The 130,536-nt window shown below is 30.8% G+C and overlaps 18 protein-coding genes across 20 annotated transcripts in view; 8 read left to right on the top strand and 10 right to left on the bottom strand.

Annotated features, from left to right (window-relative positions):
- Positions 1-1,070, bottom strand: part of LOC101220931 (elongation factor G-2, chloroplastic) — a 3,550-nt gene extending 2,480 nt beyond the window's left edge. The window contains exons 1-2 of the mRNA XM_004147564.3: positions 733-1,070; positions 1-268 (exon numbers count right to left, since the gene is read on the bottom strand). The exon at positions 1-268 is cut by the window's left edge and continues 1,147 nt beyond it. Of these exons, the coding sequence (XP_004147612.1) occupies positions 1-268; positions 733-970 (506 nt within the window). The 5' untranslated portion in view covers positions 971-1,070. The remainder of the gene's footprint in view (positions 269-732) is intronic.
- A 3,197-nt stretch (positions 1,071-4,267) lies between these two features.
- On the bottom strand, positions 4,268-4,915 carry LOC101220701 (pectinesterase inhibitor 7). The gene has a single exon (XM_031885377.1). It carries the CDS (start codon positions 4,913-4,915, stop codon positions 4,268-4,270), a length of 648 nt encoding a protein of 215 aa, XP_031741237.1.
- A 6,612-nt stretch (positions 4,916-11,527) lies between these two features.
- LOC101214269 (21 kDa protein) lies at positions 11,528-12,330 on the bottom strand. Its single transcript, XM_004147536.3, has one exon. The coding sequence runs from the start codon at positions 12,281-12,283 to the stop codon at positions 11,699-11,701; it is 585 nt and encodes a 194-aa protein (XP_004147584.1). The 5' UTR covers positions 12,284-12,330; the 3' UTR covers positions 11,528-11,698.
- A 4,251-nt stretch (positions 12,331-16,581) lies between these two features.
- On the bottom strand, positions 16,582-19,216 carry LOC101214026. Its single transcript, XM_004147535.3, has 8 exons — positions 19,000-19,216; positions 18,773-18,919; positions 18,559-18,656; positions 17,492-17,564; positions 17,337-17,397; positions 17,169-17,254; positions 16,991-17,080; positions 16,582-16,761 (listed from the first exon to the last, which is right to left on the bottom strand). The coding sequence occupies exons 1-8, from the start codon at positions 19,099-19,101 to the stop codon at positions 16,699-16,701; spliced, it is 720 nt and encodes a 239-aa protein (XP_004147583.2). The 5' UTR covers positions 19,102-19,216; the 3' UTR covers positions 16,582-16,698.
- Positions 19,217-31,770: 12,554 nt separating this feature from the next.
- Positions 31,771-34,538, top strand: LOC105435442 (protein ODORANT1). The gene is made up of 2 exons (XM_011656485.2): positions 31,771-32,254; positions 33,517-34,538. Exons 1-2 carry the CDS (start codon positions 31,992-31,994, stop codon positions 34,028-34,030), a joined length of 777 nt encoding a protein of 258 aa, XP_011654787.1. The 5' UTR covers positions 31,771-31,991; the 3' UTR covers positions 34,031-34,538.
- A 4,319-nt stretch (positions 34,539-38,857) lies between these two features.
- Positions 38,858-40,745, bottom strand: LOC101213781 (geraniol 8-hydroxylase). The gene is made up of 2 exons (XM_004147534.3): positions 39,756-40,745; positions 38,858-39,660 (listed from the first exon to the last, which is right to left on the bottom strand). Exons 1-2 carry the CDS (start codon positions 40,686-40,688, stop codon positions 39,040-39,042), a joined length of 1,554 nt encoding a protein of 517 aa, XP_004147582.1. The 5' UTR covers positions 40,689-40,745; the 3' UTR covers positions 38,858-39,039.
- Positions 40,746-43,047: 2,302 nt separating this feature from the next.
- Positions 43,048-45,547, top strand: LOC101213545 (flavonoid 3'-monooxygenase CYP75B137). The gene is made up of 2 exons (XM_011656484.2): positions 43,048-44,093; positions 44,828-45,547. The coding sequence occupies exons 1-2, from the start codon at positions 43,170-43,172 to the stop codon at positions 45,446-45,448; spliced, it is 1,545 nt and encodes a 514-aa protein (XP_011654786.1). The 5' UTR covers positions 43,048-43,169; the 3' UTR covers positions 45,449-45,547.
- A 2,793-nt stretch (positions 45,548-48,340) lies between these two features.
- On the top strand, positions 48,341-50,514 carry LOC101213303 (flavonoid 3'-monooxygenase CYP75B137). Its single transcript, XM_004147532.3, has 2 exons — positions 48,341-49,466; positions 49,772-50,514. Exons 1-2 carry the CDS (start codon positions 48,549-48,551, stop codon positions 50,393-50,395), a joined length of 1,542 nt encoding a protein of 513 aa, XP_004147580.1. The 5' UTR covers positions 48,341-48,548; the 3' UTR covers positions 50,396-50,514.
- A 3,046-nt stretch (positions 50,515-53,560) lies between these two features.
- LOC101220462 (flavonoid 3'-monooxygenase CYP75B137) lies at positions 53,561-56,253 on the top strand. Its single transcript, XM_004147562.3, has 2 exons — positions 53,561-54,615; positions 55,468-56,253. The coding sequence occupies exons 1-2, from the start codon at positions 53,674-53,676 to the stop codon at positions 56,104-56,106; spliced, it is 1,581 nt and encodes a 526-aa protein (XP_004147610.2). The 5' UTR covers positions 53,561-53,673; the 3' UTR covers positions 56,107-56,253.
- A 649-nt stretch (positions 56,254-56,902) lies between these two features.
- LOC101220225 (flavonoid 3'-monooxygenase CYP75B137) lies at positions 56,903-59,804 on the top strand. The gene is made up of 2 exons (XM_004147561.3): positions 56,903-57,921; positions 58,983-59,804. The coding sequence occupies exons 1-2, from the start codon at positions 56,980-56,982 to the stop codon at positions 59,631-59,633; spliced, it is 1,593 nt and encodes a 530-aa protein (XP_004147609.1). The 5' UTR covers positions 56,903-56,979; the 3' UTR covers positions 59,634-59,804.
- A 1,938-nt stretch (positions 59,805-61,742) lies between these two features.
- LOC101212818 (primary amine oxidase) lies at positions 61,743-65,436 on the bottom strand. Its single transcript, XM_004147530.3, has 4 exons — positions 64,063-65,436; positions 63,278-63,391; positions 62,359-62,903; positions 61,743-62,097 (listed from the first exon to the last, which is right to left on the bottom strand). The coding sequence occupies exons 1-4, from the start codon at positions 65,368-65,370 to the stop codon at positions 61,887-61,889; spliced, it is 2,178 nt and encodes a 725-aa protein (XP_004147578.1). The 5' UTR covers positions 65,371-65,436; the 3' UTR covers positions 61,743-61,886.
- A 1,449-nt stretch (positions 65,437-66,885) lies between these two features.
- On the bottom strand, positions 66,886-70,964 carry LOC101213059 (primary amine oxidase). The gene is made up of 6 exons (XM_004147531.3): positions 70,803-70,964; positions 68,759-70,110; positions 68,235-68,351; positions 67,633-68,088; positions 67,425-67,522; positions 66,886-67,336 (listed from the first exon to the last, which is right to left on the bottom strand). Exons 2-6 carry the CDS (start codon positions 70,001-70,003, stop codon positions 67,120-67,122), a joined length of 2,133 nt encoding a protein of 710 aa, XP_004147579.1. The 5' UTR covers positions 70,004-70,110; positions 70,803-70,964; the 3' UTR covers positions 66,886-67,119.
- A 6,160-nt stretch (positions 70,965-77,124) lies between these two features.
- Positions 77,125-81,303, top strand: LOC101212583 (maspardin). The gene is made up of 8 exons (XM_004147529.3): positions 77,125-77,291; positions 77,421-77,546; positions 78,213-78,311; positions 78,954-79,096; positions 79,816-79,924; positions 80,225-80,332; positions 80,440-80,580; positions 80,655-81,303. The coding sequence occupies exons 1-8, from the start codon at positions 77,214-77,216 to the stop codon at positions 81,057-81,059; spliced, it is 1,209 nt and encodes a 402-aa protein (XP_004147577.1). The 5' UTR covers positions 77,125-77,213; the 3' UTR covers positions 81,060-81,303.
- A 189-nt stretch (positions 81,304-81,492) lies between these two features.
- Positions 81,493-83,512, bottom strand: LOC101212336 (40S ribosomal protein S13). Its single transcript, XM_004147528.3, has 5 exons — positions 83,372-83,512; positions 83,195-83,267; positions 82,947-83,085; positions 82,680-82,866; positions 81,493-81,827 (listed from the first exon to the last, which is right to left on the bottom strand). The coding sequence occupies exons 1-5, from the start codon at positions 83,392-83,394 to the stop codon at positions 81,794-81,796; spliced, it is 456 nt and encodes a 151-aa protein (XP_004147576.1). The 5' UTR covers positions 83,395-83,512; the 3' UTR covers positions 81,493-81,793.
- A 6,511-nt stretch (positions 83,513-90,023) lies between these two features.
- Positions 90,024-91,217, top strand: LOC101211926 (hypothetical protein). 2 transcript variants are annotated; one of them, XM_011656483.2, is made up of 2 exons: positions 90,024-90,322; positions 90,416-91,217. In XM_011656483.2, exons 1-2 carry the CDS (start codon positions 90,263-90,265, stop codon positions 91,016-91,018), a joined length of 663 nt encoding a protein of 220 aa, XP_011654785.1. In that variant the 5' UTR covers positions 90,024-90,262; the 3' UTR covers positions 91,019-91,217. The 2 variants fall into 2 exon arrangements, with proteins under 2 accessions (XP_011654785.1, XP_004147575.1); XM_004147527.3 differs by having other exon boundaries at positions 90,029-90,322; positions 90,428-91,217.
- Positions 91,218-92,480: 1,263 nt separating this feature from the next.
- Positions 92,481-96,168, bottom strand: LOC101211690 (probable protein S-acyltransferase 14). 2 transcript variants are annotated; one of them, XM_004147525.3, is made up of 7 exons: positions 95,651-96,162; positions 94,820-95,066; positions 94,617-94,708; positions 94,069-94,192; positions 93,903-93,988; positions 93,736-93,801; positions 92,481-93,055 (listed from the first exon to the last, which is right to left on the bottom strand). In XM_004147525.3, the coding sequence occupies exons 1-7, from the start codon at positions 95,837-95,839 to the stop codon at positions 92,927-92,929; spliced, it is 933 nt and encodes a 310-aa protein (XP_004147573.1). In that variant the 5' UTR covers positions 95,840-96,162; the 3' UTR covers positions 92,481-92,926. The 2 variants fall into 2 exon arrangements, with proteins under 2 accessions (XP_004147573.1, XP_031741876.1); XM_031886016.1 differs by lacking the exon at positions 92,481-93,055 and adding an exon at positions 93,239-93,609 and having other exon boundaries at positions 95,651-96,168.
- A 6,410-nt stretch (positions 96,169-102,578) lies between these two features.
- Positions 102,579-104,763, top strand: LOC101219986 (IRK-interacting protein). Its single transcript, XM_004147560.3, has 2 exons — positions 102,579-102,961; positions 103,044-104,763. Exons 1-2 carry the CDS (start codon positions 102,911-102,913, stop codon positions 104,436-104,438), a joined length of 1,446 nt encoding a protein of 481 aa, XP_004147608.3. The 5' UTR covers positions 102,579-102,910; the 3' UTR covers positions 104,439-104,763.
- Positions 104,764-108,599: 3,836 nt separating this feature from the next.
- CSPHR (deoxyribodipyrimidine photo-lyase-like) lies at positions 108,600-111,821 on the bottom strand (the record flags this gene model as incomplete). The annotated part of the gene is given in 9 exon segments (NM_001280653.1): positions 108,600-108,947; positions 109,116-109,187; positions 109,257-109,338; positions 109,503-109,561; positions 109,675-109,711; positions 109,803-109,960; positions 110,112-110,352; positions 110,426-110,766; positions 111,432-111,821. Coding segments are annotated over 9 exon segments (1,470 nt in total). The 5' UTR covers positions 111,735-111,821.
- Between the last annotated feature and the right edge of the window lie 18,715 nt (positions 111,822-130,536).

Raw genomic sequence — 130,536 nt, 5'->3', positions numbered from 1 at the left:
GTAAAATCGACATGACCTGGAGTATCAATAATATTTATACGGTGTTTGTTCCAAAATGTGGTAGTTGCAGCAGAAGTAATCGTAATTCCTCTTTCTTTTTCTTGCTCCATCCAATCCATTGTTGCTGCTCCCTCGTGCACTTCCCCTATCTTGTAGTTTCTTCCTGTGTAGTATAGAATACGTTCGGTTGTAGTCGTCTTACCGGCATCAATGTGAGCCATGATTCCGATATTCCTGTAGTCTTCAAGAGGGACCGAACGCTTCCCATCTGCAAACAAAAGATGAAAACAAGCACATCTTCTTCGTTAATATAACTTGCATTAGTGAAAAGGTAGGCTGTTGTCTAAGAAAAGCATTAAACTGAAAAAAAATCATTACTTGCACAAAAAACTTCAGTAAGCCTGTGGCAAAGACCACATATATTTTATAAGAAAATCTCATAAGTAAACAAAATTTCATAAATGTTATCGAAGAAACAAGGATCATTACGAAACTCCCTCCTGCAGGAAATGATCAAAAGCTAGAATTGAAACCAATAGATAAGAGGCATCACACAGTCCTAACTCCTAATACTTCAGAACACATCCAATTCTGTAGGGGTTTTACAATTTAAGGCATCAAATTCAAAAGGGTATTAAAAAATAACGCACATTGAACACCGGCACAGAAATACTCGAGACTTCATCTTAAAAAATGAAAATTGGCGATAGAAGAAGAAGAAAGAATAGATACCTTCGGCGGCCATGGCAAAGACAGATAGATTGGGTCTGCTCTGTTGACGTGAAATACATAGGTTGGAAGAAGGTGATGAAGTCAAACGAAGGTTGGTACCAAAGAAATGGGAGCGGGAAGGTCGAGAAGAACGAAGGAGAAATTGAGTTCGAGAGAGAGGGGTGGGAGCTGCAGGCCTTCTCTGAGAGCCATTGAAATTGCAAACAGAAGAAGCTGCTCTAACCGACTCTGCCGCCATTATCGTCTTCCCTTCCTTAGCTCTATTGAAGGGAAAGGGAAAAGGGAAAAGGGAGAGTTTGAGTTTCTGAAAGGGAACGGCTAAGTTTTCTTCGGATACGAAGGCAATAGATAACATCTCCATTCCATTTTCTTCATTTTGCAAAATTGTTTTCCTTTTCCGGAATTACCCTCTATAATCACAATAATAACCCAATTACCCTAACTTGTAATTTTCATAATTCATTGGTATAATATTGTTGATGGCAAAATTGTAAAAATGGATTGTAAAGATGGGGAGAAGTGTCAAAGTGAGATTTTGAGTTGGCAAAGAGTAGGCTTGGAATGTGCCACATAGGCTTCCAATTCCACACCACGAATTATAGATGTGGTTTTCCAAATCATAATTTTCACTTTCCCTCACAACTTGAAGCTCAAATCATTTGGGAGTTCTGATTGGGAATACAATTACACTCAACCTCTTGAATTATAATACCAAAATCAAACATTCCTAACCTCTCAAAATTATGAAAATCACACTATCCACGCATCATTTATATGTATGTGTGTGTGTAATTTTGGACCAATGGATAAATTTGTGTTAAAAAGCTTTAGCAAGAGGTTTGAAGGATCCAAAAATTGTGACTGAAGCCTAATGCAACACACTGAGACTAACAAGAGAATGATGAATGGATTGGAGCCCACCTGAACGTCCTTTGTCTCAAGATGAGTTAGAACAATTTAACACGAGACGTATCTCTCTTGAGCCACTCAACCCAATAAACTATTAAAATTTTGTTAGATAGACACGAAAATGTGATCCTAAAAGGATAAAGATGCAATAATCCTAAACTTGTTATTCTTTTCTTAGATACATACACACATACACATACATACATATTTAAATATTTAAAAGGTTCTTATCAACCAACCAAGTCCTTATTAAGAGCAAGGGAGACAACTTGAAAAGTTAAATTTGCGTAGGTGTCATGAGTTTCTGAATTATAAATAGGCGTTGTTCATGAAGAACTGCTCATACCAAAGAGTAAGCAACAAAATTACAATAGTGATTATACTTAACAAAATAAATAACATGCATTCAACTTGTGACATCTAACACAACCTCAATCACATTCTTCATATATGAAATGTCAGTTGAAAACTTGATTAGAAGGTGAACGACATTTATCAAATTAGATTCAACAATGAAGGGTTGAGACAACTTCAAATCTCTAAATTGAAGAAGAGAAGATAAACCAACTTTAATACTCTCACCTTCCAAAGCTTTAATGAGTCACCCTAAGTCAAATGACTTGTACCCGATACAAATAAAAGATCATTTAGAGCCATGAACAACCCACTCAAAGTCACCAATATTTTTTTCACAATTTCAAGAAGTATGGTGGATCATCTTTCCTAACTTGCACAACTCTCAAATATCATCAAATCAAACGGGAAACATATTCGCACCAGCAGAAGAGGAAGGAAGATATTTATTAACACACTTGAGCACCTTATGAGTATTAGTCTTCCTACAAGGAGCTCTAAAGTTAAGGATGTGATTTTTATAGTTTAAGCAACATAACTCTTCCTTTATGATAAAAAAATATGTAAAATCAGAGAAGGCTTAAAAGCTTTCACAAATTCTTATAGTTGGTTGTACACTCAATTTCATGGAATATGATTATTTTCAAAAATAAATAATAGATACAATGTGCATATACTTTATTATCTATAAAGTATTATACGATACTTGTCACAAATTTGCTTCATCACTTTTTGGTTGATATAATTAATCAATCAATCAACAAAATTATATAAAAAAAAAAAGTTTAAAAAGTACTTCGGATAGTGATTATCATTTATAGAATTTTATTTAGAAGGAATAAATTTTTGGTATGGTGATGGTTATTAATACTCCCATGTATGAAATGAGTTTTGATGGGTTTGGGTTAGGATAGGGATATTAGAACGATGTAATATAAGTTATAAATAATTGAATTGGTTAGAGTATATATAAAGAGAGATGTTATGTAGCACTGTTTTATTCCCCCGGTTGCATAATTGATTGGTTTTCTTTATGGAAGGGGAGGAGTGGGCTGGATCGCACCAAGTAGACCCAGCCCATTAAGAGGTAATTAGGAGAGGAGAGCCCGTACTTGGGCCCATCATGGCTAATAATGTCAAAATTCAGCTGTTGGTGTTGGCCACTAGCACTTCTCAATTCTCATTCTTTATTGTAATTGCATTCCCTCATTAATGTGAATGTGGAGTGCTACACCCTGTGGTCCCTTTACTTTACTTTTCTTTTCTTTTTCTTTCATCACAATTCTTACTTTTAAAACATTACTTAATTACTAACATTCTTCTATAACTAATTATTCCTAAGTAAACATTACTACTTCACATCTCAACACACATCATCATCTCATCTTGTTTTAGTTAGATTTCCAATCAATCTTTTGCCATATTTTTAAGATAAGATTACACACACCCACGACTTAAACTAACTTCACCAAAAAAAACTATATCTACGAAATTAAATATATATTTTAATGAAGAAAGCTAACACTTATTTGACCTACTTAATACAATTGATAAATTTATAGTTAGAAAGCTTGTATCTTTTTAGTGTAGAATTGTAAAATAAGATGTGAAAATCAAAGAAAGAACGAAAGATTAAATTACTCGATAAATCTGAAAAGTAGAGAAAATATAAAAGAAAAATTAAAATTACTCAGTAAATATGTAAACTATAGCGTTGAAGTTAAATTTTTTAACATCGATTTAGGATGCTAGTGGGCCAAACCGCTCTGATTGTTAAATTAACTTATGAATTGAATTAAAATTAGATATGAGTCAATATCCACTTTTAACTTAGATTTGTTTTCAAGGATGGAACACTACTAATGGGTCAACTGTTGAGTTGCATTAAAGCTTCGTTCAAATTGATTCAACTTGTTTTTTTGTTTAATTTTTTAAGAAAATAATTTCTTAATTTAGAATATAATGTCTTAATTAGTTAAATTATCTCTAATTTAACCACATTTGTTAGTTAAGTATAACAAGAATTGAGAATGTTGATGTTAGAAAGGTAGGAAATCTCAAAATCGCGTTTGGTTAAGATAAATGGGTTAGTAGTATGGTTACTAACTAGAAATTTGGAGAAGAGGGAGAGATTGAAGCATAATTAAGTAATAATAATTTCATAAACCGTAACACTAGAGTTACATAATAATAATTACATTTCCAATCTCATAACATTCCAAATTTCCTTTCACTTTTCCCAAGAACCAAACAGAAAAAGAAAGAAAAATGCCTAGGGCAAGACGCCTTCTTCCACCGCGGCCGACGAAGCATAGCTATTGATAAGAGCAAGTGAATTACTCGTCAAATGCGCAACTCTAACAATGTGTCTTCGAACTTTGGCCTTAACACTAACTCCATTAACACGCCGTCCCCCAAATCCTTCCATACACGTCTCTTCGTCCGTCAGAGCAGAGCTAACCCACGTCTCAATGTCACTGATCAACCCCATAAAATCATACCCTCGAGGCCGTCCCAGTTCCCGAATCGCTCTCTGTAGCTCAAAAACCGAATCTCCAACCTCCTCCACACAATCAGAGATCGCCGATGCGTCTCTCCGCCGCAGGCCGCGGGTTTTCGCCAGCCTTCTCATTGATGCAGCTGAGGATCGGGCGGCGGCGAGGTTAACGTGGAGGGCGGCGAGAGCCAGCGTCTTGGGGTTGGTCTTGATCTTCCCGGCGTAAACCGAGAGTGAATTGTAGCAGAGACGAGGGTATGAAGTAGTACTGCAGGAGGTTCTGACATACTCTGTATTAGTTCTGATTCCGGCAGAGGACTTGCGGGGGAGTGTTGAGGCGGCGACGGAGAGGATTTGAGTTTGATCGGAGATTATGAGGAGGAGGAGGAGGAGGGGGAGGAGTGTGGGGAGGGGATTCTCCATTGTTGTTGATTTGGATCTGGATGTGAAGATCTGGAGAAGAAGGGGGGAAACAAATTTATGGGGGGGAATTTGGTAATAAAAGGATAGTGGGATCCCACAAAACAGGGGAATCTGTGAAATGAATATTTAGGGAAGAAGAAGGAGAGTGTAATTATTGGTACGATGATGGTTAGTTTTGATTTCAAAAACAAAAACAAAAAATTAGGAGGAGAGTGTAATTAATAATTGAAGATGATCAAGTAAATGGACCCAGATCCTTGTCAGATCCCTTCAATGTAAAAATGGTTTAAATTAAGCTCTATACATTTCTACTACTATACATTTCATCATATGCTCTTCTCTTTCTTCCTTTAAACTTCTTTTTATAACCTCCACATAATTAACTGTATTGTATCTAAAAACTAAAACCCTTAACTAACTCCCTCCCTTCTTATCACATTTTGAGTTTACAAATAGTCGATATCACCTCTCAATAGTTACATAAAGGTTTAAAGTAATTGAAAATTACTACCCACATTACACATTTCTTTTGGTGACTCAAATCATAAGAGCTCTTATTTAGCTTGAAGCAATATGAATTTTTCTATAATGTATGTGGGACCTTGAGAAAAGACAAAGCATGCTTGTAAGGACAACTTTTTCTCTTTAAAAAAATTTACAGACAAGCAAAATTGATATATGTAGGTAGAAGTGTCGAAGCTACTAGATGTCGAACTTGGATTCCAAATTCTGGCCCTAATGCTTTGCAAGTAATATTCACTTCGTCTTTACATGAAGGAAGTGAGTATTTGTGGAAATTCAAAAATAAAAATAAAAATTATTTGAACTTAATTAAACTGAATGCAAAACTAAAACTAAACTGTAACCTTTTAACTTAACAACTAAATTGTAACGTTGTCAAACTTAACAACTAAATAAAACTGAAACATAAAAACCATGATAAAAGCGTACATTAAAACCTAAACAAAACTGTATTAAAAATATATAGACAAAATGGTTAATTTTTTAAGGAAAAAAAGTTACTATTATAATTCTCAACAATCAAACTAATATGAAATTTTAAAAAGAAAATGATTTTTTTAATAACATTTTTAGGCAATTCGATTAATATAATTGAGAGTAGTAGTAGTATTTAATGTTTTAGAATTTTCATCATTGATTAATTACTAGCAAAACATTATCAACATTTTTATATACTTCTTTTTATTTTAATAACACGTTTAAGTGAAGATTAATTAAAACTTTTAAAGCTTATATTCCTTTAATTAAAAACATATAATCTAAATACAAATTGAGTTAATAACAAAGGATATATAGTAAACTAAAATCACTAAGGAGAAAACTCAAGATCATCAGATATACCAAAAATCAAAATATATATCATATGATTGATTTTGCTAATTAGATAATTTAATCGAAATAATGGTTTGAACAATTATTTCTTCCCATAAATGAATTAAAAATAAAAAAAAGAAAAGAAAACCAAACTATATATTAAATATATTGGATGTAAACTTGCAAGTACATCCTAAGTTAGTTGCATAGTCAATTTTGTAGAATTTTGGCCTATATAAGCTTTAAATAAATTATGGCAACAATACATTGCATATATAATTCTTATAGACTTGCACTATCAAATAGTAGATTGGGTTTATTTATTATCATTTGAGTTCATTGGAATTTTCTCATTATGATAACAATTAAGGTAGTTAGCCAATTTATTTGAGTCCTACATTTATTTTTAACTTAACAATAAAACCCACTATTGAATGTCAAATTTAAGGATTTAATGTCAACATCTAAACCAAAATTATCTTTGAATAAGTCATTTTTTCTATGTTAAATTATTTATTTTCTTCCATCTTAGGGCATTGTAATTGAGATATGTTCAATGCTCGTTTGTCGTAAGTGATTTCAAAATACTTAAAAAATTATTATGGTTATTGTTATTTCAATATTTTTTAAAGGTATAAGATTGATGTGTGTGTGAGGTGAAATAATCGAATCTCCTATTCTAAGAAATGATAATATAAATAATATGTTGATTGAGCTATCATTTCATGTACACCTAAGAGTGAAATTTAAAATTGCAAGGATCAAAGTATAAATTTTAAAAAGGTCAAAAAAGGATTATTTTTAAATAATATAAATTAATGAACTGAAATATTTATGGAATGATTTTTTTTTTAAAAAAATGAATATAAATAATAAATACTGAGAAGATCTTATTGGCATAAAAATCTCCTTCAAGTTTTAAAGAGGAAAATAGTAAAATAAAGCTTTTTATATTTTTGTTTCCCCATTTTATGTTAATATTCCTTTCAATATCAACCATTTATTTCTCCACAGATATTTGATTTTTAAACTGTTTATTACACATTTCCAAAAGAAGCAAAGGAACATCTCTTAAATAAATAATATTCCACTTTTATCTCAATCTTTTCTTTTATTCCAAAATATAATATTTAAACAAATCTGGAATCCATCTGCTCTCCTCTGTGGTCTATGGAGAGTGACACTATACTATTCCTCAAACAATTATAAAATTGTATTATGATATTTATTCTCACATGACATCCAACACTCCTTCTTGAGATATATACGTAATATTGTATCAAAATGTGTGATTAGTTTATGTATCTCTCACAATCTCTTTGATTATTATTATTTGATATTACGTTATTTCTATTCATCAGCAGATAGGTTACGATGATGATGCTGTATATGTTTTCATTTAATTTGTATTATTCTAAGTTGGATCCATAATACATAATCAAATCTACTTGAGACACTACTAAGTTTTAAGGATACGATACAGAGCAATAGGTTTAAAACTGATTTGGGTACACACTCACAAGGAATAAGGACAAAATGGGGAGCAAGAAACATTAATATAGAAAATAATTGAGAGTGGGCTTGGGGGCTGTTACAGTAGTCGACTTGACAGTGTATGGAAATGGTGAGTGGCATTGCAAACATTAATACAATATTTATATATATAGAAATGAAAAGAAAGGGAGACACATGGGACAGTGTTAGAGTGGACAAGAAATAGGTCCATAAAAGTTGTGGGTTCCAACAAGAGCCATGTGGCCTTTTGTAAAGGCCACACTGTCAAATTATCAGATCCCAATATTAATAAATCTTTTCCAATATATATATATGTAAAAGATCTTTTAGTAGAGGTGGTTTTCTGAGAGTGAGTTGCATTGTAATGTAATTGTATTGGTGTTGGAGGCAGTTGAGCATTGAGATGGATACTCCACTATGAATTGCATCATCACCCTTCTCCTCTACCCCTATTTATTGCTCTTTGCCTCACACTTTGGAGTTTCAACATTTGTATCCCCACTCTTTGACATCTCCTCTCCTCCTATCTTTCTCAAATCATATTCATTTGATTCTATTTTCTTCTACACTTGTTTGCTCGTTTGTTTGGTGTATAATTTTCAAGATGTTAGACTTTTTTTTTTATTAATTATTAAGTTTTGTGTTTTGTTTCGATTTAATCTATTATGTAACTTTTTATTTCTAATTACCAGAAAATATTTAATTTTAGAAAACAAGGATTATTTAGTATACTGATTAAGATTAAGCTTAAAGTACTTTTCTAATTGTGACATTTTCTATAGGGAAACTCATCTCTTTTTTTGTCCTTAATAAAAAGAAATTAACATATAATCACTTTGCTTAGAATGACATTAAATCAGTTCTTTAGATGATGCTTTGGTTTCAGCTCTTCCAATATTTCGTTTAAAAACAATGAGAAGGACATCTTGTTTTCTTGCTAAATGAGATGAGTTGCATTAAAAACATTGGTTGAATAAGCTTTTCATAATTGTTCACAATTTTCTTTTTTCCTTTTTCAAATACTTTGTGGTAATTAGAAAAAACTTAGACCATCCACATAGAAATTATGGAAGCTCACTATTCATTTTTGGTAATTGATCGATAATTTTCATTTTAGAAGAACATCCATTACAGATTTTTTGAGATGTCTTCTATGAATATTTCAAAATTACTACAATTAAAACAAAAACTCTTAAAAAAATTTAATGAAAAAATTAAGACCTGAAAAAGAGTTGATAGTGACATGAAAATATGTGACCCAATATTCTCTATTCTAATTTCTTTACTAATATTCTAACTTATTTTTATTTTAAAAGCAATTTTTCTTTAATGCATAGAAAAGAAATTTAAGCATTAAAAAGTACAGTAAAAAAACGAGTGTAGACTATAGAAGATTTAATAGATTCTATAAATTGAAAATATCTCTTCAAAGAATAAAATATTAACACAATATTCATACATAAGGACAATAAATACTTTTTATATTTTTAAAAAATCCATAAAAATGGTTATTTAAACAAATGATAAAATTCATACACTTTATTGAAAGCATAATAGTCACTTTTATTATTATGCTTTGAGAAAGGAAGTGAGCCTCTATTTTTTTTTCTTGAAAAGTTCTTGGGGAGTGTACTTTAATTTTTCTTCCTCTTATTTTAAAATTTTCATTTTTATCTCACTGCTTTTCTAAAGAAAAAAAGAAAAACAAAGGAAGACGGAGAAAATTAGATGGTTGAATGAAACTTCAAACTATTATATTAAATTTTTATCTAACACGTGAATATTATCATAGATATTTTTACATTTTCATGAACTTCAATATTGATCTATATAAAGTGAATTAACATTTACATTCATGTCATCCTAAAAATATATACCAATTAGAGAATACAAACAAATAGTATATATTATTAGTATACTATAAATAATAAAACAGGTTAACTTATATGCTTACAGAATTACAAAATATTTATTTATTAGTTTTAATATTTTATGAAAACATCCATCCATCCACGTCTGATTTTTTTTTTTAATGTATATATTTTTCATCTACATTGAATAAAAGATGGTGAAATAATTTCCACAAAAGTAATAAAAAGGAGTTGTCTCTAAAGTACATGCATCATTCCTTTGTCAAAGAATTAGGTTATTAAAGTACGTAAATGTCACAACAAGTAGATGTATATAGTGATAGACATAATCAATAGTTTAAACAAACAAACAATTAATTAACTTAACCCACCTCCAAACAAATCTGTTTTAAAAAGAAAAAAATGAAGTCGGACCTTATAAAGTAGCTAAAATAATACCTACCTCGTGCCACCTATATCCAAGGGCAAAAAAATCCACAGTCGGCTTTATTAAGTAGACACCCACTTTAATCTAATTTCCTCTTTCCTTTATTTTCAAAATGGCATCCTCAACTCAATTATCATCGCACCCTCAAAAGAAAAATATGTTTGACATGACATTATATGTTTAAAAGTGATTATATAAAACGATAGGGATGGTTTTTCGTAATTTTAAAAGCATTTTGGCACGTTCTCTCAAACCAAATTTTACTTCTAAATATAGTATTTTTATTATAAAAAATATATGTGCTTTTCATTAATTATCGTGAATAAATTTTGTGTTTCATGTTACACTTTTAATCATCATGTGTTTGTCCCAACAAAAAGTTTTAGAAGTAAGAATATTAGAGAAGCAATTATTTTTTGTTTATGAAATTGATTAATTTTATATCTTATCAACTTTTTAAATTTTATAATTTTACCACGAGAGAATAGAGAATGCTTCTTTTATAATGGATTTGTTTGTGATTGTAAATATTATTTACACATTGTAAATATTATGGTTTCTTTAAATTAATTCTCTAATCTTTAAATTAATTCTCGTATAGCAATGAGAGAGGTTTAATTTTTCTTTTTCTTTAAAGAAAAAAGTAAATTGGTGGAATTGGTGGGTACCCTTGCCCTTCGGGTTTAGGTTTATCTCACAACCTTTACTTCAACTAGCCTTTTTAAAAGTAAGCTATTTTCGTACCATTCAAATTAATTTTGTAGATGTGATTTTGAATATAGAAAAATACTATTTTTGTTGAAAAAATGTCGCCCGTCTTTATTCTTTATAGCCAACAAATTTGTTTTTGTATGTTATTTTTCTCAACAAAATTATTAATGGTAGTTTAAGATTTTTTATCAAGTAAACATTAATTTAACTTTAAATTTGAATATCTTTTTTAAAATAATAAAAATTACTATATAAAAAATTGATATATATGATTTTCCATTTATTTTAATTATATAAATGCAAATGAAAATATACACATAAAATTTAAAAAAAAAAAAAAAAAGGATAAGAATTTAACAATACTCCATAAACCTAAGATGACCGAAACGACCACAATTTCTTTTTTAATTATTAAAAAATTCAACCGTAAAAGAAGTATAAATGAAGATAGGCCGTTTGTTTTAGAAAAAATTGTAAAGATGTATTAAATTTTAGATTTAAAAAGAAAAGGAAATAAGCATTCAATTAAGAAGAGAAAAAAGAAAATAGGTTGGTGTGGAAATAAGTATTAAAATTTCCATAAAGTTTGTTAGAAAGTTTTGAAATGAACAATACAAAGTGTTTTAGTGTCACTAATTTATAGTATAGATGGTAGAGTAAGATGATCAACTCTTCAATCATTCCTATGACCTTCCATCTTTGAAAACGATAAAAAAAAATTGTAAAATGAATTAGACTTCTAATGGGTTGGAATTAAGTTATGAAAATATAAAAATAACTTATATATATTTCAGAGTCTCTCACCCAAAACTATGAGCATACACAACCATAAAAATTTACACAAATGAAAACCCACAAAAAGTATACAAAAGAAAAGAAAAACAAAGTAAATTAAACCCCCGATAGAGTACTCCAAAATACAAATCAGTGGTTTTCGTCAGCAAAGCGATTAACAAGAGCCAGAGCATTACTAGTAATTTGAGCAACAAGTGTAATTCTCCGGCGAATCTCCGCCTTGATTTGACCATCTAAGCGGCGGCCAGCGAACCCATCAAGGCAAGTGGTTTCATCAGTGAGGGCAGCACTGACCCAAGTCTGAACATTATTCATATGCCATAAAAAGTCTCTACCAGCTGTTTGACGTAAGTCCCCAAGCTCCTTCACCGATTGGCTGAGTCTGTCCACAGTGTCCCCCATATTCTCTATGCAGTCCTTCACTGCTTGGTACTCCAGCCCCTTCATTCCCCCGCCTTTCCCCAGTTTGGCCACGAAAGCTGAGGCGAGACGGGCCTTGCTGAGGCTCACGGATAGGGCCGTTCGGGCCAGCTGACGACCGCTCTGGCGGATGACGTTGGCGTAGGTTGAGAGGGACTGAACGCACAGGGCTGGGTAACGGGTCACTTTGCAGGATGACTCGATGAAGCTTGTGGCGGCCGAGCCTGTGGTTGCGGCATTGTGGAGAGCTACGAGGGTAATGAGAAGTGGTAGTGAGATCTTGAGATTTGCCATTTCTAATATGGAGTAAGGTGAAAAGATTTTGTTGCAAAAGAGAAGGCTTGGGGATGTGTTATATAAATAAACGTAGATTACTTTTTAAAAAATTTCTAAAAAGACGTGGGACTATTGTTTTTTTGTCAACATAATTCAACCATAATTGATATGGAACATAGTTTGTAACAATTCAAATTTTGATATCTCTAATTACTTTTAAATTATAAAACTAAAATCTAAATTTTGTTGAAGTAGAATATCTTATTTTAAAATAAGATTCACCGTACAAAAGGATATTAAATAATTTTTAAGGACAAATATTAATAAATAAGTAAATAAAACTTTTATTCAAAATCCCTTAAAAAGTTTTATAAAAAAACAACAAAATATATTTATCTAAACTATTTTTTTCATTCAATCAAATTAATCATTCCTGTTCATTGGTTATCTTATTTTTTCAACCATTATAATTATATTATATCGTATAATAAACTCTAGTTTTTATATTAATTATTTATATAAAATTAAATAATTAATATCATATTCCAAAAAAAGATTTTAATTAAATATATGTAATATGCTTGATTAATTCCAATTCTATCCAAAATAAATAAATTATTTTAAAATTCCTAAATTATCTTAATCCAATAATTCAATACATCCAAATAATTTAAGATAATTAATAAAAAAACGTTACATAATATTTGTATGTGAGATTTCTAATTCCTTTTTGCATGTGCATTACACGTGATATCGTAGATTTGTGCACTACCTTTTAACTTGTTCGTACTAATTAATAAAATAATTAAGATATAAGTTTCACAATGTTTGTTTAATATAAGTATAGTTTAACAATTTAGGTACGTACAATAAAATGATATAGAAAGAAGGAATAAATCTTACACTACTTTAAAGAATAATTTTATTTTGCATCATATTTATCTCAAAATGTGCAATCTTTTATATCTACCCCTCCTTATTAATCATTTTATCTTTTATTTTCCTATTTTTAAAACTAAAATGAGTAGCTTTCATATATTTATTTTCTTAGAATCTATGCAGCAGTTTTATTTATAAAAAAAATATTTTAAATTAAAAAATAACTATAAATATAATAAAATATAACTGTTTATCTTTTATAAATTGAGATAGAATAGTATTTGTGTCCATTCTATTAAAATTTAATAAAATATTTTAGTTTATTTTGTTATATTTAATATATTGATAGGAAAATTATTGTTTGAAAAAGAAACTAGAATTAGAAAAAGAATAAGGATTGAAAAAAGAATGAAGAAGGACAAAAGTTGGTTAGGTTGTGGCACATATAATGAATAAAAAAGCTGACATCTCCCCACATGATTTATTTATTAAAGGGGTTGAGGTCCTTTTCATCTTCCTCCTTTTACTGCATCCTTTAAGGCTTCTTTTCTTTTTTAATATTATTGTTGTTCTTCTTATTCTTAGGCCTAAATTGAAAAATAAATTCATGACATTTAAGATGAAATTATTATCATTCCTAGGATTATGTAAGTTTAGTTGATGGGTTTAATATTTACAATAAACAATTTCATTCACTAATATTATTTTAACTTGCTTTTGATTGAAGCCAAAGTTTGCAAACACATTTTTCTAGGCTTCCTGTCTGCCATATAAATTAGCTAATTGAATTTCAAAACTAAAGTGGGATTAGGTTCTCTACCATCAATAATATTTTACACTTCTTTTCAATTTTACGAATCTAAGAAAGCCTCGATACTCTAAATTTAATCAAATCATTTCTCACCTATAATTTTAATATAACATGTATTTCTTTGTCAAATAGTCAAAGATATTGACGGGATATATCATACATATCATGAAACTGAGACATGTTAAACAGGTGGGTACCTTATCATTTTGAAGTAAAGATCAAAGTTATTTTGAAAGTTAGAATGTAATTAAGATTTGTGAGAATGTGAGGAGTGTGAAAATTTTGTAAAATATTAAAGGAAGTAGAAGAATGAAACCGCGAACCCTAATAACAAAGAAAAAGTTTTTAAACCAAATAAAGTTTATTGTTATAAATTAAGTATAAAATAGTCTACACAAACTCATTCTATTGCATGACCCAAGAGTTTGTGATTGAAATTGAGTGTAAATCTTGAAGACATTGTTTTTATTTGTTTGTTTTTAGTGTATTCATATTTTGAAGTTAATTTTAAAATAGTAGTATACTTAAAGCATTAAAAAATATTAATAAATATAGTGTTTTCATGTACAAGCTTATCATTTCTTTAAAAATAAAAAACTAAAATATAATATACCATTTTCATTTGATTCCCACAGTTTTAATAAATCTTAAAATTAGTTTGAGTCTTTTTGTTATATATATTTGAAAATAATCATGATTATTACTACGTAATTTTGGGACAAAAAAATATAACTTCTAAAAATATAAATTTTAGAATTACATTACATTCTCATCCAAACACAGACAAACAACTTAATTTGTCATATTTTTGTTAGTCAACTAATTGGAAAATTTACATGTCATTTACCAAAATTTGAAGAGTAAAAGATGCAATTTGCAACCAGAAAATCCAAAAATAAAAAAAGTATATATATTTATTTTGTACATTTATGTATTTTAGGGGATTAATAATTATGAATGGGATAAAGATAAGAATGAAGAGGCAAACTAAGATGAAAAAAAGGCACAAATTTCAATATCTTTGACTAACTTCATATCTTTCTCATAATATCCGGAACATTTCTTTTCTTCCCCCACAAAAAAAAATGTTCACCAAATTAAATATTTGCTTTTCTTTTAAAAAAGTAAATTTAAAAAACAATTTTATTTTGATATTTGAATTTCAAATTTCAACATTTCTCTTCTCTATTTTCAATTTGTGTAGAAGATAGGTATCTACATTAACATATCCCAATATATGCATTAACTTAACATACTAATATGCACAAGTAATCACATTATACAAGTTTTAGTATATAACTTTTTACTTGGAAAATAAATAGTAAAGGCCAAACTCATTATTAAAAAGAAAAATTAATGCACTAATTATCAACAATAACTTAAAATATTTAAATTAAAATTTTATTAAAAAAAATTATAATACTTGAGTGAAAAATCATTGCCTAAGATATGAGGAACAATTAATGTGAATCCAAATCTATAAAGTTCTACATTTCTCATTGTTCATTATTTAAATTTTAAATTTGCTATAAATGATGTCTAACCTGTATTTTCTCTAATCTAGTCTCTTAAAATACACTCTAAACTAACCTACGTAATAATTCGTTTACCAATGTAGTACAATAACTACAAGCTTCAGTCAATACAAAAACTAACTAATTCAATTAAACTTAAAAGAAGTAAGATCAAATCTCTTTTTCAAAGATTACTTGCTATTCCCTTTGAGATTCAACAATGAAACTATTTATATGTATTTTTTAACCCATGCATTTGGATAGATGTGACAAAATGGTGTTAGGAATGTTTTTGGTGCTCGATATCTATTATGATTTTGATTATTTATCTAATCTTGTATATTTACCAGCTCAATTGATTGACCCATATCCCAATGCCTTCAATATTTTTCTTTTGTGATGAGTACTTTTTCATATATGTGTTCAAATTTCACTCTATTTGAAATTCAACGTATAACTCATATCCTCTCCGGTTCTTTTTTCTAATGTTTTATTTATTTTTTGCAATAGGCTTGCTTTTTTTTTTTTCTTGTTATAAAAAGAATTCAATTTTCATAATAGAACTTGCTAGATTATATCAATTTATATATTAGACTTTCAATTTTATCGTAAATTAGATTAGGGATGGTAATACATATTTTTAACAAATCTTTATAACAAAAAACTTATCTGAAAGTAGGAGTTTCAACACACTTTTAAGTTTGAGATTAATATTGAGCACACATCTAAGTTGAAAGAATAAAAAAAAACGTGTAAAATTCCATAAAAATTTATACATGTCAAGTAAAAATTATTTTGAATTCCTTTCAAATATAGTAAAATAAACCAATATATTTATAAAATATAACAAAATCATTGATAGACCTAGTAGTGTAAGAGTGTCTTTTCCTATGTGTTTTAAATATTTTCATCAAATTTGACACTTATGATAACTTTTCAATTAATTTTTCCCTTTTTTAAACTTATTTAAACAAACTTAGTAAAAGTCTCCACAAATATACTCATCGTTAAAACATACCCACCACCACAACCAATACCAAATGTTTGCTTAAGAGAATAATTTTCTTTTGCATTTCAGACAAAACTTAGGATCATTATCGAATGAACATGGGTTAATTCAACCAAAATTATGTAATTTATTATTATATAAGATATTAGTAAACGTGTTCCCTACATGTGATTGTTGAGAAGAAACTGAAAAAAAATTCACAATCTGTACCTCAATAAGACTAAGCTGTCATGTACTTGAGAACTGCCCCTCGAACCTTTTCCATGAAAGCAGCAGCTTGTTTCTGTTTATCGTTAATGGAAGATTCATTGAGTAAAAGAGTTCATTCAAGAAAATTAATAGAAGAGAAATGATGATAAAAAGCTTAGATCTTTATCAACTTAGATCTTTACCAATTCTGTTTCAATTCTTTCATAGCCAACCCAAAATATTTTGACAGAAATTTTTTTCCCTACAAGATATTGTTGATGTTGACATTGTAACTCAGAAAACAGATCAAAAGGTAGACTTACCTGGTTACCCATTTGGGCATTGGCTATGTTTTCGTCCAGAAGGGCGAGTAACGATCTATTGAGCTCATTTCGCTCTAACATGTCTAGCAACTGCACAAAGAAAAAAATGGCATTAGCATTTTGGTTGCAGAATTTGCTATTCTCAGCAGAGTGAAATGAGAAACAAAAAAACACATACAGTAGCTTTTACATCCTTTGATGTTAAAATTTTGGTTAAACCTTCCCTTGCCTTTACTAGTTCCCTTTGCATTTTATCATAGGCTTCTGTAACATAACAGAAAATGAAATGAAATATATAGATGGGAAGCATTATAGGACAGTAAATAATATAAGGTTTTAGACAAACCTATTCCTTCTTCAAGGGCTTTCTGTAATGCTTCCAACTCAATCACTCTATCTTCCATGGCCTATAAACAAAATTATGGGAAGTGCTTATGTTTAGTTGTTGTTGTAGCATCAATTGTCATCTAAGGAAATTAAAAAAATATGTCAAGAATCGACCTCGGTTTTGTTAACGGCAAATCTAAGCTCACCCAGCTCAAGTTTTACACGTGAAAAAAACTCCTCATTCAGCCTGCCATTTGATGCATGTTGTAGCGAAGAAAAATTAAAGGAATACTTCTATTCCACAAAAATATCAGAAGGCTTTATTCAAATTCAAAATTTTTCGGTTCTACATCCTGACTGATGCAGTGGGCTTGCATACATGGCAGAAATCAATCCATTTGAAAAACAATATCAACTTTGTTAAATAACTTAAGCCGATATGATAATGATATTAGTTTAAATACAAGACGAAGATCTACTTTGATACCATGTTAAATTTATTAAATCCAAAAGCTTGAGTTGGTGCGTAGTAAATGACATTTCAAGGGCTAAAACACATTGTATTATGGATGGTAATGACATTTTAGAAGTTCAAACACAAAGACTTGTTTTGATACTACTTACCTCAACTCAGTGGTTATGATAATAACGTTATAGAAGTTTGAACTCAAGACTTACTCATCCATACCATCCTAAACCACTACTAAATCTAAAAACTTCAGCTAACTGACATCCACTCTTAACAAACTTTAGGGGCCCGATACTCATAATCTCTTATCATCGAAGGTTCCAAAAGCTCCCTGTCACACCCAATACTAGCCATTTATAGTGATAAGAACCAAAGAAGACCATATTTTGGTAAAGTACTTTGCAATTTGGGTAACTTGGAGCCTTCCTTATTCGAGATCAATCAAGCACTAAACCAAGAGAATCAATGCCTAATTACTCCCTTCATCTCCCACTCCATTTATACATATAAACAAATATCTTAACAACCTCCTAACTAATTACTTATGTTCCTTAAGAGTTAGATCCTAACATCACCCTAATACATTCCTATTATTTAGCCTTCCAAAAAACAAAAAAATAATAATTCCAATTAAATCCTAACGACTAATTTAAAATTTAATTAACTAAAATTAAGGTGCAACTAAATTCAAATAAGGAGGCAATTGTGGAGTTTATTCAAGACCAGAGAAAACTAGAAGAACAAAAATCAGAATCCTGTTTCGATCACTAACCTGGGTCTCAACCTTGCGATTTCAAATTCAATATCCTGAGCTTCAGTATCAAGAAAATATTCGATAAGACCAGTCACATTGCCCGGAATTACACGAGACTATCCAAAAAAAAAAGAGATGAAAAACACATTCAATAACTCAAAACGCAGGCCAACAGAAGAAATTTGAAATGAAAACAACCATCAAATTCAAAAACCCCAGTTGCAAGAATTACCTCTCGAAGCGTTTTACGGCGCTCTTTCTCTTCCCTAACGTGGCGCTCGAAAGCCTCGCGAGCTTCGGCGTCTTTCTCCAGCCGCCTCTTGAACTCATTTCGAGCGATGTGACCGGTCTGAGGCTTTCCGAAGAGGCCTTCTGGGTCCTGAGTCGAGCGAATTCCGGATAAGGAAAAATAAAATAAAATAGAAATGTAAGAAGAAAAGGGAAACATTAAAAAGATACCCATCCGACGCAGGTTATGGTCTGGGGAATGCGACGAGAGCGAATGGAAGTTGATGGTAGGTGGATGGTGGTGGGGGTAAAGCCGAAGCTAAGAGCGGCCATTGATGAAAGGTGGGAAGTGTGAGCCACTGGTTTTTGGTCCTCGTCGTCTCAATCTGTAATCTGCAGCATTATCCGTTCGCTCGCCGTGGCGGGAATCGTAACCGTCAAAACCTGGAAAAATATATTGCCATTTTATTACATTTTTTAATTTATAAACCAAATTTAAACAAAAAAAAAACACACTTCAAATTTGGTTTATAAATTTAAAAATGTAATAAAATGTGTAATATTTTTAAATTTAGGGACCAAATACCAATTAGACTTAAAAAAACTAAAAAAGAAAAGAAAAGATATACACTCCCAAAAGAAGAAGAAAAAAAATCATCCCATATTATTATTGTTATTTGTATTATTAAGTTGTAAGCCTTCGGCCCTTTGCATCAAAATGAAAGATGGGCTGGGCCTTACCAATTTTCTCATCGAATTTATTTGACAACTAACCCTTCAATGAATCCACCTCACGAAATTGATCCGTTCTTATATAAAAACTATTTCATAAATGTGTTCCTTTTATTATTAAAGAAAAAGGAACAAATAGAAATTACGATTTGAGAAAGCTATAAAGTAAATTATTGAAATTATGGGTTGAGTTACTCTCAATCAATTATAATTATAATTGACAACGAGACTCTTAATATCTCTACAATAATATGATATTGTTTAGACTTTCAAGACTTTGTTTTCTATTTCACTTAAAATGTGTCTCATACTATCATTCACTTTCTTCTCTTATTAATATTAAACTTTATTTACACCCTACATTTAATTAAAGTCATTTCAAATAACTTTGGAGATGAATTTGACCAAACCCAATATTTTAGGATGTATACCGTCTAATGGTAACAACATGGACATGAGATGCATGATTCAACCAAATTCAATCCATAAATATTTAGTTTGTGTTGGTTTAGGATATATAGAATGATAGTTTATTCATTAGCATAGAAGAAGGGAATAGATAAAATACCAAAAACCTAAGTAAACTTATAAATCAATATTTTATTCATTAGGGTTTAGGGTTGGTGAGAGGGATTATTACTAATGAAATTTATATTGAGATATTTATAGTTTTATTAGACAATTAATATAATCTTAATTTATGGTTTATTTTATTTGTTATCAGAAATCATTGGAGTGAATAGACCTATTGATGGGTGTTGGCTTCTCAATCACACCTCATGTCAAATCTAAGTCAAATTTTGATTGGGTGCAAGTCAAGGAAGTTGTTTAAGTTGGTTGGATACAAAGTCTAACTTTAAATATTATTCTCTGCTTGCTACATTTTTTTTTTATTTCTTCCAACTTCCAATTAAGTTTATATATAGATTTTTTCAATTTTTCAATTTGTTAAATAAATCTTAAATTTATTATTGTTTTTTTAAAAAAGTCATTTAAACTTAATTCTTTTTTGGTAGTAGTAATTAATAATAGTACACATGAAAATATTTCAAACAAAACTAAATTAAGAAATTTATAGTTTAAATCTACACCCATACTTAAAAAATAGCTTCAACTTATTCTTTGTATATTTAAGTTTTTAGAAATATTCTTCTATTTTATTTTATTTTGATTTAGTTCCTAAAAAACTCTTGAAAAAACCATATTCCCCAAAACCCACCTTTTTTTTATATCTTCATATACCTCTAAGTTGGAATACAAATCAATAAATAAAAGACATAAGGTTCTACAAGCATGTTTTGAACAAACAACTCCTCTTATCTATGAGAAACAAACTTGGGTTATTATTTAAGAATATAGAAGATTGGAATCTTGTTAGGTCTTACTTGAACAAGGTTGAAACTCAAAAATGTATTGAGCTTACTTGATTTATACCATACCTTTTTTATAGTATGAAGTTCAATCTCAAAATCAATTGATATATATATTGAGAGAGATGAGTAAATCATCTCCTATATAAATCATCTATTATATAAAGAGTTTGATCCTATCCCTAATATATCTTTAATTTGGTGGGTGGGAAGTTGGGGTTATTACTTGTTGTATTATCTAAACATGATCTTAATTCTTTAACCACACACATATATATAATAAAAACATGATTCAACTAATTAGCCTAAATGATGTATAGAAACAAATTTAGTAAGAAGGGGGAGAAAAGAGAGGGGAATTAATGAAGTGGTGATAGTGGCTGACCTAACAAGCTGACAGGGTGGTAGTGATTTATGCATTGGGTTGAGGTGAGGCCACGCGTGTGTGGGCTAAAGAAAATGACGAGTCACCCATCCAGGACTTGCCCTCCAATCAAATCTCTTCTTTGCGTAGAAAAAAAATGAACTCTAACAAGTTTGACCATTAATTCTCTTCTCTTCTCTTCTCTTCTCTTCTTCTTTTTCTCACCTCCAAATCAACTTTGTATTGCAATTTTTCTTGGTTACCTATATCTTTCTCCTTCACTGTCAACTCAACTCCCTCTCACTCAGTCAAACACCCCTATTCACTCACATTTTTTTTTAAGTAATTACAATCTTCAAAACAAAAATATGAGATATACTATTTTATATTGTTAATTAGTTCGAGATAGATTTTGTATTTTATCAAGTATGGTATAAGATCACATAAACGTGAATCAGAGTATACTAGATATGATATAATATTAGATTTGTTTTCATTCATGACTTTTTTTTTTTTTTTGTTTAGTTGCATGATTTACGATGTGTACGGTCATGAGCTAAAATGTGCACCACATAAAGCTAAGTTAGGTAAAGTCGTCCTTTAAATGAAAGGACAAGTATGTGAGATGTTTGAATAAATGTGTTGATACTCTATTTAGGATGTGAAAACAATTTTCCAGTAGCGAGGGCTAGATGATGATTCTACTCAATTGGAAACTGAGCAGGCTAAGCTCTTAAGAATCCCACATTTTCAAAATCATATGAAATTGCATTTAATTTTTTCGCTGGCAAAAAAAAAAATGGCCAATTTTTATTTTGATCCAATTTGAAAGTGATAAACTTAAAAGAGACACCTTACAAAGTTTACATTAATTTTAACTTAGAAAGCTCACCATCTTTAGAAATACTTAGTTCTACTAATCGCGCATACAAAGTTTTAGCATTTCATAATTTTCTTCTAATTTTAAAATATTTTACTAAATTAACTTTTACGAAATAACTTTAGTTTATGGACTTCTATGTTATATAGATTAATTTTGCACATTTAATAAAACAAATAAACTACATCTCATGTACAAGTAATACATGAACATGTTTTTTTTTTTTTAATGAATCTACCATGTGTAGGACTTTAACCACACTTGATGTAAAGTTGGTTTTAGATTATATATTTTTGTGATGTTTTGATTTTCAATAATAGATTATACAACATTCATTTCAAATAATCACGAACTCCACCAACACACCTGTCTCTAAACTCCGACTTACTAATTTCGTATTGAGTTATTTGTAGTGTCACATATTGAATTCAATGTATTTCAAAAATTTAATATTTTACGAATAAGATATGCAAATTAAATATTTATAAATAATTTTAAAAAATAAGTTTAACATTTAAAAAAAACAATCAAATAATTACTAAACGAGATAGAACAAAATTTATCTCGACCTTAAAACAATCATAGAATTAATAGGTTTAGTTGAATGTGGAGAGTAGAATCTGAACCTGTTAGAAGAAACAAATTAATTAATCTCAATTATTGAACAATGCTCTTTGAAATTTTTATTTGGACGCTTTTTGAAATTTACTTAAGTTTCACATTTTTTTCAAATTTTTTTTTAAAACGAAATGAAATGTAAAGTAAAACCTTTGTCAAATCTAATATAATATATAATTCGTCTCTTCTATTTTGTTTTCCAATTTCAACTTTAATCTTTGATTTCCACACATTTAATTTATATCTATTGTAAAACGATAAATTTTGAATATGATAGGATGTTTCATCACATTTTCAACAAGCTCATATAAAATATTTAATTATATTATTAAAAAATAAAAGAAAGAAACCTCACGTAAAGTTTGAAATTTTTTTAAAAAATAATAATAATAAAGTAGAGAGATTTTAAGAGTAGAATTAAAAAATAGCCCTCAACAATAATTGATACGTATTTCTTCTTTCATACCAACGATTTAAATATAAATATAAAATATTTCTTTTTGCGGGTGAAATTCGGTTGAATATATTGAACTGAATTTCTGAGTTATCAAGAATCAAGCTTCAAGGGTTTCAAAAAAAAAAAAAAAAAAAAAAAAAAACGTTTGTGTGGACAGAATTTCAAACTAGGGTTTTACCTGCTTGATTTGATAATTAAATTAGATTTAATTTGAATATTTGTTTTTGTAAGTCCACCAAAGAAAAGACCTATAAGATGAATATTCATCACACTGTGGTGATGTTTTCCCACCAAACATCATAGACATTTAAACTCCAAGTTGATATGTACTTTTCTTCAAAATCAATTCAATTAATTAAGAATCATAATAACTCACACCTGGGAATGTCTTTTCAATTTACTTCAAAAAAGAAAAAAAATATATATCAAATCAATTGAATTAAATTGATTGATCATTTGCCAGATGATTAATTTCCAAATAATAATAACATTATTTTTCATTCCAAAATCTCAAATAACAGTACACATCCTTAATTTCCAACTCATTTTCTTATATGTTCTTAGCTGTTTTCCTAATTTCATAATTCTTGTCGGCCTTTCCATCATCATTTACTAATTTGGGTCACATTAAATATTAAATGAAAATTAAAAAGGAAATAATTAAAGTAAGATTAGTGACGATTGCATTACCCACTAATGGCGTAATTAAATAACATTTTCGTGATAAGGTTTATTCTTTTATCTTTTTTTTTTTTTTTTTAAACTAACCAATGAAAGTGGATTTTACTCAATTTAAAAAGGAGTGCAATAATAGTTGCCCTAAGTTATTCATAATTTGTTAGTGAAAAAAAAATAAAAACAATTTGGTAGCTGAAAGGTCGCTTTTGGATTAGGGTTAATGGGTGTTAATTGAGCTAAAGATGAAGCCAATGTACTTTGAAATTGAATACTTCACCATTAACTTAAGTGGGGTGGTGGGTGGGGAAAGTATGTAATTTTTTAGGGTAATATAATCCATCCATTTTCTTAAAGAATTTTTTTTCATTAAAAAATATTATTATATTAGAAATAAAATAGTTTGTGATTAAGATAATGTAATTAATATTCATATATATTATAGTTCTTTAATCTCTTTGCACTTTTTGGATTGGAAAAGATTCCAATTATATTTTAATTTGGTGTATTATCCAATTCAATACAAGGTGCCTTTTAAATTCCATCTCACTCTTATGGTAAAAAGATCGACTTTTAAAGTGGGCCAAATGGTTTTAGTTTTAGGACAAATGAAGAGGAAAAACATTGGAGTACAATGTGACTCAATGGGAAAGTTTTTGTTGTTTGCTTCAAACTCAAAAAAGCTAGTAGATCAATCAAAGTCAATATAATTTGAGTATGTCAAATGAATGTATGTTTGAAATTATTGATATATGTTTCCATCCCTTTAATTCAATTAGCATACAAAAATATTATTGACTACCATTTTATTATTGAAGCATATATTTTTGTAACCCACACACTTTATTGAATAAGTAACATCCGTTTAGATAATTAAGGAGACGATTGAAATACTTAATTATCTAAGTAACATCCATTTTTTTCTCATTTAAAGAGACGTTTTCTATTTAAATTTTTGTTTTTTTTTTCAGATTTATTGTTTTCTATTCATTTCTCAATTTTTTTTACTTTTGCTTTTATACTATGGTAATTGTATGAGGTTTTTTTTTAAAAGAACAATGAGGTTCCAAAGTTTTAGGTTTATCATTTATTGAATTTCTTTAACATTATGATATGTGTGGTTGCTACATTGTTTGAACTTTAATATCCAAATTATTTTTTGAAATGGGTTGTGGTATTGTGAATAATGTTTGTTGTTTACTATTTGCAGGTTTGTTCGGAAAGAAGCAAATACAACTTTAAGTACACAGTATAAAGTTTGATATGGAGAAATTACTTGATTGAATGATAACTTTAGCTGTAATAAAAAATGTGTTTGAAACAAATTGGGCTATACAAGTGCTTGGAGGGAAGACCAAACAATAATAATTTAATTGCTGAAAGGTTAAGTAGTTATGGTGGTTCTAACTAAGGTTTAAAGAAAGAAGGTCTTCAATAAAAATATAGGATGTTGAGCATGCAGAAAGAAAAACATTACAAGTTTGATAAAGAGCTCCAGATGGAATGTTAATGTATTGCCTTTGTTGTCCAAGAAGATTGATAAGAAACTGTTAGAATTTGAAAATTAGAAACTTAATTGTTGAATCCTTAATATCAAATTCTAAATCCTATAGTCAATTTGACAACAATCCAATGAAAAAAACTATAATCGAATTATTCTTTTGATCGAATTAGACTATAAGATAATCAAGGATAATAACCCTCTACTCAAGGTTTCAACACTCCACAAAAATGATGATAATGAAACTTACCATAAGAATGCTCAAGCATTGTACCTCTAGATCAAGAAAATTACCAACGGAATGCTCAAGCATGCAACCCTTAGATCGAGAATTGAAAAGTTGGTGATGAATCTCCCGTCATCAACACAAAAAAAAATTTAATTCCAAATTTCAGTTCAAAAAACTTGTTTGGAACCAACATATTTAGTATAGGTTGAAAGCCTCCTCAAGTTGATCGTTTTTATATAATATATATAAAGAAAACTATTTAAATTTTAATATTTGTAGATAGTTGAGTGATTACACTACCTATTATTATTTTTTTATTTTTATAAAATTTAAACTTAATTTTTTAGTTTTTTAATTGTTTTACTTTTGTTTTAACATCTTCTCCTAACTTGTGCAGAAGATTTTATTTATTTATTTTTCAAGTTTTTTATTTTATTTATATGCATTTGTTTTAAATTTTCTAGACTCGTGAGAAATTCGAAATTGAAATAATAAAAATAGACTTAAAGTTAATAAAGAAAAATGTGAATATACTAACTTAGTGCTCTAGGCACTTCATATCAGAGAGGATAACTTTCTCTAAAAAGACAAAATTAATCTTTATAATAAGCTCACTTTACTATAATAGAAGACGAAGATGTGATGTTAGCAAAAAATTTATTTGGTTAATATATATTTTGAAGTACAATTTAGGTATTTGAACCCATAACACCCTTTTGTCTCTAGGTACATACACCATCTATTGAGTTAAGCGAAAATAGATATCGGTCATTTAAAAAATACTAATTTAATAGTATTCTAATTCTCAATAAATTTTTAATTTAATTGATTAGTAGTCTACAGTTCATGTCTTAAATCTATATTTACTTATTTTTGTGAAACTTAGTATTAATAATTAACCAATTTGGATTAAAACAAAAGTTGGAGCACTTATTTAAGATTTATTAAATAATAAATTATTATTTTTCTTTCATTTTCCATTTAGTTTCTATGTTTAAACTTTTTAACTTTATCAATATTACTCTATATATTTAGATATCTTGAGTTCAATTTAATTATTTTAAAACTATTTTAGTTTTGATATTTTAATTTTGTTTCAATTTGATTCAAACATTTCAAGGATGGTCCTTTTAATCTCAATTTTTAAATACGTACTTTAGCACTTAAAATTTTGTCTATCTTTTCATTAAAAATAAATATGAAATGAAAATTTAAAAACATTTTAAAATAATCTACAAAAATGTATATATTTTGTGTATCAGTAGTATAGATGATGGTAAATGAAGTAGATGATAAACACAAAACCATGGAATATAATAACTGAAATGCTAAAAATTCAACATCGGCCTCAAGTCACAGAAGCAATTAATAAATGCTTTCCTAAGCTACCTTCCCCCTCGACAAAACCCTAACTTACAATTGCAACATTCACCTTATCCATATCCTTTAAAACACATTATTATATGAAGAACATCAAATGTTTTGGAAAAAGAAAAAAAAAAAAACCAAATACTCAAAACTCTTACGTGGTTGATTTTGCATAGTTGTGACAGATGGGACACCGTAGGAACATAGCAAGTGTTGTGTTTATGTCTATGTTGTTGAACTACAAAGCAAAATCGTGTATTTTTATTTTAATAATAATAGTAATCTATAGCTAGTCAAATGGTCTTTGTTTTGTAGTGTCTTCAAAGTAATTTTATATATGTTTATTTTTGTTTTCCTCTTTGGACACTTGGCATGTGAATGGGTTATCAATATCTTGTCTCAAATTATGTCAAGAAAATGACTATTTGAATTCTCTATCTTGTTTATAAAAATACTAAAACAACACATACTCAAATGCTTAAAGTGTAATCGTAGATATATATTTTCCGTATTCTCTAAGTTTTTTATATTTTTCTTCTTAATCATAGTTTCTTTTCAAAGCTTCTACCTTTCTGTCGTCAAGATTATGAAGACTTGTAGGGTAAAAGGTCGATGTTCATATCCACCAACCTAAACCAAGAGACACAAGTCAAAACCCAACAAAAGTGGAGATCTATATATTCAACCACCCATATGGTTTTTGTGCCCTATTATGATATGAGGTGAAGATTAAATTAATGTTAAAATAAAGAAAGAGAAAAAAGACATGTACATTTTTATTTGAAAATTTGGTTCAGGAGTTGAAAAAATAGGAAAATAGAAAGAACCCTAAACTTAAAAAATCTCTTTTTATAGCCACCATATAGACTTTTATGTTATGTTTTAACTCCTCACTTAAAAGATATAATGTGGGCACGTCACAAGGTTTCTCAAATTGGGTCGTAAAGAGTTTGTATGAAATAAACATAAATAAATATGTGTGTTTTGTGTGTATTTTTTAGTAAAAGACAACGCTACCTACGCAAGTTTATATACATTAGTATTATGTATTGGTAGAAGTATAATACCTTGATGAGGAGATCTCTTTTAAGCTCTTAATATGTCAAGTTGGCTCATATTACAAGCCATAATGAACCATTCACCTAAAGTTTGATGAATCGTCTTGGACAAATATCATGCATGTTGGTCTAAAAAAATGGGATACAAACCTATGATATGATACAATCTTCTAGTATAAATAGATTTAGTGGACCGATCTATATATTTTAACTATATACACACTCAACTATAACTACAACTTGTTGATCAAAATTTGATTCAAATTGATTTATTTTATTTTTAATTGTACGAAAGAGGGATTGATGGAAGACATTATTAATAAAAATACTTTTTGTTATATTATATATACCTTTAGTGATCGGGAAGAATTTGAAACTTGACTTTTTTGAAGTGTATATTTTTGTTTCATTTTCCCTTTTTGAATGCTTGGTCTATATGCAACACTTGATTTCTTAGAGATAGTGAACATGGAAGAATATTTGAATGTGTGGTCGTAAGTTCTTAGATGCTTTGGTAGTAAATTAAATGAATTCAAAGATTATCTCTTAAATCAAGGGTTCAATATAATATATATGTGTGTCATATCTTAAATCTTGCACGAAATCAATATATTAGCAAACCACACGAAATCCACTTATTGGCCTACTTTAAATTAGAATGAAATAGTTTAAACTTAATTCTCTTATTATTATTTAAAAAAAATTATTGCAAAAGTTGAGACTTAACACTAATAGACTATCCATATATAAATATAAATAGTTTGACGTGGGATAGAACTTGAAATTTTGTTATATTTTATAAATATTTTCAAAAGTTTTATCATGTATACAAAATATTTAGTTAGAAAATATGAAAATGATGATACAATGTAAAAGAAAAAAGCTGGAATTTAAAAAATTAAGACAGTGTTGATAACTATTTGTACTTCTGTTTTCTAACCATTAAACTTATAAACGAATATATTACTCTTTAGATTTTAGCAAAAATAATTAAGATAAAAAACGTAGAAGAGAAAGTTGAAAAACGTATTTACCACTAAAGGAACTAACAACCTTGCTATAAAGTTATATATATATAAATAAATAGTATAAAATTGAGAAAAACTCGAGCTAAAATTTCACTCAATTTGGTTGGTACACTTAATCATTATTCATTAAAAAAACGAAATAAGTCAAAGGATTTAACAAAAAAAAATTTATAGCTCTCTATTTAATAACGTATACTATACATTTTTTTCTTCCCGTCATTATTGATTTAATTTATCACTTTTTAAAAGTGGCTTTTGAAAAGTTTGAAAAAAATAAAATGCTCTTTCAAATATTTAAAATGTGATCAAACACATTTGTAGGACAAGCAGAAGCTAAATTGAATTAGGAGGGTTAAATTAAATTAGGTTAATTCCGATAATATGTCTAAAAATTTCCTTTTTAAATACTATATATGGTGTTCTATTCTATTTAATAACGTATTTTTTTTTTTATCTAATTAGATGTGTTTGTCATTAATAGATTTTTTTTATTTAAACTTATTTCACTTACTTGATGCTTCGTTCTCACTAACAAATGATATCAGAAGAGTGAAAACAAAACTTTCTCAATACATAGTATTGGAGTTTTAGATTTGTGTAGATTCTTGGCTTTTTTTTATTATGCTTTGTGGTTGTAATATTATATCGACTAAATTAAATTTCCACATCCAAATAATTTTTTTCTTAAAACATGCTACATTATTATGAATAATGTAGGTTGTACGTTCACCATTTATCCTAAGAGTGAAAGCAAATGTATGTAGCTCTCTACTAGCCCAATAAATATTGATATGAAGAAATTTGACGGTAAGATTAGCTTTCAAAAATGCTAAGAGTAAGTTAAGTACAATTATATGGATTGTAAAATCCACCAATTATGTTCATGAAGAATTAGATAATAATATAACCTGAGAAGCGATTCAAACAAAAATATTTTTAAAAAATAACTATAGATATTTTTCTTTCAAAAAACAATTATTAGGTGCAATTTAGGTTATACTATCTTCAGTACTTTCCATTTCTCTTAACACGCAAGAAAGTGATTGAAAAAAAAATTATTTGTTAAAAAGTAAAAATGTCACGTGGCAGTATTATATTAAACCACACTTGAGATGCAACATGATATAGATGATGATGATGGATGAAAGAGAGCAACTAAGTTTTTTCAATTTCAAATACAAACAATTTAAGATAAAAGAGAGACATAGAAAAGAATTGAGGATACGATAATGAGTTGTGGAATTTATCATAATGATATATGTTCACCTTTCTTATAATTCCTTCTGTAATTTTGTGATATTTTCTTAGTGGAAATCTCTCTTTCCGTCCAGACTCTCACATGATTTCCCATTACGAAATTATGAACAGAAACCTAGAATAGAAAAAAGGTAAATAATAGAAGGATTTTACATAATAATTTGATCAAAGACTTTGGGCATCAGCTTCACTAACGAAGAAGAAAAAGCACTTGAACAGAAGACATCAACAGTATTATAGACACTGATTTGAAGACATCAACAGTATTATAGACACTGATTTAACGTTGCACAATCTAAATGTAAGGAGTAACATTTAAATATGGATTTAAAAGAAACTAGAACACATGTGTGTATACGTATAAAACTGACTTTGTATAGTAAATTAGTCTTCAAAAAACCAATTAGTTAGGGAATCCATAATATTTCTTAGTCTATACCAAATCTATCGGTGTATATAGTCTGGTGAATATAATATATATCGACGTATACGTGGTAATTAGTAAAACATTAAGAGATGGATTGATAAATATTATAATGGAAAGAGAATTAGGGTAAGTAGGGGTCCTCCATGGCAAATGGCAACACCATATTAATCTCCCCTACTTTCCACAAAGGACACGTAAACGTAGAGATGACGAAATGAGTGATGTATATGGCTTATGTGGTGGAGTAAAAGTTCAATAACCCAAAACCCCTATTTTCTTTCCATTTTAAAATTAAAGAATTACTATTTTCGTATAATTAATCTAATTACAATAGTTATACCATTTTTAATTCAGAAAACAAACGTTTAATTCTTATAGTTTGTATTTAAATAACAAATTATTTTTACCTTGCTTAAAAATTGTAAATACTGTACAACCACGATATTTAGTTAACCGTAAGTTATAATAGTTGAAAATAATAACTATTTTAATACTTGGAGTATGTCAAATTATAGAGTGAACTTACAATAATCCAATTCACTGATGAGACGTTGAGCTAGGAGTTTTGAGTGAGTAAATGTTAACAATTTGTGAATTTAACCATGTTGAAACTATCGAAAACTTTCAGTCAAACTACAATAAAATTACATATACCAAGTTTTAAATACTATTTTGATTTGCATACGTATGGAAGTCTCCATACAGATCATTTTTGTCCTTATATTTTTAAAACTTAACCATTTTAGTCGGACCAAAATAAACTAGAGTTAAAAGCATAGAACAAAAATGAAGAGGGGATTAAACAAATTTTTTTTTTTAAAAAAGGGAGACATATATATTTATTGATTTTAGATGTGTAAGCATGGTATTGGGTCATGGGATGTCCATTTTGTAGAACAAACCGCATGAGAAGACTACCATATATATTGTAGGTCCTAAGTCCTTTTCAATGCCAAAAATGGTGGACCCCAAAATCTTCTTCCTTTCATGCGTGTGCATTTTTTGTAGTATATATTAAGCTGTTCCAACGTAAAAGCCTTAGAACAAACACAAACCACAAACAGGAAGAAGAAAAAAAGAATTTAAGAAAAAGAAAAAAGAAAAAAAGAAAACAACCTTTTTCCTATATAAAACTGTGTTAGCCTTTTCATGCTTTTGGGGTAATTCTCCCATCTTCTAAACCCCTTTGCGTTTTTGGCTTTCAACTTAAATCGCCCACCAACTGTGTTTGTGAATTAAGAAAAGCCTCAACCATCCAAATGGGCAGACAACCTTGCTGCGACAAACTTGGCGTTAAAAAAGGCCCTTGGACTGCTGATGAAGACAAGAAACTCATCAACTTCATACTCACTAATGGTCAGTGCTGTTGGCGGGCTGTTCCTAAGCTCGCTGGCCTCCGCCGCTGCGGCAAAAGCTGCCGTCTTCGTTGGACTAATTATCTCCGTCCTGACCTTAAAAGAGGCCTTCTCACTGATACTGAGGAGCAATTGGTGATTGATCTTCATGCTCGTCTTGGAAATAGGTTGGGAGGGTTTATAATTATATTTTAATTCAATTTTTTTGGATAAAGTTTTAGTTTTTTTTTTTTTTTTAATACCCCTTTTGATTAAAGATTCTTTTCTTGAATTTTAAGTTTGATAAAGAAGATGAGTTGCACATTTTCAAGTAATGTGTAGGAAAGAAATTAAAGACAAAACTTCGGTATTAAGGTAGCATTGATTCAAATTGAGAGAAGCATAACGTCAGGTTAATATTTCTAAATTTGTATATTAATGATGTATTCAATGTATAGTTTTTACTTTACTTTTCTTTTTCTGTCGTTTCCTATTCATTTTTGTTTCAAAATCCTGGCGTGATTTAAGGTGGGATTTCAAAGAGTTTGAAGAAATATAATTTTTGGAAACAATACCTTTTTTTTTTTTTTTTATGTACAAAAAACTTAATTATGTTAGGTAACAAATATTTTCTCTATGAAAGAAAGTGGAGCCAGAAAGTTTTTAAAGACAGCAGCAAAGCCATATATTTTAAATTTATTTATATATATAAAAGAATAACTTTTCAATTCTATATATAACAAAAAAAAAATAGTGAAAAGAAATTAATTTCTTAAAATTATTATTATTATGAAAAGAGCACCTTGTTTTTTTAATCTTTTTTTAGTTTAAGACAAGTGGAGTTTCCTTTCTTTCTACATATCCTACCTACAAGACTACCAATAATTTTAGGTATTTTCTTATTTTCATTTTTATTATCTAAAAATATTCAATTTCACCATCACAACCTGGCTGTATAATATAGCTTTTAAATAAATTTGCATAGACTAATATTTGGTTGCTAGCTGATTTGCAACCATTTTTGAAAACTCAAGTCTTATAACTCTATCACATCATGGCGATGTCATTTTAACTATTTCACACGCTGTCACTTATGACAATTTCATTTTTTTTTTAAAGAAAAGAATCGTTATCTCAACGATATTAATTAGCTTGCACTATATACCTATACATTTCTATGTTTGATATTGTTGAGTCTATGTTACAAAAAGCTTAGGACAACTAACTCTAGCAGCCAACTAAGAATTATTTTTTATGGTTGTTAATATGTAAGGGTTTGAGATAGTATTGTACAGTTTCTCTCTTGTACATTTAACTCTTCAAAATTATGAGTTGCACTGTAGTAGTTTTTTTTGAATAATTTCTTGTTTGTATTTAAAGTCGTTTTGTTATTTATAATTTCAATTATTTCGATTTTAATGTTAACGAGGATTACAATCGATGGTTTCAGATGGTCGAAGATTGCAGCTAGATTACCGGGAAGAACAGATAATGAGATAAAGAACCATTGGAACACGCACATAAAGAAGAAGCTTATCAAGATGGGAATCGATCCAGTTACCCACGAACCCATCCAAAAGCAACCAGAGAATGAGAAAAACCAATCCTCAAACACCAAGACCGAAAACAACACCGTTTTGGACAGCTCGAGCTCCCCGCCGACGATGGAGAATAGCAGCTCGGTGACCACTGATGAGTCGTCCTTTCTTCTGGATAACAACCTCAGCAGCAGCAACAACAACCATGAATCCTCTTTCATAACAAACACTTCTTTCTGGATTGATGAAGAAGCACTTTGGAACAATAACCCACCCATTTCAAATGGAGCCAATTTTTTGTGGGAAGAGAATTGCTCTTGGCTTCTTGATTGTGAAGACTTTGGCATCCACGATTTCGGGTTTGACTGTTTTAATGATTTTGAAATAAAAGCCATCAACACAACAGAAATGGAAGGGAAGCACTAGAAAAAGAGAGAAAGGGGCAGCAAAGACAAACAAAAAATCATAGTGAAGATTAAAAACTTCCTTCTTTTTTCAATGAAAAAACAAATGGTGTATTTAATATGGACATGTTACAAAGTACCATGTACATGAAAAAGGGTTAATGTGTTTATTCTTGGGTAATTTATTAAGAATAGATTATGAGGGGAGGGGTTTTGGAGGTTGAAGCTAAGTTATTGGGTTTTGAAAACATGAACCAAAACATGATTTCAAAAGAAAAGAACAAAAGTGACATCAAAACATGAGTCATTAACATGTGATATTGTTTTTATGTTTCAACAAACATTGTAAGTTTCTGTAAAGTGTGTAGAGAGAGCCACCCATGCATATGGTTTTATTTATGTATTTTTGTCTCTTAGTAGCACTTTCAAATTAAACTCCCTTGTAAAACCTTTGTATTTATTCTCCCAATAATTAATAAAATGATCAGAGCTATAGACACACACAAATTAATGGATAAGGTTCTTCATTACTTTTCTTGTGTTCTTGTCTAAATCAATCTTCACACTCTTTGTATACATAAATTATATATATTGTTCTCATTTTTTTTCTTTGTTTAATTATATAAATTGGCCACCAAATGTTTCTTACCAATCTTTTCTAAATTTGATCCTCTTGACTTGTGAGAAAGTTAATTAGAATTTAGTTCTCTCATATATAAATTGGATAAAACCATTCTCAATCATACAAACTAAATTTAAACTTAACTATTTGAAACGAGTTTTTCAAACTAAATTTGAATGATATTTTTCTTTATTCAAAGAGACAAAGCTGCAATTTAACTTAATTTTTTAAATCTATTTGAATATATATAATCAACAAAGTTATGTTAATGCCTATGTTGCTTTTTATTTATCTTTCTTACGTGCACTTCTGCTTTTTCTTTAAAAAAAATTGTTCTTTTTAATAAAATATTGTTCCTTAGGGTGAGAATCAAAGAGCAATAGATTATTTTTATTGATGGAATCATTATTGTGCTACGATAGTGGTGAACTTGATGAAAGAAAGTTCGATTTTCTTTTTCAAAGTGTGTGTTCCCTCATTTTTTTAGTGGAACGTATGTTGATAATACAAAGAGAGAGAAATTTGATTTTTCATTATATAAAGCAATAATGAGTTACTAACTAAAGTTGGACTTTTGGCAAAATGAGCTCTAAACCAATTTGGCTTTTAGAATGATTGCTTAGAAAGAAACTAACCCCATATATAAGTGTGTTCATGAGAGACGGTCCACAAGTAAGAATGAACACTTTTTTTGTGTTTATTATTAATTTTTTATTTCATTCTCCACTTAAAACTTATATAACATTTGAAAATCTATCTAATGAAAATTAACGTGACGATAACTAATATATAGAATATGACGATAACTAATATATAGAATATGATAATTTATAGCGTTAGTTATGTAAATTGAAACAAAGACAATATAACAATTATGACTTTGTAAATGATTCTAATGTTATATTTTAGAACAAAGTAATTAGTTAGAAATGATTATTATTATTTTTTTACATACTTAGGAGCCATATATGTTCCATAAATTGTCACGTCAATTGTAATTATTTATTATCAACAAGTTCGTTTTTTTAAATAATTATTTCGAGTGTATTTTCTTATAATATATTTTAAATTTAAAAATGAAAAAGAAATTAAATTCAAGCTTTTTAAAACTTTTTAGAAATAAGGAATATTCATGAAATACCCATATGTCTCTCATTTATAGTCATGAAATATAATTATACATCATTTCCCTAACTTCCATCTCTTATTTTCCAAAGCTTTTAATATTAAATATTCATATTGTTCTATTATTTGTACTTTCTTATCATTTTTTTCACATCACCAATAACTTTATGGGACATTCAACAATTTTATAATTCCAATTTCTCCCTCTCTTTTCTATAGTATAAAATCTTCATAAAACCCTACCTAAAAAGTACCCATAATTATTTAAATTATTTATTTCCTTAATTATTATTGTATGACACAAAGATGTAAAAGTATGACTAATTGTTTAAAGAAGTTGGATATTCTTACATCGATGCAACAAAAACAAACATAGCATTTCTTTAAAGTAAACCAAAAAGGTTTTTAAAGATAACATAATTAATTCACCAACGTATTAGAGTTAAATATTTGTAAAATTAAGTTGGGACCATATTATAAACATTTTTTTTTTTAACAAATGAAAAAGATCATATTTTTTTTATTAAAGAGGGAAACATGCCAAAAGTTCTTTTTATGAGTTCCATTGGTGGACACCTCAACTAAGATTCTCTCATCTCTTAAGTGCTAATTAAAATGGTGTGGCCTAAGGGAAAAAAAAAAAAAAGAAGAGGATAATTGTTAATTAGCAAGTGGAATGTTTATTAATAATTGAAATTGGGTTATGGTTTAAAATATATGAAATGGCTCCATGTTCTTTGATTAAGCAAATGGGCCTACAAAAAAGTAACAAAACTATGCAACTGTTTATACTTAAAAAAAAAAAGAAGCAAATATAGTAATTAAATTCAAACTAATTAAAATAATCAAATATATAAAAATCTATACATATGGTAAAATCTATCAAAGTCTATTCAATGATAGAAGTCTATCACTTATAGATCATGTTGCAAATAACTGATCTATCACTAATAGATGGTAACGTCTAAGTTTAGAAAGGAACATGAATGAACTAGTATCACATCTAAATGAAAGAAATTATTAGTACATATAAAAATAAGGTTAAAATTATACATAAAAGAAATAAAAGTTAATATTTATACTAACAAGATACTTCTTCATTTTCAGTGTCTCAATTATAGGAACTCCAGAGTTAAACATGCCATGCAGAAGAAGGTTGGCGATCCAAATTTCGATTTAATATAGATTTTGTTATATTTGCTTTTTTTTTTTTTTTTAACAAAAAATGCTATATACATCATCATTATTTCTAAAATTAACCATTAATTATAATCATTTTAAAAGAAAGTAAACAAAATAACAAATTTGGGTATGAGGTTAATTTACAAGGTAATGATTAGACACCTAATTTATATACCTTGTAACGGAAATGCTATTATGGGACTTTATATATTTTGAGTTAAAAAACTTGGTTTATAGAAAATTTAAACCTATAATATTTTAGTGGAAAGTAAATGTCTTAAATAGTTGAAGTAAAATACGTCATGTTTGAGCATTATGACCTAGTCACAATTAGAATAAGACTTAATTGTGTTATGAGTATTTTTCTTAAATAAATATGTTGGGTATTTTTTGTCCCTATATGTATTTAGTTTAGGTAATAAATATTACAATTTCTCAAGTTCAAGGAGGGATGGCTTAGACTATTAGCTTTCGAAGCTTGGGCTGGCTCCGTCCAAATGGATTCGCTTGGGCCTTGGCCTAACCTTGAATTTCTATCTAATATGGTCTTAACTATAAATTAGGTTTCATAATTGTCAGGGGCAAATTTACGATAATTGTCATCCTTTACAACTAATACTAATTTAGTTGCCCACTAATTAAATTTAAAATAATTAAGTATATAGTAATATTTTTAAAAATTATAAATATAGAAAAATAATGGACTTGGTTATATTTATAACTTTTTCAAAAATATTATTATATATTTAATTATTATTCATAAAATTGCTATCTATTATAATTACATAAACTAACATGCCCCATGTAATTGATAACACTTTTGATTGGAGGTAAATGAGTTAATTGAGTTTTGGATTTTCCTCAAAGTCTGGTCCATCTTTACTTTAGTATGTATGGACAATAGCAACTTGAATTGACTACTTTGGGTCAAGTTGGGTCAAACTTGATTTGCCCATTACTACACATATATATAATACAATGACAGATGAAAGAAGCTCTTGTCGTGTTCATGGAGTGGGTCACATCGTTGAGGTTGGAGCAATAGTTGAAGCGGTGTTTGTCAAAGTTTGTGGGTCGAAGGAGAGGCTCACTATTGTTGATTGTTGTTGAGAAAGAGAGAGGATGTGAGAGAAGACGAGAGAGATGTGCGAGAAAGAACAAGATGGAGAAAGGGGACGTGAGAGAAATAGAGAGATAGAGAGAAAGAGATTGGATGCATGACCTGAGTTGACAGGTAAACAAAAGGAAAAATCTATGGCAAAGAGATGTATGAAACCCTAATTTCTTACTTAGGTTATTTCAAGCAAAGTTTTTAATTATAATTTGTAGCATAGAAAAAATGTTATGGTTAGCTTTTTTCCGAAAAGATTTGACTTGGAACAATTGGAGGGAGTGTAGAGGTAAATTTAGATGGAGTGAGAAATTATTATGGAAGGAATTTATTATTATTATTTTCTTATGACCCAATTATTATGGGAAAATATATTGGCTAAAGAGGGTTGATTTGGAAAAAGTGGTTATTTTAAAAAGAAATTGAAAAAAAAGAGATGCTTTCTGTTAAGTGGGTCTCATCCCATTTAAATTATTATTTTTAAATTTATTATTATTATTATTATTATTATGGGTCTCACCACAAATTTTTCCAAATCAGCCCAATCCACTCACATCCTGAATATCTCATTTATTTCAAAACTCAGTCTTCAGGAACAAACCAACTTTCCTTTAATAAAAGACGAGACCAAGAAAATCCGCCAACTCTTCTTCCCTTTCTAACTCTCCTTTAATAAACCTCTTCTTTCTGGATTGCCTCTTCCGCTTTACTGGAAGTAGAACTCAGCGTTGTTTGCTTGTTCATACCTCTCAATCCTAACTTCAACCCATTGTATACATCTTTATCATCCATATAATAAGCACCTCTAATATCGTACAACCTAGCATTCTTTTATTTCTAATGCTACTACTATTAATTAGTCAATACAATTATTATAAAGTTTTAATTTTCAATTAATCTTATAATAGACCTCCCGGTTTTTATATGAGAGTACACATAATTTGCAAGCTTTAAGTTAAAAACAACAATGGCGGAAGCAGAGCCAATTTGTTTACTCATACAGAGTAGGGTCTAATAGTCTAGGCCTTGGGATGAGAACAAGAGGCTTCTTCATCTTTAAAACAATCCCAAATTTCTCCTCTACTTCAATCTTCTCACCTTCTTCCAATTTCCAATCGAATGAGTGCAAAAGCGTAGCAAGCAAATACATTACAGTTCTTTCCGCCATAGCTATCCCTGCACAGTTTCTTCTGCCGGACCCGAATGGGAAATAACGAAAATCACTCCCACTGAAATCGAATTTACCATTCAAGAACCTCTCTGGGTCGAACACCAATGGATTTTCCCATTCATTAGGGTCTCGTTGGATTGCCCAGACGTTGACAAACACTCTAGAGCCCTTTGGGATTGTGTAATTGGAGACGACGGTGGTCTCGCTGGGACAGTGTGGAATTAGCAGCGGCAGAATTGGATGGAGACGCAACGTTTCTTTCATTACGGCTTTAAGATATGACAAACTCTGTATATGGGATTCTTCTACCATCCTCTGTTCTCCAACCACAGCACAAAGTTCTTCCTTTGCTTTTTCTAGGATTTTTGGGTTCTTCATCATTTCCCCCATTGCGAATTCAACTGTGTTTGAGGATGTGTCTGTTCCACCAGTCACCATATCCTGCGCCCCACAGTCACAATATCATTCATTATACTTTAAAATATCAACCCCTGTTAATATCTATACTCAAATTTTGTATAGCAAAAAATTCTTACCATTAGTAAACCTTTAAGTTGAACCATGGTGAGAGGAGTTTTGGAATCGCCTTCGTCTTTGACAGTTAATAAGAACTGCAAGAAATCATTTTTCTTTACACTCTCATTAACGTCTTTCATTCTCACTCGTTCATCAATCATCTTTTCAAAAATGGTGTCCAATTTCAGGACATGCTTAACCATCTGCTTCTCAATTCCTTGAAGATCAAAACGAGCTAAACTCGGAAAGAAGTCGGAGACATTGGGCTGACCAAGAAGCTTAGTTATTTCTGAAATCGTCTCTCTAAACTCAGCCGCAATGTTATCCCTGCTTTGATCGCTTTCCACTGAACCACCCCACAACATGCTCGTAACCACGTTGAAAATCGTCAAAAACCCCTGCTCTCCCACGTTCACCGCCGACCCAGCTCGCCTGTACAAATGAGCCACCGTGTTTCTAACCTCTCTACGGCGGAGCTCATATACAGAGTCCAAGCTGGCGTTGCTAAGCATCTTGATCGTACAAACTTTTCTCAACATCCGCCATTCGGGTCCGTAGGGGGCCCAACTTATGTCAGAACCGCCGTAAGTGGCGGCTCGACCAGCCTCATGAACGTCGTGATTGGCGAAAGTGATATCGTGATCCTTTAACACCTCACGTGCAAGGGATGATGAGTTGACGATTATACCAATCTTTCCACCCAATTGCAGCCTAACAATTGGGCCGTACTTTCTGCCCAATTCCGTAAAGTAAGAGTGAAGTTCAGGGTCTAGAAACGGCAGATTTCCGAGGAGAGGAACGCCGGGGGGACCCGGTGGTAGGTGGATGCGCCGCCGCGAAAATTTGACATAGAGAAGAAGTAGAAAACCGGCAAAGAGAGTGAGAAGAAAGTGGGTTTTGTTATTGGGATCAAAGAAATCGAGAGAATGAAGGAAGTTGGAGGTGAGTGCCATGGAGAAATAACAAGGAATTGAGACAGAAAGAGATGCTTTACTCTAAAGGGCTTTTAATAACCAATAGAAAAGAAAAGTTGAAGTATTTGTGGATGACGAAAGCTGTGGTATGTGTACCACATGCATGATTATCCGTATTTCTGTTTTGGGATATCATAAATATGTGTTCGTCAGTTGAAATTTAAGATGGGGTCGAGGGTTACAATAATGGAGATGCCAAATTGGGTTAGGTTTAGTGACTTGATTGCATACCTTTTTTTTCTATTTCTTATATTTATTACTCTAAACTACAACATTAATACAATAATCTTTATCAAAAAGTTTTTAACAAAAAGTTTTAAAACATTTCCTATTTGGTATTGGTTTCAGAGGGAGACAAATATGTACCAAACTTCCAAAATAAAAAAATATTCAAACTATTATTTATAAAACTTAGTATAAACATATATAATATCAATAATTCCGCTTGGGTTGGGTTGAATCAAAATTTTCAAACCTTAGACCCAACCCAAAAAAATAAAAAAAAAATTCAACCCAACCTAAATTTAAAATAATCAAATCCACTCTTATAATATGTGTTGGGTAGTTTGAGTTCTTCAGGTTTCTCGAGTTATTCTTACACCCCTATATGAAGTACAAATTTTGACTAAAGTACCACACTTTAGTGAACATTTCAAAAGCCAAAAGTATCACATTTAAAAAAAAACGTAAATTTGTTTTCCTCAGTCAATTTCAGGATTCTTCTCAAAATTTTAAAAATCGTTTCAACGTCATTACTCGGTCCATCTTGGCCGAACTTGGTACCGAGATTTTGAGTTTTGTTTTTAAATTTCAAAATAAAGGATATTCTCAAATGATCAAAATACTCTTGAAAGCTCAAACGTTTGATATTTGTAAACCGTAAACCCTATGCTCATTTCGGTGGAGGCGAAACATGTTTGCTCCCAAAATTGAAGAGATTTGACTCCTTTTTCACGCCTAAATTTCAAGAAGTCATCCTTAAGCTTAAATATGTGAAGGTAATTTACTTTGAACGATTTCATAGCTTAGGACTGAATTTTAAGTTCAGTCATACTGTTTTTTTTTTGTAACATTTGAGGTCGATGGAAAAATAGTTGGTTTTTTTATTGTAGTTGGATATATAACCAAATTTTAAGTTAATGCACGTGGTTTCTTTTGATGAATCTCGACAATTTCATCAATATGAACTCGTGTAAATGAAGAATATTAATCTCAGTCAAGATTGATGAAATTACCTCGAGATTTGTTGAATGAGTACCAAGAATTGTTTCTTTTCATATGCATTTTGTGGGGTAATCTTGGGGATGATTTTGCCCAAGATTGGGTCGAGATACATCAAAAAATGTATATAAAAACCCTTATCTCGTGGCATCTTCGTGCCATGTTGCTTGAGTTCCATTGTTAATTCATGTTATTCTCAATTGAGATTTGACTCGAGATTGCTCGAGTTTTAGGACATATTACTTATTTTGTTTTGTTATATGGGTGTTTTTTGTCTGGCAGATGCCTTTTATTCACACCTAGCAAAGACTTTCTCGGCCATTAAAAACAAGTTAACACCTAGGTGTATGTATTTGCTTAGGAAAACCATGTTTGAACATTTCTTTGGATATTAAGTTGGTTTTCAATCGACTCATGTACCATTACATCTTGCTTATAGAGATTGAGGATGAACAAGAGGACGTTATTAGCTTTAAATTACTAGGTGTGAAGATCTATTTTGGGTGGAAAGATTTTGACATTATTATCACGAAATTGAGAAATAGGCCGGGACGTGCGATTGAATTTGAATTAGATAAGCCCTTAGACTGTGACGATTGTCTTTTAACGATAAGACGAATATGAATAGTTCTGAGTTGGATAAAAGGATATCTAACCCTGAATTATAGTATGATTAAAAGTTATTCGATTACAAAAAATCAAATATAAACAAATTGATCTAAATTTCACGGATCAAATTTGTAATTTGCCACATTTTTCCTCTTAATCGGTTAACTTTTATATTTAATAGACTATGGAAAGTTTGGGTGTATTTACAACTTTTTGTAATATATTGCTGTAGATGTGGATACTTTAAATTTATTGGTTAGGTGTCAAGATCAAACTTTTGAGGAGGCTATCTAAACAAATAAAAATTAAATTAAATAAACATGGCATCTCTTCACATCCTAAACGTTGGATTCCCACTCTAATAATGGTTGGGAAAGTAGTTATATAAAGTACATTAAATAATTATGAACTATTATGAATTAGTACATTTATTGAATGATTGTTCAGAAGAGTTTTCAAACATTTCTCGGCCTGTTTTATATATGAGGGTGTCATCAACATGGGCACACATTTGATTGTGAAACACCAACACACTCAATTCAATCATATCCTATCATACTCTAATTTTTATATTTATATATCAACAATCTACAAACTAAACTTAGGCAGAGTCTTCATTATCAATCCAGTATGGAATTTCTTCAAACTCTCAATTCCTATAATCCCAATAACCAAACCGGCTTTCTTCTTGCCCTCTTCGCCGGGTTTCTACTCATTTTTCTTTATGTCAAACTTTCGCAGCCCCGCTTGCAGTTGCCACCAGGTCCTCGCGGTGTTCCGCTGCTTGGAAACCTGCCTTTTCTAGACCCAAATCTTCACACTTACTTCATGGAGTTAGGCCAAAAATACGGCTCAATTGTAAAGCTCCAACTCGGTGGAAAGGTTGGTATAATCGTGAATTCACCATCAGTGGCACGTGAAATATTAAAGGACCATGATATCACGTTTGCTAATCGTGATGTTCCTCAAGCGGGCCGAGTTGCCACATATGGCGGTTTTGACATAACTTGGACCCCATACGGACCTGAGTGGCGTATGTTGAGAAAAGTTTGTACAATTAAGTTGCTTGGCAATGCTAGTTTGGACATGGTTTATGAGCTCCGTCGTAGTGAGGTTAGGAAAACAGTGGCTCAGTTGTATCAGAGAGCTGAGTCGACGGTAAAGATAGGAGAGCAGGTTTTTTTTACAGTTTTCAACGTGATTACGAGTATGTTGTGGGGTGGGACAATGGAAGGGGAGGAAAAGGCTGCCGTTGCAGTTGTGTTTCGAGAGATGGTTTCAGCCATGACTGAGTTAGCGGGTAAACCTAATATTTCTGATTTTTTTCCAAGCTTGGCTTGTTTGGATGTTCAAGGAATTGAGAAGAAAATGCTTAAGCTTCTCCCTAAATTGGACACTATTTTTGAAAAGTTGATTGATGAACGATTGAGAATGACGAATAATGAAGAAGGGAGTAGAAATAAAAATGATTTCTTGCAGTTTTTATTAAAAGTCAAAGATGAAAGCGATTCTCAAACACCTCTCACAGTGGTTCAACTCAAAGCCTTGCTAATGGTATGTATTTTCACCTTCCATCATCTAGAAATTTTTAACTTTTTTTTTTTTGTATATATATATTATAGTATTCCATCATCTACATTTACTTTAACCACGAAAAATATTCAACAGCCGATTGGATTGTTCTTATTTTGTTTAATATTATATTGTTAACGAAAATTGTAATATGAAAATAAGCTATGCCTAATCATTAATTAAACAACCTTCTTTACTTGATATAATATATGAATAATTAGTGTTTGTCTTCGAAAAAAAATCAGTAACTATTGATTGAATCAATTATTTTATGAAAAAAAGTCCAAATTATAGATGTGATGGAGAAGTTAGCAATTACTTTGGCCGGTTAGTATCTTTATTGTTATGGTCCATCTATATTTATTGTTACGGTCCATATATATTTTCTTATATCAACTTCTACTTTGTCCATCCTTTCATAATCATTTGCTTTTTAAGTTTTAATTTTAGAAAATTAAATTTCACCCATCTTGTTCCTTTTTAATCTTTTTAAGTGTATATATTTCGTAAATGTTCTCTTTATTACAATTTCTATTCTTAGAAAACAAAATAAATTTAATTTTGGAAAGCAAAAACAAGAAGATGAAAAAAACGAAAAGATTTCTGAAAAACATTCAACTTTTCAAAATGGTTGATTCATAGTAGAGGAGAACTGCCACATTCTTGTAAACATATTTGAATCGACTCTAAAGAAGGGGACAATGTTTTTGGAGCAGGATATGGTGTTTGGTGGAACAGACACATCCTCAAACACCATTGAATTCGCAATGGCGGAGATGATGAAGAACCCAAAAGTTGCAGAGAAAGCAAAGGAAGAACTCCGTGCCGTGGTTGGAGAACAGAGTATTGTTGAAGAATCCCATATACAGAGTTTGCCATATCTCAAAGCCATAATGAAAGAAACATTGCGTCTTCATCCAATTCTGCCGCTGCTAGTGCCGCATTGCCCCAGCGACACCACCGTCGTCTCCAATTACACAATTCCAAAGGGTTCTCGAGTGTTCGTCAACGTCTGGGCCATTCAACGAGACCCCAATGAATGGGAGAATCCATTGGAGTTCGACCCAGAGAGGTTTATGAACGGTAAATTGGATTTCAGTGGGAGTGATTTTCGTTATTTCCCATTTGGATCTGGTAGAAGAAAATGTCCTGGGATTGCCATGGGGGAAAGAATGGTAATGTATTTGCTTGCTACGCTTTTGCATTCGTTCGATTGGAAATTGGAAGAAGGTGAAGAGATTGAAATTGAGGAGAAATTTGGGATTGTTTTAACGATGAAGAAGCCTCTTGTTCTCATCCCCACGCCTAGATTATCAGACCCTACTCTGTATCAGTGAACAAATTGGCTTTTCTTCCGCCATTGTTGTTCCTAATTCAAAACTTCTCAAATTTCAAATAAAATCGTGAGCTTCAGCGTGTTGGGTTGAAATTCTAAAGGATTTAATTTTGTAAAAAAAATTATTTTGAAAAATGTAGTAGTATTTGATAAATTAAAATAATGCATTTTTTTAAAATCCATTTAATAAATAATTTATTTTGAAGAATTTTTTAACAACCAAATTCACGTATAAACAATTATAAAAAAGTCTAACAAGACATTAAATGTTTAAATTTTAAACTTGTTTTCAAAAAAGTATTTAAAAGGAAATGTATTATTGAAAAACATTTTGTTCTTAATTCAATCCATTGTTCTAATGACTGAGGAGACGGATGATCGAGAAGACCGAAGCGAGAGACGGACGAGGAGGAGAGGGAGGATACTAAGATCTGACAGAGGGTAGGAGAGGGAGGAGACGGTGAAGAGTTAGACAAACTACGAAGATGAGATTTCAGATCTGACGGATGACGCAAGGGACAAGACTGAGATCTAACAAATTTATGTCCTAAAACTCGTAATTTGTAATTATATTCTATTCAATGAAATCGTTATTAATACTATAGTCTTAAAGCCTATAAACTAAGGATCCGAGACTATTATTAAGTAAACTTGAAAAGTGGATCAAGTTCAAGTGTATAGCCTAAATAGTCTATAGTATACAAATACAGTTGGACACCTTATTCAGGGAACACTATGAATGCGACCCGCTTTGTAGTTAGTATAAACGATGTGATCCTAAATCGTTCATGTAAAGATATGAAAGTTGGGGCATCCTATGTAAAGAGTTTATATAAAACTAGAACTATGAAATAGTCACTTTTAAATTATAACACTGTTAACTTTGTAAAACTAACTATATTTCGTTTATAGATATAAAATGTAAGTTAATATTAATCTTGAGCTAACTATGAACTCTTGTTCACACAAGATTATCTTTAGATCTGCATAGGTGAGGGCAACTCATTAGTGTTGGCCCAATAAACCTCCCATTTTAGGGGTAAGATCGTGTGAATAGCTGCTAACATAAGGTGCAAAATGGAATTCACTCGTACCCGTTTTAAGGGTAGTAGATAGGTTGTTTCCTTATTGACTGAATCCAAGTCTTGAGCAAGGGGCTCCACCCTCTTGTTGGCCCAAGAGGGATTTGGTTTAGTGGTTGGACCTTAACCCAATTGTTCAATAGTGAATCAGTAGGACTTAAGGAGCAAGATATAATATCTAGGGTAAAACAGTACATTGACTCAACCGAGATTATGAACAACCCGTAAAATATTAACTTACTTATCATAGTTATATCACATGGACACAAATATATCTATAGTGAGAGGAGTGCAACTACGAAACTTGGAATGACCCGTTAGTTAACGAATGTTGATTAACTCGGTTTAGAGAGTTTAGCCAATTAATCTTAGATCGTTAGAGCTCATGATTTATAGGTTCAATAGCTTCTCCCGCTAGCTCACAAGGAGTCAACTTAGAACATTATGATGAAATAATTTACATAATTCGAATTAGATAAAGAGAGATAAACCAACAAATATATTTGATATAACTGTCAGTTATAAGTTTAATATAGAGCTTCATGTTTAAATATGATTTAAATATTAAGAATATGAATATGGATTTATATTTGAAAGCTCGGAATTGATGAAAAAAGTTAAAGTTGTAAAAAGTCAAAATGTTAACTTTTGATTTTAAAAATTTAAACTTTGACCGACTTTATATTCAAACGTAATTTGAATTTTGGAAAAATGAATAATGTGAACTCATACTCAAAAAGTAGAAATGAGTCAAGACGGATAAAATGGTAAAAAATCAAAATGTTGACTTTCAACTTTTTAAATGTCAAATTACCATATTACCCTTAGAAGCACATTGCGTGTAATTAACAAATGGCTTCATGCATGTGAGACACTTACTTGGTGATATGCCAAGTGTGAAGAATGGAAGCTCACTACATGCAATTTTTGCATATAGCTTAATTATAAAAGGAATGGATTAGCAAATGAATTTTAGTTGTTGTTTTGGGTGAAATTGATTTTGTAATTTGGAATTGCAAAATCAATTACAAAATCAAACCCAAACACATTTTCTCTCCACAAATTCTCAAAGCCAAGTTCATCCTCCTAAATTCATCTTTTTCTCTATTTCTCCATCGTTTGAGTCCTACAACTCAGTTATAAGTTCAGAGAATAGCGGGTCAACACTATTGGTAGTCTCGGTTTGAAATATGTGACGAGATTACGACAATAAAAAACATTAAATGTGAGATTTCTATTAACCTTATTTTTGTTTCATTTTAGGGTTCTAATGTTTGTTAATCACTAAAGTTTTAGTTGCAATTAGAGTAAAATTCGATATTTATTCCACTGCGCATGTTTGCTATTTCTATCACTACGAAGATGAGATTTGACGGATGGCACGAAGTGGAGAACTGAGAAGAGAGGAAAACACACAAATGGAGAAGAGAGGAATGGAGGAGAGTCGGAGATGTGAGAAGAGAAGAGATGCATCATGGGAGAGAGGACAACTGAGAATAGAGGAATGCCAAATGAGAGAGGAGACCTAAATTTTTTAAATGTTTATTAAATAAATTATATATATATTAATTCGGATAGAGTTGGATTGAATCGAATTTTCTCCAACATGAGACTCAACCCAATCCAAAAAAAATCAACTTTTTCAATCTAACTCAATTTATATAATATGAGTCGAATAGTGTGGGTTGTGCAGTTATCCTATTATAATAATTGATGATTACTATTATATAATTTTAGTGGATTGTGATTGATGGAAGACCAATCCAAACCAAAATAATAGTGTAAATGTAAAACACAATAAGAGAAAAGTAAAGAACAATTGCCACTTGACAAGATTTTGATTTTTTTTCATTTCTTCTTCTTGTCCTTTGAGGAGACTAAACTGATGATTCCTTCTGAAACTCAGGGCAGAGCCATATATTCCTCATCTGTCTCATCTCCACCACTTTTTTATTTTTGCCGGCCTTCAACAACAACTACATAACTTTTTACCCAACTTTCTTCCTTCTACACTCCCCCATGGAAAATCCCACCTCCAATTTTTTCTCCTTTGACCAATCTCACTTCTTCTTCACTTTTCTCGCCGCTCTTCTAATCTTCCTCTACCTAAGACTCACCCGCCTGCGCGTCCCCCTCCCACCGGGTCCTCGCGGGGTTCCACTCCTCGGAAACCTCCCCTTTCTCCACCCCGAACTTCACACCTACTTCGCTCAACTAGGTCAAAAATACGGCCCAATAGTCAAGCTTCAGCTCGGCAGAAAAATCGGCATAATCATAAATTCACCGTCCGTGGTACGTGAAGTGTTGAAAGACCACGATGTCACGTTTGCCAATCGTGATGTTCCCCAAGCCGGGAGAGCCGCGTCGTACGGTGGTTCCGACATAGTTTGGACTCCGTATGGACCTAAGTGGCGAATGTTGAGGAAAGTTTGTGTGGTCAAGATGTTAAGCAACGCCACTTTGGATAGTGTCTACGAGCTCCGCCGTAAAGAGGTGAGAAACACGGTGGCTCACTTGTATGCGCGAGCTGGGACGGCGGTGAACGTAGGAGAGCAGGGGTTTCTGACCGTATTCAATGTGGTTACGAGCATGTTGTGGGGTGGGTCAGTGGAAGGGGAGCAAAGGGATGGTCTTGCAGCGGAGTTTAGAGAGACGGTTTCGGAGATGACGGAGCTGTTGGGGCTGCCTAATGTTTCGGATTTTTTTCCGAGCTTGGCTCGATTTGATCTCCAAGGCATTGAGAAGAAGATGCGTGAACTTGCTCCGAGATTTGATAGCATTTTTGAGAAAATGATAGATCAACGATTGAAAATTGATGGCGGAGACGAGGGCGGGAGTGTGAAGAAGAATGATTTCTTGCAGTTCTTACTTCAGGTAAAGGATGAAGAAGAATCCAAGACTCCTCTCACCATGACCCACCTTAAAGCCTTGCTCATGGTAACTAATTTCAACCCTCAAAAACGATATATTTGTTTTAATTTCTAAAACTAAAGTTGAACAATATAATTAAAGAAAGAAAACATTATTTTTTATACATAACATGTGTGTACTAAAAGATCAAACTTCTAACATTTATTATACATACTTTTGATGTTAGAAAAGATATATTCATCAGAACGTTAACACGGATTGTGGTACACGAAGTCATATGTATTTAAGCCATGTTTATTTCATTCTCAATTAATCGGGTGATTTAAGAGCTCTGGAAGTGCAATAATGAAATGCCCTGTGTGGGGGGACAGGATATGGTGATTGGCGGGACGGACACATCGTCAAATACAGTTGAGTTTGCGATGGCAGAAATGTTAAAGAGCCCGAAAACTCTAAAGAAAGCACAAGAAGAAGTCGTAGCCGTGGTCGGAGAAGACAACATCGTGGAAGAGTCCCACATTCATAGTTTACCGTATCTCAAAGCTGTAATGAAAGAAACATTACGTTTACACCCGATTCTACCTCTGCTCGTGCCGCACTGCCCAAGCGAGACCGCCATCGTCTCCAATTACACAATCCCAAAGGGCTCTCGAGTGTTCATCAACGTATGGGCAATTCAGCGAGACCCCAAAAACTGGGATAATCCATTGGAGTTCGACCCAGAGAGATTCTTGAATGGTAAGTTTGATTTCAGTGGGAACGATTTTCGTTACTTCCCGTTCGGATCTGGGAGAAGAAACTGTGCAGGGATAGCAATGGCGGAAAGAATGGTAATGTATATGCTTGCTACACTTTTGCATTCATTTGATTGGAAATTGGAAGAAGGTGATGGGAAGATTGAAGTTGAAGAGAAATTTGGGATTGTTTTGAAAATGAAGACTCCTCTTGTTCTCATTCCAACGCCAAAGCTAGCTGATCCCACTCTGTATCAATAAGCGATCAAAGTATATATATATATATGCTCCCACAGTCCCACTGTGATACTATCGTTATAGACTGATGTACACCATGTCGAATTCAAGAGAAATAAAGTAAGTTCTCATTTTGAAATTTAGATCGATCACTTTTTTCTTTTAGCTTTTGCACATTTTATAACAAGATGAAGCAATAATATATATGATATTTGGGGGAATGGCCAACCACCGTCCACCGGTGCTTTTTTAGTTTGGAAATTTTAGTGAAATGTATAAAAATGCAATTTTGGAAAATCAAATATGACTACACAAAGTCTCAAATTTCAATATTTTAAAAATCAACCGAAATTGCTCAGCAGATGAGATGATTAAGGAAAAAGAAACCATTCGGTTTAATTACCATTTAATGATAAATTTCCAACCATTAAACCACATTTAAACAACAGTATATAGTTGGAAACAAGGTAAGTTGTACATAAGTGGGCTAAACTATTTGGGTTAGTAAAAAATAAACTTTATCTCTTCAATGTGCAGGAGGAACCCAATGCAATTTGTTGGAGTTGGATTGGCATGTTCATTTTTTTTTCTATCTCCTCGTAGTTTAGACAAATTTACCTATTGTTTTTTAAGATGGAAGATGAACAAATTGTCATTTAAGGTGCAAAGCGACATGTATATATATATATAGCAAGTAGAGAAAGTTTACTTTTAGATTTTAGGTTTAGATATATACACATAATCGGGTTTCGTCTGGTTAATCCAACCCCGTTCAACTTGTTTTTTTCTCTAATTTTATAATCCAACTTAAGTCAACATAAACTTCAACGCAATCCAACTCTAACGATTTGGGTTGAATAATCCGAGTTAGTCAAATTATCAGTTTTTTTTAACTCTCCTAGAACAACATAGAAGACAAACAAATTTTTTGGTGGAGCATTAGAGGGCATTTGGTGGGAGCTGAACAATAGAACGTTCAAAATGTTAATGTTTGATAAATTAACGTCTAATGTGTGGGAAGAAATTGAGCAATTGTTGAAATTTGAATACTATATTTTTTTTTATAAAAAATGGGTTATATTTCAAAAGTTAAACTATACAATTTTGACTTAATTAAGAAAATTAGCATGGAGCGAGAAAATATCAAACATAAAATAAAAGTTGGAAAATTGCATCGAATGACAAGAACATTTAGAAAAAGACAGCTCATAACACATATTTTTTTGCATATTGCGAATATGACAAAATTAATGATATTGTTATTAGACGATAATTATAGAATTATCAATTCATGTCAATTACAAAGTAGCAAATTTAAAAATAGAGTGACATGAGCCTTCTTAATAATTTTTTTAGGACAATTACATATGATAACATTTTGAGAATATATTATAGCAATTATAACATATTCTTTTAGAATTTTGCAAATATGACAAAATTTTCACTTCTCCATCTTAAATTTGTTATTATTCCTAAACTACTATTCAATAACTTATTTCTCTTCCTATTTTTAATGTCCTATTCTTTATTTATTTATTCTTCCACTTTTTAATACCCTAATTGTTTGTTTATTCTTATACTATAAAAGTTATTTATTTTTTCTGCCTTAATCTTAATTTTAAAATACCAACAGTACAATAATTACAATATGAAATATAATATAATGGTTGTTGATTAGAGTAATTTAACTTCATTTATGATTTTTTTTTTTACTTTCTTCGATGTGTATTTTGAGTTGAATCTTATTCCAAATGATTTTGTTTTATTTTTTTACATTAATTTTTTGTTTTACTTTGTCTCATTTTCGTATATCAGTGTTGTGATATACTTATATTATATGTATTAGTTGGTTAATATACTGACTACGTGAATTTTATTTTTTCAAAATTTATGCAATTCGTTAGAGTATTATTAAGTATATGAATAATGTAACTCAGTGTATCATTATCGAGTATATCAACAATATATTGTTAAAGCATATCAATAAAGTGAATCATTATCAAGTATATGAATCAAGTTTACAAGTGTATATCAATAGTATATCAAGTGTATAAGTAGGACTTCAAGTATATCAAGTGCATTTAATCAATCAATTGTATAAGTGAAGAGTACTAAATATATATGCAGTGTATCTGGTGTATCAAACATATATTAGTAATGTTTCATGTGTGTATCAAAAGACATCGAGTGTATCAAAGAATATCAAGTGCATCAAATGTATCAATTAAATATATCAGGTGTATCAAGGGGTGTATTAGGTGTATCAGACGTGTATAAAGTGTATCAAACGTATATTAGTAACGATGATATTTGTGACATTTTACCTCTTGATGTGTGAGTTGGACTTCGTTTTTGTCATTTTTGCAAATAATAAAGTATCTAATATGAACTTAATTACTTTAACTTATCTTTCCATTTTTGCAAATGCAAGTCCCGTCAAATTTTAGCTAAACTAAATTTAACTATATAAAAAAAGAAATGTACTAAGGAATAAATAATAAAAAAACTCTTCGGTTAACACTCCCTTCCCTTCAAACTATACCTCATTTTTGTAGATATTTCAATATTTTTAGGCATTTTTCATTATTGAATTTTAAATTTTAAAGAATGTTGAATCTTGAATCTTTAGAAACGTGTTAAGGGTGGCAATAAAAGAACCTAAGAAATAAATAAATGTTTGGCATATCATATTTAATTTTTAAAAAATCTACATATTCCATACCATTCAAATCTAGATATTTTACACCATTAATTTTGTATGGTGCATATTTCACACTCTAGCCATATTAAAAAGAATCATAATATAACAATTAGATAACAACTAATATCAAATAAAAATGAAATATCAAATCACTATCATTATAAATTAGATAACAATACTGTATCATTAACAACTTGTTTTGGATGGAACATAGGTAACAATTAGTTTTATTGGCAACTTGATTTGGATATTGATCAAATAACAATTAGATAACAATCAATATCATTCACAAACGTCCCTTATTGATAACGAATATATTATATAGTAGTTATGTCAACAATTGTATTATTGACAGTATAGTATAGTAGATATCAAAAACACGAATGAAACAGTAATTAGTATATCATTAACAATTAGATAACATAATTAAATAGAAACTAATGTTTATATGATAACGAGATAGAGATAGTAATCAGTGGAATGAAAAAGAGATAGTAACATACAGTGATGCATCTATGTATTTGTATTTTCTTCAAATAGTTTTAAATTTTCATCGGTATATTATGGAGCTCTTCAATAATCATTTCTAAAACCCATAGCAATGCCGACACTCTCAATTCCCTTCCTCTTCTCATTTTGGTCCTTAGATTTCAACAAACACAGTCAAATTTCAACAGCACTTCTTTTTTTCTTCCTTTTCATTTTTGCTCTCTTATGGCTCCAATCCAAATTCCAGCATCCCCCTTTGCCTCCAGGCCCCCGTGGCCTGCCCCTGCTCGGTTATCTTCCATTTTTATCCACCAATCTCCACCACACATTCAACAATTTGGCCAAAATGTACGGCCCAATTTTCAAGCTCCGCCTCGGAACTAAGCTCTGCGTTGTTCTCACCTCCCCTTCCTCCGTCAATGAAGTCCTCCGTCACCAAGAAACTGTCTTCGACAACCGAGATGCCACCGTCAGCGCTCTTCTTGCCACCTACGGCGGAGTCGATATTGTATTCAGCCAGAACGAGAGCATTTGGAAGAAGCTGAGAAAAATCTTTGCCCGAAAAATGCTTAGCAAATCAAATCTTGATGCGTCGTATCCTTTGCGAAGACGAGAAGTGAGAAAAATAATTAAAGGCGTGTTGGAATCGGCGGGAACCCCAATTGATATCAGTAAATTGAGTTTGATGGCTGCTGTGAAATCGGTAATGGCGATGACGTGGGGTGGCTCAAGGGGACTGATCGGAGTGGATGGGGCTGATTTGGAAGCGAAGTTCATGGAAGTGGTGAATGAACTGATGGTGTTGCTTGGAACTCCAAATTTGTCGGATCTATTTCCGGTGTTGGGTGGGTTAGATTTGCAGGGAATTGGGAGGAAGATGAAGAAGGTGATGAATGTTTTTGATGGGATTTTTAATTCTGCCATTGAAGAACAGAGGAAAAGGGGAGGAGATGGGATGGAAAACAGAGGGTTTTTACAGTTACTGTTGGAGGTTATGGAGGGTGAGGATAGTTCAGAGTCCATTACCGATAAAGAACTCAAGGCTTTGCTAGTCGTATGCTTTCCCAATTACTTATCTTTTCATTGCCATTCCAATATGCTCTTTTTTACCCTTAAATGATTATTAGATTCTATTTAAATCCATACCATTCCAATTTCTAAAAATTAGTTCAAAATTATAATTATAATGAGCGAAGTTGTTTTAAATTACAAATAAAAAATTTAAAATATTTATAAATATGCCAAAATTTTATATGTTATTAGTGATAAATAGGTATCGATATATATATATATATATATATAAGTGATAAACGCTAATATTCTATCATTATTATATTTTGTAAATATTTTAGTTTATTTTATTGTAATTTAAAATATAATTTTAAAAAACAATTTATTTTTCTTGTAATTTATTTTTTAAAAAAAAATTGTGATAATGCAAGCTCTATCTGAGTGGAGCTATATTATTTTAGGACAAGTATACCTGCCTTTTCTTTTATCACTTCTAATAATATTTGACTTCTTAATCAAATTTAAAATTTAAAATTTTAAAATATTGTCCTAGTTTAAAAAATTAGGTTTTTTTTTCCTATAAAAACAAATTGGTATGGTTTTGTTTGAGTTAAAATTTTACATTTGTGCCCAATCATTTTTTTCTCATAATGGAATCTCAATTATGGCAATTTTCAATTTATAATACATATTAAAAGTCATTCCTTCGAATAAATTTTTTGAACAAGCTCTTGATAACTGTTATGAGATAGAAAAAGATAGATGAGTATGAGGTTTTTCCCCCTTTTTTTTTTTTTTCCTGTTCTTTTTCTCTAATTGATTTTTTTATTGAATTTACATTAAGTAGTTCAATGTATTTAAGAACCTATGATCTCTTTTTAATGGTTTTGTATAGGACATCATCATTGGAGGAACAGACACAACATCAACTACAATTGAGTGGACAATCGCAGAATTGATACAACAACCAAACATAATGAAGAAAGTCAAAGAAGAATTAACAAAAGTTGTGGGTTTAAACCAAATGGTTGAAGAATTTCACTTATCTAAATTACATTATTTAGATGCAGCAATTAAAGAAACACTTCGTTTACACCCACCAGTACCTCTTTTAGTGCCACGGACGACTAACCAAAGAACCACCCTCGAAGGGTACACTATTCCAAAGAGCTCAACTATCTACTTCAATATTTGGGCCATCCAAAGAGACCCTAAAATTTGGGACAACCCATTAGACTTCATGCCTGAGAGATTTTTGAATGAATCTAATGAAAATATGTACGATTTTACTGGCAATAAGATAGAGTTTTGTCCATTTGGAGCAGGTAAAAAGTTATGTGTGGGGATTCCTCTAGCCGAGAGGTTGTTGGTTTTAATATTAGCTTCATTGTTGCATGGATTTGAATGGAAATTACCCGAGGGTTCAACGCTTGATTTGGAAGAAAAGTTTGGAATTGTCAGTAAGAAGTTGAATCCTTTGGTTGTTATTCCTACACCAAGGCTTTCCAACTTGGAGCTTTATAATATGATGTAGGCTCTGTGTATTATTAAATAATTGCAATATGTTACATTGTAATATCCAACATTTTCTGCACTGGCATATGTATAGAAACGTACGGGTTTCTAAAATGTCACTCATCAAGAATTTACTTAAATGTCATTAGCCATAAATTCCTTTTAATTTTGCTTGTGATCATCATTTGTATTTGGATTTATATTTTATTATTAATAGTGTGTTATTTCTATTTAATTATCATGTGTTGATATATTATTGTAATATCTGATTTTCAAACGATTTTTATTGGATACTAAATCTTTTTTGTTTTTGAAAAGGTCTTATTAAGTACAACTTGAAGGTGATGGATCGAACTTGAAACCTCTCTATCAGATTGTGATATATATTTGATGTGATGTGATTACTATAAGATTGATATCTTATTTCTATTAGACTTTTTTATAAAGGTTTATGTAAATTTTGTTTGGTTTGTTCTAAAAAAAGTATTAACTCAAATTACCATAAAGGACTACTAAACACTTCAAAATCTCAACCAACGCTTGAAATAACTCATTTATCTAAAAATAATTTATTAAAGTTCAAATATTATTTATGTGATAAAATTTTAACAAGTTCATGGAAGTTGCTTCAACTTTTATGTATATATATGTTAAAAGCTATTTCAAATTTATATTAAAAATGCACAAATCAATTAGTTGAAGTGCACAAATCCAAATATGTGAGTTTGCATTTAATTTATTAAAGAAGAACCGTGAGGTGGCTTAATGGTTGGCTCAAAGATTTCTCAGCCCACACTCTTGAGAAATCTTTATAAAACTTTACCATTTCGACGTTTAATCCATAAATTCTGAATTTTGGAGCTTCAATTATTCATTTCTAAAATTCTTTACTATGTCCTTACTCTCATTTCCGTTCCTCTTCTTATTTTGGTCCGTAGATTCAGATAATCAAAACCAAATTTCAACCCTCATTCTCTTTATCTTCCTCTTCATGTTTGCTCTCTTATGGCTCCGATCCAAATTCCGGCGTCCCTCTTTACCTCCAGGCCCCCGTGGCCTGCCGCTGGTCGGTTACCTTCCATTTTTATCAGGCAACCCCCACCACAAATTAACCCATTTGGCTAAAATCTACGGCCCAGTTTTCAAGCTCCGTCTTGGGCCAAAGCTCTGCGTCGTTCTCACTTCGCCTGCTTTCATCAAAGAAGCCTTCCACCACCAAGAAACTCTCTTTCCCAATCGAAACACCACCGTTTGTGCTCTTCTCTCCAGCTACGGATGCTCCGGCATTGTCTTTGCCCAGGATGGGGAGGACTGGAAGAAGCTAAGAAAAATCTTCGTCCGGAAAATGATTAGCAAGTCCAACCTCGACGCGTCCTACTGTGTTCGAAGACAAGAGGTGAGAAAAGTGATTAAAGGTGTGTTCGAATCGGTGGGAACACAAATAGACATTGGAAAGGTGAGTTTCCTTGCGACAATGAAATCCGTTGTAGCAATGACATGGGGCGATTCGGGGCGGGTGATGGGAGAGGATGGGGTTGGTTTGGAAGTGAAGTTTAGGGAAATGATGGATGAACTGGTGGTGTTGCTAGGAAGTCGGAATGTGTCGGATGTTTTTCCGGTGTTGGGTCGGTTTGATTTGCAGGGAATTGGAAGGAGGACGAAGAAGGTGATGGGTGTGTTGGATGGGATTCTGAATTCTGCCATTGAAGAGCAAAGGAAGATGGGAGGAAATGGTGGGGGAAAAGGAGGGTACTTGCAGCTGTTGTTGGAGCTTCAGGATAATGAAGATAATTCAGAGTGCATTACGAACGACCAACTCAAAGCTTTGCTATTGGTATGATTTCCTTTGAAAAAATGCATCTCATCATTTTTATAAATAATAATTATAATAATTACAGTAAAAAATAAAATAAAATTATCTATTCAGAGTGTTTGGTCCATCTCATCATTTTTATGGGGAACGTTTCCAAGATGGAGCAAGTGCCCTCACAACATGTTCTTTTATTTATATACACTATTTTTATAAAAATATATATAAAAGAAGGTACCGTTTATATGTAATATACTTTAATCCATGCCTCCATACATATAATACAAGCATATCTAATAGAACAACCAACAACTTGAAATCACCTGGGATTTTAATTCTACTCTCATGCTTTTTTTTTCTTCCCATTTTTGTTGTTTCTTTTTTCTTAAAATTCAAAATAACCAAACCAAATTTTATTGTTTCTTTTTATTTTACAAATTTTTGTTGCTTAAAAAGTTTTTAATATAACAAGAATTCCATTTTTATTTTTCTCATATATGTATGGAGTATTTGAGATATAGGTTTGATATATCCTGCCTTGTTCATCAATTTGGGGTTGGAATTGAAAAGGATTTGAGATATAGGTTTGATATAAACTCTATTCATGAGATTGCACCCATCCTTTTCTAATTTATTAAGTTCTCATATAGATATTTTCTAGAACTTCTCTATCATATAAATGGGGTGGTCCTCAAAAGTGTTGCTCATTATTCAATACGAGTATAACAATTTCTACCCATACTATAAATTTAACAACATTTTTATTATAACTAACTCAATCAAAACATACACTTATGAACCAACCAAATGCACACTTATCTATCAAGTGTGTTTCATATCTCTCCACCGTCTAAAAATATATATTTTTAAATATTTGATCATTTCTATTTTTGTATGCGAGACAGATAAGTAGAACATGAGATACTTGTATATGGGATGTAATCAAGTTTTTTTCTTTCAAAATTATATAAAAATATTATCTTTAAATCTAAAGAACTAAAGGTATTCGTAATTTTGTCGCTTAATTATAGCCTAAAACCATTATTTTTTTATTTGTTATATTATTATTTTTTTGTAATACGCAGGACATTGTGATTGGTGGAACGGAAACAACATCGACTACAATTGAGTGGGCAATGGCAGAATTAATGCAACATCCAGATACAATGAAGAAAGTGAAAGAAGAACTAAAGAAAGTGATAGGTTTAAACGCAATAGTGGAAGAATTTCACTTCCCCAAATTATGCTATTTAAATGCCGTGATTAAAGAGACACTTCGTTTACATCCTGCTATCTTTCTATTAGTGCCTCGAACTCTTACTTCCTCAACCACTCTTGGAGGGTACTACATCCCAAAAGATTCAACCATCTACTTCAACCTTTGGGGCATTCAAAGAGATCCTACAATTTGGGATAATCCCTTGAAATTTATGCCAGAAAGGTTCGTAAAAAGTAACGAAGAAGAATGTGCTGGACAGTTTGAATTGGGTGACAGTAATAATGCCATGGAGTTTTACCCATTTGGATATGGCAAAAGATCATGTGCAGGGATCGCATTGGCCGAGAGGATGCTGATGTTCATATTGGCATCTTTGCTGCATTCTTTCGAGTGGGAATTGCCTAAGGATTCAGTGATTGATTTTAAAGAGAAATTTGGAATTGTCAATAAGAAGTTGAATCCTTTGGTTGCTATTCCTACGCCATCACTCTCCAATTCGGACCTTTACTTGGCCTAAAATAAGGGATCATTAGTTATATTATAGTTTGGGTATGTGATTCTATGTTGTAGCTAGCTTTCTAAAAGACTAGTAGTCGGTCCTTACTGTATGCTAGAAAATTTGGCAAACTTGAAAAGATGTATGGCCATGTTGGGAAAATGAATAAAAAATCGTTTTTAGTTTTTATTATATTATATATTTTCACTAAAAACTTTACTTATTAATTAGTTAAAATCAAAATAAGGATAATAACCAAACGAAATACTTATTTATAAGTTAGTTTAATTAGAAAGTTTAGTTGATATTAAAAAAGTTTATAGAAATACTGAATTTGGTTGGCAATATAGACGGGCAAGTTGGACATGTGAATCCTATTCTCAAATACAAAAATGTTAAATATATTTCCAATCACGTCACACTATTATTATAAAAGAAAAAAAAAGTCAACATTTAACGACACATAAAATTCAGCGCTAAAGATATTATTTTTATTGCAAAAATTGTTTAGCAACTAACATAAATTATCACTAAAGCCCAAGTTGAATAATCTAATGTTTTGTGATGCATTAAACAAAAACAACAGGTATGAAATTATATATATAGGTAGTATCCATGTCAATTTATTAAATTAAATGTTTGATCAAATTCTGTTTTTTTCATTGAAAAAGTTAATGAAATGCATAGATTACCTTAAATAAAAAAGAAATTAAAAAGATAAATAAGCCACCACTTAGAACGCAATTGAAGCAGGAAAAATGTGGAAGAAAGAACAAACATTAGTAATTAGAATGAACTCTAATATTATGGCTTTATATATATGAAAGAGAGTTGGTTTAAGATTTTTGTGGAAGTAGAAGAAAGTCTTTTGTTAGCAATTGAGTAAGACACTGCGCAACCTCTCTGAGTATATCCACAACACACTCAACCAAAGCAGAATCCATTTGGAATCTTCACCAAAAAGTTGGATGTTCATCATTCATTCTCGTACACCAAGGATAACCACAAATTAGGTTTATCACTTATCCAATGTCCACTGATATTTGTGACCCACACTTGTGCTATACAGCTTCTCTGTGTACTTTTTTTCCCCACTTACTCGTCCTTTCTATATCTCACAATTATATTGTTGTTTATCTCTTACTCGTCCTTTCTATATCTCACAATTATATTGTTGTTTATCTCATAAAAATATATCCTAAGATAATAATCATTATGTAGCAAAGTTTATCAACGACAATATACCTATTGTTGGTAACTTCTTATTATTTATCAATGATAGATTACTATCATGATTAGATTTGAACCGACTTTGTTATCTTTATATTTTTAAAATTATTATTATATCAAATAGTTATATTTGTAATCTTAAAAAGGAAAAAAAGTAATAGAAAACATCTAAACAAATCTTAAAACTCAGATGTTTTAACTTAGTAGTTGAGTGAGTAATCAATAGCCAAATGCATAGGTTTGTTTGTTTTTTTTTTTTTTTTTTTTTTTGCCATTTATTTTAAGTTTTAGGAAAGATTTTAAATTTAGAGTTTATTGGAATTTTAGGGTTTAAATTAACATAAGCTGCTTTTCTTCAGAGGCCGGAAATTTGATCTCCTACATATTTTCACACTTGATGCAGTTAAAACCCAAGAAAACATTAGCCTAAATGGAAGGATTATTTGCTATAATAATGAATGATTGATGACCTTTAAAAGTGGAGTTATATATATATATCGTAATATTTTTTTGGTTTTCTCTTCAATCGTTATTGTACACAAAGAGAAAGAAAAATGGAACTTGATTTATATGTGAGAGGTCTTTTTCATTCGTGTTAGTGCACTAATCACTTTTCTGTTGTCATGTTATGAGTTATTATAGTTTTAGTTAAAGGCCATATTCTGATGATTGTTAGCATCATTGCCTACCAAACTTTTATTTCTAGACTGAATTTTTTTGTAGAGTTCTATTTTGAAATGATGTATTGAGTTTGGTAGCTTTTGTTCTATTATACCTTCAACTTGTTCATTTTAGTGCTATATCCGATAACACTTGGTTCAGATTAAAATTAATGTTCTTGTGAAAATAAAGAAATTAAACACCTTAAATGATAGATTTAAAAGTATAAAAACTAAAATATTAGAAAATGTGATCAACGGGTAATGATTTTATTAGTTAGTTATGTGGTAGAGAAAAGTGTACTAGTGATAAACAGCAACACTACAAGAGAATTAACCATAATACTACAAGAGAATTAATCATACTGTTATCTAGTGTTGTCAATCAAGCCGAGGCAGCAGGCTTGCAAACAGGAAGGTCTTCGAAAGTATTCGGTGGGAATGAAAGAATTGGATTGCTCTCAAAGAAATTGACAGGCTTCAAATCGAAACTTGCCGACACGGTTGGCATTATTGGAAAATCTTCTTGGCATGGTATGTGATGGAACCCTAATGTGTACCATACAACTATGTCTTTGTTTTCTATCTCACGATCCCTGCAAACACACACATACCCATTTTATAATTATAAAAAAAAATTATTTTACAACTCTGCACCACCTCGTTCATAAATCATAAATCTACCAACGATAAACCTTACTAAATTTGCAATTTATTTAAAATACAGCTATAGACAGTGTGTTATTATCCATAAACTTAGTATCCAATTATTACCGTTACTCTTTGAATGATGGAGAAGAAAAAGACTTTGGAGTAAAATATTGTATGAAGTTTTATTTTAGAAAAAAAATGCTTACCGGTCGGACCAAGATTGAAGGGTATCCTCGCCATGGCTTTGGTAAACAAACTGGCCCCCAGCCCACTCCTCGCTCCGGTTATACGGCGTAACCCAAATTTGATTATTCGTAAACGCTCCTCTCCTCTGCGGCGGATCGTCCAAATCCAGCAAATTCCCGGCGGTGGCTGCCGGAACCACCTTGTACCCCACCGGGTTACCCACCCGAGTCTTCACCGAAGGATTCACCACATGAAACTCTGATGGGTCGTATAAACTAAGCTTAATTTGAGCTTCTTTCTCGGTCTTGGCCACTTTTTTCACTGCTTTCAAGTAACTTTTTCTGGGAGATTCTCCTTTAGAAGTCCTTTGCCTTTGGAGATTCACCTTCACAAATGAATTGTCGGAGCCATCTATGTCCATGTCCAAGTAGAATGTTATGTAATGATCGTGAATTACTCCGATAACATTTTCCGATAACAGTGTGCCATGGAGATCTTCTCCAGGGAATTGGTTCGTGTTCTCATATGATGTCCCCTTCACCATTAATATCCCACTTAGACCCACCTGTATTTTTAGTTTAAAATATTAATTTAATCCTTGATATATTTAATTTAATTTTAGGGTATATAAATGTATAATTCCAAATTCAAACGTCTATGGTTGCATACGTCTTAAAATTCATTGACTTTTTAGAGACAAAGAAAGGTTGTATATACAAATGAACAAAGCTTTAAAAAAATTGACATGGAAGTGGAATCTTTTAGTCGAAATTTGTAAACTACGACAAAATTCATTTCATGTACATTAGTATTATTTTTCCGGCAACTTGAGATCATGTGCTTTAGCTTTAAGTATGCTTAAATGTTGGGATTATAACATTATTAATATAGTTCAGAATTGAATAAAAGGCTAGGGAAATAGAAAGAGAAAAACGATACCTTGATTCTGATGAGGCCATCTGTTTGAAACTCCCAATCGACAATATAATCATAATTGGCCACAGAGGCCGCCATCCTCGCCACAAGCGTCACCTTCGGCCTTACCTCAGTGATCTGCTCCCACATATTATATTTTTCAATTCCTTTTTCTTCTTTTTAATCAACAAAAAAAGATGATATTTTGCCATAAGAAAACAAGTTACTTTTCATATTTGGTCCATTTTGGGTCACGTGATTTCAAAACCTTTCTTTTGTTTTTACCGTTTGTTCTCTTTATTTGCAAGATTTTAAAAAACAATTGTTGTCAGACGATCTCAGATATTTTAAATGTGGGAATCAAAATAAATAAAACTTTGTACTATGAATCAACCATGAAAAATAATTTAAAATACTGAAGTTAAACTTTTATAGCCAAAGAGTGCATTTCATTTTATATTAAAAAACGTCTATACATGAATAGCAATTGAATATCGAATTATGATATCCTTTCTCAGTTTCTTTAATTTCAAAATCTAACTTACATTCACTTATTATAATTCAATTAAAATGTAGAACTTCTCCGTTTAGTTAACAATATTTTTAAAAAATCGTAAATATAACCAAAACTTATCAATAATGAATTTTAAGATGGTAGCTAATAGACTTTAATTTTAAATTTTGAAATATTAGTCCCTTAGTATTCACGTTGTCAATAATATTTGTATGAAAGTTAAAAAGTGTGGAAAAGGTAATTTTCTTATATAAAAAAAAAAAATTGGAAAAGGGTTAGAACAATTTAGACTTACATCCATGCCGGTAATAGGACTCTCTGCATGACGCCACCCAATATCGCCGGCGTAACTCTCAAACAAGCAGATCATATTCCGTCGCACATACGGCTTTCCATCCGCCGCCGCAAACACACCGTCCATATAATACGCATTTCTCGGGCAATCATTAAGCGGGTCAAGACTCATCGCCTGTAACCCGAATCCATATTCCCCAGCATCCATATACGTCTTGAAATACCAAGCATCCGTCGGATCCATATAAGGCACAAACAACTCCGACGTATATCCTTTGTATATTACATCCCTCAAATCCCCTGTTTCCGGGTCCCGAATTTTAGCCCCATATATCACACTCCCGGCTCTCGGGTCCGGTTTCAAGTGAAACTCCCAATTTCCCCATTTCACCAAGTAATTATCCTCCACACTGAAACTAGGCCCCTTCGGTTGCTCTATCGAAATCGGATTCAATATCTTCATCACCTTGTTCGGCGGCTGTGCTGAGTATCGGTAATCCGTGTTGGCGGCTTTTGGAATCGGGATGTTTTTCCCTTTGTCCGAAATTTCAATCACTTCTTGAGTGTCTAAGTCAACCAGAACGGTCAATCCTTCGATGGGTCTCATGTAGAAATTCGCTGTGTCTTTCATTGAGTAGCACTGAACTTTAATCAGCCGTCGATTCTCCTCCGCGGCGCCGAACCATCCTGTGGAAATCGGGAGGCAGGCCAAGTCGGACAGAGCAATCCCACGGTTGAGAATCGTTTGATTGAAACTCTCGCTCTTTAACGGCACCCACGTGGCGCCGTTCATCTCTTCCACCGTCATCGTCGGATAACCGGAGTGTGGGCCGGTTTCGCGAATCACGACATTCGCCGTGGTCAGGTCAACGGTCAGCACGTGGGAGTTTTCGTTGACACGTGCTATAACGACGGCTTTTCTCGGAGGCAGAGGATCGCCGATTTTCCATTTTAGGACTATAGATTTGTTGGGCTCTTCGAGAACTAAGGAGTGGATGGAAAAGGGAGAGGATTTGAAGAGGGGATGAGAGGAAAGGATTGAACGGGCTTTGTTAATTTCGGTGACAGTGAGTGGGTCGAGAGGGTGGTGTGGGGTGTCAGAAGAGTGATCATGGCGTCGAGTGGGGTTCTGATCACGGCCGAGATTGGTGGGGTGGGATTTGGAGGAGCACCATGGGGAGTAGGCGGCGCAGTCGAGGAGCTCGGCGACGTTTGGCGGTGGAGATGAGAGGTGGAGCCAAGTGAAAAATAGAGCAAAGGCTGTGGTTAGAGAAAGGAAGGAGGAGAGGAGATATTTTCTGGCAGCCATGGTTTTGGCCTCTGTTTCTCACTCCCTGTTTCTTTTGGAGTAGAGAGTGGTAGTGAAGGACGAGGTAAGGATTGATGGGAATTTATGATGGAAGAAAGAAAGAGGGAATTTGGATGGCACAAAATGACAAAGGTTAGGATATTATTGTCATCTTGGTTTCTGTTTGAAGAAAGTGTTTCAATTTTGTTAAATTACGACTTATCCCTAAACCTCTTTCTCTTTATTTTAAATCATTAGTATTTCAATTTTGTGTCAAAAGAAAAACCATGCATGATTGATTTATGTAGTATATGTTTTAGAAAGATTTATAAATAGTTTAATGGATATATTTAAGCATTTTTCAAGGTTTTCGATCCATAATAACTAACCATATAATAATATTACAACACATTTACTTTGAGTTAAAGTGCTTAGCTCAAACCAAAATAAAGTATGGAAAAAGAAGTAGGATGGAGTGAAGCCCACGTCACAAGGCTTGGCTTGACAATTCAAGAAAAGTGTCCATAAAGAGTTGCAATGCAGGAAGTCTAGCTCAAGAAAAAGAAATCAAATGAAAAGATGGTTGGTCGAGAACCCTAAAGGAAAACGTTTAGTCTAAAGAAGTAAACAACACAGTAAACCTTCCAAGAAAATAAAGTTCACTCATATACTAAATTCTCCACTTGCAAGAGTGTTTTTCATGCAATAAAATTAAGGGGTTGTTGCTACAAGAAGGAGGAGCTCATAATTACGTTAATTATTAACATATTCGGGCGTATTTCTTAAACTCACGGGTCTATTAACACATAAACTTATTAGATACGAAATTAATGTTTAGAAAACTACTAGACACTCTATTTAGACCTTTAATTTTTTTATTTTGTTGTAAAAAAACTAAGCTAAATTTTAAAAATTATAAAAGAATAGAGTTTAAAAAACCTTACAGAAGTTGGTTGGAAACCAAGAAAAAATGTACAGTTATATCAAATCATGGTTTAAACCTTGGATTTATTACACATATTTAAAAGTTTGTAGATTAAACAGAAACAACAACTTAAACTAAGAAATATATTTGAAAGAAAGTAAATAGTTAATTAGTGATGGGTCACCATTTGTACAAGTGCACGTGGTGTTTTCTTTTGAGCAAAGGACATCTTGTAATCTATGTTTAAGATTGGAACTGATCAAATAATATGTTAAATCAGAAGTTTGAATATGGTTTCATTGGAAACTGTTTGAGAACATGAAATAGAAATATGTTTTGGTTGAAAAAAGCGATAAGGAAATATGGACTCAATATGAAGTTTGTATTAATTGGATTTTGAAATTTAAGTTATAGAATATTTTTCTAACCTCATCCAAAATATGGGTTCAAAATGAAGTTTCTCTCTTCCCCTTGAGAGGAGAGGAGGATGATACAGAGTATGTAGTGTTATAAATTCTCCTAATTAGCACTTTCCTTTAATATAATTCTTCTGTCCTTTGTATGGTGTATTTCATTTTTTATTACTTTGTAAAGATATACAATTATTACTATATAACTAACGACAATTATATGTACTAGGAAATTTAAAATCTCACATGGTACATTTTATTTTCTTGGTCCTGGGTACATTAACCTAAATAGAGCTCTTACATAACCTTTTTATTTAATATAATAACTAAGCAATGGAAACTCCAACCCCAAAAACTATAAATTAAACTAAGTTCGATGAGACACTCTTAAAAACTATAACATGTGTATTTTCATTTTGAACTCATGTGTCAAACCTAAAAGTTTAGCGAAGATCGAGCATTACACACAGGCAAGTCATCTACGGAAGCAGGGGCTGCCCGAAGAATGGGATTTCTGTCGAAGAAATTAACGGGCTTTAGATCAAAGCTAGAGGACACAGTTGGCATTACTGGGAAATCTTCTTGGCATGGGACGTGATGAAACCCTAAAGTATACCACAAGACTATGTCTCGATTCTCGATGGGACGGTTTCTGTTTCATGATCAATGTTTAACCAAATCAAAACCGTTACAAATTTTTACAGTAAGATAGAAAAATAGATATATTTGTAAAATTATACCTTTGAGACCAGGTTGCTAATGTGTCATCTCCCCTGCCCTGGTACGTCAAAAACCCACCTGCCCATTGCTCATTTTTCTTGTACGGAGTTACCCAAATCTATCAAGATTTTTCATTATTATTCAAACTACCATAAAATACATTGATATATAAATATGTTTCCAATGAAAATGCTAATCGTTAATAGTTTCAGTATGGATAATAAGTACCTGGTTATTAGTGAAAGCACTTCTAATTTGTGGAGGATCGTCCAAATCAAGCAAGCTAGCAGCTGTGGCTGTAGGGACAATCTTATACCCTGATGGGTTTCCCAATCTGGACAATTTGGATGGGTTCACCACATGAAATTCTGAGGGATCAACAAGGCTTAGTATAATTTTAGCCTCATCTTCCATTTTAGCTACTTTTTTATATGGTTTGTATATGCTTTTCCTTGGTGTGGATTTTGGTGATTTGTTATCAACTTGTTCTTCTTTAACAAGATCAATGTTTACAAATGAATTATTCACACCATCCACATCCATGTCTAGGTAAAATGTTATGTAGTGATCATGAACCACTCCTATTGCATTTTCTGAAACCAATGGCTCAAATCCTTCATTATCTTTGTTTACTGCATACTCGTTTGGTGTCGCTTTTATCATTAGCATCCCTGATAGCCCAACCTGATCAGATCATTGTTTGTCAATAGAGTTTTAGAGATCAGTGTACACACCACGTTACTCTAAATTGCTGAATAATGTGTAATTAGAAAGATTAGATTTTAATTAAGAGATTGAAAATGTATTAATGAATAGATAGTTCATCTCACCTCAACACGAATTAAACCATCTGTTTGAAACTCCCAATCAATAATGTAGTCGTAGTTTCCCACGGTTGATACCATGCGAGCTACAAGTGTCACTTTTTGTCTAGCCTCTCCTCTTCCCTACCAATTCAAACTCAAAATCAAAAACATTTCAGACTCAAACTTCGGATTATCTTTCTCATACATTAGTAGATATGGTAGATAAGTTTTGTGATAATTATAATGATAATGATAACGGTAGTTAAAACATTTCGGGTGAACAATTGATCCTCCAACCTTAAGTTCGATAATATAATTAACCACTATGTCAATTGAGCTACATATTTCTTTTTTAATACTCTAACCTTCTCTTATATAAAACTTAAATCTTTTTTAAAAAAAAACATTAAAATGTGTAGGTACTAAATTGACATTTTGAAATGGGATGAGTTAATTGAAATACAAATAAAAAACTTAGATACTGAAAATGTAAAAGATTGTGAAGCAGATAAAGCAAAAAGACATTTCTCAAAGAAAAATAGACTTACATTTGGAAGAAGGGTATCAGTATGGCGCCAACTGATATCTCCAGCATATCTCTCAAACACACATATTATATTCTCTTGAACATACGGCTTCCCATCTCCATCCACGAACACCGCATCCATATAGTACGAATTCCTCGGACAATCATTCAATGGCACCAACGACGTCGACAACAATCCTAATCCATATTCTCCAGCATCCATGTATGTCTTAAAATACCAATGTTCATCAAAATCCATATACGGCACATAAAGCTCCGATGGAAGCCCTTTATACATCACATTTCTAAGCTCCCCTGTTTCTGAATCTCTCACCATTGCCCTTGAGATCACCATTCCTGCTCGTTGATCTGGCTTTATATGAAATTCCCAGTTCCCCCATTTCACTATATATCCATTCTCAACTGTAAAGCTTGGTCCTTTCGGTTGCTCTATTGATATCGGGTTTATCTTTTTGATCTCCGGTGGCTCTGTTTCACCATTGTATTGATACTCTGTATTTGTGCTTCTTGGGATTGGGATTCCTTTTCCAGTATCAGCGACTTTGACTACTTCTTGTTTGTTGAGATCTACCGTGACGGTCAGTCCTTCAATTGGTCTCATGTAGTAATTTGATGTGCCTTGAATCGAGTAGAATTGTAATTTGACAATTCGTCTTCCTTCTTCCTCTTTTCCGAACCAGCCTGGTGATGGGGAAAGGAATCTTACATCCTTGAGTTTCACTCCACGTGCGTGTATGCTCTTTTGAACGTTACTGTTTGCTAATGCTACGTCCAATGCACTTAGAAGCTCTTCCATTGTGATCATTGGGTATCCACTTGTCGGGTTCGCTGTGTGTCGAATGACGCGATGTAATTCGAGATCGACCGATAGCACGTGGACTTGTTCGTAGAGGATTCCGATAACGGCTGCTCGTCGTGGTGGAAGTGGGTTGCCAAATTCCCAGCTCAATACTAATGATTTGTCTGGCTCTTCTAGTGCTAGAGAGTGAATTGTTGGAAAAGAATTTGAAAATGGTTCATAACTTGATAGAATGTCTCTAACTTTGTTGATTTCTTGGACAGTGAGTGGATCTAGTGGATGGTGAGGGGCTTTGGACATGAGGCTAATGTGTTTTTCAAAGCTTTGTTTTTCATCATTCATGTCTTCTGGTGGAAGGTTTACAAAAATTGGAAACCACAAACGAGAGACTAGAAGGACAGTGACGATCGAGACGATCAAGAAGCACAAGGATGAAAGTTTGTCCATCGACACCGATTCAAATTTCTTAAACTAGCAGTCGGCTTCAAGCTTCTATTAATGGATGCTTTCTTTGTCTTATTGGGTGGAGTCCATGTCCAGTTATTATTTTGTACCTACAAAATAGAAACTAACATTTCTGATAAAAATTCAACCATATGATAAAGTAAACGTCAAAATTAGAAGTCACACCAAATAAAAAATAGGCATGAGAACTACATTCATTAAAGAATTTACAGCAATATGTAAGAGAAGGAAACACTCTGTCTGTCTTCTTCGTCAATGAAAGACAATGGTGGACAAAAAGTCTAGTCTTAAAAAATTGAAAATAAGAAAGGAAAACAATAGATTTTATTATATCATTGTAGAACCCCAATCAAACCACATGGAGAATGTTAATAGGGCAAATTATCTTCATCGATACTTTTTGAATGGTGCCAAAAACAAAATGACTAGAGTTTATATACAAAGTTGACAACATTGTATCCATCGTCGAACTTATCAGAGAAAGCTCTTGAACCAAAGATAAGGTACATGACCTTAGAACAACCAGAAAACATTTCACAGAACATCAACTATGGTTGTATTGTAGAAACAAAGACCAAAACAAGAACACCCAGAAAGCCACAAGATTCAGCTGAATATGGTAGATAACAAAAAAGAAAACAGAGGAAAAAGTGCAGCAATCAAAATTAGAAGTAGGAAGAAAAAATCAGAGGAAAAAAGAATGAGAGAAAGGTTTAGGGTAATCAATAAAGGTAATTGAGTAGAAATTAATTAGTGTAATGAAGCATAGGCAGAAACAAACCTTAATCAAGCAGCCAATTTGTGAGCAACTTGGCCTTGAGAAGAAGGAGAAGGAGAAGGAGAAGGAGAAGGAGAGTGAAAGAAAAATGGATATCTCAAAAGATATTTATATCAAAAAGTTATGGATCTTGACTATTGAGCAAGGCATCAAACATTTTTGTACCTCATGACATTAAATCTATCTTCATCTCTCCAATTAAGTTTTTTTTTTTTCAATTACATTCCACTTAAAATATTATTTTCACAAGAAAATTTCGTTGCAGGTAAAACTACGATGGAACAATTTGATGGGATGTATCTAAGTTTTTTTTGAGTAGTTGAACATAATCGAAACATCATTTTTCTTTCCCATTAATATTAAATTGAACTTGCTGAGTCTTCATAAGTCTCATGCCTCCTAAAAATTAAAAAACATTAAAGGGGATGTATGAACTAGTGACTTAATATAGGAAAATAAAACAAGATACTTACAAATATAATGACATATCATCGATAGATGTTGATAGACTGCTATCATCTATCACTGTCTATCAATGTTAGACTACAAAATCTTATTATATTTGTAAGTATCTAAATTAATGTTTACTAGTTTTGAAATTCAATAGCACTTTGCTAAATAAAATATTAAGTCAAATTAAGAATAGAGATAACAACTCAACTCTTTTGAAACTAATTTGCTAAAATATATTCTAATCAATAAAAACGTTTTAAAATTACTTTGTTTTTCGTAAATATTTTTATATATATTTTAGGGTTTCTACTCGGAATATGTTCCTAATTTTCAATTATAGTTCATTTAAACATAATTCTTTTAAAAGGTTTGTTTTTTACCTTATACTTTTGAGTGTTATTTACGTTTCATACTATTTAATTTTAACTAAATTATAAAAGGTGAGTAACAAAGTTTTGTAGATCAAAACATAACATTTACTTTAGTTCATCAATTTAAGTTTTTAAACTCTAGTAAGTTAATCAATTTAAACTTGTTAAAGTTGTCAAATGCATAACTTTTACAATAATGGTAAGAAATAATGTAAATTAACCTAAACAAATGCTAGAACAACTTTTCATTAAATTTGAAAATTTTCTTTTTTCATTTATTTGTCTGCTCTTGTTTGTCTCTTAGTATTGACAAATACTTCCACATATATATTTTCTTGCATACTTTGGTATAAAATTCTTGGAGGATATTATTTATTATTTTATGTACTTGAACTATGAAATATCTATATAAACCAATTTTAGAAAAAGAACAAAAAAGACTAAAATTAAATCAGTGATTAGAATGTAAATGGATGTCATTATTGGTTTGGAATTATTTGATTCAACTTTCAAAGAAAGGTATAAATAATTGATATTTTCCCAAAATTAAAAAAGAAAAATATCAAAGGGTTCATTCACTATAGTATGTGGTGGTTATGAAGAGCATAGAGAAGAATGTTTTCTTTTAAATTCCCTAATAATTATACGTCCTTTTTTAAATGAACCATTTGTTCTCAATTGTGTTCATTGGTGATGTAATATTTCCTTTCTGATTCAAATGGAATTTTATATGATATGTATGAAAGAAAATGACATTTCATTTTGAAGGGCCCTAGCCAATATTGAAGTAAAGTGAACGTATGAGGACACTTCAATTAATTCATTTTCATTTTCATTATTGATTTGATTTCTCCTTTTACTTATGTTCGGTCATCACGATGAATATTTACAAATATAGTAAAGTTTTGAAATCTAGAATTATCTAAAATTATTCATATTTATTACATATAGATATATTTTAAATATTTTAATATTATACGTAAATATTTTGATTTATTTTATTATATTTAAAATCAACCATTTTTTTTATAATTCTTGTTACATAAGTTCTTATCTTTTATGAATTAAGTCTTCGTTCTAAAACTTGGATTAAAAAGGGAAACATTTTCAAATATAGCAAAGAACTCGAAGCTATTAAACATAAACGGGAGCAAAATCATCAAATTCTTCATTAGTTTACAATTTTTTTTCAAATAACAACTCCTTTTTTTAAAAAAATTAGAGTAACATCAAACAAAAATAAAGGTACTCATATTGAAAGGATTAAAAAATAATATAAAAAAGGGAGAAAAAAAAAGTCAAGATGAAGATAAAAGTACTTTTTTTAGAAATAAAGATAAAAAAAAAGGACTTTAATTGGGAAAAGTATGGAAGAAAATAACATAAATGAGAATATGATAAAGGGATAGCAAAAGCATAATTCTAAAAACAAATTCTTTATAAATAATACTGAATGAATGAAGGCTTTCAAAATTGGTTTGTTCATAAAAAAAACAATCAAAATTTCAAAACTATACTCATCCCACACTCAAATACCTTAATTAATACATAAATCCAGGCTAAACACATATATAGGTTTATCCTATTTGTACCGAAAATTTCTCTTCCACAACTTTGCTACATCAACAAACACTTTAACACGTATTTGGTGCATTGAATTGAGTTGATTATTATAGTAAATGAGTTGTGATTATATATGTTTTTGTTATATTTGTTTGCATTTGAAAGTGCAAACTATTTTAATGTAGGTATGACGTAGTAAATACTTATTAAAAAAAGAAGAAGATGATAGGACATAAAATAGTAAACATTTAATAAGAAAAAGATTATTTAAATTGTCAATATAATGGTAGATTATAATAGTTATAAATCAACATCAACTATTATAATTACAAGAGGCTTCAACAAAACAATAATATAGTTCACTCTATGCATTAATAACAGTAAAATAACAATCTCTTTCCTTAGAAGCTCTAAAAGAAAATCAAGTTATTAACAACAAATCTCACAAATAAATGTTTATAAGATATATGAGCATCTAATTATAATTAGTTTAAATGGACTGACACAAACATTTAATATTTCAAGTTGTTGAATATGTATAGACCAAATTGAGTAGTTTCTATATCTTACTAATACTCAACTTTATATATTGGCTTCCCTAATTAATTAAGTTCATTGTGTATTTTTTTTCAACCCTAGTAATTTACAACTGTTGTGAAGATTTTTGTTTGTTTGCTATTTGTGCTAGCTATTAATTTTAACAATATTTACTGCACTCTTTTTGTCCTCACAAGTACATATTTAAATCAAGATTTAAGCACTCTTACCAACATAAGATTTGTTGGGACAAATATTTTCGTCTTAACACAATTTGTGAGTCGGTATAAGTTATTTTCTCCCGATGTAAAAGTGTCTTTTTTTTCTTCTTTTTGTACCAAACGTATTGCATTGTTGGTAGTATAATTTTTTTACATATACAATAAGAATTAAACGGATGCAATATTTATTAGTTTAACATGATTTCACTTCATACAACTTGTAAACGTAGAAGGTGTACATTGATATTTATGTGGAAGCTGGTAGAAAAACACTTTGAAAAATCCAAGGGTTATAAGTTTCATCCGACCATTCATTATATATGTATATGAATTAACGAGTGGCTAAGGTATAGGTGTGTGGTGACTAAGAGTTGTTTTTTCTTTTCCTTTTTCTAATAATTTTATATCTTTTTTAGAGAGATATTCGTGCTGAATTGTGGTGTCCATAATATGAAATTTCCATTTTGATAGAATGGAATTATATGAAGTTGGCCAAGAAAGAAAGTGTATATATATAAAAGAAAGAGACGTTATATATTGATTCAAACAAAAATATTATTGAACTAAAGTAGATGAGGACATTTCAAATAAAATAATTCTTCCCAATAGTATCTTCCTTCCTTATCTTAATTTGTACATATTTGTATGATTGTCATTTAAATGCAATTAGCCTTACTTTTAAATCATCCTTCAAAGTTCCATAAAGATAATGACTTATTTACTTAACATTAATCAAGTTAAAATGTTGGGAATGAAGAATTATGTTTTTACCATTGGATTATATAGAAAACATCAAATATGTGTAGAAAAGTTTCTCCCTCCACTCTTTTCTCCATCTTCTTTTATATCTTTACTTATTCCTCTCCTCTCTAGCTCATTCCAACTTTTTTTTTTCTATTTCAAACTTTGATGTCATTGTCAACATCTCTTTCTCTCTTTCCCTTCTATCTTCTTCTCCTTTCATGCATTTGTCTTCTCATACTTTTTGCATCTTCTGATTCTATCTCATCTCACTGTGACTTGAGCCATTGTGTGTAATCTCTGAATTTCAACACCAAAGAAAAAATATATAGAGAGAGATTTCAAAATCTTACACACGATAAAAACATTCAATTTGAACAAGAAATTAAAGTTCATAGTCATCCCCTCTTAAAATAGATTTCAAAATCTTACACACGATAAAAACATTCAATTTGAACAAGAAATTAAAGTTCATAGTCATCCCCTCTTAAAATTTAAACATTGGATAATTTTTACTTTTGGGGTTTTAAAAATCAAGATTTTTCACCGTTTTGCTCACAGTTTTGGCATATAATTTGAAAGAACATGAAAAGAATGTATGAAATGGAGTGATCATATTTAGCTAAATACATGATTGTATTAAGGAATATATCACTAAAATAAAATCACCAAGATCATGTGACGGTCGATGCGATCGTGTAAGTTGATATGGTCATATAGTGCATACCGACAAATCTAGCATAAGTCTAAAGTGACTTGAACCCAAAAAGACTAAAGTGATGCCAATTATTTTAGAAGTTAGTTTGATGGTAAAATTGTCTTTCAACTCTCTTTGAATCCAAGTTTAAGTCTCACTCCTTACATTTTTTTTCATAATCATGTAAGCGACCAATTAAACCAACTACAAATCCTCGAAAGAATTGAGGAATAATTGATTTTACATCCTTTCAAATTTGTTGAAGAGATTGAAATAGGCTCAAACTCATATCAGGGGACTTGATCATGGAATGTTTTCCAAAGAAAGGGGGTTTGGTTTGAAGAATGATAGAGAGTACTACTCATCTCAATTTTACAAGAGACCAGTCTAATCTTATACGTTAACATATACGATTTTGGATAATACATATATTTATAAATTTCTAGAGACGGCAACAATATTTATTTTTTTGTTACATGTGATTTTGAACTAGTAGAAAAATTGAGATGAAAGTAGAAATAAGAGAAGTAACATAATTCCAAAACGAACTTAGATTGTCACGAAATGAGTTGGCTGATTTATGTCCAATGTCGAGACCAATAAAACCTTCGTGTCAATTAGCCTACCTCAACCTCAAAGGTTAAGGATGAGGTCAACGGATCCCTCAAGACTGATCTGTAACTAGTCATTAAGATTGTCCAATCCAACTCATGAATGTCTAGTTTTTAAAAGTGTTAGAAATTCAATTAATTCAAGCATAGAGTTTGGTTGGCAAGCATGTGGTGTGTGATTTTGAGTGTTTTCATTTTGCAAGTAATCTCATTTCAAAACGAAAAACTTTGTAGCATTTTCTCATTTGGTCCCGATTTTAGTGACTAAACCAACACTACCGCAATGAAATATTAAAACGGGCCCAGATACACATCTAAGAGCAGCCTGCAGCCCAAAGCACACTACAATTCTACATTTCTCCATTTTCCTTTTTTAATAAAGGAACCCTTCCTCTTTCTCTAATTTCAATTTTGCCAAACGAACCCAACTATATTTACAATTTTTTTTAAAAACATTGCTATCTTATTTTTCTTTAAATTGCTATCCATCATGTTTACCTAATTCTATAACTTAAGTTTCAAAATTTATACTTATTTTTTTGTTTTAGATTTTAACATTTATAAATTAATTTGTAATGATTGTAAAGTTAAATTATTTTTATAACGATGAAAAATTAGATAAGCTTGATTAATTATTTTTTAAAAAACCTTTTTAATTAATTGATAGATATTAATCTCAAGCCACCTAATATTCATTTAAAAAGTTTAATGGATTAAAAGTAGGGAGTCAAAAATAGAAAAAAAAATGGACAAAATGTTGATGCTACGCAACAAAGTATATGTAATAATTCTTTTTCTTCTAGTATTTTTTTTTTTTTTTTGCTTTATTATTATTATTTAAGAAAAACCCTTAAAAAGTATTAGTCTTAAAATCTATAAATTGAAATAAATGTGAAAACAAAGATTGTAAAATTGTAATAATAAATTGGCAAGATTGGATATAAAAGAATTACAATGATTAAGGTAAGAAGTAAGAAGAAGGAAGGAGGAAAAGGGAAAAGGGAAAAGGGAAAAGGGGAAGGGGTTTTTGTTGTGAAGTAGAATGATAGGATTGGAAGAGTAGGGTCAGCCACGTGGTTTTGGGTACTCATCAACCCAAATTCAATAAAATCCAACAATTTGTTAATAAGAGCCTAACAACAACATATAGAGAGGTTTTAGAGCTTTTTTTTTCTTTCATACACATAGATCTCAGATCAAAATTATCATGATCTTCTAATATGGGAATCAAAGGCGTCTCCTCGGCGCCCGGTGATTTCATCTACTTCAAGTCTCAGGTTCCCCTTCACCGGATTCCTGTACGTTTTTCTCTCTCTCTCTCTATTCCTTTCTTTATTTTCCTTTCATTTCCATTTCCATTTCCTAGGGTTTTCTTTCTCCCCCTTTCTTTTCTTTCTTATTCATTTCCTTATCTTTTACTCTCCCAGATTGGCACCAAGCAATGGCGATACTATGATTTTGGCCCTAAAGTTGTACCGCCTCTTATCTGCCTTCCTGGAATTGCCGGCACCGCAGATGTCTACTACAAACAAATTATGTTTCTCTCAATGAAGGTACTCTTACCTTCATATTTTCACTTTCTTTTCGTTTTTCGATTACTTCCGAACTTTACTTCACTATTATTCCTTTCTCCTCGATTTCTATGTTGATTTGTGGTCTCGGTTGAGATCGGAGAACATCGACTGTTGCAGGGTGTTTATTTTATGCGGGGATAGTCTAGTTGAGTATTCCCTTTTAGAGATGAATAGAGGAAAGCTGAGTAAAGATAAGATTTTATTAGAATAAGGCTCTTGCATAACGTTTGCTGTTTCTTTGTAAGTTTTTAATGTTGTAGGCGTTTTAAGTATAGCGTCTGTAGAACGATCTTCACCTATTCCTTACAAGGTAGGTAAAGAGCAAGGTCAACGCTTTCTCTTGTTGTGTGAATATGCATAGATTATAGCGTGTGACTGGAGATACCTTTATTCAAATCACTCAATTTTTAACTAGATAACCTTTTTGTGAAAGTAGTTCATTCTTCATGCGAATTTGGAATTGTTGCTACCCAAAGGTTATACCGTTGTTGAATTTTTGGATTTCAAGTATATTTTTTTACTCTTTTTGTTTTTTAAATTAGTTTCTGCTTGTAAATCCAAGATGTTTTTGCCATTACTTCTAAAATTGTGCATTCAACTATCTTGGGGAAATTTTGAAGAATTACATCATTTTTATTCACACAGGGTTACCGGGTAATTTCTGTAGACATTCCACGTGTATGGAATCATCAAGAGTGGATTCAAACATTTGAAAAGTTCTTGGATGCCATAGACGTTCATCGTGTACGTATTTTGTTTATGTCAATCTCATAATCTTTTTTCTGTTTTCCTTTGTCTTTCTTGTGATTGATACATTTTTTTTTCTTTTCTCTTGTGCATGAAATGGCACAAATTTTATTTTGTGTGAACCGGCACACTTGTTGAGGTTATTATATTTAAGCTTCTAGAAACAAGATTTTGCCTAAAATCAACCCTATTTAGGTTTTTTGGTGATGCATAGCCATAAACCTATGAGAAGAACAGAAATATTTCTGGGTACCATGAAATTGAGTACATTTTGATCTTGTTATCTTCGTACGCATGAGAAAGAAAAAATTGTTGTACCAACTACAATTATTAGTATCACTGGAATTTGTATATAATGTAATTTAATGGATTTAACTTATCCTCATAGTCTCTAAAAAAATTGCATGAGGGTGATTTTCTTAGCTGATTGTGTTTCTAGTAGATTGGATTTGATGGGAGAGTGAAGACTGATGGTAGATGTCTTATATGATGATAGGTTGATAGGTTTCTTCAGGTTGTGTTAATCAATTTTGTGGCCATTGTTCACTATTCACTACTGCAGCATATGCACGATTTTATGGTTTTGAAATGATTGGCAAACTGAAGACTTCTAAAGTTTAATAGCCGTGCTTTCAACAGATACATCTTTATGGCACTTCACTTGGGGGATTTCTAGCACAACTATTTGCTCAACATCGGCCAAGACGTGTTAAATCTTTGATATTATCTAATTCATATCTTGAGACTAAAAGTTTTTCTGCAGCAATGCCATGGTCCCCAATGTATGCTTCTCGTGCCATTTCTTTTCTTTCTGAATTTAGTTATTTGCTTTATTCCTTGCTGAGTACAAATTTATGAGCTGAAGAACTTTTGTTATTGTGTAAATTACCGCAATTATTCTTCATCTACTACCATAATCTCTGCTACTATAAAACTAGAAATGCAATTTTGGAGAAGTTCCTATCTTGTCCAGGGGGACTTGAAAAAGAAAATCAGAAACTGAAGACTATTTCGATTGATAAAATAGAAGAATAAGAGATGGACAACCCCAACCAGAGGAAGTCAATTGGAAATCAGTGCAACTATCTTCTTAGTTCCTAATAACCCCAACCACCTCCCCTTATGGAACATAAATCCTCGTTTGCATTAGTAAAAGGGAGATTCCCTATGACCACTTCTCATTCTCAAGCTGCAATATCTGATCTGATTGGTATCGTATTTTATTAGTACAATGAATTTAATGGTGGCAACTTTGGAATATATTTTTAGTTCCTTCGCCCTTTCCACCTCCCTCAACTTTTTTAAATTCTCTCCATAGCGCAAGTTTCATTGCATAATTTTTAGCCTTACCTTTAATGCGGTCATGACATGTTTCTGATGTACCTATAACATACTAATGTACATATTCCCCGTAGATCTCTCTCATCCAAGTTTTTGTGTTCTTCAGTATAAAATTTTCCTTCAATATTAACTCGCAGGATTTTGGTATTGCTTTCTGCAGTGTTAGTTGGGCACCCTCTTTTTTGCTGAAAAGGTATGTCTTAACAGGAATTCGTGATGGCCCACATGAACCTTTCATTGCAGATTCTGTAGACTTCGTTGTTTCTCAGGTAACTACGACTCAGTTCAGTCTTCTAAATGGTTCTCTTTTTCTTGTTTTTCTGAACGTGATTGTGATTCTGATTGAAGTGTGCAGTATATTTTAGACTTTCAAATAAAAGAATCCCAATCTCCTAGAGAGAGTTTGGCATGACTCTTATGGAGACATTATGTGTTGTATGAAATCGTATGCACGTTTATCTCTTCATGACATGCTTTAGGAGAATAGCCTCATCCTTTTCTCAGTCAAAGATGATGTTACATGTGAAAGCGGTGCTCTTTTAGCCCTGAATATAATATTATCAGTTCAGGTGGAAACGCTTTCAAGAGATGATCTGGCATCAAGGCTGACCCTAACAGTTGATGATGCCTCAATTGGGCCTCTTCTTCTTCCAGATTCGTCTATTACCATAATGGATGTATGCTCCTAAGACTTGCTGCTTTAGTATCTATATGTAACTTGATATCTTGATTACCTCACTTTCTCCCTTTTTGTCCCCATGACATGGTTACTTAACCCTCACAGACAAACGACTATTGTGCGGTTCCATTGCAACTCAAAGATCAACTGAATGAAAGATATCCTGGAGCCAGAAGAGCATACTTGAAAACAGGGGGTGATTTCCCATTTCTTTCACGCCCTGATGAAGTTAACTTGCATCTTCAGGTGAATACAACGCCCTGCACTATTTTTTTATACGTTCAAAACTGCCCCTACCTCATCTTATATTATCTGCGCAGCTGCACTTGAGACGTGTTGGCGTGGAAGCTCGTCCAGATTTGGTCCAGATTGCTTCACAAGGAGGAGGTAGTGACAGTGGTCCGAGTGAAAAGAAGGATGAAAGAGATGGTGATGACACACATGAGGATGACAATGAACACACAGAAAATTCACCATCCGAAAGTCAAATATCTCCAGCTCCAGAAAGTTCAGAATCTCATAGTTTAGACAATCAGCTACTTAACAATGCTAAAGCTTGTTATTTGGGTGACGAGACACCTCTATCGAGTCACAGAGAAACTAAGGTACTCTTGATAATCAACGAGATATTACTACGATATGTTCAGATGATATGTGTAAGTTTGATGCTAGGCATGATGGATGCTGGTGGTTCAACTCACCTGTTATTGATACCAGAAAGGTAGGACTAGACAAGTTTCATTCTGAGCAATGTTGGCCCTCTGTTCGTTTGTTTCACGGTTTCCTCAAATTCTTATTTGATTTTTTCTTTTTCATTTCTTTCACATTCGTGAGCTTTGTTTGTGTAAATTTTCATTACCAAGTTTGTCATTTTATCAAAGGCTGAAATATTGTAGTTCTTTGGATAAGTTACAATCATTAGACCAGACAGATCTTTCAATACAGCATCAACATGTTAAACCCGTCCAACATTGAAAGTGTTCATTTCTACTTTTCTTTTGATTTTACGAATATAATAAGGTAAGTACCAATGTAAAACATTTTGCTTTGCCGAGAACACTGCTTAAAACTAACTTAAATTCGAACACAACAAAAGACTACGGGTTCAAAATATTTCTTTGCCAAGGATAGTTAAGAGAAGGCGGGCTTATCAATTCCTCAACATGAACTAATCACTCAGTACAGCTTAATAAAATTAATTTTGCTTCAAGTGTATGTATAGTACTACTATCATTTAGAGGAAACATGAACCATTAAGGCGACCCAATCTTTTCTGATTTGCTTTTAAATCTGTTCAAATAAGTCTACAGATTCCGATACTAAATAAAAACTGAAATCAAAACTGATGCCATAAATAGAAAACCAAGTTGCAACTCTCACTGATCCACCTGACCTCACTATGACTGAAGCAGATCACAGATTGAATCGTATAGCCACCAAAATCACACAAAAATCAAAATTAAGCAACCAGGGTGCTGGCAGTTGTTGACTCGCTGCAAGGAAAAAATAAACTTCGTAAGGCAGTTGCTTGTCAATCATGGACACACAGATAAGCATCATGAGGTTCCCTACATCTAAACCATTTATAAATACCAATATCCAACAATTCACACGAGGGACGAACAGAAGCACCAATTATAGACTCTTAAGGAGGACATCTCTATCAAAAGTTTAGCCCAAACAAATACCAAAATTGGTAAGAAAAGATAAAAACTAACAGACCATAATAACATAAAAACTATCAAAATTCTTAAATGTATCATAACTTGATAGTAGAAGTAGTTCGACCGTGCAAAATCATTCAGGGAAAAAGGATACTAAACCTACAAATAAGGTTGTTACATTAGCACCACGGACTAAACACAGTACATCCAAATGCACAGGAGGATACCAGCCTCCGAAATCCAAAAGGTTAACACCACCGAGAAAAATATTTCACTAACCCAATATGCAGAACTAACAGTCAATTTAATGACTTCCTACAAAATGTCAACATTTTCGTGCCCCAATTTTTTTTATCAAGCCATTCAACATCAGTTTCTATTGGATCACAAACAAAACGTATCTGCGATGCTTCCCTTCTATGCTTCCTTGTTCGGGAATGATTATGCACCACAGCATATTATACCATAAAACTCTATCTACACAAAGGTCAATATGATTCTTGATAAACATGAATAAAGGTAATATTATTTAAGAAATAACTCAAACTGGACGATGCTTAATACCACAAGCTTCAAAAGAAGCGCTACAACATGGAACTAAATTAATGATTTGAAAGCATCAAAGACAAATCATAGTAATGCCTTCTGATTTTCAGTTATCAGAGAACGAAGTAAACTTACTATTTCCAAACTGGTGGAAGCTTCTTGGTTTTCTTATAGTAACGAGCAAGCCTGTGAATTCTGCTCTCCACAAGAATCAATCTGAACTTGGAGTCTTTGTCCTTCCTGTTCCTCTCCAAATGCTTACGGATGGAAACTGCCTTCTTGATTAAGTGATAGAGATCCTCTGGAATCTCCGGTGCAAGTCCTAAACAGTGCAACCCCAAACTATAGTAAAAAAATGCACCTAAACAACTTACTACTTGACGTCAGGAAAAAGAATAATACCATGAGCCTTAAGAATACGCAAGATTTTGTTTCCGGTAACACTTTTGACCTGAGCAATCCCGTGAGAATCACGAAGAATAACACCAATTTGAGAAGGGGTTAAGCCCTTCTTCGCAAACTTGCAGATATTATCTTCAACCTAAGTTCATATTACAGTATGAAAAAATAAATAACATGACTTTTATAGGAGAAATAACAAGATTGTGGAAGTTAAACTAGAAACTCAGAACTTTCCATAGTATACTTACATCCGTAGAAGAGATCTTTAGCCAACTTGGCGGCGTCCTCTTGTAGGGCAATGCAGAGGCGGAAATACCCTTACTGTAAAGGAGAAAATGGAGTCAATTTTGGCAAAATTTTCAGCAAATGAAACCAAGAGAGGAGATCGGTATAAATCAGAAAGACATCGGAGATTAGAAACCAACCCACGACTGTGCATACGACCCATGGTTGTCTTCCTTGGCCCTGCTTCCGCTTCAGGTGTTGGACGAGAGTTGCTCTACTGCGACGGCCGACTATCCAAAACCCTAACGCGGCTTGGCAATCCATTTTATACTGACACCGAATATGTATCTTGCCGCTCTTCCAAGTATTGGGCTTTCATCCTGAAGCCCATATTTACTTCTTTAAGCCCACCACTGCTTTTCCTTTCTCCTTTTTTGGTAGATAACTTGTGGCCATTCACTCTATTTTTCAAATTATGATAGGTTTAGTAAATAATCACGTCCATAAAAAAGTGTCAATTTTGTTTTTATAATTCATAAATAAATTTGATTTTCAAGCAACTTACAAACTATATGGGCAAGAAGTTTCTTTAAATCATATGAATATTTCTTAAACTATAATTAAACTTGGCTTAATTTTTTAAAATACTGGACGAATGAAGATAATAAAACAATAAAAATGGAGCCAAAATGAGTGTTTAATGGCTTTAATTTTCCAAAACCAAATTATTAGCAAATTAGGTACATTATGTTTTTGTTTTTATTGTGTTGAAATTTGAACTTATAAATACTATTTCTAAGAGTATTTTTTAAAGTTGAATCCAAAATTTGAAAACTAACAAAAAAAATTAAAAATAGATTTTGTTTATAGAATAAGAAAGAAATTGCAACGTTTTGTTGGAAACGTTAAAAGTGAGAAAAGGAATGACGATCACAAATATCACAAACTAAAAATACATACAGAAACTAATTTATTGTATAACTATGAATAGTAAAACCTCGGAATCTAACATGGGGTGTAGAGTAATAGTCTAAGTGCAAGCATGCATGTTAGAAGTAATAAAGCTTAGAATATTTCAAGTGTCAAATCTCATGAGAATAGTTCAATTTAATTTTTCCTAAGATGATGCAATCAAATAAAGAGTAGGCTTGAATGTTGATTTTTAAAAAATACAATAAGAATAAGCAAAGGAATGGAAAAAACTTGGACAGTGACTTGGTCATGAATAGAAAAAACTTCTTCTATCCATTCTTGTGCCACCTTCCTTTTCAAAGTCTGCATTTCTATGGTTTTGCTAAATCTTAGAGCAATTTCATACAATTTCTTAATCAAATAAGCTAGGCGACAATCTTATTTCTCGGTTTTTAATTATCTCATATTCTGTTGTGAAATAAGTTGATATCCTAACTTCTTACTGCTACTAAGACTCCACTACGTTACTAAGTTTGGTGGTAACTTCAACTTAACCATTCTTATTAATAAACTCAACAAAAGAAATGCACAAGTCAAGAGGTATGAAGTAGAAGACATTGCTCAAGCAACAAAGGCCTAGGGTACTTCATGATTAAGAAAAAGATTGTGTGGATTTTATCAAAATTAAGTGTCTTTGGTAGGTATAAGTGATAAAAATGTAAAAGTGGAAGATAACTACGAAATTGTTGGATACAATCAAATAAAATAAAATAAATTCCTTGAAACGAGTATCTCGCTCCTTTAATCCTTTTGTACGATCGTTTTTCATTTTTCATGGATAAATCATTCTTCAACACACATTCTCCTAGATAGAAATAACCTACAATTAATGTACTTCAAAGAAATGCTCGTTTGTGAAGTTTTTCTAATTGGAAAGGTAAGATTGAGTTCAAAGAGTGATTAAATTTTGACGATCCTTGAAAAATGAAGCTTCCCATATTTTTATCCTACCAAATTGCTCAAAGAAGGGCCTTTTTAGTTTTTGCTTCTCGCTTCCAGTCCACGCTTCCTACTTTCAGTCACCACTCCATGTTCTTGTTTCTCGATTCAATTTTAACTAAAAACATGTGAAAATGTATATTTATAGTTTTCGCTCTACCTTACTCTTCAACTCCACATTCAAGCGTCTTGAAAAAGAAACGGTTGATAACATAAAAAGCAAGAGAAAATCAATTTGATTTTAAAAATGGAAGTTAAAATTTGAATTGAAAGCCAGAAAAAAGGGCCCTCCATGCCAATATTCCCATCTATACACATGATCAATGTGTGGGCATTATACCAAATTTTGGAAAACACTCAAAATCCACTAATGTAAAATTACATTAAATCATCCCAATGTATCCAACAAATGAATGTGACACCTACGTTAGTGGAACAACAACAATAATAATTTGGATAAGTATCATTCATTACCCTAAAATCTAACAATCATTTTCTTTATTTGAGATAAAGAGAAAGTAACTGAAGAAAGAAAGCAGTTGGAGTAAAAGTCATAGCATCTCAAGGTTGAACCCTCCCAAAATGGTTAATACTAACACTGACTTTCAAACTCACTAATAATTCCATTTTTATTTCAATTCATTATCCAACTCTTACAAGAAAACTTCAATTCATTAGGTTAAAGATAATTGTATTTTCAACCCACGTTGGTATTATAGTTTTTAATGTAAGAACTAGTTTAAACATAAAGTAATTATTTAATGGTATTTGTATTAAATCTATCATCCAACGTCATTCAAGAGCCACAGATCATGGGCATTCTAAAAACAATAATATCATTTACGAATTAATCAAATTGAACCAAAATCCTACAAGTTGCCATAAAAACTTAAAGCTTTATAGATTAGATATTAATTACTATCTTTAGTAGAGACCAACCGAAGCTTCAAATGATTTTTTCCACACATTCGTTATCATTGTGTAAATAGGAAACGCGTAATATGCAGCACAATTTTTGTTGTCTTTCTTTATGCACAGCTTGGATCACTAAAAATAATGAATAATAGAAGCATATGGAAAATGATGTGAAATAGAGAGATATATATCAAATAGATAATGATGGGGTTATATAATTAATGAAATGGTGATACACTACAATATGAATTGGAATATCATAAGATGATAGGATAGTTGAATTTAGGGCCAAGTGGGGGGAAGTTTGGTTGGGAACAGATCCATCAAGACAGTGACAAATTGTTTAATTTCATTAAATTAGTGATACAGTATATGTTTTGGTTTTGTATGAATGAAGGGAACAATGGGCGCAACTGCAATAATATATATAAATAATAGTCAAAGTTTGAGGATGATTTTGCCTTTGCCAACCCTATATCGAACTTGAATCTCGTGATCATTTTAAAGTCTTCACCAAAAATTCAACCTTTTTAAAAATCTTTTCAATACCATAATCTTCCTCTCAAGTAATGTAATATCTCAAATTTGACCCCTTCTCATTTTTTTTTTGCAAGAAACTTCTCCGTATGTTCATTTTTCTCGATCAAAATTAATGTCTTTTGTATTGAGAAATTTATATGTGTAGTTATATGTCATTGTTTGCATGTATGTTCGTGTTATTAGATATATAGGAATTTATTTGTGTGTGTGTGAATATAGCATTTGTTTACTATTATAGTATTTGATGGTTTGATTATATACTATATATATTTTGTTAAATTTTAATGAAAGTGAGAAGATGAGATGTTTAAAGAGGGATTGATAGAGATTGCAAACATATATAATATTAGGTTAAAACATAGAAAAGAAATATAAAAGGGATATTTTTAAATATAATAAAATTAACTAAAATATTTTAAAAAATATTACAATTTAGTTATATTTATAAATATTTTTTTTAACTGTTTTTGCACTTACAGTAATTCTTTAATATAAAATTTTGTTATTAATGGAGAGAATATACCCGGAATAGTTTGAGATTTTTTGGTTTGTGTAAATTGATAATATAATCAAAATTATCTTTTAAAAAGTCAAAGTACTAAAAAGAGAATAACCTTAAAAACATATACCTAATAAAAAGCACTTAATCGTGCTTAATTCCTACCTAAAAAGCCACTTAATTATTCAACCCTTTTCAAAATCACTCCTACACTTAACAACACTTATACTTGCCAAAATTTCTTATATAAAATACTTGATGGTTATCTGTTTAAGTTTTTTAAAATATGAGTATTTGACAAAATAATACATGAGAGATTAAATTCTAAATTTCTAAATTTCTAAATTTAAATATTTGGTTAACCTATTTTTTTTAAAAAAATAAGTTTATCACATAATAACTTGAAATTGTTATGCAACGTTTGAACGAGCAAACATATAGTCTAAAATAGTTCCAAATATTATTTATAACGCTAAAATAACATAAAACAAACGGTATTAACTATTAAAAGAAAATTATTAAAAATAGACTAGAAGAAAAAACGAATGTGTAGATTATAATACAAAAATGACTATTTTATTTAACATATGTTTCATCAATGAATCACCGTAACAATCACACTTGATAGAGGGATGAGAATGAAACAATTTTCTGATATGTGCTAGTTTTGTCACTTAAATACTAATTAACAAATTCTCTTAAAATGCTGGCTTAAATACTCAACAAATTGTTGTTTTAGATATTTTTAAATGCAACTACCTAAGATTCAAAAACTATTTTTATAGTTAGACCGTTTTGAAAACACATCCAACTTAATCATCATATATTATAGTTTGGTATTAGAACAAAAAAAACAGTGTTTAGTAATTAGTATAGTTTGGTAGAAAAAATAAATAAAATATATAAAATGGAAACATCATTTGGTATAGTTTGATAGAAAAAGAAAATGTCTTAGTCTCACATAGACCATTTCTTTGGAAAATAAAATAAAGACAAAAATGATTTTGAATGAAAAAAAAATGCCTATATGGACATGAGTAGGCTATTTGATCTATTCTATTCAATTTTATCTCTGACAATCAAAACTCAAAATTGTCAAATTGTTATCCATAGAATATAAAGTTTTGGTTATATCTGGTAAATGTTTTTATTCTAATAGTAAGAAAAAAATGATAAAAATGTTTTTTTTTTTTTTAAGAAAAGAGAAAAAGAAATTGAAGTCAATTTCTTGCAATAGGTAAGGGATGGATTCGGCCTAATCGAAACACCTCTTCTTTGAAATAATATTTCTACCAATCTCTTTCGGAAATTCTCTAGATTCTTCCTTTATATTTCTCTCTTTAAATAAAACCCTTTGTCTTTTTCTTTCTCTCCATTTTTTTTTAAATATTACATATCATTTCAACTCATTCTTTGACTTTACAAAGCCTTCACAATTTAATATTGTGTGAACATGAATAACATATCCAAAAATACAAATTTGGGTGTTAAAGTAAACTAACCTTTTTCAAATATGATAACTCCCACAGAAATGTTGCACTTTTATATACACATAAAAGTCATACTAATATTAAAAAAAAAAAAAAAAAAAATCAGATCTTCAACTTGGTAAGAGATAATAAGGTATTGTATTCGTGCTTTGTTTAAGTCGGCAAATAAATTCAACTTATATATTTCATGAAAAGTTATTAACAATAATGCTCAAGTCAGTTCAATGTATTTACTACACATTTTGTTTAAACCTACCTTATCAAACTAAACTAACAACTAAAAAAGTGACATAACCTTATAGTGCAAGCTCAGCATATTTTAGGGTCACATCCTCTAAAAGTAGAATCCTTTCACAAGCTTTAATTGATGTTTAGTCATCAAAACAATTTCACTTTTGATTATACATTCTTGGTATTTTGACACGTTTGCAAATACCCTTTTTTATATAACAAAAATTAGGTAACCTAACTGTTAAAAATAATAATAATAGGGCACACATCATCTATAAGTTAGGAACAAATAATGAAAAGATAAATAAATTTCATCAAACTTGAATAAATAAATAAAAGAAATTATGGATTTTAAGTAATAAAATTCTCACATGAGAAGTGCAATAGAAATACATACAAATGGATCATAATATAACATCGATTCTAAATGACACATATAATATTAAGTTGAAGTCGGCAATATAATATAAACCTTTATTTATATGTAGAATGGTGTTGATAAATTAGAAATAAGATATTTAAAAGAGTTAGAAATGGAAACTAATTACAAGTAAAATTATAAAAATTTATAAGTTTACTTGAGTGTTTTATTTTATTTTTTTATTTTGTAAATATGATATTTTTTAGCGTATCAATAACAACATATTAGTTTTGTATAAAGATATTAGTGGGTATATGGAATGTATCAATTTTTTATTTTTTTTTACATGTCTTGAATTGAACTTGTTTTTCCCTTTTTTACCATTTTTACTACGAGTCTAATTTTCAAAATTTTATTTTGTTAGATCTACAAAAAATTCATAATTTTGCATTTTGTAATGCATTTTCCCTAATTTTAAGTGGTTGTGAGAATCCAAACTCTAAACTAATAATTCAATTAAAATAAACCATTAATGAGTCTTAATTAGTAAGATTTATTGTTTTACATTTACTCTAATAATTTATTTATTTTATGAAACGGATGATTAAAAAAAGTCGAGATTAGGTAATTGTAAAACAAAAGAAGTTAAAAAGAAATTGATTTATAAAAATTAAAATTACAAAGTTTAATAGGTGGAATAAAATTTAGGTAGAAGGGTAAATTGATTGTTGATGAAGCATCGAATTAAATTGATAAATTGTGAACATATTCATATATATATATATAAAATGATTTAGAGTGGTAATTGAAAAAGAAAAATAGTTGACAATGGAGGAAAATAAAGAATAGAAAAGAAAAGGCAGAGTGGTAATCCAATCTATCCACGTCGGATAAAAGTGGGCACAATGTCAACGGTCAACAATATCTATTTTTTCATTTTATTTAATCGCATACACAAATAAAAACCCTAACCCCAAATTCTGCTTCTTCAAACCTTCAAGAACACATAGAAATAAGAGAATAAAACTATTTTCAGTTTCTCACAAACCAAAACCCCAACTCCCAACTTACACACCCAACAGGAAGCCCTAAATTATAAGTCCTATCCAAACACACGACTAGATTCGTACCGGCGATTTCAGAAATGAAGCTCGTTTGGTCCCCTGAGACGGCCTCCAAAGCCTACATCGACACCGTTCAATCTGTAAGATACTTTCTTTTATTTTCATTTCAATTTCAATTTCCCTGTTTTTTTTTTTTCTTTTCTTTTATGGAGCTTATGATTGATGTATTTCAGTTTTGTGTAAAGTGTGATCTCCATCAAGAATCCGGCGTTGCCGAACTGATTTCAGCGATGGCGGCGGGATGGAACGCGCAATTCATCGTCGAGACGTGGTCGACCGGCGGAGCGATTGCGACTAGTATAGGTCTGGCGGTGGCTCGCCGTCACGTCGGAGGGAGACACGTGTGTGTGGTTCCTGATGAGAGATCGAGAGGAGAATATTCGAGAGCGATGGAGAGAGCAGGATTATCTCCGGAAGTGATTGTGGGAGAGCCAGAGGAGGTGATGGAAGGATTAGTAGGTATAGATTTTCTGGTGGTGGATAGTCAGAGGAGGAATTTCAGCCGAGTTTTGAAACTCGCTAATCTGAGTTCTAGAGGCGCGGTTTTGATTTGCAAGAACGCCAACTCGAGAAGCGATTCGAGTTTCAGATGGATAAGTGTTACCGAGAACGGAACGCGGCGTTTGGTTCGATCCGCGTTTTTGCCTGTGGGGAAGGGTTTGGATATAGCACACGTGGCCGCCGCCGGTGGGAATTCAGGATCCGGCGGGGGGAAAGGAAAATGGATCAAGCATGTTGATCGACGGTCAGGCGAGGAGTTTGTAATTCGGAAGTGACGAATAATGTTTTGAGCCAAAACGGTGTCGTTTTACTTTTCTTTTCTTTCTATTTTTCCAACCTTGTGAATACAGTTTTGTCATAATTTGTGTATAAAACATATGTTTTTGTGTTTTAGGGATAGGTTGGGGGAATTAATTGTACTTAACACTGACAAATTTATTGTATCATCATTTCATTTTTTTTTTTTCTTCTTCATCTTCTTCATCTCTATTTGAGATTATCAAATTGCTGTGTTTAATATTTTAGTCCATATGCTAAATTCCGAGTGTAATCAAGAGATTTTGTTAAATAATTAAGGGTTTGCGTGGCTATAAAGAAAACCAAAGAAAAAATTTGAGCATATTCATTGAATTTTTCATTTATTGCTTAAAGAAATTTCATATTACAGCCTTAAAGGAAGGAAAATTTGTAATCATCTTCTAGAATCCTATAGAATTTTAATTATACGTATAAAAGTATCAATTTGATTTGTAGATCAACATGTACTCTTCTTTTTTCTTTTTTCTCTTTGAGGTCATATATTGAAATCTTCAAATTGATATGGAATTTTATATGATGTTTTTAGGTGTGATGGAATTTTAATTGTATTTGTTTAAACATATATTGATTGATTTTTCTTTGTTTGGTTGTAAGAGAGAAAGAAGTTTTGTTGTTACATTAAATTTGGAAAATACCTTATAAAATATTAATAGTTTAATGAGTGTTTAAGCGTGTCAAACACAAGGTTTTATTGTTACATAAATTTGTAAGAGTCCTAATAAAACAACAATAGATTAATGAGTGTTTAATCTTGTCAAACACATCAAATATTGTCAACCACTATTGAGTTTTCTAAAACTTTATTGTTGTAATATTAAAATTTAACTTTTAGAAGTTATTGGAAATGGAACATTTTAACTGTGTGTTCCGAAGCGAAAAATATTACTAAATTTTAACAAATTTTTTAAATGAAAATTTTGTTGGAAATGATTACATATAAGATTTGGTTGGAATTAATCAGAAAAGAAAAACTTCATAAACTCCTTATATCAATATACTTTAAAAACAAAGCATTTAATAATGCACTTAATGTAAATAAGATTCATCCCAACGTCATGTCCAACCAAGGTTTATGTAAATGGATTACCCACGAGTTGTTGGTGAGTGATTTCATTATCATTTGTAAAATTGGGAACGAGTGTTTTTTAATTATATTTTGATAAAAAAATTCACGTAAATTAGATAAAATGATGTAATTTTTAAATCATGGGTTAGAATTCTGAATATAGTATTGTCCAAAAATTAAAAATTTCAAGCTCCTACTTATTGACGCCACTAACCTCTTTCTTCCCTTCACATGCACATGGAGGGAGACCGCCGCAGCCCTAGCCCTCCATAACTGACTTTAATACCAGATTGAAGTAGATTAAGAAATTTATTATTAATAATTATATAATCAGCAAAAACATGGGCGTGGAGTTAAAACAAGCTTGGAAATTTAGATAGAAGAGGCAGAGCAAAAAGTTCCAATAATGGGGTTTGGGGTGTAATCTCAAAACTAAGGTGTTGGGGTTACATACGAATAACAAATATACATAATAAAAACATAACATTGAGCTAAAACTGGGCACAGAACTATAATTTGTGCATCGCTAAGCAGAAAAATGGCATTTTCAAACTATTATTATACAGCGCAACACCTGAGAAAGCTATTCTTTATGATTTTTTTTTTAATTTTCTTGTCAGGAATTTTAACTGACCTTTCATTCAATTTAAGGATCAAGGTGAAACCTTTTGGCCATAGGCTCTCTCTCTCTCTCTCTCTCTCTCTCTCTCTCTCTCTCTCCCCCTTGATGCAATCACATAATTCTTCTCTATGTACCAGATAATGGGGAGCTTGCAAATTTTAACTCTTGAGATTGATTTTACAATTCCTGAAGTAGATTCAAGTCTGACCGCATTGGATACTCGAGGCCTTGGAGGTTAGGCATCCGCTTTATGTCATCTTGAGAATATGCAGGGATAAACCAGTACTTTTTATCCATTCCGAACACCTGATGCATGAATTAATTTAGTGTCAATGGCAAAAGAAGTCTAGCATGTACAAATAATTGATGGAAGGAATCCTAGGATACTAGCTATCTATTTTTAGTTTCACAAGTTAAATTCAACTTTTAAGATTTCCTATAAATGGATAGTTGGATGTTCCTATAAAAACATTGGAATTAAAGATAAAGTTACAAAAAAGTTAGGTCCTTGAGGATATTATTGATATAAATCTTCGCAGATGATGAAAAGTTGGGTTTGTTCCTAAAATATTTCAACATAGATGCATTTTGGCTAACTGAGTATAATTGACAACTTAAATACAGAATACCGATAGGAATAGTGCCAGCCAATTTATCTTTCCTGCACCCTAAAAAGGTAAGGGAGCAACGATGTAGAGTTTGTTGGTTGTTACGAATCTAAGATGCGGATAGTTGGGACCAATATGTCATTTTGGAATACAGACAAATCTGTCTTGCGAAAGACAAGGAAGATTAAGTACCATAAAAGCCCTTCTGGTAGGGAGAGAATATCAAGACTCTGGAAACTTGGATACTCGTAACTAAATAAGGATATCAATAAGAAAAATCAGCGTCTAGCTGTTTAGCACCAACAGATAACTACACGACCAATAAGTGAAAAAAAGAATGTCCGCAAGAAAGAGGCCAGTGAGTTGAGAGGAAGGTACCTGCTCAAAATTTTTTCTGCGACCAAGGTCATAATGCCATTTCGGAGTGGTTTTCTTCTCATATGCCTGACAACGGCAAATAAAATATCCCATAGACCAATTCAGCCCCTTTAAATGTATTTAAGCAAAGCAAACAAAATACTATTTCTCGAAGGTAAAGGCCTAACCTCTATCGTGGTAGTATTGGCTGCTACGAGTGATACGTGCAATATCAGAAAACCCATAACACTCAATGCAAATGTTAAATTTAAAACTGTACGGGAAAAGCAAAGAAAATTAGAGATATGTCGAAATATCTTAACTGATGAACAAAGTTTTCAATTATGCACTTACTAAATGTGATAAATATAGCTGCAAGGCTACCAGGTGTTCCCGTTATATCACCATCAGAGAAAAAGGCTAAGAAGTATGGCAATAGTGACAAAGTGACAAGGGTTGTTTCAAGAAATGTGTAAAACTGCATAAAAAGAAACAGAATGAGATGGTTAGTGAAACTTCCATATACCTCTAATTAGCTGTGCACTTTTTATTAAGTGATGAAACAAAATTGTAACTTGACATAAGAAATGCCAGAAGAAGTTAGATTATCAACTACTCTCGGGATAAAATGATTTTATCTTACACAGATCATAAAAACAAACGAGTAATGCAATGATGCTGCCATAACAAAAACAGAAAATATTACTATAGCACAAGTAGAACATCAATAATGACAGGTTATATCAATTATCAACTGAAAATTTTGCAAAGAACCAGAATATAACCATGCGTATATATGTGGCATCATTAATTTTCTAAATGGATAATTCATCACGAGAACCATGGAATTGGAAAGAAAGAACTCGATATCAGAAGGAAGCAAATACTATGGTTGGGCATACCAAAAAAAGTAGGAAGTACTTGTAGTTCTTTGCTCCAACACAATTGACAACCCACACACAATGATGATCCATTTTCAATACACACCTTCCACCTACCAAAGAAAGCATAATCGGCATTTACACCATGTTTACTAGCTAGGACCATAGTAAGCTTCTACATGAATATATAAAAAAAAAAAAAAATAGGAGGTTGAAGAACTTACAAACAGAACAATGATGGCAACGAGGTGGTTTAAACTGGTTGCACTTGCGACAGAATCGTACTTTTTGATTTGAAGAATCACTTGGCATAGTACCTTGTTCTGGCCCTGCACCAGGACCATTGTATTCTGATGCCATTAACGGATCAGCATCGCCTTTCTCTTCATCCGATTCAGGTCTCCAAAAAGGTGGAACAAATCCCGGATTTGTTAGTACAACCGAAAAGTAGCTCCATAATAGCATCACCAACTACATAAACAGAGATTGGTAAATCAAAGGTTTCAAACTATATGAAATAAACATTTGCTATTCTAAAGATGAACCCACAACATCAACACATCTTTCCAACTTCAGAATAAGGCATAGTGTTTATTCGCTTTTTACTTATTCTGACCCAAAGTACCGCCATTTTCCAAAACAAACCAAAAAGAAGAATCCCATAGAAATTTTATTCTCTGCGTAAAGCTCTTCTACGAGCAAACAAAGAAATAAAAAAGCAAACGGTGGTCACCTAGAGCAATTAACGTATCTAGAAGATAGAAAAATTTGAAGACTCAGCTGAAACTTTAGCCCCATAATCCCCAAAACTAATATGAAACAACATGCAAGAAGCAATTACTTTCTGCATTAGGATGTTAAATTTTCTACAAGTTTAAATTTCCTAAGCAGCTCATGTTAAAGAAAAGTGGAAATTGGTATAACCAAGACGAGAAAAAGAAAAATCAGGAACTGCCAAGGTCCACAAGAAGGTAAATTGTGGAAGTCAAATTAAGTTGGGCTAGTAGTATACAAATGCAATCGAAGCTGAAAGAGGGGGCAAAAAATAGACTTACCAAAGAATGAAACAAGAGCAAGACTAGGAAAGCGGTAAGCGAATTAAGGCCTCCGCGAAAGAGAGCCGGACCATAGTTGACGACGACCAAAGCGTAATAGGAGAGACCGATTATACCTAGAACTAAAAGGATCATGATAGAACCCAAAGCACGCAGCGCCGTGCAGAATTTGAAGACATTCCAAGACATTTCTGCTCCTGATTCTGATCTCGCAAAGGGAAAAGGATGAGAAATCAGGAACGGAATGCGAAATCGGAATCAGAAACCAGGTGCGACGATGATCGGAGTTACGAATTCAGAGCCGATTGGGAAACATTTTGGAATAAATTAAGAATTGGAATTGGAAGAGAGAAATTAAGAAAATCCAAGAGTGGGATCGAGAGACGGACGAACGGCGGAGGACTAATTGGGGATGAAGAAACTCGAAATTGCCCCTAATACAAAATTATGAAGAAGATAATTCCGATTATACGTTTCCATAAGTTCCGACGCGTCGTTTTAGTACGAAAACAACAAAGAACAAACCGTGTGCGTCCCGATTTATTTTATTTTATTTATTTTTAGGAAACTATTATTCTTTGGTTACTTATAGTCTTTATTATATTATATTATATTCTCATCTCATTCCATTATATTTTACGGAAATTTAATTTACCTGTTCACTCAGTACGACGTCAATCAATTTTGTTTCTTTCTTCTTCTTCTTCTTCTTTATCAATCAATCCTTCACCACACACTCTCTCAATCCTTACTTCTTTCATCTTTTTTCATAACTAATTTGTTTCTTATATCATTCTTCTTCCTTCCTTCCTTCCTTTGTTATCATTTTTGTACCACACTTTCAATATTTACCAAAACAAAATCTCTTGTCAATAGTATCACACAATCACCACAACTTACTATTAAGGATTAAGAATAAGGCAATCTCTGTATATCTTTTTTCTATCACGAATTGTAAACTATTAGTAGTTCAATTAATATATATTAAACCTCCAAGTTATGATTTATGGGAGCACATGGTCAAAAAAAAAAAAGATTATTAATGTTGTAAGTTGCAACCATTGAAATGTTCTCTCTTTTTCGTCATTCTTGTAATTATTATTGTACTAGAATCATTAATTTTTATACGAAAGTTTGAATTATAATTTAATTAATTATGTTCTACCATTTATGATTATAATTTAACTCACTTTCACACGTTCTTATCATTAAAAAAAATAAAGTTATAATGCTATTCAGTCACATTTAATAATGGTTCTTTTTTAGTTTAACACATGATTTAATGAATAATGAATTTAAATATCTGACCTCTCTATTAAAAGACACGTAAGTTGGTGGTTAAACAAAAGATAATTATAAATTGAAATGCAATAATAACACAGTAGTTTGGTTAAATTAAAGCTTTTGTCTTAAAGTTCTTTTATAGTGTAAATGTCAGATACAAGTATGTAAACTATTAGTCTTTAAAATGTTTTCGAATGAAGAGATGAAGTAATTTGGAAGAAACTTATTATTTCATTTTAAATGTCTGTTAATGTATTTTTACTAATTGTATCAATATTTGGTTGGGACTTGGGAGACAACAGTTTTAAATATAATCTTTCGTTATAGTTTTCTTTTTATTTGACCAGCTTTCTCGCCCAATTGTTATTCTTAAACTAAACTCACTACTAGCGGTAACATTACTATAAATTGACATATATATATATAACCCACTTAAAAAAATTATAATTTTTTTTTTGTATGTCACTTACTAAGATGACATAACCGTATCAAGAGAGTATGAGTGTTTAAATAAGTCTACCATAGAAATTAAAAGAGTTTTATATTTCATAATTATTGAATAATTAGAAAATTACAACTTCTCATTAAGGAGGCTTATAGATACATGCAAGTTTAGAACAAAAAATTGAGGTTTTAATATTGATGATGCTCAACATTAAAAGAAAAGAAATGGAACACATGGACAAATATTGTTTGGGTTGTTACTATAGTTCTACAATAACAAAACTTTTATATTGTTTAATGACGGTCATATATTTTGTTAGATTTTTAAATGAGATGGTATGTGTGACATTGAGGAAATATAAGTCATTATATATATGCTCGTATGAAAAGTCATTCTATCCTAAACATGGAATAGAAAGGTCGTCATTAAATGCCCATGTCAAACGTTCATTAAATGTTTGGTGTGTAATCTTCAATGAAATATCATACAGAAACTAATATTAAATACAAATAAATTAAAACCAATTTGAATCCAAGAACTTCTATATCAACCCTACCATTATCCTTCTTCATTTATTTTTTAGAATGCTATTTTCTTGGTTCCTTTTGATTTTTAATGAATTGTTTTGTTTTAAGAAAAACAACATACAACTCTTCTATTGCGGGCATATGTTACAATTCCAGCAAATTATATTCAACAAAGTTGATCAACACTTTTATTGAACACAAACAATTTTCTTCTAACAGTATGCATTGAACACTTCTATCATTCACATAAACCACACACGATCAATACAAATTTACAATTAATATTCAACAAAAGGAGAAAGATATCACTTCATGTACATGCATGACTAATTAGCTACTTGAGGAAATCCTAAAAGAGCAGGGAACAAAAACTTGTGTCACCAATAATCATTTATTTCATTTGGTAAGAACTATTCATGAAAATTTTCAACCATAAGTTTTAATTTCATAATTTAGGAAGAAATTTTGAATTTGAAATAGACTCAATTCTTGATAATCAACCCAAGGAGTTGAATGGTGTGAATTATCTCACAGTATAATCTTTTGACAATAAAAATGTCTTTGAAAGATAAACAACATATACTCTTCTCCTTCTCCTAAAATTGGATAGGTTCAAAATTTCGATGAAGGTAACGTTCAATGTTGTCTATTTAATCTAAGAGATAAAAAGAATATCAATTCTTCTTATCCAAACTTCCTTTTAAATAAAACTTGTCATTATGATTTTGTTGTGTGCCATTCAACAGTATCTGCACTAGTTGTATGCAAAATTTCAAATTTTGTTGGACATACAAAGTAGTTATGATCCTTTTGAATAAGCCAACCTACAACTGACATCGATTTTTGTGTTGGGTATAGTCCAAAACACTCATAATATATAAACAGAAAATTTAGTACATTAATTAAACTATGAAAAGATGTAGCTACCACATTCTTTTTTTAATTTCTTTTCCTTTTTGAAAACTAAATTACATTAAAAAGAAAACTAATTTTCATATATTAACATCCAACGTTAAATTTTGTGTACCTCTTCTCAATATACTGATAATTATATATCGAAAAAGAAAGTTGTTTGATTTTGTAAATATTAATTAGTTTTGCTTAACCTTTGATTAAAGTTTGAAAAGTGAAGATGAATTAAATTGTTTTCAAAAATTAAAATGTACAACTTAAAAATGTGAGGAACGTATGGTCCCAAATTCCAATCCCACTTGAACAGGAAGGAATTAAAATGATGGCAAGAAACAACAAACACACATGAAGGTGATTGGCGGCTAGCAAGAAATCATCATTAAAATGTTAGAAAGAAAATTGAATTTCAAAGAATTCAAACCTTTTAAGAAAGGGAATATTATAATAAGCAAGTGATTAAAATGGAAATGGTTTTTTTCTTCTTTTTTTTTCAGTGGGGTTGGTTTTCTTTTTGAATTGTTGCTTTTGAGAAAGACTTGGGTGCACCACCTGAAAAGAATTGTTTTTTCTTTCTTTGCCATTGTTTTCAAAGAAGAGTGGATTATAAATGTGGGAGTAAAATGGAAAGTGGGGGCGGAATATGGCAGTAGAAAATGTTACAACAAAGAACCAATCCAAGGGTTTTGGGCAAAGGCTCTGTGGCTGTGCCCACAGGTGGGGCTGCCAAACCCAAACCCAAACGCCTGCCCCTTGGCGCTACTAATACACTTCCTTTCTTTGGTCTTTGAGTCCGGTCCTATCCTCATCACCCATGTAATTTTCTTATGATAGGTTAGGTCACATGTCATAACCATTAGATTTTTTGGTTTATATATCATGATTAGGGAAATATAGAAAAAATAATTAAATGTGTCTAATGACAGTTTATATACAGTGACACCATATCATTGATATGTGGTTTCGATGTTTTGGCCAAATAATTGGAACGTGTGCAGCAAACGCTTATTAACATTGAAACACTATATGTATTGATTAAATATTTCTTAAATTGATCTATCTTTTTTTTCTTTTAATCAATTTTGTATCTAATCAATAAATTGAGTGATTGAAACTTTTTAACAATGATATATCTTTAAAATTTTGCCTAATTTTATTTTGTTTCTAGGCATAATTTTGTAGGGATTGACATTTTTCTAAACTTGCTAGACATGGAAAATCAAACTTTAAATCTCTAAGAAGACTATTTTGTTCCTTGTCTAGTTGTTTTAAATTAATCTATTAGTAACTATCATGAGTTGGCCTAATTAGTTTATTGACACTCAAATGTTTATAGGTTTAGACATCTTTTATAAACGAATTAAGTTAAAGATTGATGTAACTTTGCAAATAAATACTGAAGTTAAGTGTTTGAGCCATTACTTATCCTTCTTTTTGTTTATTTAGAAAAACTACCTAATAATTATTGTACTATTGTACTGTTATATATATTTATGTAGCTTTTACAGTTAGATTTTTAACTAACTTAAATAAATATATTTATAAATTAACAATAATTATTTATCTATTAAAGTTGAAAGTTGTTGATTCAATCAACAAAGTTTTAGAACATATGTCACATTATTAAACTTTAATTTTTAAGTTGAAACGACTCAAACAAACATATTTCAATTGACACATAGATATGTTAGTATCTATAAGTTTTATAGTTCAAATCTCTATGCCATATTTGATTGACAAAACTACTAAAATTGTTGTTTAAACTGAGTAAGCTGACATGGTCTTTTTTTTTTTTTTAATAAGCCACAAAATATAAATTCATTTCAAACTATAACACACACATATTTTATATTACTAGTTTTGTAATTTCCCTTTTTAAGATCAACCATCCAGAAATAAATATAAACCCTAACTCATATATTGGAAAGAGTAAAAGAAAATATAAAAAAAAAAGTCTTTTGGCACAAATTAAATAATTACTTTCTAAATAATGAGAAGTTGTATTAATTAAAAATGGTTTCGGTATTGGTGATTTGTTTAGATGCAACCATAAATTAAGAGTGATACATCAAACCTTCACCTCTCCGTTCTAAGAAATAGGACTTAACCTCTTGATGGGTATCGTAATTTTCTTTCTAAATAATCATAAAAATTGTATTAAAACTGATTGTTTATTTTGTTGTTCGTAAGATTGTAATTTCATTATCCACGATCCAGTAAAAGCAAAAACAATAGAAATCATTGGATGAATTTACCATGTAATGGATAATCCTTAGAAATAAATACCTCGAATTTTGTATGTAATAATGATGATCTAAGTAGGCTGTTACTGTTATTATTATGAACTTAACCAACCTACTTTGAAATTTCTTTCTGATCATGTCCTCATTAAATAATTTTTGGAGAATGAAATGAGAGAGAGAGGGAGGGGAAAAAAAGAGTAATAAATGAGGACAGGTGGAGAAGGGAAGGATTGGATGTGAGAGTTAAATGTTGACAACAACCACATAAGCCTAAGCCTACACTCTCATCATTAAATGCTTTCCTTCCCATTCCATTTTCATTTAACTCGCTTCTCCACCATCCTCCTTCCACCACCATCCCCTTCATTTATTTCCTTCCAACCTCCTCCTATTCTCTTTTCCTTTTTTTACCCTAAACAATATTCAATCTAAATATCCCTAATCAATATATTTCAAATTCAACCTTCTTTTTTTCTCTTTTTCTTTTTAAGTTTTGAATGTTGTTTAAGTTAATTTTAAATGGAAAAGAATCCAAACAACAATTTTTTAATACAACAAAATTAGACAAATTATAAAATGTATAATTTATGATTGAGCTAAAATGTTGTTAACAATTTTTTTTTTGAAAAAACATAATTTAGAAAGAAAGAAAAAGAGTCAATTGGTTAGATTAATAAATTATAATCACAGAAATACATTTATGATTATTGTTTCTAAAATAACTATTGGTTTGATTAAATTTGAACTTTAATTAATATTGGAATTAGAAAAGTAAAGTCACATTCATAAATTTAGGCATTGGGGGCATCTAATCTGTAGCGGAAGCTGCCTAAATAGAATCTATTTGTATCAGCCCTCAATATATGTATATAAATAATTATTATTGGAACAAAATAATAACACACACATATATATAGAATAGGGCCTAATATAGAATCTGTTTGTTTAGAGCTTTTGAGAAGTATATGATTAATTAATCTTGGGACAATTGGTGCCTTAAAGTTTGGACTCATTGCATTTATCCAAAAAAAGAGAAACAATGTTTGGATTCATTACCTCTAGGAAACAAAAAAAAAAAAGAAAAAAAAAAAGAGGGGTTTGAACTATTTGTTTTGGAGTTATTGTTTGTTCTTTTTACATTTCTTTTTCTTTTATCGTTGATGATGCTTAAAGAATTATAATTTAAAATTCTATGTATTTGGTATTTGAAATTTAAATGAATGTATAGAAGCAAGTATTATAGTTTATAAAATTGAATATAAATAATATTTGAAGTCTTAAATAATATTCCTGTTTTCAACTGAAATGATAGTATGTTAGATTAGATGATCCAAAGGTGAGGTTGAACTTAATAATAAGTGTGCAGAGATTTGAAAGTTGTTGTGGGGGGGAGAGCGGTTGGATTTAATGAAAGAAAGGTTGTGAAGTGAGGAAGTGAGTGCTGGTAATTAATTAAAATAGTTGTTTTAAAAATAAATTTATTTATCGAATTTCCAATTAAATAGGTTTATTGGGAATGGAAGCTAAATTAGGTTCCCATAGGAACGAGTCTCATTACTCATTAGTTTCCCCTCTTCTTCTTCTTCTTCTTCTTCACCCCTCAAGAATTTCTTTTTTAGAAAAAGGAATTCAGACCGTTTTGTTTTTAATCTTTTCGCTGACCACAGCTCTGAATCCAAATTCATCATTACAACACGACGAAACTGCTACCTAAGAAAATGAAACCCAACGATAAAGATTGCTTCAATCGCCATTAATTCCCTCTTTCTCTCCCACGTACCTCTTCCTCCCAACAAACCAACAAACCAACAAACTGGATGTGGCTCTGCCTCTCCCTTTTCTCATTTCCGCCATGGCTGCTCCTTCACCCACTTCCTTCATTTCTTCTTCCCATTTCACGCCGGTGAGTGATCTCTTCTCCACCACTTTTTCTACAATTTCCCATGTTTTTTTTTCCCTCCCCCATTTGATGAATTTCATTTCAGATTCAAGAATGCGACAGAGAAGAGCGGGAGGATACCTCAGCCACCGCCGCCGGTGGATGTACGGACCGGGGAACTAGTCCGAAGCATTACCCGACGCCCTTGAATCGGAACAAGAATGGGAAATCACAGACGATTAAGAAACGGTCTGAGTCCGAGTCTGATTCCGTCTCCAGTTCTGATGGCCCGGTGTCGTGTAACCGGTGTCGTCCTCACGCGCGGGAGAAGATCTCTGTCGTTCCCTTGGATAACAACAATGGTGTTAATAAACAAACGTATTTTTCCATGGCGAGTCCGAATGGTATTTTCAAATCGCTAATTTCTTCGTTAACGCGTAAGAGTCCGAAATCGATTAATGAATCTTCGGCTCTAACGGCTCGAGAGGAGCAATGGAGAGCTGCCGTGACGGAGTTGTCGCAGAAGCTAGTTCAGGCGACAAGGAAGAGAGATGAGGCTGTTATGGAAGCTTCTAGATTAAAATACGCCATGGCTGAACTGGAGAAGAAACTGGACAAACTCGAGACGTATTGCCATAGTTTGAAATCCGGGATCGAAGAATGTAGCGGTAATTCGCCTTGCCAAATTGGGAAGTATAATCAAATTCAGAGTTTTCAACAGAGTAATCAGAAGCAAGTAATAGAACATTTCTTAGTTTCAGTATCGGAGTCTCGATCTTCGATTCGTCTTCTTAGTCGTTCACTCACTCTGCAACTCCGTCACGTCGGAGCCAAAGTATACGAACGAATTTCCGTTCTTCTTCAACCTTACGATATCAAAACCTCGTTCTCCAAAAACCCCAGAAGCATGCTTTTCTACCTTGAAGCTCTACTTAACCAAGCTTTCTTCGAGGATTTCGAATCAATTGGGTTTCAAAAGAACGCATCGACTCAAGTTCTAAATCCAATCGAAAGATGCGAAGCAAATTTCGAATGTTTCAATTTTCTCCATGAATTAACCTGGGAGGAGGTTCTAAGCAAAGGCACAAAGCATTTCAGCGAGGATTTCAGCCGGTTTTGCGACCGGAAAATGAGCGAGATCGTGGCGATGCTGGGATGGAACAGAGCCTGGCCGGAGCCACTGCTGCAGGCGTTCTTCAGCGCGTCGAAGAGCGTGTGGCTTCTGCACCTGCTGGCGAACTCCGTCCATCCAAATCTACCGATTTTCAGAGTGGAGAAAGAAGCCGATTTCGATTCCGTTTACATGGAGGACATGGGCGGGGACAAGGCAAGAAAGCTGATACCGTCGTTGGTCAGAATAATGATTGCCCCTGGTTTCTATGTTTACGGCAGTGTAGTTAAATGCAAGGTGTTGTGCAGGTATAACGCCGCGACCGCCACCGCCACCGCCACCGCCACCGCCACCGCGTCCGCCGTAACCGCCGCCGCATTGTCACCTTAATCGAAGGGAGAAGAAAACAAAAAAACAAAATTTATGGCTCATTTTGTTTTGGTTTATCCATTAGCTTAGGGGTGGTTGAATTTTGGTATAATGAAAGTAGAATTTTAGGATTATTAGTGGTGTGGGGTTTGCTAATTTAGTGTTTGAAGAAAATAATCATAATAATAATTAAGTTTGAAGAGGAAACAAATTTGCAATTTGTTTTGTGAATTTATTATTTTGGGTTGTATTCTTTTGAATGGTCTACTTCTCTACTTCTCTAATTCTTTGTTTTTTTTGTTTCTTTTGGGAATTTGAGAAATAGCTTTGGCTTTTTATTGTTGAAGAGAGATCCAAGGAAGATGAAGGGATGCAACCCATGTGAGTCAAGTTGCTTTCACTTCTGAACCTCTTTTCTATCTTTTTAAACTTTCAATTCATATTTCTCTTCAACCTTTGTCTTTTGTACGTCAATATTATCTAACATTATTTTCACAATTTGGCCCTACACTTTGTGTTTACTTAAATCTTTAACCATTCCACTTTTTAAGAATATATTTTATCAAATAACCTTTCCAACTTTTCTTTTTTAAATGTTACATCTTGCATGAGAACTAAAGAGATACTTTCATGATGTCAAAGTCCTAAGTTTCTTCTACACTGTTTGGAGACAATGCTTCTACTGTTTGGCCAAAAACTTACCTTCCTATGTGTATCTTTCATAGTATTCTATTTTACTTTCTTCAAGCACGTCTCTTCCACTTTTAATGCCTCTGAAATCTTTTATGACCTTTTTCACCCTTCAACATGGTTTTACTTTACTTATAATTTAAAATGTGAAATCTCAGTAACAAATTATAAAAGTCAAAAGGTAAAATAAGGAAATCATCCAATAGAAATTGTGTCAATGGACCATAGCACCTTATTTATATATATATATAGCTTTAGGTAGCATTTTTAGGTTATCATTCTTTTATATAAATGCATAATCAATGATGACTAATGTCATATAACAGTTGCCAAACTTTCAACTATAAATTGTGATAACTTATTATGGGTAGGTTTTCTTTCTTTTAGTTTTACTTTTGTTCTAAACTTTTTTTAGAATCCTACCAAACATTAGAATAAAAGTATATTAATTCCCTGTCGTATCATATATTATAGCGACACATTTTTGTTTGACTATAATATATATGTGTATATATATATAAATAAGTAAATAAATATATATAGTGTTTTGAACGAAAACTGTATTTTGCCGCATGACATAAAATTTGTTGTGCCAATTTGGATCGAGAGGGGAAAATGAGAATTTTTGGACAAATCAATGGGAGCCGGAATGGACTCAGCTCGCTTCAGCTTGCTCGGAGCCGACCCCAAGGAACAATTGCAATTAGCTGGATCCAACCAAAGCTGAGCACAAGCCTAGAAGAATAGGCTCGACTTGGTTGAGGGGCGCCCAAAGGAATAATTACAGGTCTAGGTCGGTCCAACTTGAGTTGAGTACGAGCCCAAAAAAAAGGCTTGAACTAGCTGAGGTCGAGCCGAATGAAACAATTGTAGTTTAGCTCGGCCCAACCTGAGCTAAGTATGAGTTGAGAAGAATACATAGCGCAAGGTCTCTCTAATCTAGCGACGTCATATTGTATTATGGAGATATTCTTTAATAATATTTGTTGTCATCCTATTTGTAGACGTAACTAACACATTGTTAGTGAACCATGTTTATGAGTGTGTCGATCTTTAAATTCTCTCTATTATTTAATTGTTGATTTTAGAACACCAATCCATTCTTAAACTGAGATCGGAAATAAAATAATTTGAAATTCAAGGTCCATGAGGATAAGAGATTCTTATTCCAAAGAGAATTGAGAGTATGTGATCGAATTATAGGAAAAGTTAACTTAAATTTTCTAAATATTATAGGAGAAGTATGTGATAGAGCTATCTTTTTCCTTTTGTTTTGCATGTTCTCTTTTCCAAATCACAAATTTATCATTGATGTCGCCAAATTAAGGTGAAGTCAGATGTGTTTTCCTTGATCAAATTTTGGCATCAACAAAACTAAAACATACATCATTGGCCACCAAATCCATGAACACTAATCACACATCATTCAACCAAGGCCCTACCTATAGATTCTTTCAAATTACTATGATACAAATTTGAGTCTTCAGCGCATACAAGTCAAAGTGAGCTTAGTTCAACGATAATTGCATGGTCTTTCATCTAGATATGAGAGATGTTTGATTATTTATCCCTACATATGTTGAATTAAAAAAAAATTCATATCGTTTTAATGAGATATACTTTTAAAGCTCTTAATAGAAGTGTTAAAAAAATTGGATGACCCCAAAATCTTGATCAATCCCAACCCACTGGTAGTAGTTGCATGCTCTCTAGTTGGCTTCCTTATACCCATGCTCTCATACATCAATTCTCAAAAGATTGATTCGAACATTTCCTATCATAGGCAGTTTCTTCTTCCCTCCAATTATCCAATGTTGGTTCTTCTCCTTTCTTTCTTTCTTCTTTGAGAAAAACTTGTAAAAAGAGGTTAGAGTAGTAAAAGCCTGGCAAAAGTGAAGATAAGTAAAAAACTTTATATTGTAATAAATAAACCTAACCATCTTTATTGAGTTTGATTCGATAACATTGACATGAGGATGAGTTTGATTCGATAACATTGACATGAGGATAAAGATCTCATTATCTATTTAACAATGGTTGTACTGAAAGAATTCCAACCACATTTTCCAGAATAAATTAATCTTTTTGGTTCTTGCCTAGACTATGTCTACAATTAATTTATTGCAAAACACTACTTTGACTTCAAGCCGTCATATATCTTACTTTAAAAAAAAGGTTTACCCTTATACTAAATTTGTATCTCTTTTTCTAAGAATAAATTCAATAGGTAACATTTTCAAGGTTTAGAATTGAGTACATAACATTTTAAAGAAGGTAAATATAGTAAAGTTTATTCATGATGAACTTTAACTTTATTTGTTGGTAAACTCCAATTAATGATAGTATCACTCATAAACTTTGAAATCAAAATCTAAAATTTTTTATATTATGAAATTCTTTTTTATTCTGTTTTATGTTCGAACATTTATAATTTGATTGCTATATTTTCAACCATTATGATTTTCTTTTTAAATCAAAAGACGAACTTATAAGATTTATTATAATCTATCATACAAAATATAGCAAAATGTTGATATTTTGTCATATTTGTAAATATTTTTTAAAAAAATTATTTATAAAAGTTTTAAACAAAAAAATTCAAAATATTCTTAAAATTTTTAATGGACCAAAAAATATCCCATGGAGCTTAGTTTAAGGACCTTCCTATCTTGGTTTTGGCTGTAATATCTTAGATCTCTTTATTCTCTTATGAAAAACGAAATTATTGTAAACCTATTCATGCGATGCAAACTATTTGTGTCATTAAAGAAAAGAAAATAAAGGTTTGGTTGCATGATGTAATGTGTTGGTTAGAAAGTTTTTAATGGAAAGTGAGCCGTCGATCAAAAAATTATCTCACATTAGACTTTTCTGTCCACTTTTATGGTTTGCTTTTCCTCAACGTTTTTAGTACAAATCACATAAATAACATATCAAAAGGAACTTTACTCGTTTGTTGTGTACTTACTGTCAAACTTGTAAATATAGCAGTAGAGAAGAATTCTTCAAGCAAAAACAATGAAGCAATAAAGATCGATGGAAGAAGGATAAACAAAAGTGTAAATTGCTTCAGTGATTTTTACCAACATCCACTCTCAAGAAGGCAACAGCAAATCTTCATTCATCAAACGTTTTCAAAATACAGAGGTAAATTCACAAAATTTCTCTTTTTCTCCCAGTTTTACAAAGTAAAGTTCCTCAGCATCACTATCGTCGTTTTTCATCTCATTGTCTAGCTTTCTTTCTCTATTTATAATTTTGATCCGATTTTAGTGTTGACCGTCTCATGTCAATTGCTACCCAATGTTAACACAATACCTTCAACAAACAACTCATTGGAAAACCTATAACATGTTAAATGGGAAAATGGTAATAAAATGTTTTGAAAAACAAAATATAGATTCAAGACGACAAAATCAAAAAGTCAATTCTTGGCTTACGTTTCAGAATAATGATTAATGGATTCATCAGCAAAAGGGAAGGTGAAATAAAGCCACGACAAAGTAGCTTATCAAAGAACTACGGCTTACAAGTTACAAATTACAATATGTAAGTTAGTTAGTTAAGGGGCTGGAGATCACACTCATAGTAAAAATGTATTAGTATTACCTTTCATGAAACTGTCACTACTGTTAGGCTTCTCAACGCCTTGAAATTCATTAACTAGCACCGAATTCCCTTTGGCTTTCTATCCTCCAGAGTTTCCTCTGGTTTTCTTTTCTTGATTTCACCCACTAGTCTCTTCACATAGGCAATGTAGCCATCCACATCAAATTTCCTCTTGCACCCAGCATAGTTCATGTATCGAATCTTCCCAAATACCGGTCGCTCTTTCCAACCCTGAAACGCCAAAAATCCCAAACTGTATAAGATCAACTATAGGTTTTTCGTGATCATTTGAGAAATAAACACATAAACAAGTAGACCATGCAAGAAAAATAATCCTAGCAACTTCAGGTTATCCAATGAGGAAGAGTATCTGATACTAAATGAAATGTGATGATAAACCTGGTCGTGAACACCGCAGATTGACCACATGCAGCCAACATATCCATTCGGATCCCTCCCATCTATTTCATACTGCATTTCCCCTTCTTCATTAGATACTTCAATAGAAGCCAATGAAATTGTAGATCAGTAACAATATACCTTGTCATTCAAGTATATGCAGATTTCAAGGGCTTCCTCAGGTCCTCTTGTCCACTCCAAAATCTTTTTTGCCCAGTACATTCTGTAAGATGAATGGAATTCTATTAATGCCATTCCAGGGCTTTAGGAGCAGAAAAATAACATCAAAGGACAAAGAAAGAGAAAAGGAGAAATAATGTTTCAAACAGAAGATGCTGGATTTTATATAATAAAACAATACTTTGACGAAAATTCATCAATACTTGCCTCATAAAACCATGCATCTTTCCATGGTGGGCCATCTCCAGTTGAGCAGCATTCCATAGCTGATAAGTGTTATAGTAAATGTGAGTTTTCCAATAGAAACAACAGCAAAAAATTAAAAGATCACAGCAACGAGTACTGAGAAGATAATGATTCTAAGAGTTCATGTATTAACTGGGTCAGCAGTTTGCGCCTTCTCCAGTTGCTCCCTCCTGAAAATTCAGCAGCAACTAAATAATTTCAAAACCAAGTAGAACTGGATAGTGGATAATAGTACAGCAATTACAGGAAAAGCCCACCTACGTGTAAATATATTCTCGCTTATCGGAAGCATGGTCCATCAGGGTTTTACGTGCCCATTCCCAAGCCCCCAGCAGTGAATCATAGTGAGGTTGGTAGTAGCAGTAATTATCAGCAAGTTCCCTTCTAACAATCAACTCCTCAAGAAACACATCAACTGCCTTAAAAATGATGCAAAAGTGAAGATAACAGAAGGGTTAGACAAACTAAACTAATTGTTTAAATGAACGTATACTGCCAAGCTACCATTTGCACCAATGGTATATTATTAAACGATAGAAGGGGTTACTACCAAACCGTTTCTTTGGTTACCTGTGGATTGAGTTTTCTAATGCTGCGTGCTTCTAAGGCACAACGCTGTGCAGATATTTGCCCAAAATGCAAATATGGGGAGAGGCCAGAGAGCCCCTTGGGTTTCAATGGATTGTTCCTATCAATTGCATAGCCCTTCAACCTCTTAGTCAAAAACCCATCTTTACTACCCATCAATACTTCCATTGCAGCCTTTTCCCCTGGTTTACACCATTCAAGTTCAGGAACATCTGCTCCTTTCCTAGTAATAGGGAAATGTCAACTTAAACAAACTTGAAGTGATAATAAAATGCAAAATAATAAAATGCTCTAACCTCAAGTTATCATCAATAAGTCTATCCCAATCAATAAACTTATCAGCGGAAGGCCATTTTCTAGTTGGTATGACCATAGAAGGGTAATCTATAAGGTAATCCGGGAGCTTTTTGTTTATCTTCCCCCTTAAAGTTTTTGCACTGTACTCCAATTTCTCGGATGCAACCCAAGTAGGTACTACATTGTGGGCATCGACTTCATGTACTTTAACTGATTCCTCTACCCTCTTACAAATTTCTTCTTTACACTTTCGAACTTCTCTCAAGGGTGAGAAGTCTGTGACTAGAAGTGAAGCCCCACATTCTCTAATGAAATTTGGTATAGTCTGTTCAGCTTCCCCCTTAAGGAATGTCAACCCTGAAGACTATTAGTCAAGGTAATGCAAAACTACAGCAATCTATCGACGCTTTGCTAGCAAAATTTGTCTCAAAAAAATCAATGACACAAATCTAAAAGGCATGGTGATACATAAAACATAGGTAATGTGTGATGACAGAAACACTCAAGCAAAGGATCAAATAAGAAGAAATTGACACACAGATTAACATAGTTCAATATAGTATATTAACTACATCCACAAGTAAGAAGAGAAACTGTTTTATTATCTCGAAAAGGAACATAGTACAAAATACAAAAATCACTACAGTTAAAGAATAGAAGGTTATATACTGTGCCCCTAAACCCTAAACCTTAAACAATGTAGGCCCAGACGACTTAGAGCCCAAAATGAGAACAGAAACAATAATCACCATATAAAATTGTAATGTCATAAAACAGATTCAAGACGTTTCTAAGTGCCAAGAACCCAATACCAAAAACTAGCAGGAAGGAACACTCCCGTTTATTCATTCCCTCAATTGTAGTTACTGCACCAAACAGTCACAGAAAATGTATATTTATGAGTTTAGACTAAATAAAAAATTACGTCTACCCCAGATTCTATAAGAAAGGGATAATGATAACAAATAACATTAGTACCTAAACATTTACAGTAAATGAACTTGCCTGAAACAAGAAGAATGGTATTTGAAGCGTTTCTTGAATATCATGTTGAAGTTGTTGCAGCCCCCTAAGCATAAACCCTAACTGCCGAGATTTCGCCCCCAAAAATCGATCGAACAAATTGAAGGCAACAGCAACAGGGACATTGGCTCTGTTGGCTTCATCAACGGCGTGTATCAACGCCCAATTGTCTTTAACCCTTTGATCTCTGAACATCCAATAAACCACTGGACCAAGAGAACCCGTTCCATCTTTGAGAACCCGAAACCGACACGGTTGAACAGAATTCGAGAGGGTTGAGGCCATTCCTGTTTGAATATGAACAGGTAAGGGACCCGAAAGAGGAGTCTAAGTTGCCGGTATTTGGCCGGAAAATGGGGTGCAGCGCAGCGGAGAGAGTGTTGAGACAGATTGTAGAAATTTCGAACCCGCGTGCGATCATCGGAGGCGAGGAAAGAGAGGAAAATTGGAGGGAAATTGAGAGTGAAAGTTGTGGTTTTGAATAGCAAAACGTGGACAGTTTATTAAGCGACACGTGTCTGGTGGAAGTTTATATCGTTGAGTTTCATTTTTTAAATAAAACTTTAATATATTGACGTTTCTCGATGTTATTTTTAAAAAATTATTATCGTTATTTGTTTTTTTAGAAACCATGGTTTGAAATATTAATAATCTTATTTTTACACTCAAACTAAAATATGGGTATAACTATTTGCTATTCCTATCAGATTAAATACACCAACTTTTTTTGTATTACAAACATTTTTTGAGTTGGTTTGTATTTAATTTTCTTATAAGTTTTTTTCTTCCTAATTATGATTATTATTGTTTGTTTCACGACCCAACAAGCCAAAATTCAAGTTCAAGGGTTATTGTTCAAAAACATTTATGAAAAATACATACAAAATTTAATGAAAAAGATAGGAAGCGTTAGTAGGAAGACTAACTACCATCTATACAAATACAATAACTTTATCGTCAGGACTCCAATTCTTCCATTTTAAAAAAAATTATGTTATGATAGGTGTTATGGACAATTTTAGATAAAAGGGCAGAGTAAGGATGAAAATAACAAAGACAACAAGAAATGAGTCAATTTTGATGTATCCTAAAACCTTATTAAATTTGGGTTTAAAGAATGGGGTTGCCATGGGCCTTGGGCCAAGCTAGAGTTCTTTACTTCGCCCAAAATCGAAGTAAAACCTAACCAAGTTCTAATAAGACATGCCTTGAGCATAGCTCTGGCCAACCAAAAGAATCGTTTTAAGCCCAAAAGGGTTCGACTTAATTAGTTGAGGCCTAGCCTACCCAAATGTTAGTCGTGGATTGCCCAATCCAAAAGTCAAAAAGTCAAAGGATAACTCCAATCCAACTCAAAAATCGTAATGGGGAAGAACATAGGTGATCAACTACACCTATAGTTACATCATGATAGCTGGGGAGAAAAAGTTCATTACAATATACAACTTCTCTACTTTCTCGACACACTTTCCGACTTAACCATTGGTGCATGTATGGCAAGCATGCTTTCCACATTGCAAATCCTGTTATTTTTCATATTACAAATTTACCGTTGTTGTCATATGAATTGTCGTGTACGCATTTTTCTTCTTGAGTCGATTCAATTTTAATAGGGTTGATGTCAATAAAATACCAAATCAAACCTATTGGTTTTATAAAAATGAATCAAACCAATGTCCACTCACACAAAACAAAACCAATTAATTCAGTTTATTATCAATTGGGTTCTTTTTTACCTTATATTTTGTATTCAATTTTTTCACTTTTATTTTTAATTGGTCATTTTTGCTATTTTAAAATTAAATTTTAGCCTATTTCTTTTCCAATGAAATAAAGTTTGACATTTCTGTTGGTTATTTAAAAAAAAAAAATCATGCTCACAGCATAACAACCCAAAAATACATTTACACCGTAATATTTAAACTCTAAAAGAGATTTACTAACAATAAACCATCGTTTCAAATTCATAACTTTTTGTTTTCTCCAAATGTAAATCAAATGGTTTGATTTTATATTAATCCAAGAACCAAACCAAACTAGTTGATGAATTTTATTTGATTTTACAATTTTACGATTTTTTATTTTTATTTTTTGCACTCTTATAAATATGTATACGTAGGTAGAGATCCTACATAAATGTGAGATGGAAAGAAATTGATTATTGGGGGACAAATTTTATACTTTGGTTTGGGTCTAAAACTAATAATTATATAGGTGGAAAATGAGTAGAAATTATGAGTCAAAAAGCAGTTAATGTTTGAAAAACGAATCACATGCTAATTAGGTATGCAAAGTTAAGTTCCTAAATAATCCCAAATGCTCTTTGTTTGTTGTTTCACTCACTATATCTTCTACACATCCTCTCATTTTCAACCCCATCAATAATTAATACTTTCTTTCCATTTCAAGTCATACACATAAATCTCAAACTTCTCTTTTTTTCCCCTTCTCACTATTAGAATAACATGCATTCATGTGACTTCATAAACCCACATATCTTAGACTGTTTTGGTACTCTTTTTTGGTTTTTTAAAATTCTAATTTGTTGGGATTTTTTTAACTATTTTTCACGTCTTAAATGATTTTTAAAAACACAAAATTTACTTTGGTATCATTGGATGATAATTTTCAAAATCTTGGTTATGTCTAAAAATTGAAAATTTATCAACCTACCTTCAAAGTAAACTTTTTCAAAATAAATTATATTTTAGTAGCAATTTTTTTAAAAAAAAATTTAGAGCATTCAATAAAATAGTTAATTGATGTAATATTTTTATTATTAGCTTCAAAATTAAAGATCTGATTCTCCGACCATAGTAGAAGAAACTATGAAATTTTTAAGAGATGTAGTGAAAAAGAAAAGGGAAATGGTAGATCTAAATTTCAATTAAAAACCCTAGACATAGATTCTATTTGTTTCTCCATAATGAGTGGTGTGTTATTGAGAACTTTGACCTTCTTCTTCATATATATAAAAGCATCATGTCCTTCAATCAATATATGGCTCCTCATCCAATAATCAATGGAACTTTAAGAGTCCTAACAACTCCTCCAATTCATCTAACCAACTTTAGCCTTTTCTAAAGATAGTCCCTTTAATTTTCTTTAAGGATTTGTTCTTTGATTCTAAATCAAATGTGTAACTCACAATTTTCATGTTTTTTTTTTTCTCTTTTTTTACAATTCAAAAATATTACACAATCTTAAATTCAATTAAATATTGCGTTGAGTTAGGTCGATTTAATTAAGGATTCAAACAAGGCAAAAAGATCATAATTTACTTTTTAAAAAGAATTTTAAATTAATCTAAATTTTATAAACAATGCTTATTTATTAAGATTTTCTTAAGAAATGGTCACTATTATATCTAAAAAATCACTTGATAAGTTATACCAAACACATTCTAAATATTAATTTTTTTAACATGTTTATAGAAAATCAATTTTATATTCTTCATTTTTGAAAAAAAAGAATTATACTCACTTTAACAGCCAATCAATTTTATATTGTTTGGTATGTAACCACTCATTTGTTGTTGGTTGGATTTCTAAAGTTTCATATTTGTTAATAGTTTATTTATTGTTGTAAGAATATGTTTTGTCTCTTCAATAGACTGAATGTAATATTGTATCACTTTTTTTTTTTTTTTTCAAAGGATTGTATCACATTTTTCGTCCACTACTTAAATCTTACAACTAATTAATTATGAGTAAATAACTTTAATTTATATATGTTCTATATATAGTACCCATTATTAGAATTTGACAAATAAAGTTCCTAGATAAATCAAACAAAATCATCACTAGATAGATTCATTATTGTTTTTTTTTTCTTATCCCAAATTGAAAATTCAATAAAGTGGGAAAAAAGGAATTTTCAATAATAATTTTGAACCGCAAATTAATAAATGAATGAATATAAAATGCATAATTAATATATAATTTATATGATATTTAATTAGTTTTGATTGCATCTTAAGAAATAGTGATAATTACTCATCATATTGTTGAAGAAGTTCGTACTTGAAAATAGAATTAGAATAATGTGTTTAATAAAAGAGGTCACGTGAAACGGTACAAAAAAACACATGTCATCTTCTTTAATAACAATAATAATAATAGTAATAGTAATAATAATATGTTTATTTTAGTAATAAATAAAATAAAAATGAAGGATCCAATTATATAAGTTGCTTTTTTGCTAAGCTATACTATACCTACCATATCTCATTATCAGATTCTATACAATGTCTTAAAGACATATAGCCACCCTCTTTTTGAACTTAGGGGTTCACCATGCCCCCCCATGTCAAATGACCATTTCATCCTCCATAAATTAAATTAAAATTATTACTAATCAATACCACCAACTAATTAATTTGAGTTTATGAATTTGTTTCTCTTTTCATTTATTTATAAAGTTCTTTACATGGCATACTAGTTAAATTCATTAAATATTAATGAAATGATATCTTAAAAGAAAATATCTCTACAACTTTGTTTAAAAATAGTAGATGTAGCCTTTGAATTAATAAATAATATCAAATGGAGGTCAAAGTTTTTATAGCTAGTAGTTTAGGTCAAAAAGGAGAGGATACTTTTGAACTTTGCCAATTTTAAATAATGGGGGAGGGGGAATGGATTTTGGTCATCAAATACTAATTACTCTTGTGTATTTATTATTCATTTAAGCACATGTACAAATGATTATACCTTATATGTGTAGAGAGTATAATGACCCCAAAAATAAATTAAAGGATGATAATTGAGAGGTCATAAAGTTTAAAGGGAAAAAGAGCAAATTATTAATTTAAAAATACAAAGAATAAATTAAATAACCAAAGTTAGTTAGTGTACTCAAATATAATTATGGTAAAAATGGAGATGCCCCACATTTGCCACAATTTTCAACATATCAATTAAATAAAGTAATCAACTCCATAAAACCCTACATTCCTACACTCGAATTAATTATGACTTTGTTTCTTAGTTTTCTTTTCTTTTTTCTTTCCTCTCTTCAACAATTAATATTGGAAGCAATTTCTAGACCCTTCTCTTTTAACCAATCACCTAAATGCTGCTTACATGGAAGTCAACAATAATTTTCTTTACAAAAACAAATTTAACCTTTTTGTTTCAAAACGTTAACTTTCAAAAAACAGGTATTTTACAAGTGCATTAAAAAACGATTTAAAATTAGAGCTAGTTTTGGCCTTTTGCACCCAAAAATATATCTTCTTCAAACTATAAAACAAAATCATTAAGAAAAATAATGGAATTATTTTGAAGTTTAAGAATACAAGTTTTTCAATTGATATATATATTGTCTAAATCAACTTTGTTGAGATTTCATAAATCATTTTAACTTTAGTCAGTTGATAGATAGAGTTGATTAGATATCTTTCCAACTTTTTTCGGTAAAAAAAAAAAAAATTAAACCATAAAGTTTCCTTTTCCAAGTAAAATGTTATTGGTGACAATAATGTATAAGATAAATGGGGGAAAGTTATGGGCATCAATAATTTTGTTTATTATCTGTAAAAGCAAGCAAAATTTTAGCTAAAAAGGTGAAATAAATAATAATAACAGAGATTTTTTTCTTTTAACGAATTGTATTTGGGCACATGAAAGAGAGAGCTCAATTATAAAAATAAATATAAGTATAACAATTTAGGGAAAAAAAAGAAAGAAAAAGAAAGAAAAAAGAGATTTTGACAAACCACACTAAGCTGCAAAGTCCTATGAGTATTTGTCGCATGAGATCCCAACTGTCTCCGTGTCGGGTGGTATCACGTGACCACTTGACAACGCACGTGACTTCCTTATAAATTACTAACTTTCACCCCAAATTTAACCCAACTCTCTCTTTTTTAATCATTTAATTATGTTTTTTTTTTGTTTTTTTTTTTAATCTTCAATCTAGGTTTAATACTTATGTTATACTTCATAAATTACCTTTAGATTATTGTTTCTCACTCACTTTAAAATTGATTTAATGCTCGACCTCATCTCTATTTTTGGGCATAATCTCAAAGCAAGTGTTAACTTTTAATTTAATTTAGAAAAATAAACTGTATTACTCGATCACATATCTAATAATAGAAGAACAAATACGTTAATTTATAAATGTTTAGATTTATAATCTCTACATATACATAGTTTCAAAACTTTTAAAAATAATGAACAGACTTATGAATTCTCAACTTTTGTGCACTAGATCATAAAATATTGACTTTACATCTAGATAGGTTAAAAATCAAATGTTATATTGTACATCCAAATATGTTTAAAATAGGTTCTATTGAATATAATTTTTAAATTAATGTGTTTACTAATTTAAATTTGAAAATTTAAGGTTCTCAAGAAAAAATTTGGTTCATTTTAAAACATTTTAATATTTTTTATACCTATTAAAAAACTTCCTCTACATCATAAAGTTGAAAATATTTACCAAAATTGGTTTAATCAATAATAGACTATCATTATTTATCATTGATATAATTCATTTTGCTACATTTTTTAAATATTTTTGTTCATTTAATCTATCATTGATAGAATATAAGATCGGTAATATTTTGGTTTATTTTGCTATATTTGAAAATATACAACAATATACTAGGTATAAAATTGAGAGTTTAGAGATTTATTAAACATTTTTGAAGAGTTTGTTAAAATAAAATTGTGAAACTTTGAAAATTTATTGCTCATAATTTTCAAATGCACATTCAAAAGTCGAAAGTAGTTTATCAGAAGGAAAGGAAGAAATTTTTTATTTGAAAAAAATAGTTGAAAATTAAAATAATATATAAATATACATTGAAAAAATTAAACGTGATTCTGAACTTTGATGTTTGTGTAAAATATATATAATTTTTTTTTTAACTTTTCTAAAATGCTTTAAATATACCCTTACCATTAGTTTTGGACAGAAACCGTTAAAGTTTTGGATGAAAATCTATAATATTTTGTTTAAAAAATACCACTGAATTATTGAATTTTTTTAAAAAAAACCCTTGAGCTGAAGGAAAGTTTAGAACCAAATTTTACACCAATTTTGTGCGAACCAAAATCAAAATCAAAATCAAAATTTTAAGTTGACCAAAATTTTGAATTTATTTGACTATTAATATCAATCTCAATTGTTATACTTGTAATTGACATATAGTTAATTGTCAAATAAAAAATGTATTTGATTATTAACACATATGGTAAATTTTTTTATTATTTAATTATTATTGTTATAATATGTTTAAGGATAATTTTTTTTACGAGATTTTGTGAAATTTTATGTTTTAGCCGAGGTTTAAAATATTTTTGTTGATTGATATATCAAAGTTACCCGACCTTCTATCATTATCAAACTCATGGAAATAAGAACCTACTACTAGAAATATCCGCATATATGATGAAAATTTAAAATTATGATTTTAACTTAAAGTTTTTGTTTTTATTTTGCTTACTAAAACGTGTAAAAGTTGGATTAATGAAATTTTTTCTTTTAAGTTTAAGGGTGTTTATGTAAATTTTTAATATTTCAATGTAAAATATAACTTTAACGATTTTATTCAAAACATAAAGATAATTTGAGCCTTTTTAAAATTTTATTTTTGACGTTAAAGTTGAGAGACAAATATAATTAAATATATATAAAAGATGCACCAACGTAAATGATTGATCACTATTCCCTTGTCCCGTTTTCAAGTTCTACATGAAACCTCATAACCAAAATAAGAATATATATCTATATTTATTTATTTGAGGAGATACATGGAACTCATTAATAAATTCCAGGGATAAGAGACATTACCTCAATTGAAAAAATGTGTTAATTATATATATTTTCTTAAAATAATATTATGATATTTGTTCATATAACATGAGCAAATTAAATTGGAATCTTAACCCCCTCACAAACATAAATTATATTTTCGTATTTATATATAAGTTTGTAGATTTATGAATTTTTTAGATTTATACATATTTTTATCTTAACATCTAAGTTTGGCCAACAAAAAAGAAAAAGAAAAACCAACAAAACCAACAAAACCAACAAAAATGTTTTTTATTATTCGATTTTTTAAAAGTAATTACAAGTGTGTAATATTATTAAATAATCTAAAACACCATTACATAATATAATGCATATTTTATTTTTTTTAGATATTTTAATCTTAATTTAAGATAATTATGCAATTTAAAATCGAAAATTCATAATAATGATGCAATAAAAAGGTAAAAAAAAACATTTAACACTGTTTTCGATTACAAAATCTTTCGTAAATATTTTTTGGATATTGAATTCGAATTATCTAGAAAAGATTGTATTTGTTGAAGTTAATAATTTAAAAACATAAAATAACAGAGTTTGGATCATCATCCAAACATTCAAAGATATTTTTTATTATTTTTTTAATCTTTTGGGAAATGTTGATAGTGATTAGGAATAATCATAGGAAAAGAAGATTGAGTAAATAGGCAACAAATTTAGAATGAGCATTTGAGACACCATGATGATGGATGAGTCTTTCTATACTTCTCTTTAATCAATTTTATTCCTCCTTTTGATAGAAAAGCCCATCCATTTGGCTTATCAATCAATTTCAGTTTTGAAAGCATATATATATATATATATATATATATATATATATATATATATATATAAATACAATTTATATATATAGACTAACAAAAAGTCTTTTTCTATATATTTAGATATATAGATTATCTTTACTTAGACACACATAGCAACCCCTTTGAGATCAAGGTTTCAACTAAAGGGTTTTGTCTTCCATTAATATGATTCAAATTAGGTGTGGCCTCACAGCATCAAACACAAACTAGTCAAATGTGAATCCTACTTTTAACTCAATTTTCAATTTCATTTAATTTATACCGTGTGTACTATTTGTTTCATAAAGTTCGAGTATGAACAACACATACTAGTTATTTAAGTGGTGTTGTGTTTGATGGTGATTACGATGAGGATATATATACATAGTTTGTTTGTTCGTTTTATAAAAACCAAGTTTTGGAGCAAAAACATATTAAATGATGTTATAATGAAAAGAAAAATCATTTTTTTAAAAAATAATTGAAAATAAAATAAATCAAAATCAAAATGAGAGAATCTATATCAAACAATCTCATCAAGCTATGTCAAAGGTCCAAGCCAAACAACCTATTGATAGAGTGATAACCACTCAACTCTCTAAAGATGTCAAATGCAAGTTTATTTATGAACCACAAATGCATGGACGTATTTTACATCAACTTATTGAATTTTTACATTCATAATATTTGGATGCCATATTTTCTATTTTGTAAAAATCATGAGCATTTTCTAGTGATTGTATTGGAAAAGTTACCCTAATTTTTATCTCATTGATCACTTTATTGCAGATTTTACCTTGGATTTATTGTTATTTTATGGATATAAATGACTAGACTATTTGTCTCGGGAGTTTATGTAACAATTGATCATCGTGGTTATGAATTATGGTTGAATGCTTATTTTTCATCTATACAATATATATTATTAATGTTTTTACATTTTGACTCTTAAATTGAATGTTCTTTAATTTTCATAAATCTTATGCTATAAAGAAGGTGAATAGTTAGAAGAGGCTTTAACTATATACTGTGAATATAAAACTAAATCTTTCTTGTCTTAATAAGTAAAACTAAATAGAAATTAAATATAGACAAGTTTCTTACTTAATTTAAGAATTAATTATGTTTAAGAGCGATTGACAGTAGAAATTCCTAACCCATGAAATATTGTATGGTTGTTCCATTGAAGTAAATTAAATCTTAAACCCATCTGCTTTAAGTCAGTTTCTAAAGTTTTGTTTTCTATCGATTTTCTAATTTAAATTTAATTTCAGCTGACTTGTATCTTTCTCCAAAAGTAATAATCTTGAGGACAAAATATATGTAATCCACATATAGAGAACATATATTACATAAAAACTTGACTTCTACTCACCCGAGAAAAAGGCTCTAATAATATTAAGTTATAAGTTTCAAGTTTATTAAAAGTTTACACAGTAAACATGAGTGATTGTATTTTAGATTAATTTTTTACCTCACATTTGACACTATCTAAACAAATAATTTCTCGCCACGCTTTTAAGTTTGGTAATCTCGTGTGAGTTTCAAGCATAATTTGATCGATAATTCCGTCCCAAAAAGACTCTTTTCCTATTCAGTAATATTTTGATAATATCACATTAAATAGTACAAATAATCTAAAAGAGAATCTCCAACTAATAAGTGAATCTGATGACATATAATTGGTTGAATGTGATGAAATGAGTCTGCTTGTGAGCAGAAAAGTAATATTTTATGGAACACATTGATTATTGTAATACTATACTCTTTCTATGTACGGCTATATTATTCTCCACTCTAATTTCATCCTTCCAATATTATTGGCTAACATGACCAGCTTCGTGCTTCTAAATAAACAATGAAATGGGTATATCTTTTTTATTCAAATATGCCTAGGAAAATGTGAACATTATTTTCCAGTCAACCTGCTCTATAATAATTCATAAATGGAATAATCATGCGTGAAATTTTGAATAAAACAATTGATTTAATCTCTGAAATTATCCTCCAAATCTCATGTATAGATATTATTTACGTTTTTTTTACTTTTTAAAGATGTCCCATCTAAACTTCGGTTATATATTCTAATTTTTTTTCTAATAAAAGAGTGTACCATGTAAACTATTATGTTGAATTTTTTAAAATTATTTTACCTTATTTATTTATGGATTCCATAACATTAAAGAATAAAAATAAAATAGTTAAGCCAAAGGTTTGCAAATCCAAAAGAGTTAAACAAAGTGTGATACACACCGATTTGGATAAGTACTTGATATAGTTTATTATTTTTTTTTAAGAAAAAAAGGCTGACACAATTGTTTTTATTACTGTTTTGAGAAAGAAATTATTATTCCTTGATTCTTAAATTTATATAAACTCTTTATTATTTGCTTTATTTTTCTGTATTTGTTTAACATTATTTTTAATGTGAATATTGAAGAAGAGAATATATGTTGTAAAGAAAAAGGAGAAGAAGAGATTAATATATAGATAGTGATATCTTGGAGATTAAGATTGTTGTCTACAATATGAGCATTATCCCATGAACTTTTTTTAGCTGATTTTTGCCATCAATTCAAATGCACTATATAGTCTACACCTACTTTCTAATCCCACGAAAACCTTAATCAAACTAAACCGATAAATCACAATTGTGAATAGAAGTTTTCTTAGGATACATTTGAGAACGTTTTCATTTTACCTCTTTTGTTTCATTTTTTCTAAGATTTTGAAATTTAAACATGTTTAATAACTATTTTTGGAAAGAAAAAATGTTTGATATTCTTTTCTTCTTTGTTTAAGTGAAATTATTACAAATTAGATATTACATATAGTATAATAAACTATAAAGTAGATAAGAGGGTTAAAACAAACCTAAAACCATTGAAAAGAGTTAAACAGGACTCAATATATAATTTCAAGCACAAAGAAAAATTTTAAAAATATGATTATATGATAATTTTTATTATTCTCACCGTGTTTATCAATGCTTTTAACAGGCACAATGTCATATGTCACTTCAACTAATTTACGTTATCTAATATTCGACATTTAGTCCAAATTAGACCATTATAAAAATAAATCTAAAATCTAAAAATGAGAGAGAACGAATTCTTTGGAAATAAATGATTGTGAAATATCTTAATAATTTCGTGAGGCTTTCACAAATAGAAAAAATATTAACCTATTTACCAAAATAGCAACAAAAGAAACGGATATACTTGTATCAATTTCTTCACTAACGAACAATATCAAACAATAGACTTATAACAATTTCTTATGATTGTTGTTGGAGATTTGGGTTATAGAAGAAGAGGATGAAGTTATATATGTCTCAAGGGAATTGTATTTGGTGTTTGTGGAGTGGGATAGATTAACAGGCATGCTGACTATATAGTAAGCAGAGGTGTGAGGACTTTGATTGTTGCATGCCAAGCTATTTGTCGAGGAGAATCTTGTAGTAGCACGTGAATGTTTGACAATTTCAGTAAGGAGTGTTTTGAAGAACAAATAGTTTTCAAAACTTTGAAGAAAGTACAACGAAGAAAGGAGAGAAAAAGAGAAATGTAATGAAAATGAAAAAAAAAAAGAAACAAGACAAATATTTTATTTCATCTTTAAAAATATTTCTAAAAAAAAGTTAGAAATAAGAAACTAAATATTACAAAATGGGATATAAATATTTAGTAACTACTAATCATAAAAATTAGAGTTTGGAATAAAATGAGTTTTAACCCATAGTGTTACAGTGCTATCAACCTCAAGTTAGAGTTAAAAATATAATTCTCTCACTCCAACTCCATACTTTAATTCAACATATTTGAAAATATTATAAAAAGAATATCATAGTTACTCAAAATACTTTTTCTCAAATATTTGTTGTGTTGTAATTAGATAACATATGAACATATTCCAAGCATCAATCATATCTAAGTTTTTTTTCTTTTTTCTTTTACAACATGAATCGTTATCTTCAATTCTCAAACTTTCTCATATAAAAGTATTCTTGATAGAACAAATATGGTTTTATATTCTTGATTTTTACCATCTACATTCCTTGAAAAGAATCTGAAAAGATTAAGCAAATTACTATTTATTTTTACTTTTCAAAAGTTATGATTGATTTTCAAATAGAGAAAACAAATAAAACTTGTAATTTGAAAAAACAGAAGATTGGCCGAACAAAGAAATTTTATTTTATAGCCAAAAGATTAGGGTAGAGAATAACAAAAAAAAAAAATCAAAATCAAAAGTTCAAGTCATATAAACTTATAGTAATATATTTTAGAAAGTTAGTTTTAAAAGTTGGCAAAGAAATCTACGGTTAGATATATTCTAAAGCTAAGTTGATATCTTGGGTTTGAGATGCATAAATTAAAGCATGTCGGTAAGGCATTACTTGGGTCGATGCCTAAGCTAATGTCTTTTTCTAGGTCGGTTTTGAACCTAATTGTTTTTACGTGTTCAATTGAAAATACAATGTTTATAAATGCTAGTTTGAGTGGTGAGTTTATAATGAATATAAATCTTAATTAAGCATTTTGTTTTGATGTTTTAAAAATATAGAGATATGTAAAAATAGTTTGTAAAAAGTGTAATGTTTAGGTTTATGGTGGAAGGTTGGGTTTAAATGGATTGTTAGCCGAGGGGCCCAAATGTATAATTGAGCCAAATTATTGTGTAGTTGATGATATAGGCACTTTTATTAATATTATTTTGAATTCAATATTGGATACTTTGCATAGGTATGGAATTTAATAATGATAAAAAATAATAAAAAGAAAAAAAGAAGAAGAAGATGTAGTTATTAATCACATAAATGAAATAATTTGAGTATTGATATGATTTGAAAGTAAAAGTGTATTTATGAAACTAAATTTTAATTATTTAAAAATTAGTAAAAGGAAGTAGAAAAGAAAAAGAAATAGTAATAAGTAATAATAAATGATTGAAATAGTGGTGAATAATTGAGGTAGAGTTATTAATTATTATTAGGAAAGAAAAGAAGAGGAAAAAGGAAATAGGGAAAGAAAGAAAGAAAATAATTGAAGTTTGAAGAGACGTAAATATGGTAACTGTAGAGTCAAAGTAGGAAGGGGAAGGGGGGGTGTGAAATGACGAGAAAAGGGCTAGAAGTGTAAAGAGAGGTAGAGTGAGTGACATCAGAAAGAAAGGAATGGTGACATCATTTATGTACGGATATATTTTGACTGAAGTAGAAGTAGATCTCTTCGTCCCATGAATCTATCCTCCTTCTCCTCCGCTCACGGGGACCACGTGACTCCTTTTTTCTTTTTTATTATTATATTATTTTCTACAGTACACTCCAGAGTTGGCAATAACCTGCACGTGGGTTCACACCAATATTTCTTATATTTCCCTCATTACTATTCTTTTTTTACACCACAAAGTTTCACCACCATACTTCTTCTTCTCAAGTTCTCAACTACATACACACGTTCCTTCTGCTTACCTCTTCCCTGAACTTCTTCTTAAATGTTTCAATTTTTTTTATAACTTATTGTAAACGAGACGGAGACATTATATATACACATAACTTTTTATTTTCTTTTCATTTTAATTCAACTGTAATCATCTATCATTTAATTTTCTATTAAATCAACAATTTAAAAGTTAAGACCAAATATCAAAAGGGAACCTTATTTAATTAGTAGTAACTGTAATTAATTAAAGGATTTGGAGACGTAATGAAAAAGAAGTAGTAGTAGTTTAAAATAAAAATAATAAAATAATAAAAATGAAAACAAAAATTGCATAAAAAGGGGGAGGGGGAAGTGTATTGAAGTTAGGTTGGAGTTAAAGAGGTAGAGTGGGGGTGGGACCCAGAAAAGTCAAAGAAGAATGGCGAAGGGAACCCAAAGCGTGAAAAAAAAAAAAACAGATAATAATAAAATAGAAGAGGAGTGAAGTGGAGTGGGGAGTATGGTGTAGGGACATGCAGCGTATAAGAACCCAAATGTAGGTAAAGTATTATGATTCCAAATAAATCAGGTATCATTATTAGTTGAGTGGTGGGCCACACCGTACGCCCTCAAGCACTTTATAAACACCATGATAGTGACACGTGCCTCGGATACCGATGCTCTTATTATTTCTACACTCTTTTTTTTTCACACTACCTTTTTTTTAATATATATTATAAAAACAATAATTTTTCTACTTATTATGTGTTATCTGTTTCCCCAATTTTGCTACTCCCACCACCTGCCCTCATCTTTTTCAAAAACCTAAATTTATTCATTTCACTTTTCTTTATTATTTACCACAACTTTTATATGTTTATATTTTCAAATATTCCAACATTACATCTTTAATTTTATTTTTACTTTTCTATATTGTAAGTATTTAATACACCATTTTAGGGCTGAAACTTCTATGCACCAATTTCAAACGTTTACTTATCAAAATTCAAGATTTTGGCTGGTTGAGTTTACAATTTTACATTTTTAATTAAATACTCGCTCTCTCTCACTCTCCGTCATTGACAATTAATTAAAAGAATTATCTCAGTTTAATTAACCAAATGAAGGTGGGAATTAGAAGTAAAATGTAAAAAAGTAATTAGTGGATATTTAGAAAAGTAGTTTGAAAAGGTAGTAGATGTGAAAGAGTAGTAGGTATACATATTTAAGAAAGTGCACTAAAAAAAGCATATAATATTAAATAGGGTTTAGAAAACTTTTGAAACAAGTGCTTAAATTATTTGTACAGATCAAATTTGTCAAGATCCTCAATATAGGTCTCCATCCATTATTAACATATTGATTAGGGAGAGGACAATACGAATCATATAAAATTTGAAACTTTATTTACCTATCTTAATTAATCTCCATTAAACAGATTGTTTAATTTTCCAAAATTTCAAAATTCAGAAACCCTATTTGATAGTAAGTAAGAATTACTAAGAGGACAAAATAAAGGACATAAAAACAAAACCCAAGTTGTAGATAATAAATTTTAAAAACAAAAATAAATAAATAAAGGGGGAAAAAAAACATTTGTGCATAGTTAGTTATTGCCCTATAAAGTAATGGTATTTTATTAGGAAATATTTTGAAGAGCATGTGAAGGAACAGGAGAGAAACTCAATCAAAAAATATGCTCTCTTTTTTCCCAAAATTAAATACACTCTTTTCCTTTTTTTTCTTCTTTTTTCTTTTTACTCTTTTGGTCTTTATTTTTTCCCAAAATGGTTATGTGAATGAAAAATAAAAACCCAGTAAGGAACTGACAAGTATTGACCATTTTAGGGCAGTGTAGTATGGGGAGGACAATTTGGTAATAATAATTCAACCAAAAAGTTTTATTTTTTCTAGAGTTTCTGACTTCTTTTTTCTTTCCAATATTGACACTATTTTGTTCAACACCCAACCCTAAACCCCTATTTACTTCAAATTTTACCTATATTACTTGCATCTCTATATTTATTTATTTACCTTAAATTATTGGCTCCCCATACATGAATTTTCAAGCTTTTTTGTACACTTCCCTGTCTAATTGCTTATTTTATTTATTCAACTATATCTTCTATTCATTTTAAATATCTTTTCTTTTCATCTTTTTAATTGAATTTTAACATTTGGTTCAACCATTAACAACTTTTGTAACTGTGGGTCAAAATATTTCATGATCTTTAAAACTAAAGGAATTAATGAAACAAAAAGTATACAAACCAGCAGAGTTGAGTATGATATATCGAAAACTCAATCCAACTGCTTAAAATCGATCGAATCTAAGGTGTTCAAGCATTGTCAAGTTGGAAAAAATTCAAACTAACAAAAATTTTAAAAAATTTCTAAGTCTTAAAACGACTGATCAACCATCTAACAATAGGTCTGTAGTTCTTCATAGTTGAAATTTGTTTAATTATTTACAAAACCGATCATAGTCGTTTTAGTCAGTTGACTCGATTTTTCAGTCCATCATGTTTACTCATGGTACATTAATTAATGTGTTTGCTTTTTGTTATTTGATATATATTTTTTGCCATAATATATACATGTTTACCATTTGCTTTTCTTAAATCAGATGTACATATGAAGTGTTAAAGTAAGTTGAATTCAATATATAATTATAAGGTCAATTCTTTTTTAAAAAAGTTGAGATTATTGGATTGAAAATTATACATACATATATATAGTACTATATAATTCGGAAGATATAAACTTTTGTTTGTTGTTTTCTCATGTTTATGTGTAACGTACAATTTGATCATTCAATTTATGGTACATATTCTATAAGTTGTTTTATGTAATGAGAATAAGACAAGTCATTTAAATTAAATTAAAAGCTCACTGTACCTTTCGAATTATTACTTATAGTGACATCTTTGTAATTTCTTTTAAAGTAAAACAACTTTTTATTTATTGTATTAATCAAGTAAATCGATTTTTAAAAATAGTTCATTAAATGACAAAAAGTACTTTCTCAACCAACACTCCCTCGAAGGTATCTAATAATAATATTGTGAACAATTTTCTTCTTCATCTTCTATTTTTACATTCAGTTAATTCTTGTATATTTAGTGAAACATGATTTAATTTTTTCAAATTAAATTGAAGGGTATTTGGCATTTTCTTATTTCTCGATATTTATAGAAGTGTGATTTAGGAGGGTTAACTTATAAATTAAATCATTTTAGTCCATTTAACTATAACTAGTTAATTTGATTGATTGAATGATTGAGTTGGTGCAAAATAAATAATTAATTATTTAATTAAATAACAATTCTTATTTTCTACATTTTAATTTTAGTTTTCATTGTCCATTTATGTCATCGTGGTCCGAACCTTATGTGAAAGTTTACCAAACAACCTTGTTCATAGTGAATAGAAACAATAAAATTAGCATATGATACGACCTTTAATCTTTTTTTTGTTATGAGAGTTTTTGAAAAAGGATAATTATTATAAATTGTAAATTTATTTTAACAAATATAACAAAATTATATATTTTTATCTTCTTTTTTTTTTTAATTCTTGTTTTTGTGTTGTCTACCTTTTAAACATATTATAGAAAATAGGCCATATCTGTAAAATTAAGAAAATGAATGTAGCTTAGAATTATTCTTGTTTTTTTTAAATAGTGAAAAACTTAGCAAAAGGGATTATGAAAGAACAAAACATATGTGAAAGACAAAATAATGATCAAATATTTAGAATACAAAAAGTATTTGGAATAATATACCATAAAAATGTAAGCTTTATTGTTCATTTCTATAAACACTTCTAAAAGAAAAAAGAAAGAAAACTTTTTAGTACAGAATTATCCATCCCTTTATTCATAAATATCAATAGATTTTATATTAATATTAATAAGTTTTATTCTATTTTAAAAGTATTTTGAAGTGACACAATATGAAAAAAAATCGATAACACTTGAAATTTTAACGATGGAAACATTGATGGCTTCAAAGACGCAAAATGATATAGAAGTGCAAAAAGAAATATATATACATATATATATTTGTTAAGGATGAAATAGAAGAAAGAAAATAGAAACATTAATCATAACACATAGGGGTAATTAAGAGAGAAAGAGAGAGTATAATTAAGAGAGCATTGGAAGGGGGAAAGATTCTTTGTGTAAAGGTGAGGCTGTCGTCTAATACTAATCATTATCTCTCTTTTTCTTTTTTTCTCTTTTAGAAATAAATAATAATTCATTAGACAAAAATCCGATATACCTTCGTGGTGTAAAATCTGCCTCCATCATTTCACTGTGTACATGAATTCGTAATTTTGTTTAAGAAGCATAAAATGTCATTTATTTTTCAATTTAAAAAATATATTAACTAAAATAGGGTAAAAAGAATATTTAAAATTATTTTTCAAAATTATCCATCCACATCAACATTATCATTATTTCATCCTAAAATTGATATGACATTTCTATGAACGATCACATTATAAATATTGTATTTGTATAGCATACAAGTAAAATAGCAAAGGGAAAAAAATGGGTTGGTGAGCAGTCAGCATTAGTGAGGTTTGCCGACAATAATTTGTCTGTCCACTAAAATTAGTAATTAAAATCCTCAACCAATGACCTAAAACAAATACACGTTATATATATTATTATTTACTATACTTTTATACTCTATTCATTCATCACCATAAAAAAGTGAAAGAGGAGACCCACTTATATTCTTTTGCTTTTCACTGTGTTCTTTCATGCGGTTGCTCCATCCCCCCCCAAAAAAAAAGTCATAAAATATTAAAAATTTCCTCTTTTTTTAGATTAATTTTGTGCAATTCATATATAGACTTGGACAAAAAAAAAAATGTATCAGTTATCATCATTTTTTTTTTTTTTTGCAAGTGAGTAGTTAATTTGTTTTTGTTTTTGTTTTTTTTCCGTATAATTTGAGAATCCTTGAAATGGTTGTATTTCACCATATCTTTTTAGCATTATTATTTAAATGTTGGTGAGACTGAGAGAGTATTTGATATCACTAG

This window comes from Cucumis sativus, chromosome 5 (assembly GCF_000004075.3).
Source record: "Cucumis sativus cultivar 9930 chromosome 5, Cucumber_9930_V3, whole genome shotgun sequence".
Classification (NCBI taxonomy): domain Eukaryota; kingdom Viridiplantae; phylum Streptophyta; class Magnoliopsida; order Cucurbitales; family Cucurbitaceae; genus Cucumis; species Cucumis sativus.
This window is presented reverse-complemented; position numbering and strand designations above follow the sequence as displayed.

Excerpts from the sequence above, each read along its gene's own strand:
- LOC101220701 (XM_031885377.1), bottom strand. The coding sequence starts at position 4,915 with ATGGAGAATCCCCTCCCCACACTCCTCCCCCTCCTCCTCCTCCTCCTC.
- LOC101220462 (XM_004147562.3), top strand. The coding sequence starts at position 53,674 with ATGCCGACACTCTCAATTCCCTTCCTCTTCTCATTTTGGTCCTTAGAT. Across the intron at positions 54,616-55,467 it reads AACTCAAGGCTTTGCTAGTC|GACATCATCATTGGAGGAAC; the intron begins GTATGCTTTCCC and ends GGTTTTGTATAG.
- LOC101220225 (XM_004147561.3), top strand. The coding sequence starts at position 56,980 with ATGTCCTTACTCTCATTTCCGTTCCTCTTCTTATTTTGGTCCGTAGAT. Across the intron at positions 57,922-58,982 it reads AACTCAAAGCTTTGCTATTG|GACATTGTGATTGGTGGAAC; the intron begins GTATGATTTCCT and ends TGTAATACGCAG.
- LOC101211690 (XM_004147525.3), bottom strand. The coding sequence starts at position 95,839 with ATGTCTTGGAATGTCTTCAAATTCTGCACGGCGCTGCGTGCTTTGGGT. Across the intron at positions 94,709-94,819 it reads TTGCCATCATTGTTCTGTTT|GTGGAAGGTGTGTATTGAAA; the intron begins GTAAGTTCTTCA and ends TTTCTTTGGTAG. Across the intron at positions 93,989-94,068 it reads AGCTATATTTATCACATTTA|TTTTAAATTTAACATTTGCA; the intron begins GTAAGTGCATAA and ends TTTCCCGTACAG.
- LOC101214026 (XM_004147535.3), bottom strand. The coding sequence starts at position 19,101 with ATGGCCGCTCTTAGCTTCGGCTTTACCCCCACCACCATCCACCTACCA. Across the intron at positions 18,920-18,999 it reads CCATAACCTGCGTCGGATGG|GACCCAGAAGGCCTCTTCGG; the intron begins GTATCTTTTTAA and ends CGCTCGACTCAG. Across the intron at positions 17,398-17,491 it reads TTGCCGTTAACAAAACCGAG|GCCATGGAAGATAGAGTGAT; the intron begins GTCGATTCTTGA and ends TTTTGTTTATAG.
- LOC101213059 (XM_004147531.3), bottom strand. The coding sequence starts at position 70,003 with ATGGACAAACTTTCATCCTTGTGCTTCTTGATCGTCTCGATCGTCACT. Across the intron at positions 68,089-68,234 it reads ATGGTTTAATTCGTGTTGAG|GTTGGGCTATCAGGGATGCT; the intron begins GTGAGATGAACT and ends TGATCTGATCAG. Across the intron at positions 67,523-67,632 it reads GTGCTTTCACTAATAACCAG|ATTTGGGTAACTCCGTACAA; the intron begins GTACTTATTATC and ends AAATCTTGATAG.
- LOC105435442 (XM_011656485.2), top strand. The coding sequence starts at position 31,992 with ATGGGCAGACAACCTTGCTGCGACAAACTTGGCGTTAAAAAAGGCCCT. Across the intron at positions 32,255-33,516 it reads CATGCTCGTCTTGGAAATAG|ATGGTCGAAGATTGCAGCTA; the intron begins GTTGGGAGGGTT and ends CGATGGTTTCAG.
- LOC101212818 (XM_004147530.3), bottom strand. The coding sequence starts at position 65,370 with ATGGCTGCCAGAAAATATCTCCTCTCCTCCTTCCTTTCTCTAACCACA. Across the intron at positions 63,392-64,062 it reads GTCCTATTACCGGCATGGAT|ATCACTGAGGTAAGGCCGAA; the intron begins GTAAGTCTAAAT and ends ATGTGGGAGCAG. Across the intron at positions 62,098-62,358 it reads CTTCAATCTTGGTCCGACCG|GGATCGTGAGATAGAAAACA; the intron begins GTAAGCATTTTT and ends GTGTGTTTGCAG.
- LOC101213781 (XM_004147534.3), bottom strand. The coding sequence starts at position 40,688 with ATGGCACTCACCTCCAACTTCCTTCATTCTCTCGATTTCTTTGATCCC. Across the intron at positions 39,661-39,755 it reads AACTTAAAGGTTTACTAATG|GATATGGTGACTGGTGGAAC; the intron begins GTAAGAATTTTT and ends TGTGGGGCGCAG.
- LOC101213303 (XM_004147532.3), top strand. The coding sequence starts at position 48,549 with ATGGAAAATCCCACCTCCAATTTTTTCTCCTTTGACCAATCTCACTTC. Across the intron at positions 49,467-49,771 it reads ACCTTAAAGCCTTGCTCATG|GATATGGTGATTGGCGGGAC; the intron begins GTAACTAATTTC and ends GTGGGGGGACAG.
- LOC101214269 (XM_004147536.3), bottom strand. The coding sequence starts at position 12,283 with ATGGCAAATCTCAAGATCTCACTACCACTTCTCATTACCCTCGTAGCT.
- LOC101213545 (XM_011656484.2), top strand. The coding sequence starts at position 43,170 with ATGGAATTTCTTCAAACTCTCAATTCCTATAATCCCAATAACCAAACC. Across the intron at positions 44,094-44,827 it reads AACTCAAAGCCTTGCTAATG|GATATGGTGTTTGGTGGAAC; the intron begins GTATGTATTTTC and ends TTTTTGGAGCAG.
- LOC101219986 (XM_004147560.3), top strand. The coding sequence starts at position 102,911 with ATGGCTGCTCCTTCACCCACTTCCTTCATTTCTTCTTCCCATTTCACG. Across the intron at positions 102,962-103,043 it reads CTTCTTCCCATTTCACGCCG|ATTCAAGAATGCGACAGAGA; the intron begins GTGAGTGATCTC and ends ATTTCATTTCAG.
- LOC101212336 (XM_004147528.3), bottom strand. The coding sequence starts at position 83,394 with ATGGGTCGTATGCACAGTCGTGG. Across the intron at positions 83,268-83,371 it reads GGTCGTATGCACAGTCGTGG|TAAGGGTATTTCCGCCTCTG; the intron begins GTTGGTTTCTAA and ends TCTCCTTTACAG. Across the intron at positions 82,867-82,946 it reads GCGTATTCTTAAGGCTCATG|GACTTGCACCGGAGATTCCA; the intron begins GTATTATTCTTT and ends TGCACTGTTTAG.
- LOC101212583 (XM_004147529.3), top strand. The coding sequence starts at position 77,214 with ATGGGAATCAAAGGCGTCTCCTCGGCGCCCGGTGATTTCATCTACTTC. Across the intron at positions 79,097-79,815 it reads GCAATGCCATGGTCCCCAAT|TGTTAGTTGGGCACCCTCTT; the intron begins GTATGCTTCTCG and ends TGCTTTCTGCAG. Across the intron at positions 80,581-80,654 it reads AAGTTAACTTGCATCTTCAG|CTGCACTTGAGACGTGTTGG; the intron begins GTGAATACAACG and ends TTATCTGCGCAG.
- LOC101211926 (XM_011656483.2), top strand. The coding sequence starts at position 90,263 with ATGAAGCTCGTTTGGTCCCCTGAGACGGCCTCCAAAGCCTACATCGAC. Across the intron at positions 90,323-90,415 it reads ACATCGACACCGTTCAATCT|TTTTGTGTAAAGTGTGATCT; the intron begins GTAAGATACTTT and ends GATGTATTTCAG.